At 45.1% G+C, this 144,179-nt stretch overlaps 1 protein-coding gene and 1 long non-coding RNA gene across 2 annotated transcripts; both read right to left on the reverse strand.

Annotated features, from left to right (window-relative positions):
- Positions 1-6,199: 6,199 nt before the first annotated feature.
- Positions 6,200-109,990, reverse strand: LOC308553050. Its single transcript, XR_013998180.1, has 3 exons — positions 109,448-109,990; positions 17,036-17,191; positions 6,200-7,822 (listed from the first exon to the last, which is right to left on the reverse strand). It is a non-coding gene; the product is annotated as an uncharacterized lncRNA (long non-coding RNA).
- Positions 41,490-42,647, reverse strand: SOX1 (SRY-box transcription factor 1; the record flags this gene model as incomplete). Its single annotated transcript, XM_081128186.1, has 1 exon — positions 41,490-42,647. The coding sequence occupies one exon, from the start codon at positions 42,645-42,647 to the stop codon at positions 41,490-41,492; it is 1,158 nt and encodes a 385-aa protein (XP_080984312.1).
- Positions 109,991-144,179: the final 34,189 nt, after the last annotated feature.

Raw genomic sequence — 144,179 nt, forward strand, 5'->3', positions numbered from 1 at the left:
GGCACCCTGGTGGGAGTGTGCTCGGGTCAGCAGGATCAGGGACAAAGGTTTAGGGATGTGGGCGGGGGATTGTTTCCAGCCTGCAGAACATGCTGGCACTGCTCCCCAAAGCCACAGATAGCATTTGAGTTCTAATATCCAAATTGCCCGTTTTGAAATGTGTCTCCGTGAATCTATTTAAAGTCCTGTCTCCCGCACAGTTGTGCATTTGATATATGAGGAGTTTTGATTTCATTTCTCATTTATTATTCTTTGTATTCAAATTTGGAATGTGCAATTTTACCCTGAGGGTCCTGAGGAGGAACTGGGAGTGAAATAGGGATAGTCTCTCACCTCCTGGAGGTGCTGTTATCCGAACTGGCACAGCCGGCCTCACTTCTGAGCTCACTCTGGGCCAGGCCACATGGCTCAGTCACTGCTGGTCACACAGCTGGTGACTGCATGCGTAGCACTGAGCATCCTGTCACTTCAGCTGTGTGCCTGCCTGCTCCTGGGGTCTGTAGTGGAAGCCCCTGGCTGCTGAGCTCATTAGGGATCCTGAGGTTGTCCTGGTCCCCTGAGCAATCTCCTGAAAGGACAGCATCAGGATGCCCTCCTGACAGCCCCCTGATTGGAGCTCGATGGCCCAGCAGGGCTCCAAGAACTGGGATGAAAACATGCCTGAGCCTCTCTGCAGCCCCAGGGGGATCGCAGGCTCCAGGACCTGAGTGGCAGGCCCCAGAGCTGCCTGAGTTTAGAATAATTCCAAGGTGGGACCCAGCCACGTGAATGCAGCTTTGAATCTAATCTCTCCTGAACTGATTGGCAATTATGCTGCCGTGCGAGGTGCAATCAGATCTGAAATCATCTCCGCCCCAACTGTTGCTGGCGCCACTGCCCTCCTCCATGCAGCCCGCTGCAGCCTCCCGCCACGCCGGAGAAGTCGGGACCTTAAAACAGGCTACACACTCGGGCCAGCTTATTCCAAAGGCCCCTGGGCCCAGCACAGTTCAAAGACAACCAGAGGCCTTTGAGCAAAGAGCTGATATAGGAGAGGAAGTGAGGTGTCTGTAGGGAGAGGAAACAGCAACACTAAGGCCTGAGGCTGGAGTGGGAAGGAGGACACTGTGGCCGAAGTGGACTAACCAGAGGGAAGTGTCGATTAAAGATGGGAGGGGGAGCATGGGTCCGGCTGTGGGCCATGCATACCCAGAAAGGGGCAGCCTGCTGCTCCAAGAACCCTGAGGTCAGCCACTCAGCACATTCAATGATCCCCCCCTCTCTCCCTCTGGGTTCAGTTGCTCTCAGATTCTTGTCAAGGAGAACTCTCATGAACCAAGGAGCAAGCAAAGCCATTTACATCAAGCCTGGCAGTGAGATGTGCACACACAGCTTCACATCCAAGATGTAGCAAACCTCACCTGTCTTTATTGCTCCAAATCATTCACCGGGTCTTCGCTGCCCAGAGAATCAGGTCTACATTCGTTGCCTACCATCAAGGCCTTCCACTGCTCCTTCCCCAGCATCACCTTCTCTTCACATCTCAAAGTCTTCTCCTCCATCCATCCTCAAGGATGCCCCACCCCAAGTACCCTGCAAACACCCAACCTCGTTTTGCTCCCTCTGCCCAGAGATGTGCCTTTCTGCTCAGGCTCTGCAGGTGTGCTCTTTGTTTTCAGGCCCTAAGAAAATTCCATCTCCCTCTGGGAAGCTTCCCCTGAGTGCTCAGATCCAAATTGCTCCTTTCCCCACAGAATTATAAAAGCCTCATCCCTGTAAATGTGTTCCCTTGGCAAGGCAGCTGCCATTTTCCCGACAACTTCCTCTTTCATGCCTCTGCACCTTTGTAAATGCTGTTCCCTGCCTACAATTCCTTTCCCTTCCTCTCTTTCTCCAAGACTGAGCTCTGAGGACTCTGGCTATGATCTCTCCAGGCACAGATGCCCACTACCCTTCTGGCATTCCCATGGGGTGGCTTGCTACTGCTTTGCCAAACTATGTGGTAGTCAAGCATTTTCTCTCTTTCGCCCAGACAAGGTTGAGAACTTCTTGAGAGCGTGAGTTATAACCAATATCTCTGTACTTCGTATCCCACATTTTGTAAAGTACCAGAAACATAATAGATATTTATCTATTGAATTGAACTCTTACCCTACCATCTTCTCTTTTCTTATCATAAGGAATGTTAAGTTACTATTGCAGCTTAAGAAAAAACCCCCAGCGAAGGTATCAGTTAATTTTTGCAGACCTGAAATAAAAGACCCTGCTACAGATCTTCAGAAACATCCTTTCACGTAATGAGCTTTGAGAGCCCTTCCCTCCCTTTGTTCCATCTTTCCTCCTTGAAAGAGAAGCACATGAAATATAAGTTTTTAAAAGCCATAAACCCTGGGCCTGCTCAGATCAAGGAGGAAGGAAGTGTGATTGGGAGCTTAGCTCAGGAATGGAAAGGATGGTCCTCTACCCCCACCCCTCACAAAATGCATTCTCTGGTGCAGCAGGAAAGAGAACAGATTTATTTTCTTCCAGAGCAGACAGAGGCTTCACTAAAGGGCTGAAGGGCAAGGAGAGAGGCTCGGGGCACTGCTCCCGCTTCTCAGACCTTGCTGTTGGAGCACATCGGGGTGTAGCTAGAAATAGCCAGAAAGCCTGTGAAAGGCCAGACCAAGTACAGTGCCAAAGGGACAGCAAACCCTTCAACCAAAAGTGTACCTGTGCCTGAAGCTTGCTAAAAAGACCCTGGAGCCCTGGCCAGTGTAGCTAAGCTGGTTGAGTGCTATCTGGTGCACTAAAAGGTCACTGGTTTGATTCCCGGTCAGGGCACTTGCCCAGGTTTTGGGTTTGATCCCTGGTCAGGGTACTTGCGGGAGGCAGCCTATCTATGTTTTTCTCTTTCTCTCTCCCTCTCCCTTCCTCTCTCGCTAGAATCAATATAAATACTTTTTAACCAAAAGACCCTGGGGACCAGAGCATGTGTGTTGGGGGGAGATACACATCAGTTCGCCCCTGATGCCCACTGCAGATCTGAGAGCAGAGCTAGGTGGCTTTCAGCCCTCACTTTTACATGAAATTAGTATTTTAAATTTAAAAAAAATTATTCTTTATTCGGGACCTCAAATTTTGATTTATTTTGCTTTTCTATTTTCGTTTTGGCAGCTGTTTTTCCAGAGTTTCTGTCCGCGCAGCTGTTGCTCCCTGCAGCATTTGAACGCGTGCAGCAGTCTTCCGCCCAGCCCTCACTTTCCTATTAGGATGCAATCAGGATGCTCCGCTTCCGGCTGTTGCATTTTCTTCAGACTTTCATCTCATCCCAGCTTATTGCATGCCCGAGCCAGTATGTCTACAGGAGAAATGCGTTCAGACCTGAAGATAAAGGCTCTCCCAGTTATTGCCCCTCAGAAACATGCTCTAATTCTAGTAATTTTCAAATGGGATGGCATCCACTAGCTGCTGAACTAGTCTCTGTTGATTTTTGAAATATATTTCCTAACAGCCATTTTGTTAATTATATCAAATTGTCAACTTATTAAATATCTTTTTGTGACAATACGTAGATCACAATGGTAATGGAAAAACAATTCGGTTGACTGATAAGAGAATGATAATCCCAAGGATCAGACAAATGGAAGATTATTTGCTCACCTCTGAAGTGGCCATAGAGGCTGGCTAGTGAAAACAAACTGAGTTATGCTGACTTCAGCAAATACATACATATCTCAAGGACCTTTTTTTGAACCCTTGATGTCTTGATCCTGTTATAAGGAACTTCATCAATATTAACAGTAGTTTTCAGGAAGAAAGAAACTATCATGAAGTTGGATAGAAACAGTAAATGGATAAGCAGGCAGGTGCCCGCACATAATGGTGTTCAAGCACCGGTCCGCTGGGCTCTATCCATCCTGGAACGCATTGAACAGTCCTGATGATGTGCCCTGAATCTGATACTATTGCAGCCACCCTATGAAATGGACCTTGAGGACAAGCACAAAGGCCCCCGCCACTGATGGATGGATATAGAACCTATAGTGACTGGCTTAGATTCTAGAAACTTTAGACACATCTGCTTTCCAGTACAAGTTGTCCAACTTGCAGAAACATTTACAAATTTGCTTACAGCCATATTAAAATCTAGATAAGGCCCCTCATTTACCAGAGGGCTTCTTTGCTTTCTTATCTGCTTTTGAGAAATCTTGTAATAAGACTTTTTTTTTTTTTTGGTCTATAGTGCCTTTTCAATCAATGTAGCTGACGCTAGATAATTTCACTACAGGGGACATGTCACACTGGTCCGGTATGAACGTTGACCTAATTTAGTTCTTCTAAGGTTATTTATCCAGAATATCTTGTCTGTGAATATTTGAAAGTGTGACCAGTATAGTCCTTCAGGAAAAACAGAAAAAACAGAAAGCCAATGAGTGTCTCTCTAATTTTGTAACATAAAGAAGCCAATGAGGCCTTATATTAAATACACCCAAGAACAAGCTACCGGGAACTTTGTTGGCATGTGGAATTTCCATACTAGTCTGGGTGCCATGTGCCTGGGTTTTCTCTTGTCTGTGCCATTTTATCACTTTTTTGTTGTTGTTCTTTTACTGCAAGATGATTCTTAAAAAGTAAGAGTAGAATTGACAGTAAGTGGCAAAACTCTTGCAGTGTTTTTTCCTTTAGTTATCTCAGTAAGTTGAGCAGGAGCAAACACGAGCCATCGCAAGAATAAATAACCTTGTCATACTAGTAAATATGCCATCCTCTGCACCCAAAGTGACATTATTTACATTTCTAATGGGATATAGATGGCTCTTCGGCAAGATACATGCTACATTTTTACTTATTCCCTTGGAAACTCTTTGAAACCAGGCAGTTTGATTAAAGTATAAAATATTTCTATTATTTTTTTACTAATTGAGCGGAAGCCTTGAATGACAATGGTGATATTTTTCTAAAGAGGTAATACAAAGAATAAAACATTTCAACAAGCTTACCCACAAAACCTTGATCATTCCTCTTATTCTACAATATTTTCTTTTTCCCTTAAAATTAATTGAGCCAAAAATTGAACCATGCGTGGATGTACTGGTAATGAGCAACAGGAGATTTCCTTTTATGATAGAAACAAATTTTTAATTTTATCATAAGTTATGTATAAGATACTTCCAATTTATTGGTGAAACAGGCTCACCTCACATTGTTGCTGCATTTTTTCATTAATTATATAACCTTCAACATAAGTATGTAAAAATTCAAGGTGTGTATGTCAAGTATATATGCATGCAGAATTTTCATGTTGTAGTTATACTGAGTTTATTAAAAATAATATTCTTAGAGAAATCTTTCCTTTCTTGCTATCATGAAAAAATGAAATATAATTTCTAAGTTTTATGATTTTACTGCTGGAAATCTTATTTCTAAAATGTTACTGTAGACTACTTTCAAATATCTTTTTTAGAACACAAAAAGCTTACAAACATGTTTTATTGTAACCTCCTTGATCAAGGTATGACTTCATAGATTTCTACAGTTATGAGTGAATTATAGGGAAAATATGGAAAAAATTCCATTCTTGCTTAGTAGGAAGCATTTTCAATGGATGTAAATTCTTCCTCAAGTTGTTTGTTTTGTTTTGTTTAGAGTCGCAGTGGTGGTGGTGGACGGTGTTGGTAATACCTTGTGGGAGGAAAAAATAAGGTAGAAAATTACCAAAATGCTGACCTGAAATGTGAAAATAACAGGAAAGGGGTTGCTTCAGCCCTGTGTAGACATTCTACAATAACCTGTAGTCATTTACATCTCATCATTATCCAACATTTGCAGCCAGATTCTTCAAAAGTTACTTGAGAGTTCATTTAAGATTGCTGACTGAGATCACAATACAGTAATTAGACGGAATTAAAGTGAAAATGAAAAGAAAATGAACCAAGCAATAAAGTACAATGTGTGATGCCCCCACCCCCCACCATGCATTCTCATGAAAGAAAAGAAGCTTTGATAATATATTATGTTACAAAAGCAACTTTAACCCGGGGCTGGGTCTGTATCTCCTCCTGCTCGGTTTAGCATTTTCAATCATTTTTGCTTTTCCCTCCATTCCCTGAGGGATCAGTGGGAAAGTCTAAGGCTGTGGTATAGCAAGACAGTGCAAGCCACAAGCAGGGGCCACGTAGGTCCCTTTAAATTCCCAATAGCTACATTTTTCAAACATAAAGAGAAAGCAAGTGAAATTCATTTCAAGAATATATTTTATTGTATCCAATATATCAAAAACATAATCATTTCAACCTGTAATCAATCTTTAGAAATGATGAATCAGGTATTTCACATGGTTTCTTGCACGCTAAGTTTTAAAATCGATGTGTGTGGTGCACTCCGGCACATCTCCATTCCCACTGGCCAGGTTTTAAGTGCTCGGGCTAGTGGCTACCATACTGGATAACAGACATCTAAGAGGGCAGCCAAGGAAAATACACTGGGAGAAAGAATAAACCTGGGAGCGTTGGATACAACGTGATAAATCAAGCCATTGGCAAGCTCGACAGGATGCTTTGAGAGCTCAGAAGAAAAGGGTTCAGAAAAAACTGCCCTTGTCCTTCATCAACATCACTTTTTGGCTGTATTTGTTGAATTCCTATAAGGATTTGCGCACCCAGCCCTGCGAGTACCTAACAGAGAATTCTCCCCAGCCCTTTGATCTCTGCTCCCATCCAGGTGCTCAGGCACAAGCCAGCCCCGATACTCAGCCAGCCTGTGACTTTGGGACCCCAGAGGAGGCTGTGTGTGTGTGTGTGTGTGTGTGTGTGTGAATCATGTGTGAGAGTGAACTTGTGTGGCTCTGTGTAGCATGCGCCCATGTGTGAGAGATGCCAGGAATTTGTGTGTACCAGTGCACAGTGCTTGTGTCTTGTGGGTGTGTGAGAAATGGAGATGAACATGTGTGAGAAAGGGAGAGAGCCAAGGGCAAGACCAGGCTCCCCAGCCCCCAGGGCCCTGGCCCCACCTGAGTGGGCACCTGGGGCCCCTCTGAGAGGAAGAGGCTCACCTTGGCCATGGAAAGTTGCCCAGGACCATCAGCTCCACCCTCGGGAGGGCCTCTTCAGTGGTCAGCACATGGTGAAAAGCCACAGTGAAGTAGGCGCTGCCCACACCCTAGAGAGACAAGGGTGATCCAACCCTGCAAAACTCTGTCTCCCGGAAACTCACATCATCCCGTGGGCCTCCCCACAGCCAGGACCTCCAGAAAGCTCGCCTGTTTTCCTACCGGCAAGGGTCATTGCTGGCTTTGCCCGCAAGGGGAGCACCAGGCAGGGCAAGGGTGCCTGGAGGGCGATGGTGCGGCTCTGTGCCCTACCCAGCCCGGAGGGTCGCAGACACACAGAGACCTGGAAGAGCATCTGCAGGGTCTGACCTGTGACTCTCTGGAGCCTCCAGGTCCAAATCATACAATTTTCCAGGGAATGTTCTAGTTCAATTCCTCCAAAGGTCCATATTTCTGAAGAGCTTTATTTCACCCCCAACCTAGCAAGACACACCCAGTGGGGCCTTGTATCCAATTATTTCTCTCTTCTCCTTGCTGTGTGTACAGAAACATTACTTGGTGGCACTCATCTTCCAAATCCTACCCCACAGTTTGTTAAGGAAGGGAAGGCACCCGAGAGGCTGCTGGGCGCCGAGGAGGCCCTGCGGCTGGAAGCGGAGAATCCAGCCCCTCACTGCCTTCAGCCTCCACGCTAATTTTGCATCTCCGGACTACGGATTGGCTTGGTGGATTTCTCCATGTTGACTGCCTTTTCCTGGAAAAAAGTTTTCTGGGCCACGGATGAGGTAGGGAGAGAACAGAGTACACGAGATCCTGTAAAGAAGCAGAGAAGGACATGTTAACCCAGATAGGTGGGCCTGGAGAGAACACAAGCTGGATAGGAGAGGAAAGCTGCCATCCTTGGAGCCCCGGGGCCTCCCAGAAGTCTGGAAATCGAAGCTCCACCTGGCCTCGGTGCCCCCCAGACCTGACCGTGGCCCATGTGCCACCGGGTTACAGCGCCCGCAGGTGCAGGACCGATGGTACCCAACGCCTTTCCCACCGGAGGACCCGGCGCTCAGCACCCACTTCAGGGCCCGCAGCCTCGAGCAACAAATGCATCCCTCAGGCCTTCTTGTTTCTAGAAAAGCACGAGATCACCCAGGAAGTTGGGGGTGGGTTGAGCCCATGGAGAGGGAGAAGATTCATAAATCTCTACGACATAAATCTCTAAGACACATGTCATGGTGGGCACTCTAAGTTGGTGAGCATTTTGTAACAGTGCCGCTGAGGAACATCGTTGCCTGCATAACTAACTTGCTTGCTTTGTGGTGCACAATTGCTCTAATATGTGTTGTTTAGAGTTCAATCTAAAGAAAATAATTTCAAAATCTCTCACTGGTGTTATTATAAAAGCAGATGATGGTGTCTTTGTTAAAGTCACCCTACTTGTTACCTTAGCTTCTCTCAGTGAATTTAAACTTGCAAGTAACACAAGAGAAAACAAGAAAAACCTCAAAATTTCAGAGCTGCTTAAGTCAGAGGTCTGAGCTCAGAACCCCAAGGACGGTTTGAAAGTTTTTGAATCCACCAGAAAGAGGAAATTATGGATCATCAGCCGTTGTCACTTGCAAAATTCTCCCCCTCCCCTTCCCCTCCCAACAGAAGGGGATCTGGAGTTTGAAACTTGTCATGGAGAAGAGAAACCTTTGCCTAGAGGCTGCTAATGAATTCAGATTGTATAGTTTTCAAAATCTGATGTTTTGCAATGATGACATTAGTGTGGCAACCGAGGGTCCAAGGCGACAAGTCTGCGCAGCTGCTCCACGCTTTGAAATGCCCAAGACAATGGGCGCCAGTGTTCCCGGGCGCTTCGCCTCTCCACTGCATTTGCATAGTCTGTTCTGCCTGATTGACCAGCGGGTCTGTCGCAGGGACCAGCATTGTTCGCAGATCACTTCAAGATGGCCGAGATGACAAGATTCAGGTGAGAGATGAAGTGGGATGATTCCAGAGCGCCACAACAAAAAGCAGCCCTGGGAAACTCCGAGAGGGGCTGGGGCAAGCTGACTTTGGAGGGTGCATTTACTTGCTTGCTTTTAAAGACCTCATCAAGTTGCTGGAGGGGAAAATTGAAGACTTAAAAATTTTAACAGGAATTTACAATGCCCTATTTGGTGGGTAATTTGGGGTCCTTCTTTATCTAAAGATCCCGTCATTTCATGGCATTTTATTTCATGTATTCTTTCGCTCTTAGAAGTCTGAGTTACGCTGCCAAAAAGGAAACAAATAGCTCCATTCTATGGGGCCAAGAACTGTCAAGAATTGAGGCTGAATTTGCTATTTTTCAGAAACACCACTTTGAAAAGTTGTGGTGGTGGTCCCTTGGCTGGCAAACCCGAGTTGTAGAAGTAAATGGAATCTAATAGTTTAGTTCCAAGTGACCAGCCACACGTAGGACTTGGCTGCAGCAGTCAATCGCTTCATACTTCGCTGCCCATGACAAAGTCACAGGCACAGAGACCCTCCACCACCACCGCCCGGATTTTCACTTCACACTCTTGTTTTGACTTCAGCTCAGAAAGACAAAATCTTTGCCATAGGGGTTCCTTTCCCCCCAGAGGCCTCAATTCCATCTGCCATGGTGTTTTACCCCTAAGACAGGAGCACCGTGGGGATGGCGGCACTGGGACGTGTTTCCACTCCCAAGGTTTTCTCTCTCCGGGATTTCAATCACCGGGAGAGTAAATACTGCCAGTGATTTGCAGAGACGGGCATCCTGGAGTTCGGGATCTGGGAGAGGGACCTAAGGCAGGAACGGGAGGGTGGAGCAGGGTTGGAAGCTGGAGGAATCCAGCCTAGGGGAGGAAGCACCTTTTCTGCAGAAAAAAAAATAAAAGGGCATCCTTTCTCCCAGGTCAGAAGACTTGATTCTGACCCTGACAGGTCCCTGGGCCGGCCGAGCGCGCCGAGGGCCTGCTCAGGCCCAGCTAGACCCAGGCTGCGCCCCGCCTTCCTGCTGCTCCTGCACCCCTACACCACCCACCCTAGTCAAAGCCAGTCCTGGAAAGGCGTCCCGCAGCCCCGCCCGTGGGCACCAGGCCCTGGGCACACCGGGTCCGGGCCAGAACCAGGCAGACCCGACCCCGGGCCGCCAGCGCGGGAGGGTCCCCACGTCCCCACCCGCGTTCGCCGGGGATGGCAGCGACGCTCATCTCGGGAATATAACGATTAATCCAGCCGCAGGTTTCCAGATAAGTGATTGTGATGGAGATTGTTGGCGAGAAAATAGACAATTATCCGCTGTTAGCTTTACATAAAGATCGCATTAACTCAAATTAGTTATCAGACAAAAGAGCGGCGGCCCGCGCCCGGCCCGCCCGCGCCCTGCCCGCGAGGACCCCGGGAGCCGCCAGGCCCAGGGGCCCGGGCGCGCGCGCGAGACCCGGCCGCCCCACGCCCCACTCGAGCGCAGGACCTCGGGGGCTCCGCTCGCCCGGCGGCGGCGCGGGGCTCCCCACGCGGGCTCCCGGCGCCCAGGGGCCCGGGCGCGCCGGCCCCGCCCCCCCCGCCGGTCCCTCCTCCGCGCCCCCGCCCTGCCCGCCGCCCTCCTTCGCTCGCGCCGCCCCCCCGCCCCGCCGGCAGCCCCCGGGGCTCGGGCTCGGAGCCGGAGCGGGAGACGCCGCCGCCCGTTCTCTCGGAGGGGACGGGCCCCTCCCCGGCCGCGGAACTGGACGCGCAGCGCAGGCGCCCTCCCACGCGGCCACGTGGCCCGCGGGCCCCGGTCCCCGACCCCCGCGCGCGGTCACTGTGGCTCCCGACGCGCTGCGTCGTCGGGCCGCCCTCCCGGGGACCCCGAGGACGGGTGGGAAAGGCGGGCTGGGGGGGAAGGCACTGAGGGACTGTCAGAGCCGAGCGTCGGTGGCCTGGGGGACCGAAGGGGACCTGCAGCTCCAGGCTGGAGACGGGCAGGGGGGTGCAGCCTGGACTCGGGATGAACAGACGCCGCGCGCTGTCCACGCCCCGCGCTGGCCCCTGCGCGCTCTTTCCTCCTGGGTCCCTACTGGTGCTCGCACGGCCCGTGGGAGCGGGGCTTTCACTGACACTGGCGGCGCAAACACGCGGACTGTGGCCCAGCGGCCCGGCCCGGGCCCGGCGCGGTACCCACTCCCACGGCCTCGCGCCGGCGCGCCCTCGGGGCCGGCCTCCCGGGCCCCTGGGGCTCCGGGGCCCCGCTGAATAGGGCAGATAATGACCCCTGGTTCCCAAGGCAGGCTTTCTGCTGCCTGGTGAGCTTGGATTTGTGTGGTCCAAGCCTTTCCCAGCTTGTCCCATTCTGTCACCGGGATAAGGGGCTCCCTCGGCTCGTTTGCACCTGCGTCGCTTTTGGCTCCTTCAGGAATGCGCTGAAGCTTGTAATCAGCTTTGTGAAGCCATTGAGTGCACGGCTGAGTGAAACTTCCAAAGCTCGAGGAAAACCGGCCGGCTGAATAGCAGCCAGCATGGGGCTGCGCTCCAAGCCTCCGCGCTGCCAAATTCCAGCAGAGCCCCTCACAATCGCTCCGCGCGGGCGCCGCCGCTTCCCCGCACTGAGAAAAGTGAGAGAAGAAAGGCGAAAATACCAGTCACCGAGGTTAGTCGTTTGTTCCCAGATGAATGGCCAACGGCTCCCTCTCACTGTCCCCCCACCCTCCAAACTTAGCTCACTAATTTAGGAAATATGACACAGGGGAGGGGAGAAAGGTTATCAATAACTCCCCATCTGCTTTGCACTTTTAGCGCGGAGGTCCTTACAGCTCGGGCGGCTGAGTTCCAAGTCCAAGTCAACCGGCCAGACTCCCGCCTGCACACTTCTCGTCGGCCTCGAGTTGTGCACCTTCCTTGCGTGCAGGAATCAGACGAAGCCAAACCTAAAAATCCTCAAAATTAGCACTCGAAAGCCCACAAAACGTTTCCTCCAGGAGACGAATCAATAAACCAGTTCTATCCCTTCTCTAGGTCACCCTCACTCCATTCAGCAGGACCCATGTCCCCAACAACAGGTGCCTTGGATTTCAGTAGCTTTAGAGGAGAGGATGATGCAGAAGTTGTAGAACTTCAAAACCATATAAGATCAGTTTGTTTTTCTGGAGAGATGAGTTTAGAACTTGAGGAAGCGTTGGAACTGTGGTTGGCCCCCCAGGCATGTGTTCCTGCCTGCAGTTTTGGGGCAGGCCTTCTCTGACTTGCCCAAGTAGAATCTAGGACCCTCAGACAAGCACCTCCCAGGGCTTCCTGGCAGGCCCCTTGGTCCCTCTTACCCTATCAAGGTAGGGGAGGGAAAGAGGTTCCAGGCTGCTTTCTCTCCAGGTAAGGACATCTCTTGCAGCCAGTAGGTCAGCCAGCTTGCAAAAGGCAAACTCCTACTCATCAACATTAGTCAAGACATACCAGCATCCTGTCACTGTCAGCTCATCCAGGGCAGGGTTCTTTCCTTTCTGTTGGTGCACCCTGCCATCTCAGAACAGTGCCTGGCACATAGGAGGCACTCAATACAGAACTGTTGAACGAATATTGTCCAGTTTTTTCTCTGAACTCAGAGCCTGGGAGCAGATCTGAAATATGGAATCCTTCCTCCAGGTTGTACATAGGGCTTTCTCTTCTGTGAATCCTAATAGACATGACTTGGAGAAAAGAAAGTGAAGGTGACATCATGATCTATGCATAAAAGTCTCTTTACAGTTGCTGTGAATTTCTTTAGCTAATTAATTCTTCCCACCACGAATTGGAAGCCTTTCCTTTCCTGAGAGCACAAATATATCATTTTAAAAATTTGATCTGGATTTCCATTCCTTCCAGTAAACATCACCTCAGTTATGCAGGGTTTTCTCCTGCCCCACCACCTTGCTTTTGTGGGTGCAATGTAATGCTTGACTGCAGCTCTGTGCTAAAAATAGTCCCCGGTGGATGGAAAGGCTTAATAGGTCTCTTTAAATACCTAACTTATTATAAAGCCCTGGGGAGATAACATTAATAGGCAGAGGAAGGAGAGGAGAGTTCCCCCTGTGGATGCCCTATTACAGTGTTTTTTTGTGGAGACCAGGAGTAGGCAAGAATTCTGCTGATACAAGAATCTATAGCATCTGAAACAGCCTGTTTGAGTGAGGAAGAGACTGTATTCAAAGAGGTCAAGTGATATGCCCAGAAGTCCTCAGGGACATCACGACTACTGTCAGTAATAGTAATAAAAAATAACTGAATAGCTTGTCCCGTTTTAAAACACATCAGATAGCTCTGTTTAAGAGCAAGGTAATCCCCCCCTTCACACACTTCTGTGCCCCCCAAAGTGGCACAATGAGAGAATTTGGTGCTTAAAGAGAAGTTAAATATCTCTCTATGCCAGGGTTTTGTGCATTCATCCATAGATGCTAAAATGCTTTAAACATCCCAGATTCATACCACCCATTTTGACATTTAAAGTTTAATTTTTTTATTATAAAGTTCAATGTGTTGTTTTCAGCAGTGCTTCTCCTTCCAACTACTCTCGGTAACAAGTCAGGAGGATATGCAGTAATTCAGAAATTAGTGAAATTTTCTTCTTGGTGGGGGCATTGGATTAAGAGGCTGGGAGAGTGTGAAACAAATCAACGTGTAATTGTATGATAAGGCTCTCACGAGGAATTTATTGGCCAAGTTGCTATTTCTATTCCTTCCTAATCTCGTTTAGCACATTCATTCTCTGCAATCTGTCTCCATAATCTTCTGTGGCAGAATGGCAGCCAATGGAAGCATGCGTGTTTGGAGAGAAGAGAAAATATGCAGAAGCGTGATAAACTGATGCTAATTATCCATATTTAGGACACCGAGTGCAGAAGATCAAGGTTTACAAATAACAAACCAGAGCCAACGATGATGGCTTCCTCGTGTGGAATATGTTGGAGGGGACCAGATAAGGGTTTCACGGGCAGGAGAGATTTACCGGTCAAAGGGTTCACCTTCCACTCTTCCACTTTTATATAGCAGTAAATTATTTAGGCTAAATTCGCCAGAACATTACTCTTTTATTTGGCTATGTGCCATGACTTGCTCTTTCTTTGTGTCCTTTCAATGCAAATCCTTGTAGTGTAACATCAGTTGATAAGGGACAAATAATTGAAATAATAGGTAATTCCCTTTAAATCGTACATACAGGACGGTGAGGCAGTGCTCCCAGGAAGCATGAGACGAGGTAAAGAGCAGAGGGCTGAAAGTGAGGAAGCCCAACCTCAGCTGCTAAATGGCTTCTCAGCCAGAAAAATAAAAAAGCATCAAGATATTTCCTCTACGTGTGTGTGCGTGTGTCTCTGTGTGTACCACAAGCCAGCAAGCTTCTGGTAAGAGGCAGGTGTTCGTTCGAGCATTGGGCCAATATGTCTGTTTTTCCCGTCTGGAAACCTTATCATTAAAAAAAAAAAATTGAAATCTAAACATATTTTTTGTCTTCTGTCTACTGTCCCCATATCACCTCAAACTGACCTAATATTTAACATTGGCTCAGAATCCTCTCCCAGACTTCTGGCTCTGAGAAAAGATATAAAAAGAATTCAGGCTGAAAAACCATGCGGCCCGGTTGAGGGGTCTGTGGTAGAGATTTTTCTGCATTGCAATAATCGCCTTGTTGAGTTTCCAGGAAACAAGCACAAAGGTAGCTCAGTACTTTGTTGCATATTTGCACACTCATCCTGAAATTTAAAATATTGACTACATCCCATTCACTGTAACTAACTTTGATTTTTTTTATTTTTATTTTTATTTTTTGACTCATCATCAGCCTTGGTACCAGTTGGAAAACTGGACTTCTGGCTTCATCCTTTGAGAGTCTTCTAGAGTTTTCATTTGTTCACTTGTAACTTTTCAGTTGGTGATGGACAAGGTAATAGGAACCCTTTGCCAAATACACATTGCAGCTAGTGCAAACCACTTATTATAAATACAAGACTTTTTAGAATAAAACAAACCATGCTGAAGTTTGGGGACATAATTTATAATTCCTACAGAAAGAAGCGCCAGGGAAGAATAGGTGATCCTCGGCACAAGCAATTTTCCTTCATCCTAGACCCTACGGACAAGAAATCATCCATAGGCTCCTACCACACACATGCACCTTTTCTTTTCAACAGGCCTAAGGTGCCATTATTGTAGGCTGTATCTGTATTTTACATGGCACTATAAAAGAACTCTGCCAATTATAATTGTAAGTTGTCACTAATGATAATGGTATTTTTAGATTCCAGAGATGGTAAAACTAAAGATGTGCCTTCAAACCAAGGTAATACAGTATGCACAGTTGTGTTATTGAATAATGAATTTGTAACATTTTGCCCAAAATATTTTCAAAATTACCCATTACTCTATTGAAATCAACTTTGCTTAAAATTAACAGATGTAAAATACAGTTATGCACAGGATGATGTTTCGGTCAATGACAGACCGCATATATGACTGTAGTCATATAATGGAGCTGAAAAATTCCTATTACCTAGTGACTTAATAGCTGTATTAACCAATGTATACTCACGTGTTTGTGGTGATGCTGGTGTAAACAAACCTTACTGCACTGTCAGTTGTTTAAAAGTACAACCCATACAATTACAGTAGTAGACTAGACCATCTAGGTTTGTGTAAGTACACTCGATGACGTTGGTACAATGACAAAATCACTGAACAACTCATCTCTCAAAACCTGTTCTTGTCATTAAGCATCACATGACTGTAACATACAGTCAACACATACAATACGTAACCTACACTTACACACAGCTGAAAAGCATAGAATTGAGACAATTACCCATTCAATTCATAAAAAAATAAAACTAAAAATATTTTTTCATCAGTAATAATCTAGGAATTTAGGCTAAAGATGTAGGTGCTGACATTTCTAGAAATTACCTGGGCTAGAGAGAGAGCCCCAATTCTTCAATTTGTCTGATACATGCAAATTTCAAACAATTAATGTGTCACACAGACATGTTTGGTGTCTGCCAAAGCAAAATGCATAATAAAGGCTTGTTTTGGTGTGGTTTGGTTTTGGTACTCCAGATTAGAGGTTGTTGATTTGGATACTTTTGTTCTCAGAATCAGCTTTTCTTTCTGAGTTACAGGATTTTTACCTAAGTGATTAGTGCTGAAACTCTTTACCTATATACGCTCCCTTTTCACTAAGTCCCTCTTCCCTCATTGACAACCACTAACCAGTCCATGGAAACTAGCCATCATGAAAACATGGTTAAGTTCAGAGAAAGATCAACAATTATCTTTAAAGTAACCAGTTAATTCAAGGAACCAGTTACTGCTTTCCAGTTGAAGCTAATTTTTAAATTTTAACTTCTTTTTAGGATTAAATTCAATGCTTTCTTTGAAAATTAGTTTGAGTTCATATATTTGGACAGAGGCGGGTTCTCACCCCACTAGGAGTGGGCCTTGGCAGAGTGCGGAGACGCAAACAGGCAGGAAAAGCTACCCAGTCAACAGACCTAGAGATTCTAAATGTGGCTCCTGTCACAGCCATGCCCACTAGCTGTGCTGTGTGTGCGTGAGTGTGTGCACGCACGCGTGCGCCTGCATGCATGTGTGACTGTATGTGCGTGTCCAAACATATGCCCACGCTCATGGGTGGCGTCCACACTGTAGCAAGTCATGGGAGCATGACACTTCTTTTCCCTTGCAGAGCTAAGCACTGACTGAGTTGGGTCGGGGAGAAAACCTGGAGGTGCACAGATGCCAGGGAGGAGATTAAAGGAAGCTGGATACAGTGCAGCTCCGAGTGTGTGTCTTTCTGGAGACCAGCCTTGCCCTTCCCCATAGCTCATGATGCCAGCATTATGTAAATGTGAGCTCACTGCCCAATTCCCACTCTTGGGGCTTTTTCTCACTATAAAGTGAGTGGTTAGTTTGGTGTGTGGTTATGTTCTTTGTTCTTACACCTTTTCATCAGAACCACTCCCCCCCCCCCCCCCCCCCCGGTACCAATTAACATCAAATACTTATTCAGTGCATGCAGACGTCTTTAAGCATTTCTATCATAAATACCTAGTTCCCATTGAATCTCCAGCTAATGCAGAAGATGGCTTTGTGTGTTCATCTCCCTGAGTCGCACTCCTGGAACACTTGTGTGGAGGCGTTCAGCCTCTTTAAAAATGTCTTGGAGCTGGATTTCTTATCAGTGGGCAGTATATATTGAGGAATCTGAAATAAACACAGAACTCCAATTATCGTTTGCCTGTGAACGGGTTAGCAAGATGATTACAAGATATGGTAAATACGCTTGGCATGTGGAAATGTACTTTCAGCTCCAATGGCTTCAAATAGCTTCTAAGTAAAACAAATAAACAGAATAATGATGGGATTTATTTGGAATTATTCATTACGAGACTACCCAAGGCATGACATTTCCAATCACATCTTAATTTTCTTTTTAGGAGCAGAAAGGGTTTTCATATCTTGACATGTACATCACCCTGGGCCCGAGGCATTTATCTCTCTTGCTTATTCTGTGGCTCCGGGAGCTGCTGGGACTCTGTGGGGTCTTTCTCAGATCATGCGTGGTTCACCCTGGCTTCTGCACATTAAAAGTGCAATAAATACCCAGGCTGACTGTCCTAGATCTATGAGTTGATTTGTTAAATGATCCTGTTGCTTTAAAGGTTATAAATGACAAGATTTTCACCATTACAAGTAATTTATAGCTATTTCCTGTTTGACATGACAGATCCTCATGAGAAGTCCAAATTTGTCTGTTTGTCATACATTTATTTTAACACTTCCCCCTTCTCCAAATTCTAGCGTATATTAACTATGTTTTCCTAGGTGTCAATTTGCACCTGTGGGGTTTACCTCTTGAGGCTTCAGTGAGGTCCCCTGGCCTCTACTCCAGATGGCTGCCTGCTTTCAGCAGCTAATGTGGATGATTACTGGCATATTTACTGTAATTTATAAAAATCACAGGAAATGACATTTTTATTAGTCACTGACTCCACCATCACTAACTGCAATGGATGTTATGCATACAAATCCATTTTAAAAAACTGTTCTTCTGAAATCAGAAGCTCTTCCCAGTCTCTACTCCTGTAGAATGTTCGCGACCATAAATGGAATGGCCAAGGGGCTCAGATCTGAGCTGCTTTCTGAAGGCCTGGGACCTTTCTTGTGGGGACTGGGAAATGCCCTCCAAGGCTGAGAGAAGAATCCAGAAATGTCCATACGCCCGCTCAAGTGGGGGGAGTGCCGAGGCCTGTTAAGGGCCTGCCCTCTGGACCGGCTGCAGCGCACAGTGTCACGTCCAGTCCATGTGACATACATGTGTGCTGTCGTCATGGCGGTGGGCGCCAGTGTTTGTACACCTGTCAGCCAGAGCTGGTTTCATGCAGACAAGAAAAGTGAGGGAGGAGGAGAGAGGAGAGAGGGAGAGAAAGAAACAGGAAGGAAGGAGAAAAGGAAAGAGGGAGAAAGAGAGAACTGAGGAGGGTGGGCATGGGCTGTGACTTAGGGCCCTAAGTCATGGGTATCTCATGGTACAACAAGCTGTTTTTTGTTTGTTTTTTTACTATGACCAGCATCAAAGATCTAATGAATAAGTCCTCTGCTTTTGGGGAATCATCAGATTTAATAAATATTTGTTGAGGTCCAATGATGTCTCAAGCTTTTAAGAATTTTCCCTCTTTAGTTCTTAACACAATTCTTCAAGTTAGGTATTAATTTCCCTATGAAGAAACTGAAGCTTGAAGGAGTAAAGAATTTGCCTTTGTTCACACAACTAGTACTTAGAATAGTCAGTGTTTGAATTAAACCATCTGACTTCGAATTAGCGCTCTCTCTACGCCACAGCTAGTACTCTAGGACTGACATACATGTGTCTGTCACAGTACCACATAAGGTGCCATTTCACCAGGCACCAAAAGGCATGAGATGAAAATGAAGAGCTGTGGGAAAGGAGGAAACTGGCAATCTCTGCGGTTGGAATGACTCTGGGGAAGTGCTCACATTAAACTCTGTATCTTCTGGAATAGTCTACAGTGGGAGTTTTTTTGTTAGTTTGTTTTTTAAATATATCTTTATTGATTTCAGAGAGAGGAAAGGAGAGGGGGAGATAGAAACATCAATGATGAGAGAGTCATTGATCAGCTGTCTCCTACACCCCCCCACTGGGGATTGAGCCCCGAAACCTGGGCATGTGCCCTGACCGTGAATCAAACTGGGATCTGGATCATAGATCGACACTCAACCACTGAGCCAAGCCAGGCTGGGCTGCAGTGGGAGTTCTTAATTGTTTTGTGACATCGACCCATTTGACAGTCTGGTGAAGCCTATGAACCCCTCCTCAGGATAATGTTTCTAAATTTGTAAAATAAAATGCATAAAAGGAACTGACTCATTATTTGGAAAATTGGTAAACAAAGGGAAAGAACCAAGCGTGTGTATTCTAAGTTTCTACACTAATTTTGCCACTGGGTAAGCACGTAGTTGATGAGGCATATTTTTTCCTTGTAGAAATAATACAGATGATAGATTTTAAGGAACAATAGAATTAAAAGAAACTATTTTGTAACCCTTAATTAACTTATGGACCTAAACACTGGTTGCTAACCATTGACAACCAGAATTAATCTCCCCTCCTATTGTCGGTTCCCAAAATCTGATGACATCAACCCTCTAGATTCCACTTTCAGCTTACAGGAGATGCAGAGGAAATAGGAACATGATAAACTACACCACAGGGATGCAATCCACAGTTTAGACTGTGGGCAACACTACAGGGTTTTTTATTTATTTCAAGATACAAATTGCAAGAAGAGAGAAGAAATGAAGGCAGAGTCTATAAATTAAGAGACTTATAAGACACATCAACCAATGGAAAGTGTGAACCCATTTGAATTTTTACTTTTAAAAAAACTAAAAAATTTATAACACTAATGGTTACTTGAAAATTTGAACACTTTTGGGATAATTAATGATATTTAAGGATTTGTTGATTTTTTATACCATGAGAATGGTATTATGGTTGCATTTCAAGAAAAAGAACTTCTTATACTTTAGAGGTGCATGCTGAAATATTTACAGATGGAATTATATAATGTCTAGGGTTTCCAACGAGATAATGCAGCACTGAAAAGAATGTGGGGGTATAGTTGGGTAATAGGTATGTGGGATTCTGTATATCATTGAATCTACTTTTATGTATGTTCCAAGTTCTCCACAATGACAGATTAAATCTAATATTTAAGATTACCAAGGAAACAATTCATTGAAATGCAAATATCAAAATGTTTTAAAATATTTTGTGATATAGTAATAATTTCCCTCAATAATGCACTAAGTAACAAGATCTGTGGCAGGTCTAAAATCTAATGTGATTTCAAAGTGGTTGTGAGTATAAGTGATGTTTTGAAATATTTGCAACAACTGTACCATGATATGAAAGTACCGATTATTTCAATTGGTGACAAAGTCCCAGGTAATGCTAATACTCCTATGGTTTGTTAATTACATTCAGAGATGAAGAAAATGCTAAATTTCAGCTAACAGTGAATAAAAATCAAGATGAGTATTTTTATGTCCAAGTTCAATTGGATGTTCTGAATTCTATGCATGGAGCCCTTCCACCCCAGGTTTTCTTGGTGGGCCCCAGGTTAACAGCCCCTCTTCTAAAGGCAGAGAGTTCGGGGATGAATACAGGGCTTTTATTTTACACTAGAGCCGTCCATGTTGATATGGGTATTTGAACTGATTTAAAAGTCATGGTTCTTATCTGTTTGGCACATTCATAGATCTGTCTGTGGTTCCCTTTTCCCTTTCAAGGCCTAGGGACTCTTGCTTCAGAGAGCAGCTGGGAATCCTAGCATTTCTTCTTAGCTCTCTCTGATTTCAGAAATGACACAATTAACATACCACATTTATTCTACCACTTAGGAACCACTTCTAGTGATATAGAACCACAGATCCTTAAAACATTAGAATAAAAAGATACCTTAAAGACAATTTAATGCAACTCCTGCATTTTGCAGATGGGAACAGTGATGTTCAGACCAATGAACTCTCTAGTGCCAAAGTTCCAGACTTTCTCAGTCAGGGTGCCCTTTAGTGTCTCAGGAATTTTTCCACAGGGTCCTCATCAAAAGCTTAAAACAAACAAACCAACAAAACACCTACTAGTTTTATTTATTAAGTAGCTAGATTCAACTTAAAACATTCTATGTACTAACGACTCTCTAGCCATTTGAAAAAAAATAATACCTATAAATTGAAGGAGGAATGTGATATTTAAATTTCATTCTTAAATAATCACGATTTCTTACTAATGGCATGTGTGCCTGCCATCGGAATCAGATTTGGCCACCACTACTTTCATTTCATGTTCTCCACTGATTTTTGTGTGGTACTTGCTTTTTATTTTAGCAACTGCCCCAAACCCAGCTTCACAAAGACAATGATGTTGTAGGAAATGTGTCACAACCCAGTGTAAAATTGTGAACGACATCAGGCTGGCAGTTTCTGCAGTGTCTCCCTCCAAAGGTGAAATATCCTGTGCACCTCTGTGAGTGTGCTGTGATGGCCCAGGTGACTTTGGCACACAGTTAGGGAACCAAAGTTATACAAGGAGGTGCTGTGGATCCAGAAGAACCAAAGTCTCTTGCTTCCTAGTCCAAAATAGAACTTGATGAAATTATGTGACAAATTACTGGTGTGTGAAATTCTGAAAATTCTCTCTATCCAAGTAATCTAATTTACCTGAATTGTGTTTTTTTGGGCAAATTCATTTGATTAGTGGAAGGTCCACTGTTTAAATATTTTAAAAGTTCTGGCAGTTCTTTCAGCTGTATTTGACAGTTAATTTCAATTTGCACTTCTATTTCTGACCATGATGGAAAACTGGTATCAAACTAGACCTTCTACTGTTAAGAAACCGTAACAGTGGATGAAATAGATGATCCACTCTTCTCAAATGATGGATGACAAGCAGTGCAGGACTGTGATCCCTATGAGAATGGAAACAAACAAGGCGAACCCCAGGATCACCCAGGCTTATGCCTGGAGGCACTCCCAAAACCATGACGCAAGGATGGGGTGCCCATGCAGAATAGGGCAGTCCTGCTGAGTTGAAGAATCGAAGATTGAAGAGTAGGACCAAAGAGAGAGCTGGAGAGCAGGATGTAAGAAATGCACAGAGAAGGAGTTCCAGATATCTGCACAGATACCCCCTCGAGGCTCTGAATTGGCTCTGCACGCTAAAGGCAAGGCTCTGACATAGCAGGCAAAGGAAACTCCCAAGGAGACGTGAAGATCCTGAGTGGAAACCCGAGAACTTACATGGGGTGGGGAACCATGAAGTGCCAGTCAGCCGAGCACTCGACTGATATCTCAGAAGGGACATGCCTTAGGAAGAGGGCCACTCCAGCCCTAGAGTGAAGACGACTCCAGATGTGGGATACGAAGCTTAAAAGGTCAAATCAATCTGCAAGTAAATTAACTGCCACAGAATTAAACTCACCATTCTGTAAATGAAAACAATAATATTTGGACATTCAACAATGTGGCATCCACTGTGCCCCGCACACCATAAAAAATCACTAAACATATAAGGATGCAAGTAAATGTGAGAAAAACGTGAGTAGGAGAAAGATCAGTGAAAAGAAACAGACCAAAGACAGAAACAACGAACTTTAATACAACCATTATAAATAGGTTGAAAAGTTTGAATGAAAATATGAACATATCGTGGGAACAAATGGGAGATATCAATTGAGAAGTGAAAACGATCGAAAAAGAACAAATGGATATTCTAGAACTGAAACACACGCTCTAAAAGGAAATGTTTCCACTCATCTATAAACTTCCCCATCACGATTTGTCTTATCCATAAATGTAATGCAATATACATGATAAGACTAGTAATAAATAAAGTACATGATAAGACTAGTAATGCTGTTTTACTCTAGCAGCTTTCCTGCAAGGAAGCCAAAGAACTTCATGAACATATCCAGTTACTCTCAAAATCAATTGAGCACCACTGGACCCAATTTATTTACTCTCCAGGACCATTCAATGGAACTTTCTGTGATTATGGAATTGGTCAACATCTGCATTGTCCAGTATGGTAGCCACTAGCTACATACAGCTATATAAATATATTTTAATTAAAAAACCCAGTTCCTCCGTCATAGTAATCAAAGTCCAAGTGATCATAGCACAGTTCAAAGGTATTAAGAGGGTACTTATGGCCTTAAAGTCCATTTTGTTAAAATCTAATTTTTTTAATATTAAAAGAATTGATTCAACTTCCAAAGGTTAGAATAACTCAGTGACTCCATAAGGCGTAGTTTTTGCCCTAGAAACATTCAAGTGGAATTTTTTTCCTCATTTTATTGGTCAATATGTTCACAAAGAAGTGAAGGCCTTGTCTGAACACAATGGTTCTCAATGTTTCCTGGGCAAAATAGTTAGTTGAAGAGTTTATTAGAAATGGAGAGTTTATTAGAAATGAAGATTTCTGCCTGGTGAGAGTGGCTCAGTTGGTTGAGCTTCGTCCTGTGCACTGATAGGTTGCTGGTTCAATTCCCGGTCAGGGCACATACCTGGATTGGGGGTTTGATCCCCGATAGGGGCATGCAGGAGGCAGATGATCGATGTTCCTCTCTCAGATCAACCTCTCTCTCTCTCTCTCTTTCTCTCTCTCTCTCTCTCCATATCTGTTTCTTGATGGGATTTAGGAATCCATATTTCTAGGAAATATCCCAGGTAATTCTGATATATGATTATTCCTTAGGAAATGCTAGAAAAATATACTACTATCGAAATCAAATATTGACACTTCAATCAGCATAATTTTACATGCATTATGTAGACATTTAATTTCCCTTTTGTAACTTCTGTTAGTATCCATCAGCTATGCTCTTCTTAAATGTAGAAAAATATTATTTTATGTTTACTTTATTCTATTGAAAGCAAACTACATCTTTGAGGTGATTTAAAATGGCATGTTTTTGTATGTTAGAACCTTGCATACACTAGGTGCTATTTGTTGAGTGACTGAGTCTAGATGATAGGTGTCTTACGGATGCCATCTTTGAAAACACTTGTTCCACAAACACTAATAAACTAATGATGTGAGAACAAAGATACTTGATCCCAGCTGAGGACTTTTCCCTTTTATATTGGCAGAACGCATTTCACAAGTAAACTTGTTATCAAAGCTCTGGATCATTAGTCCCTTTTCCCCTTATAGATAATTTTTAATAAGAATTGTACTCACAGACTCTCTAAAACATGTGTTCTCCTTTGGAGATCATTGAAAATTCTCTCACATAGTAATATAGAACAAATACATAGGATTTGACTTACAGAGTTCATTTTATGAAAATCAGGTTTGGAGGCATTCAAAAAGGAAATTAAAGAGGAGTGTTTGATTTCAGAAACTTTGTTTAACCTACTTCCTCAGCACTGAATTAGAAAACTGACTCTTAATCATGAGAAAGCTAATGCTGCACAGTAGGTTGGGCGTCACCCTGTGCACCCTAAAGGTGGCCAGTCCAGTTCCCAGTGGGGGGGGGGAGGTGGGCAGTTTCCATCCCCCATAGGAGGTGTGCAGCTCCGAGCATCCTGACACAGATGACATCCTATTGCTTTTATCACTTCAACATACATATATTACAGGAGAAATTTATTTTTTTAAATTATCCTTAAAAAATGAATCCAACTTTGTTATTGTTTACCATTCTGTGCATTGTGCATTTCCTTAGACAGATGAGATGACATGAACATCTCTTTGCTAAGAGCAAATGAAGACATTCAAACAAGTAGAGAAATAGGCAAAATTCAGAACATTCTGAATTAAAACTTTGTATGTAATTCATGTTTAGAAAAAGTTAAATGATAATTACTCTCTGCAAAATCGCCTTAATAATGTATTCAGTCAAAAAGTGTTTTTTTTGATGTTTCTGTCTGACATGTTTCACTTTCACATCAATGTTTCTCTCTCCTCCCTTCTTCTCTCTCTAAAAAAAATTCTTAAAAAAACAAAAGTTTCTTTGTAGGAGATTATGCCTATCGAGTATGATTTTAGAAAGATTTTATGATGTCATTGGTGGCGGTGGTGGTTGTCATTTGTAGTTCCAATTTTCTAAGAACTCAAAGAAGTACTCTTTGCAGAAACACTTCCATTTCAAGATTCTGACTTAGCTGCAGTTCCCTCCTTCTCAGGCTGCTCAGGCCTGTGAAGGCTCCTTCCCTCTCTAGGGAAGTTACATTCACTTTCTTTTCCTGTGTCACATGGATAAAGTCTTTTCAAATTGAAAAGGGAAATGGTGGGGTCATAGGTAACTTTAAACCATAAAAGCAAATTAAAATCGATCCCAACTGGCACTGGGACATTTCATCATTTTAAATAGGAATCTCACCAATCAGGAACTTTTCAACGAGCATTCCCACGTATCTGAAACTCTGAATTCAAGGGCAGAGATGAGAAAAAGCAGGAAATCAGTAGATCCAAAACCCTTTCCTATGCCTAAATGCCCAAATCTAATGGGCATTAGTTAAGTATCTCCTAAAAAGTTCAGGAAAATGGATTTCATCTAATGTATTTTAAATTTGCAGAATTCCACTTTTACCCCTATCTCTCCGTGTATGTGTTCATTTGACTGTGCTTGAAGTTCAGTGTCCTTTAAAACAGTGTCACTTGATGTTGGGACAAGAAAGATGTTGAAGAACTAAAGCTAGCTCTGCTTTTCTACGGGGAATCAATGTGGGAAGCAAAGCAAAAAGGAAATTTCTTGAGACAAAACAACAAATGTTCAAGACCTGAAAAAAGAGAAAATTCCAATATGATTAGCAATGTAAAATCTTAAAATGGATTATAAGCCAATGAAGGAAAACCACTGAGATATCTCTAAACTTCTAATAAGGGGGTAAGTGCCATCATTTATCGGAAGCCGTTTGGTATAATGGTAAGAGCATGGGACTTCTGATTAAATTTGGTGAGTTGCCCAGCTGGGCGTGGCTCAGCGGTTGAGCGTCGACCTAGGATCCAGGCGATCGGGGTTCGATTCCTGGTCAGGGCACATGCCTGGGTTTCGGGCTGCAGCCGATCAATGACTCTCTCATCATTGATGTTTCTGTCTGTCTGTCTCTCCCTCTCCTTTCCTCTCTCTGAAATCAATAAAGATATATCAAAATAAATAAATAAATAAATAAATAAATAAATAAATAAATAAATAAATTTGGTGAGTTGAACAGATGTATTTGTTTCCTTCTTGTAACCCTATTAATATGAGAATTAAGTAATAAGAAAGGAGAGGAGGTAGCAGTAGCCTATGAACAACACTAAACTTTTGGAGAAAGGAGGTGTGAACAAACTTAAGAAGCCGAAAGCCAGCGCTTAAAGTGAGTGGTGTCCTCGGAAACAAGCTAATGATCCTTACTACAGAACCCTCAAAAGGCTCAGAAACTGAAATTCTGGGTTCTTAAAGGCTGGTGAAGTCATGGGGCTGAAAATAGATTGTTTGACGCCCATGTGGAGAGCGGCTGGGTCAGGAAGCCCCCTCCCCTGTGCCGCACACCCAGTAACTAGCCCTCCCCCACCGTGCGGGTGCATTTGCAGGACGCGAACCAAAGGGCACCAGGCTGTGGGACCCCAAGCACAGCAGAGAGCGGGGCGAAGAGCCCTCCTGAACATAGAAAGATTAAGTGAAAGTTTACACACCTTGAATCGTGAGCCCCTCAGTCCCCTTCTCCTCTTCCAAGAATGCTCACAGGCAACTGCAAAATTCTTCTCTAGAGAAACAAAAGGATTCCAGAGAGGGGAAAACTATAGAGGACTGACATTTGGATATTCCCACCGTGAATCATTCAAGCTTCAGGATGTGTAGCAAGGATTAAATGAGATTATGTACGTAAACTGTAACAGTGATCAATCTCTTTATAAGTCACAGTCTTCCCAAAGAGATAAAGGTGAACTACGAGATGCATTTAATATAGCAAAATAAATTGAATTAAAAATAAATAAGATTGGGGTGGTGAACATACAATACAGTCAGTGTACAGAAGATGTGTTGTGGAATTGTGCACCTGAAACCTGTATAATTTTGTGAACCAGTGTCACCCGCATAAATTCAATAAAAAGGAAAAATAAATAAATATGAAACATAAGGCCACGTCTGGGGCCCAGGAGTGCTCGGTTTTCTTTTTCCTGTGACTGGAGCAACACGTTCAGGATGAATCTCACGAGTGATGTGCTCGCTGTGCTGCCTTAACCTGGCTACAGCGAGGCTTCTTTGTTTCCCTGCAGCTTCTACTGTGCTGTGACACAGACGGTTAGATGCAATAGGCCTGGTGTCCACATGGAAAGGGGAAATCGGACAGACACGCACAGAAGGAACGCCAGGTGCAGGTGAAGGCAGAGGTCGGGCGATGCTTCCACAAGCCAAGGGACACTGAGTGCTTGCGAACCACCCAGACCTGGGGAAAAGGCCTGGAGCAGACTCCCTCACAGCCTCAGAGGGAAGCAGCCCTGCCAACGCCTCGGTCTCAGACTTCTGGGATCCAGAGCTGTGAGACGATACATTTCTCTTACTGTAAGCCACCCAGTCTGTGGCATTTTGTTATGGCAGCCCCCGAAAACAACTACAACAAGGAACTATTTGGCATACACAGGCAGGTTAGAAAGTCTCCTTACTTTAAAGAATCCTTGCAAGCTTAGCCAGAGGATGTGATCCTTACTGTGTGCTCCCAATCTTGGACCCAGGTCCTTCACTTTGCAACAATGCATAATACACACCACGTCTCTGAGGCAGGGTGGCCCCCCTGCCAAACTCTGTTTTTCTAATATTTCAGCCCTCCCAACGTGACCCATTTCTGAGCCCCTCTGCTTTGGATCCACTTCTAGCTTCTGGGGAACCCCTCCTTCCTAATCATTGTCTTAATGCTCCATTTCTTGGCCTGGATTATGTTTTCTACTTGTTCCTACGTTCTAGTCATTGTAATGAATATATCTAACCCAAATATTTCAATCATATCAAGTTCAAACACAATTATACGTTTACAACGGAGACCCGGCTTCAATGGGCAAGAGGTTATTTAAGAGTATTTTTATAGTGAACATCAAAACCATCTTGTCTGCTTCCCTGCAGCCGGTGAAAACAGGCAGTGAAGCCTGAGGCTGTTCACTCTGCTCACTCGAGGGCCCAACAAACCTCCGGGCAAAGTGTGGGCGGCCTCCGCCTGCTCACTCCTCTCACTGCGTCCCGAATCTCCCTTGGCCTTCCTCATTTTTACCCAGCAAAACAAAAAGAAAGAGCTAGAAGAATTAGACAAAGAAGAAATTTTAAAATAACAAAGAGCTTTTGAAGAAAGTAACTTATACATACACAATTGAGAGTTAATGCTTTCAAATGGAGCATTTTTTTCCCACCTCTACACATTTGTGCCTGTAAGATAAAAATATGCCTATATTACTTATAAGATAAAAATAATTATTTGAAAAAATAAAAATGTTAATTAAATGTTTTAGTTTCGGAGTAACAGTAATAACTCATACGGACCCCTTCTTCCACTTGAACTGCCACCTTCATGTGCTGAATTGACCAGTTATTTCTCTCATTATCTCGTATTATGAACACCATTGCTGCTATTATTATTATCACATGCATGTTCCTTGTATATTGCCCACAGCATCCAGAACTATAGACATTTGTCACCACATGGTTTACACAGAGTAAAGAAAATCCTCTACTCAGGAACAAAGAAAGAATATACAGGGACAGAGTGGTTCAGAGTTAATGAAATGAAACAGAGAAGTAAAATCTAGGGTGATTCTTGAAGCTGCCTCACTCATGGTCAAAACCAACAGACAAAGCATCTTTGTAGAAAGTTGGTAGAGAGCCTGGTGCTGGGAGCATTTACAACCAAAAGAGACAAAAAGCGACTGAACATATTTTAGCAATGGCTTGGCATATAAGTTCACATGTGAGTGTTTTACCTTCTCTAATTCTGAGTCGCATGCATTTATCTTTCATTACATTAGTCTGAGTAAGATATTAATGCAAAAACTTTCTTCTCATTGAAAAATAAGGCATTTATATTAGTCTTTCAAACTGAGAATACTACTAGAAGTGTATTCTCAGTTTTAAAAAATGTGAAATTTGGATAACAAGCCAAATTATCCACTTACTAAGGGAAATTATATAAAACTCTTAAAATAATTAAACCAATACTTTATCATCCAAAATGAATATATCACCTGTAGTAACTATTTGCAGAAAAATAAGATTATATTTAAAGTTGCAGCTTAAATTAAATGATGCCATTGTATTGACATAATGTAAGCAAATCAGATAATTTTAAATCAACCTATAAGCTACAAATTCAATATCGATTTTAATTGTATACATTTTATCACACCCTTAGTGTCCCAGTAAATTTTTTACACTGCTCCAGGTCAACAGAAATATGTAACAGTTCTGTTTGTTAAGTAGCTAAATGTAAACAACTTAATGTATATTTATATTCTAATAACTCAGCAGCGATTTAGAAAAATTACATAAATTGAATGAAAAACTGCACTGCACAGTTTCTCCAGCGTTGCGATCATTTCCTGGTCCACATCACTCTTCCCACAGGAGTTGATTTTGACACAACTGCCAAAAACAGTTTCACAGAGATATGGTGTCATCAAGAGGGACTTAGCTACAAGTGAACGTTGAGATTTTGAACTACTTTAAGGGATAACTCACATGGCATCTGACCGAATGTTCAGCATTGTGTTTCCCTCAGATTTAAAAATATCCTAAGCTATCCCCCTGAGTTCTGTGGGGCCCCTGGGGTGCCTCGGCTCACAGTTTGGGAAACTATAGGAATAAGGGACAAAATTGGGACAGGTCATTTGGCACTGCCCTGCCACCCAAAGTAGGTGCTCATTAGCTTTACTTAGCACAGCCCTTACCCCATCATTCTACTGATAAGAAATAAATTTCCAGTTTCGCACATTTAAACATACAAGCAATTTACACAGTCAGATTCATACATAACAAAGATTATTCACACACAACAAAGAGTTACAGGGTCAAATTCATACACAACAAAGAAAATAATGAGGCAGGCATCTGAACACAGATCTCGCTGGGACTAGTTGTTGACCTATTTCCACATCAAGGTCGCTGCCTTAAGAGTTATCTCCCGTAAGTTCCCTCCTAGACGTCTTGATAGCTCTGATCACAGCTGGAAGAGCTGCCCGTGGCGCCTCACCCCCCACCCCGGCACGGCGCTGTTGTAATTTTCGGTTTGGGAGGGTGGCTGCCTTTCCCTGCCTTGCCTCCTCTCTCCCATGGGGCCTGAGCCAGATGTGTCTTTCCCCTTGTGGCCTTGCCCGGAAACCCTTCCCCTGATATAACACGAAACCTCACAGCATGACACAACATGACGTAATACACGGTGATATGATGCAACACGATACAATATAACACAGCACAATACAACGGCTGTAACACTTTACTTGGGAAACAAGTAAGCCTTCCTTGTACCCCACTCCACGCCAAATTAGGTCTTGGGGAGTTCAGGGTTGAAAAACAAGCTCCCCGGCCTCAGCAGTCCCGCAGCCTAGTATGTATGTAACACAAACACGCGAGTCCTTTGCTCTTACAGACCTCTGGCATCCAAGCGCCACGCCTCAGGACTGGATTTTGCTTTCCGTGTCTCCTCAATAGCACAAGCACAACAGCCAGGAAGGCACGACTGCTCCAGGGTGCCGGGCTGTGCCAGGCACTGTGCTAAGCCCCTGAGGCAAGGCCTTCTCCTCTTTGCACCTTTAGGTAACCTTGACCTGGGAGGGGAAGGGGCTACCCTGCACTTGGGGGTGTAGGCGGGCAGCCCTTCTCTGTACTGGTTCCTGGGTCCTCAACTCCTTACCAGCAGGCCCCTGTCCCTGCCTCTGCCCTGCTGCACTGACTGAATTCAATAGTTGTTTTCCCTCTACAAGGTGTCTGGAACTGTGTTGATGCTTGAAATCAAAATGAAAAATAAGTAAATAAATAAAATCAAGCCAGACAGGAGTTCCTGTTCTCCAGGAGGCTTGGTTGAGTGTGTTAAATCACAGGTAGTCTCTGCCCAAAGGCACATCTGCTCCCTCAGAATATTATTTTAGCCAGGGAAAGCCTTCGCCTAACATGAAGCTGAGAGTGGTCAAGGTTGCCTGCAGGCACTGCAAGAGGAAGCATGAGGCTGACACTTTTTTTGGTTAAGTTTTGCTTTTTAAATCCTAAAGTGAAGACTTCGTCTTAAAATGTTCTTGTAAAGTTCTATTTTCCTCAAACCTAATTTAAAAGAATGATAACTGCTCAAATTCAGTTAACACTTAAGCTGTTCAAATGAGATTGAACTTGTAGCTTATAGGTTGATTTAAAATTACCTATTTTTTAATGCAAATGCATGATTCAATTTGATCTGTGACTTTAAATACCATTTTAGTTTTCTGCAAATAGTTACTACAGGTTATATATTCATTTTGGATAATAAAGTATGGCTTAATTGCTTTAAGCCTTTTATGTAATTTCCCTTAGTAAGTGCATAATTTAGTTTGTTATCCAAATGTTATAGTCAGTATTTTAAAATTGAGAATACGTTTCTAATAGTATTCTCAGTCTGAAAGACTAATATAAATGATTTATTTTGTTTTAAATGAACAAGAAAGATTTTACATTAACACCTTAGATTAATATCATCAGATTTAAATCCATGCAACTCAGAAAGTATTAGAGATAGTACCATACTCACATGTGAACTTATACGCCAAGCCATTGCTAAAATATGTTCAGTCGCTTTTTGTCTCTTTTGGTTGTAAATGCTCCCAGCACCAGGCTCTCTACCAACTTTCTACAAAGATGCTTTGTCTGTTGGTTTTGACCATGAGTGAGGCAGCTTCAAGAATCACCCTAGATTTTACTTCTCTGTTTCATTTCATTAACTCTGAACCACTCTGTCCCTGTATATTCTTTCTTTGTTCCTGAGTAAACCATGTGGTGACAAATGTCTATAGTTCTGGATGCTGTGGGCAATATACAAGGAACATGCATGTGATAATAATAATAGCAGCAATGGTGTTCATAATGCCTGATAATAGCCAAAATGAGAATTTAAGAAGCTCTGCCTTCCCTACTATTCACAGTACCTGACTATTTCAGTTGGCATTCTTATCCATTAAAATTATGAATGATTTAGTCAACAGAGACAATGTCGTTTTCTCAAAAAAGCTTTTGTTAAAAAGCATAGGTTATCAGATTTCTTGAATGATGTCTTGTGGCTTGAAATTAGCTGAAAGCCCTATTGGAATTCTTATGTGATCAGCATAGTTTGGATTCTTTATATACATTTCCTCTCATTATATTCTACGTAAAACTTATATTCTCACATGCTACTCAAATAGATACTGACTTCTTCAATGACCACACCTTAATCTAGATTTGTATCTATAAATATAATGAATGTTGTCTTTATTATGATCAGCAATAAAAGTAACATCCGTAATGTGAAATTGTGTCCTTTCTAGGTAGAATACCGCTGATACATATTAGTTTATTCTGTTTAAAATAGTAGTCCCTCCATTTGCACAACCTCTTCCTCTCAAAGACACTTGAAGTACTTAATACATTGAGGTGGTTTTTAATTTTTTTTTACAAGATACTCCCATTTGACAGATTACAATATTGGGAAACTTGATAGCTAAATAATATAGTATTATGATTATAATTTAGCCGACTAAACCAATTTATTCCATCTCATGTGCACTATTAAATTCCCTTGTAATTTTCTAATACCATTAAAATATCTCAGCTAATTGATATGAATGTTTTGGCCCATACTGCATTCATAAGGGCTGTACAGACCTAGTTTATGAAAACACAAATTAGTTTGGTAAAATTAGAAATTGATAAGACACAACATGGAACTTTGTTTAGTCTCTTTGATGGTCCATTTTTTAAAGCAAGGATGTGTGTGTGGCCTATGCGCATTGTGTTTCACCTTTACTGCACTTCAGGAGAGCTAAAATGCATTTACAGAACAACCAGTCAGAAAATGGGGAATAAAATCAGGAAAGCAGTCAGTCTTTGCTATTTACAAGATTCTAATAGCTCAGCTTAAATTAAAAAAAAAATGTTTTCATTGATTTTTAGAGAGAGAGAGGAAGGAAGAGGGAGAGACAGAGAAACATCAATGTGAGAGTGAAACACTGACTGGCTGCCTCCTGTATGCCCCCCCCTCCCCGGGGTTAAGCCAAAACCAAGCCGGGCACGTACCCTGACTGGGAATCAAACTGGTAATCTTTCCATTCACAGGACGATGCCCAACCAACTGAGCCACACCAGTCAGAACCCCAGCTTGTTTTTTCTTCTCCAACTAATTTAATTTTTTTTCAAAAATCATCTAGTGAACAATTCAATGAGAGTACTTTATAAATACTAAACTGTCCAAATTTAAATGATCTAAATACAGTCTTAGCAGGTACTGGGCCCATCTCCTAACATAGGTTTTCCAAGTGTCATGCAGGACCTGCCTCAGCATCTTCTGAGAAAGAATCTGCCTAAGAAGGTGCAGATTCTTGAGTCCCACTGGAACCCCAGAGTCAGCATGTCAAGGGCACTGGGTCTAAGAAATGGATTTGTAACAAGCTCCCCTGGTGTCCTATGTGCCTTGAAGGTGAGAGACCATTGCCCTAGTGAATCTCTAAGTCTAGATCTTTGACAATTCAAAGCCAGTCTGGCACAGCCATTCATTGAAAAGCAAAGCAGTTATCATATGTACTCTGCTCAAGTTTACATTACAATCTTCACTGATGCATTAACAAACACAGTGCGCACGCCTCATGAGATCTACCATAGGGAATGTTAGCGCAGTACTAGCTTCCACTTTCTTTGAGAAGCCTTCTCTGACTCCCCCAAATTGGGCACAAATGATCAAGTAGCATCTGGCATGTACTTATGTCCCACAACTGTAGCCCATGATATCACACTTGCCTATGTGACAGTCAGTCTCATCCACTGGTCAGTGAGCCCCTCTGGGTTGACCTTTGCATTCTCAGCATCTGGTAAAAGGCCACACATATAACACATGCTCAAATAATAACCTGAACATACAATGACTCATCATAAGTGTTTGTTGACAGATGAATGAATGAATGTGATGATTGTCAGGTAACTCTAAAGAGAAATTGTTATTAGTATGGATGAATGGGGATATTGGTTTGTACAATTATCACTGTTTCTCAACCAGGTCAAAATTCCCACTTAATGCCTCAATCTCTTCTTTACCCCTGCCGGAGCTGACACAGTCAAATGACCATTTACTGAGGGCTTACTACTGGCTAGACACAACATACACCTTAGACCATTAATCCTGACTATGTTCTAATGAAGCTGGTTTTATTTCTGTTTTGCAGAGTTAAGGACATTTGACCAAGGACATGGAACCAATCGGTGACAAGCCAAGATTTTACTGCAGTTCTGTCTTACTCCAATTCTCACATCCTTTCCCATGTGGCTGTACGACATTCAACAAAGATTAGAAATACTATAAATACCATATTGACTAACTGTTCACATCGATTCTTCCTTTTCTTTAAGCACAGGTATGTCATTTCTCTGTGAGGTAAAAATGCAAATGGTCAAGTTTTTTCAAGGATAAACTTCACTCTTCAGTTCAATTTCTAACACAAAGAACAAAGCTCCTGCTTTTCAATCTACGTGGATATTCATGTAAAATTTATTGCTGAAATTCAGGCTTTTTCCACTTGCTGAAATGTCTCCCTAATAGTTTGGATCGCTTAAAAGCATGAGGTTTCTAAATTCTTTCCCAGGTTAAAACATGCTCACCTGGATTTTTACCTATTCTGTTGCTTAGAAATAAAAAGATAAGTTGGCCTCTTTCTTCAGGTGGATCTTGACACTGCTACTAGACTGTTTATAAGTTTTATAAACCTATAAGGCACTTTGTCCTATAAACTCCAGTATTCGTCATATAAAATCCTGGGTCAATTCTTTAGATGTCTAAGACTCTTGTTTTCATATCCTATAAGTGTGTAGGACAAACATAGAGTGCTATTGCTGCCACTAGATATCATCTCTAGTTAGCATTTCGGGGGTGCTCAGAGAGAAAACAATGTCTGGGTGATAACTCTTGTCAGTTTCCCCATTGTCAAACCCAATCTTACATTCCTCCACACTCTCACAATATTTCCCCATTGGGAACATGCCTGACATTGCAATTTCTCAAAACTGCAGCTCTGCAGTGAATGCCTAATTCCTGAAACTGCAAAATCTAACAAAAGCTGATTTTTTCCACTGATTTGACTGGCTGACTATTTCGAGGCTTTGCATGTGATGACCTGCTGTTCTTCACAAACAACATCTTTAATGTACCCACATGGTTGTTCTGAAGTGGCTGGGGCAATTAAATCCTTGGGAGCTTCCTGCGGGGCATTCAGAATTACTCACAATGTCCAGAGTTTCTGCCACAGACAAATTTTCCCCATAGGTTACATTTAGCAACTTACCAAGTAGCAATCTGTTACTTGCTTTGGAACCCAGAACCCACTTAGCACCCTAGTGTACCAGTGTTACCCAGGGTAGGCTGTGGGTGTGTGTCACTTCATTTGGAGTTATTTGTTTTGTGTTGTTTTAAAAACTGCTTGCTCTCTCTTCTCTTGTTAATGTTTTTATAATTAAAAATGAAAAGCCAATTTAGAGGAAAATATGGCAATCCTGTTTTTCTATTATCAAAATAGATGATCTCTTTCTATCTTTGGATATATTGCTTGCTTGGGTTATCTGTTTTTCATAGTTATTAAAATTCTTGATGGCGTCATTTCAGCACAAATTCCCAGCCTGCCTGCTAAGGAAGATACATGTATCCACTTTCTCTCTTCCCTGACGCGCCTCTCCCCTCCTTCACCACAGACTCCAGTTTTCATTACTTTTCAGATGAGCCCCTCGGTTTCACTCCCTGATGAACCACGCCACGGTTTCAAACCCAGATCAGTGCTTCGTTCCTCCACCTGGACAGAGACTGAGGTTTAGAGACAGCCTTCAGATATGTATTTCACCCCCTCCCCCCCGCACACCTACTGTCTCTCACACACACACACACACACACACACACACACACACACACGCACGGTTTGCAAAAACCTAGGTCAGGCAACAATTCCTGGAGAGCCCGCAGGGATGCGAAGGGCAGGGCGCCCAAGGGCCCGACCTTCCAGCTTTGCTTTCTCAGGGAAACGCGGCTGCTTTTGCGGGACGGCTCCCGAACCCGAGGCAGCGAGCGTGCCCTCCGGGCTGCCTGGGGGAGCAGCCCGAAGACGGCTCGGGAAGTGGGCGACGCGGGCCTTCTAGTTACGAGAATGCGGACGGACAAACTCCTCCCGCCGCGCAAAGCTCCAGGCCCGCACCGCGCTTAGTGGCGCCCCCCGCCCCCCGCGCCCCGCGCCGGCCCCTACAGTGCGCGCTGGGGCCCGGGCTGCGGGGCTGCCCCTCTCCCCGCCGCCCTCCGCTTGCTTAGCCCCGGGGTGCGACTCTCCCCATTTCCAGCCGCCCCCCTCTTCCCAGCCGGGGGGTGCGGGTCTCCCCATCTCCCCGCCGCCCCCCCCCCCCCCCGCTCCTCCGCAGGGGCCGGGCCCGGCCGCCCTGCCTCCCCTCCCCCTCCCCTCTCCCACTTGTTGAGGCGGGACCGGGAGACGAGCTAGTTCCGCAGGCTGATTGTAAAAGGGTTTGACTCGCAGCTGACCCCGGGTCAGGACTTTCTCTCCACTAATCCTGCCCTCTTTAAACACAAAGCGCGGTGCCCTCTTCCCCCGCATCAGTCATCTTAATCCGCCCGGGTGGCTGACACCCCGCCCGGCCTCCGAGTCCAGGCTGCGCCCGAGGGAGTGGGGGGCGGGCGCCCCGGCCGTGGGCTCCGAGAGGTGCCCGGGGCCCCTCGGGCCCCTCCCGCTCCGAGCCCGCGGGGACCCAGCCGAGGGAAGGCTAGCCCCCGGCTGGTGCGGGGCTGACCCACGGCGCAGAGGGAGGGTCCGGGGCCTGCCGCCCGGACCGCCGGGGGCCAGGTCTCAAGCCTTGGGGCGCACTGGAGGCGGCGGGGAGACAAAGGGAAGGCCGGGGCTGCAGGGGAAGGAAGGGAAGGTGCCGGATCCACGAGGAGAGGACGGCAGAGGGCAAGGGGGAAACCGAGGGGGAGTGAGCGCAGGAGCGGCTGCGAGGGGCCTCCAGGAAGGTGGCGAGGAGCGGGATTGCGCGGGACGAGAAGCGCAGGCCAGGGAATCGCCCCCTATTCGGGGCTTAACTGTGAACAGAGCAAGAGAAGGGCGACGTTCAGAAGCCGGGGGACCCGGCCGCCCCCGTCGGGAGGGGACCCAGGATCCGGATCCTGGGCCCAGGGCGACACCCGCCGCCGAGCCCGTTGGGTTCCCGGGGGCGGGCGAAGCGGGGGCCGGGCGGGCGCGCAGCGGGAGAGGAAGGGCCGGGGGAACGGAGGGAGGGAGAGAAGGAGGGAGGGGCAGGAAGGGAGGCGAGGGAAGGGAGGGGTGGGGGAGAGCTCGCCCCCCAAGTGGGGCTGGGAAACCCCAGCCGGGGGCGCGGAGCGGAGGGCGAAGGTGAAGGTCCCCGCAAGCCCACCTCCGCGGCCCTGCGCGCTCACCGCCGGCACTCGCTGGGTCCCCCGTCCCCGCCCCCGCCCCCGCCCCTGCAGGACCCGGGGGCGAGAACCCGGGCCCACTCTCTTGGGCTCCTCGCCTCAGGGAGCCCGAGCCCCCCTCACCCCTCCCTTTCTGGCCCGGCCTTTCAATCCCGCCAAATAGTCACGCTGGAGAAAGAGCTGCGCCAAGGCCAAGTCTGCTTTTCACTTGAAGTTTCCAAGGAATCAAACCTATTATTACATTTTGCTGCCGACGTCTCCGGAGCCTCTGCCCTGGGGGCCAGGGTGCGGAAGAGGGGGTGGGAGCGCGGGGGCCGCGGGCGGCGGGCACAGCACCCCAGGCCGCCCTGGAGCGCGCCTTCCAGGGCCCGCCACCCGTGCGGAGTTTCTCGAATTAACCAGAATTTTCCGGAGACAGAAATCTGCGTTGCCCAGTCTTTGTCGGGGAAAATGAAATGCGTGAATATGCGTGCTATTCTCCCACATGCATGATTTTAATAGACCTATCAGTCACGCTACCCGACGCACATCTGCAGAGCAGGAGCGCAATACCCGCCACTGGTTTTAAGATTAATTCATTTCACCTAGCTACTGGTGGGTTTCTTTGGCAGGGGTTGGGGGCGGGAGGTGGTTCAAAGTCCTAACAACAACAAAGGCAAATGTTTTTGGTTTTTTAATAAGGCGAGGTGGGGGTGGTGTGTGGTAAGAGACACCAAGGAACACCCTCAAGCCAATCCTGCTACCCTCAGCTAAGGGAACCGGGCTGCGCGCAATGGCCTGCTTATGGCTTCCCACCGAAACGGATGCAAACTTTGTAAAGACCAGCACATAGTCCGGTCCGCGTTCGCCACACGGTTTTCAAATACAATCGAAATAAGTGATAGAAATACCACCCCGTGATTTGGATGAAGCCATCAGGTAATAATCGCCATATAATATTTCATTTCGTGGATATGATGTGGATTACCTTGACAAGAACCGAATTCATAGTTCGGTTCTGTAGTGGAATCAATCCGTGAATTTAAATTGGAGAAACGCTGCTGGCCTGATAGGATCTCATCCTGAGAGGAATCCTAGCTAATCTCTAGTCACCCCCCTCCCCCCCCCACCTATTGTTTTTAAATGGAGTCATTAAAGAATTTATTTTTCTGTTTGCCATTCTAACCAACAAAACAAGTTTGCTGCACTTCAGGAATTCTTATTTTAAGAGCTTTCTGGGTTTTTAACAAAGTGACTCGGGGCACCTAGCATGGACTGTTTCGGCTGACTACCGTGAGGTACCTACCGAAAAATGCCAAACTCTAAATGGACCTTCTGGGAAACTAACAGGCAGCTCTGCCTAGAGTTCCCAGCATACTGACTAACTTTTTATAGTCTGAAACATTCCAAGTGTGACCCACGTTACTAATAGGCGTGATGAGCTAAGTCTTAGATGCCAATAGTTGAGAAAAGATACAAACTTGAGCATACAGTTATGTGAGCATGGCCACACATTTATCTGCCACTTTAGTAAAGGCAGGGAGAGGTTGAGATTGGGAGTTAGCAGAAGAACTAGAGAGAGTCCATTTAGCTCTGCGTATTTCAGGGTAAATGTGGTCTGGCTCTTAGGCTGGCTGGTGAGTTAACAGAGCATTACAGGATTTCCCAAAGCATCTCTCCCAGAGGGGACTGTGTGTGGCATTTATTCCCAGATCTCATGATGCTGTTCCGCTTAGCAACCCATATATATCCAAACGCCTTTAGGAACCACTGTTTCACAGAGGATCAGATTGCAAAAACAGAAAAAAAAAAAAAAAAAAGGAGGGGCACTTTATTATCTTGTTTGGAAGAAGCAGTCGACATCTTTTTTTTGAAATTTTTGCAGTCACTTTAAGGAATGTGTGGTTTAAGCAAAATTATCAAAATGACTCCAAAAAATTACACGTGTCAATTGTCAGGTTAGCATTTTACTTAAAGCTATTCTTGAATGCAGGCTGAATTTGGTTCTCATTAACCTACCACCATAGGCCCATTTTTGGATGGATAATCTATACTCATTCCAGAATAAGAAAAGATGTTGAGAAAATGAGGAGTTGATGAAATCAACCTATTTTGATATGGGCTAAAGGTTACTTTCTTCAAAAATATAATTTCACTTTTATGTTGTGACTAATTTCAAAATGTATTTGCTACAGTATAACTTTTAAATGCAATATTTAATGCTGTCAAATTACTTGAAGACAAAGTTTTACAGAAAACTTTAAATTCCAGAAAAAAACAGCAATGTACCAATAAACACCTAGAAAAAATATAATTAAAAAATTTAAAGCATCAAACAACCTCAGATCTCATCAGGAATAATAAACACGGCATTTTGCATTCACATCGGTTAGCAAATTGCATCCCAGTTCACTAGGGATGGGGGGGTGGGGTGGCCAATTTTGTAGGTGTGTGTGAAAATCCAACAAAATTATTTTGCTCTTTCCCAAGGAGAAATAAGCCAGAGGGAGGGGCTGAGGAGGGGCAGAGGGGGCTTGGTTACAGTACATTTTGGTTCTGAGATTGTGTTTCCTTGAGCCAAATCTAGATAAATTCCACCTGCAGTCTTCTTAGTTGCTGGGGAATAAGGGCACCTGTGCCCTTGCGGAGGTCTATTGTCATCCAGCCTTGGCCTGGTCCCGCCATTGGGGTCTTCTCTCCCGGCAGCAGGGATCTGGGGCCAGCTACAGGACGCAAAGCCCACAGCGAGGAATTGAAAAACCCGCGGTGTCGCCGGAAGATAAAAACACACCAAAGGGCCAGAGTATAAAATGATTTTTTTGGTAATTATTTATCATTCTGTATTAACACTGTAAACTCTACAAAATAACCTATTGATTTTAACCTCCTTCCCTTCCACTGAACGAAGCTCTCTGAAAATCATACCCCCTCCCCTGGGGTTCCCCTTACTTTTAGTTCATGCTGATAATTTCTCCTTCATCAGATTTACTAATTGTATTTTGAGATCATAAAACATGCATATAAAATTAGCACGTTTCAAATTTATGGGGGAAAAATGAGTTTTTTTCCTCTCAGATTTACTGACTCAAAACTCGATGCATTTTTAAAGGGGGGGGCGGTATCTTTTTCGTTTTTTACTAGAAAGGCTTTTTAGGAAACTATGTACATCATCTAAATAACCCTCCCCACGCCAAAACGCCTAAAATAAAAATTTCACAATGCATTTACAAGAAATAATTACAAAACAAAAAAGATGGAAAAGCTCAGATACAGAAAAGTTTTACAAAACCCAGAATATAACGCTGCGGTCAGAAAGGGGTGGGGGCATCTCTTTGTATAAATTAACAAACCAACCCAAAAAGCCGTAACAACTACGAAAAACTTGTAAGTGTTTGGATCTGCCTTACTACATCGATAACAAATGAGAACGGCTCCGGCTCCCGGGCAACCAAACTCCATCGGAAAGCGCCGGCGGGATAGAAAAGTTGCAGTCGCCTCTTGCTTGGTTTGGTCTTTGTGTCCCCTCGAGCAAAGAAACGCTTTCAGCCTCCGTGGATGATAAATACTGTACAAAAAGTCTCAAGAAAACACCGAAGTTCAGTCCAAAACGCGCGACTGTGTCGGTGCCCGGCGGTCCCCAGAAGCTCCGGGAAGGGCGAGTGGGGGGCGGGGTGGTGGTGGGGGATGTGTCACCTACTGTTCGCCGTCAGTGGTTTCCTTTTTACAAGGTGGAAACGTCTGCACAAAAGCAAGGCGGAGCCGGGCCCGGCCCAGAGCCTGGGTCCGGCCGCACGCGCCTTCTCGCGCATCGCCGGCGCGGGCCGCAGTCTCCCCCGCGTCCCTAGATGTGCGTTAGGGGCACCGTGCCGTTGACGCCCGCGCCCGCGCCCTGGTAGTGCTGCGGCAGCGAGTGCAGCCGGCTCTGCGCCGCGGCGGCAGCGGCCGCCGGGTCGCCGCCCTCCCCGGCCGGCAAGTACATGCTGATCATCTCGCGCAGGTCCCCGGGGCACGGCGCCCGCGAGTGCGCGGGGGCCGGCGGGCTGCCGCTCGGCTCCGACTTGACCAGAGAGCCCAGGGCCCCCAGGGCCCCCGACGACGCGGCCGCCGCCGCCGCTGCCGCCGCCACGGCCGAGTTCTGGTGCGCGCCGCCCGCAGCGGCGGCCGCGGCGGCCGCGGCGCCGTAGGGGAGGCCGCCGTAACCCGAGGGCGAGGCGCTCATGTAGCCCTGCGAGTTGGAGATGGGGCTGTACTGGAGAGCGCCCATGTCGTAGCGGTGCATAGGCTGAGGGTTGTGGGGATGCGCGTGCGGATGGTGCGGGTGCGGGTGCGCCGGGTGCGCGTGCGGGTGCGCGCCGCCCGCGCCCGGGTGCTGCCCGTAAGCCAGCTGCGCCTCCTGCATCATGGCCGCGGCTGCGGCCGCCGCCGCCACCGAGCCGGGGTAGGCGCCGTTGGCCCAGCCGTTGACGTGCGCATAGCCGCCTCCCGCGGCGCCGCCGGGGCTCTCGAGCCGCTGACCCACGGCCGCCGCGCCCACGCCCACGCCCATGGCCACGGCCGCGCCGCCGCCGCCCGCGCCCGCAGCCAGCAGCCCGCCGGCCAGCGAGTACTTGTCCTTCTTGAGCAGCGTCTTGGTCTTGCGGCGCGGCCGGTACTTGTAATCCGGGTGCTCCTTCATGTGCAGCGCGCGCAGCCGCTTGGCCTCGTCGATGAACGGCCTCTTCTCGGCCTCGGACATGACCTTCCACTCGGCGCCCAGGCGCTTGCTGATTTCCGAGTTGTGCATCTTGGGGTTCTCCTGGGCCATCTTGCGCCGCTGTCCGCGCGACCACACCATGAAGGCGTTCATGGGCCGCTTGACGCGGTCCTGGTTGGCCTTGGCGCCCCCGCCGCCGCCGCCGCCGCCCCCGCCGCCGCCCACCCCGGCCGGGCCCGACAAGTTCGTGGGGGCCTGGGCGCCGCCGGGCGAGTGCAGGTCGGTCTCCATCATCATGCTGTACATTGGGGCGGCTCACGGGTTCACTGGCACCGCGCAGGGAGGGCCTGGAGCATAGACGGCCGGGGGGCAGGGAGGTGAAGAGAGGCTGAAACAGAGCGATACCCGGGGGGTGGGTGTGTGGGGAGAGGTCTTAGCGGAGAGAAGGAGGGGGGAGGTGGAGGCAGAACCAACCAGAAAGGCAAAAACACACGCACTCAGCGCCGGTCCGGCTCACAGGTGGAAAGTTTCTCCTGGTGCACAAACCACTTGCCAAAGAGGGTGATGGCCGGGGTCGCGGTCCTCGCAGCCGCTGAAGCAGGGTCGCCTTGGCGGAGCGGTGCAAACAGGTGCAGTAGTGGCCAAGTTGCAGCTCCACTTTTCGCGACGAGAACGGTGCGCGGGCCCCGGCCCGGGACTCGCCGCCGCCTCCTCGCCGGCCGCCGCCTCCTTCCCGCTACACTCGCTCCTCAGTGGCCTCCAACTCCGGGGATGCAACTTCTAGCTGGGCGGCGCGCCGCGTGCGCTGGGCATGTGCGGGTCCCAGGTGCCTAGGGGGGAGCGAGGCGCCGAGGGGGAGCGGAGGGGGGCCGTGGGGGATTACGGTGCAGCTGGGGAGGGGGGCCGGGGGCCGCCGAGGGAGCGCAGGCGCGCAGAGGGGCCCAGGAAGCCGGGCAGCTCAGCCCGGGCTGCCCGCCGCCTGCCTGGGGCAGTGCGCTGGAAGTGGAGGCGCGCACGGGGCCAGCGGCGCACGGGGCCCAGCAGCCATACGCCCGGCCCGGGCTGCCATTAAATGAGCGCGCCGCGGCCAATGGGAGCTGGCGGCGGCGGTGATTTGCATGGCGCGCTGGCGAGTGACGTGGGGAGGGAGTAGATACACTCCGCGCGGGCGGCGGAGCGGGGAGGAGGGGAGGAAGGAGGGGGGAGCAAGGGCAGGAAGGAGGGGGGAAGAGAAGGAGGCCCGGGAGGGGGTCACAGCCAAGCTGCTGCTCGAGCGCGCGGGGCGGCGGCGAACTCCGAGCTCACCATCGCCTCTCCCCGCCCGCGCGCTCCGCGAGATGAAGGACTGGATTTGAAGCTAGACGGAGAGAGAACCGTTTAGGGCTGGGGGAGGAGGTAAGGAATGCAGCCCCCAGCCAAGTTTAACTGAGAGCATCCTTGACCCAGCTCCTCCTCGGTCCCCGGCGCGCCAGCTCTGCGCCTGCTGAGAAGGGGGGAAGTTGGGGACCGAGGCTGGAACCTCGCCCTCGACTCGGCCCCAGGGCAGGAAAGGAGGGGCGCGGCCTCGCGAGCAGAAAATACTGTCCGAGGTTCACAACTCGAAAGCCCCACACGGGATCTCCCGCGAGGTTGGGCAACTCAGTCCCCCTCGCCCTCCCCGGGATGCTGGCTTCCCCGCGCGTGTTCTGAAGTTCTCCAGTGCCCCCTCTCGTAGGCAGGGCCTTCACAGTCCAGGCCCCGGTAATCACCGTAACGGGGGAGCGTTTGTGTCGGGCTTGGCTTCATAGCTTCTTTTAGCATCAGCCCAGAACTTTTTTTTTTTTTTTGAGGGACGTCTTTTAACAAGCCTGGCTGTTACAGCCACACACTCTTCTCAATTTGGCTTCCTCCTAAAATGGAATTTCTAGGAAGGTCGAAAACAAGACTATCTGGAATCTAGTTACTTAACAACAGTTGAAAAAGTTTAAAATCTCACAAGAATGAGGTAGCCCACGCTCTTCTGGAGAGCATCTTCCACAAGCCGTTTGCCTAAGAACTTCCAAAACTGCGTGAACAGAGCGAGGGCCCCTGAAAGTGAAGGGGAAAAGTGGGGCCTTGGGACCAAGAGGCAGATGCTGTTTTCTTGCATTATGCAAACGAAAGGCCTGGTTCCTGGAGTGACTGAGGCATCCACCTGCCGTTATAATTCGTAAACCTCAAAGTGTTTTCCATAACACCACTCCGCTCAGGCTACCTTTTCCATCCTAGTGATCTGAGAGTGGCCCAAAGACTTCTCACAGAAAGTCCATTGAGAGACCACGCACCCCTCCTGCGCCCTGGGAGAGTAAGGGGGGAGTGTGTGTGTCTCGGTGAGCACCAGAGTAGGAGGGGCTTGGGAGATTGCTGGTGGGTGAAGTGGAACCTAACCAAAGCCAGTGACTGACCTTCTTGTAATAGAAATAAACATCCGATAATGATCCTAAGGGTAGTAATAAGCACATTTAAGTATGTTGGGCAGTGAATACGTGACACCTCTTCTCCCTCTCCCCCACTTAAAAAAAATTCTGAGGTTGTGAATTTCCTGACCCTATTGCTTGTCCAAGGTACAGGGATAATTCTTTCCTGTCAATTACTATGATTATTACTGTAGCTTTTAAAATTTATTATTGCAAGGTTGCTACAGTATGCAATGCAACAGCAAATTGGTCTCTGTAGATTAAACTGATTTCATTTCAGGCTATTCAGCATTTAATAGTGAACTCTTGAAAAATATATAATTATATTAGAAAGAAAATGTCATTTCATATTTATTTTTCACTAAATATCTAGGTTATAAACTTGGTTTTCAACTACCTTTTTATTTCACCAGTCGAGATTGTTAAATTGTTTTGTTTCATGTACTACTTCCAAATATCAGTTACATTGTGAATGAACAAAAAAAGAACAGGAATATTGTTTAAGAATGCTATCCACCCGTTTTTCCTTTGATAATTTAGGAGGCAATGGGTGTGCAGTGAGATCCAGTGTGTTATGGAAAGTCAGCAAGACTGAAATAAAGGAAATGGTTTACAAATTATAAACTATATTATCCACTTAGCAATTGAAAGATTTCTTTCCTCTGCTTTTCAATTTAGATTTTAAACCAAATAGCCTAAGACCCCCTGAAAATACTTTGTATGAATCAGGCTTGGCACATTATTTTCCATATCAATGGAGCAATTTATTTTATAAACACCCTGCACTCTGGTGTGCATTGCAGGAATGCTTTATGTTTTTGGGAACTTGGATAGCTGACTTTGAAATGGTCTAGTTTCTTCCTACATAGTCCCGAAAATTGTTTCCAAATACGACATTACCCTTGTTTTCCAGAGCACCTAAATAGGAAGTAAATGGTTTAGCCTTTTATGAGATCACGCTAGTGCTCAGTGCTTGGGGCACTCCCCATAAGTCCTTTTGAGTGAGGAGATGTTCCCTGGGCCCAAGCAGGCACACACTATGGGTGCCATGTGCATAAGTATTACACCGAAGCTGCAGGTGTAACTTGTTGCCAAGCGATAGATGATTGGCAGCTGCTGCCTGTGCCAATTAGGCAGTGACAGGGCACTGTGTGCCAGACCTCTCCGTGCCTCCCACCCTGGCACGAAGATTGAAGAGAGTCATATCAACTCCTGCCGGTAATGGCTTTTGGGAGCCTCAATTTCTTGCTCCTTCTGACCCCTCTCCCCAGTAACTCTTTAAAAATAGAGAAAACAGTCCAAAACCAGTTTGAAAAACACCTCTTCTCCCTATTCTGTTTCTCCCTCCCACCCCCCACCAGGTTGTCAGGGACCTCCTTCAAACCGAGGACTTTCTCAAAAGCCTGGCAATGGAGGATTTGAAGACAGACTACACTATTTACAAGAAGCGCCGGAACCCAGACCTCTATAGAAGGATTACTTCACTGTTGATTGACCAAATTTGCTCTCTTGGCCAGTCAGAAACTTCATGGTCCCTCTATACTCAAAATGCCAAAGGAAAGATCAACTTAGAACGTAGATAGGTAAAGACGCTTTCTGTTCTTTTATTTCACTTATGGGCATGATCCTTAAGAAAATTCAAATCCAAGCCATCATTTAGGAAATTATATACACACATGTATATGTATATGTATATGTATACACTATTTTCATACATATACATACATGTGCACCACTGCATACATACATCTATATACAAGGAGGATATATGTATAGGCATACATACACGCATACATACAGAATACATGTATATGGGTAAACATGTATATGTATGCATGTACACATACATGCAACATATTGTTTACATACGTGTGTGCCCACAAAATACATGTGCATGCATATACATGTGATGTATTTAGGAAATATACCCAAGCCCTTGATTTCAAATACATTGAGTTCTAGACTTTAAATCTGACACCATTAGCTTGAACTGCCTATATAGACTAAAACTTTTAGATTTTGCTTTGCCCCCCCCCATTGTGTTCAGGAGAAATCTGGGGACTAGAGAGGCCCCTGGACAGACTCCTCTTCCTGCCCCTCGCTGTCTGTAAATGAAAGCTGGCTTTCAGGCACCGAGAGGTGACTTTCTGTACCAGCGCCAGTCTCAAGCTCCCAGCAAGCAGCAGAGGGACAGGTTAGGAGTTCTGGGGAGACAAAGGTCACAGCGAGGAAAACTGAAGACTCTGCCTGTCTTCGTCCGCCTGGCCTTGGCCGGTCCCGGTGACGCCCTCCCGGGAGGTGTCCGGCTATGTCTGCTGCCCACCCATACTTTAGCTCTGAGGGCTTCCGAGGCCCCTTGAGGGCTCAGGCCACGTGTAGGCGCCTCCGTGGACCGTCCCGGGCACAGCCTGCCAGGCTCTGGTGTCGCCCCGCAGGGCTGAGCCCAGAGTTCTGGGGAGGCAAACCACGAGGAAGCCGCCAATTCCTAGGCAGGACTTTTGGAGAGACAGCGGCCAAGGACGTGTAGAAGAAAGAAAAAGGAGAGGAAGACGGGTCAATTAGAAGAGCCTTTCCAGGTCACCTCGGCCAACAGGAGGGTCTCCAACAGCAGGCCCAGACCGCGAAGAGGCCAGGGGCGCGCGCGTGGGAGGGGACCGCGGCGCTGGGCTGCGGGCTGCGGGCTGCGGGCTGGCTGGAGTGGCGGCGGGGCTGCGGGGCAGAGGGGTGGAGGGGCGGAGACTGAGTCCGCCTCCCACCCCCTGGCCCTGCTTCCTGGAGCCGCCAGAGGCGCAGGGTTCGCCAGCGAGGTAACCGAGCCTCGGCCGAGGCCCCGCGCGGGCCGGCCCAGACCCAGCCAGCCAGCGGGCCGCGATCGCCGTCTGCTGGCCGCTGCCGCGCTCGCCGGCCTCGGGAGCTACCGGCCCGACGCCTCGCTCTCCGCCGCCGCGCCCTCTCCAGCTCCCGCAGCCACACGCCCAGCTCCGGGGCTCCGAGCGCGTGCTCTGCGCTTCGCGCGCCAGGGCGAGCGGGTGACCCGCCTGAGAGTCCGGGTCCCCCGGCCAGCTCGACACCCCCCTTCTTCCCCCACCCCTGAGCCCTAGTCCGGTTAACTTGGCTCCGCTGTTCCCAAACAAAGACGGAGTCAAAGTAGAGCAAAAGTTGTTTGTGGTTGTTGGATTTTGTTTTAGAGTAAAAAAATAGTCATGGGAAAGGGGGAAGAGAGGAAGAAGGAATAGAGAATCGCTTGCCAGTGTGGGACTTCGAGCGACACCTGTGCCAATGGGGACAGCATCAGAGCAGATCTTAGCAGCCTCTCTGAGTGTGAAAGTCCACCTTCTGCTCGCGACTAAAAGCGTCCCGGTTTGGAGGGCTGCTCCCAGAACGTCTGCAGAAGGGAAATAAAGCCCTTCCCCTCGAAAGCAAGCAAGCTTTCTTCCCAGCGATCAGTGTGGAGATTCGTAAATTCACAGAAGAGCAAACAACCCTATTTGCGCGCGCGTGTGTGTTGTTCTGTGCCTCCTCGCTCCACGGGTGAACGCATTTGGAGAATCTCTGGGAGCTTTCGAGTAGGGGCTCACCCTGTGAGCAGTACTCACACATATAATTCAAATTTCACAGCTGACCTGCTCTGAAAACCTCAATCAGCTTCTAATTGAAGGGAAAACAAAATATTGCTTCCCTACAGCAGAGCTAACGATTTAATCATTATATCAGACATTATAGCTTTTAATTAGGCTAATGCTGATACTGTATGGAAAGAGATAATTCAACACAGTTCTTGATGAATTCTGTAATTGGGTTAACGGCGGAGCAGTTGGGGGAGAGACGTCAATATTCAAGCTGCGTCTGTAGCCACCAGGTTTATGAATGAAAGAGAGAAGACAAGGGGAGGAAAACACTGGGACCAGAGGGGAGCCTCGCGCCCTCCGCCGCTGCCGAGCTGCGGGCGCTCTGGAGGGAGGGCGGCGGGGACCGAGCGAAGCTGGGCGGGCGCCGGGTGCCAGGCCGCCCAGGCCTCTCGGCCAGCTCCAGCTCCGGCAGCCGCTCGGCCTGACGGGCATTGTTTTGCGCGGAACTTTCTGAGAAGAATCTCAGACAGGCTGTCTGCCCCGTAAACCTGGGCACTGGGGTCTCCTCGAGGGTGCCCACCCGGCCCAAGGCGACTGGGCGGAGGACTGGGCTGAGCTCAGCTTCAGCGCGCAGTTCTATAGGGTGGTCTTTAAAACCCAACCTCTCCCTGGGCTCCCACCCCTTGCCCGGCCCGAGTGCCAGCCCGCGGGTCACAGCGTCCCCCAGCTGACAGCAGCCCTCGCCCGTCCCTGACTCTGGTGGGCGCGGAGTGCGAGGCACCTGTGGGCACGGCAGGCTGTCCACATTCTCGATTAGTCAGGGTTCTGGAGGAAAGTGGCTCGAGTGGGGACCCTGGCTATTTCCCATGGGGTAGCCTGGCCTGGCTGGTCTTGGCTAAGCCCCGAAAGACTGGCCAACTAAGAAGGGCCTTCCTCGACCAGTCACTAAAAGTCTCACGGAGGAGCCGGTAAGGAAAAAGCCGTCAGATTCATCTGCAAAAAGTGAATTTGGTAAGGGGGCGTAGGTGAATTTGCCAACTAAGGCCTGGCCTGGAAGCGGTTTGGGGGGTCCTCCCTCTCGGCCCCGCAGCTGCGGACAAGCCCCTCCTCTCCCCCCGGGCGCTGGCAGCTAAGGGGGGGCAGGGCTGGAGAGAGTTCCCCACCCCCTTCTGCCTCCCAGATTTCTAGGACCCACAAAAGTTGTGTTCAAGTCGGCAACCCGCTCAGCTGAGACTTGACCGCTCCAGAGGAGATGGTTCGAGAGCGTTAAATTTTGAGGAGAAAATGCCAGCGCTTCCAAAATTTGGATGGGCTTTTTAGAAAGCCACCTGAGCCGCGCCCTCTTCGGGTTTAACCCGAATGGTTTCAGTGTGATTTTTATGTACACCTTATATTTCTGCAGCTCCCCTCCACATTTTTTTTACTCTTTGACTTAACTGTAGAAGTGCAATATTCTCCTTCAAGATAAATATACTGTATTGTGATCCATCCTTGTCTTATTTTGTCAGTAATTACCACAAAATTAAATGGGTCACTGCTAAAGTTTCATTTACACAAACCCCATAATTAACAGTTTGAATACACCTTTTTACGTTGTATAAAAGTTGTCATTTTCTAACGTGCCTAGTTTTTTATTGGTGAAGAACGCTTGTGTTCAGTGTGATAATAAGAACACAAAGCACCTCGTTCAAGCAGGAGGTGTGTTTGGTTTCTTTCTAAGACAGTGTAAAGACTCAGCACAGATCAACATTTCTGGAATGGGGGGAGCTTCCTACCTATACAAATTAAAATTTGCAGAATATTAAGGTCTGAGACTCTAGGGCATCTGATTACACTAACTTCTAAAGCCGAAATCCTTGGGAGAAACTGAACCAGATCCTGCAGTTATATAGACAAGCCTGGCCGGCCCGTTACCCCAGTGTAGAATGAAGCTGGGGTTTGGTACAGGATGCTGCGGTGATGTTCATCCCACGGAAATCAAGAGAGTGTTTCAGGCACACGCCATGTCCCAACCAATCTAGGTGAGCTGATCACCAGAGGGCACATGCTGGAAAGAGCTTTGGTTACGAATAAACACTGCCCTTTCTCCTACTCTCTCATTACCCCCCTCCCCCCCAAAGAAAAGGCATCACTCACAAGAGGAGACAAGTCATAAGGAATTTCTATGTGAAAAGAAATAAAGTGAAATCAGAGATGCTTTTTTTTACAGGCCATCCCTGTTATTGCAAATTAGATTAGCCACACAGGCTTCAATATAAACATGACACGAGGTTCACAGGAGTGAAAGGACCATCCACTCCAATCTCTCCTTTCATCGAAGCATCTCACACAAATTACATCTTGTCCTCTAATACACTTTTCAATGAGATTAAAACATCACTTTGACACAATTTCCAGCCTTTTCAGTTGCATGTGTTGCTTACTTCAGAAAACAGCAAACAGGGAAGTGGGTCGGTGAAATCTTCAGGCAATGGGATTGGACCACCGCCCTGCCCTCTAAGCTAAGAGAGGGCCCCTTGGCTCCGTTTTAATGCCACATATCTAACCTCGCAGAGGCAGACGCCATCTGTCCTGCCAGAGGAAATCAGATCATTCATAGATATTTGGGGCGGCAGTCTTTCCACAGCAGGGATGAGAAAGGACGTGTGGCCCACCCCAAAGCATCCCGATGGACACCCCCCCCCCAACATTAACCATCTTAGGGGAGCCAGTACCATGAATATGAGACAGAGGGAGGTTGGGTAGATCAGAGGAAGAGTCAAGTTTCAGGCAGCCTTTTAAATGTACATCTTAACTTAGGGGCAGTGAGGGAAAAGTGGGTAAACAGTGGAGTTTTCTACAAAACTGGCTAAAGGGAAATTTCCACCTCTCTGCCCGGCTGCTGGGTGCCACCTCTCCCTTTCCGGACTGACTATTCCTGGACTGGCACCCATGGCTCTGGGGAGTGGCCCCGAAAGGACAAAAGACCCCGTCAGGCAGCAGGGGAGGGGTATTTGGGTCTCAGGGTAGACACTATACATTCTCTATGTTGTAGCTATCTAAAATTCTGCCCAACTCTCAGAACACACAGGAGAACTTGCTCCTGGAGGAGACCCCGATAACCATGCTTCTTTGCAGGGGGTTGTATCCTCTGCCTTTTCACCGGCAGGCCAGCCACCTGGAGCACAGCCCCCGAGGGGTCCCAGGGGCCTCCTCCTACTTGTGGGAAGAGACCAGGCGCAGCTATCTAGTGGCTCACAGCTCGGCAGGTTCCTTGGAGGGATCGTCCTTCCTTTCTATTCCAACCCTGTACACCACCAAATGACCAACTGCTGACACCCACGCCGAGCTGGGCCTTTCGCTCCATCCTTTCCAGGGATAACCAGGACCCGAATACCAGGCGGCCTGGAGGTTTTCCGTCCTCCTCAGGGAGCACCCCTGGCGTTCTCCATGCGCGCGGTTCATCAGGAGAAAGGCTGCTTGGGGAAGGAAACCTGGGAGAACTGGGGGGAAGTGGGGTAGGGGTGCAATTCTTTTCCGCGTGGATCCTGGCCTTAACCAGCTGTCTGCATCCACCTTTGAGCACGTTGGGGAGGGGGGGGGCACCGGCCAGGATGTTGCCCCTTCTGCCGCCGGCAGCGTCGCGCACCGCCGGTCCCAAGCTGGGGAAGAGGCCTGGGCAACCCCGTGGTCCAGCGGAGGGAGAGAGCGGGAGTCCTCCGGTCCCAATTTCCGCAGAGACAAAAGCCCCCGCCTGGCCGCCTGGGCAGCCTTGCTGCGGTGGTCAGGGAGTCTCGGGGTCCCCTGAGCCTACTGGGGAGCCACCGGTGCACGCCCCCGCTCCCCCGCCCTTCACAAAGGGGCTTCCAGAATCCCAGCCCCACCGAGCTCCAGGGAATCAATGTAGTAAAGCGGGCTTTTAATGGGTTAATTGACTGGCCGCCGCTATCGTGTTCAAACACCTGTTTCTTGCAAGGAGGCAGCCAGCCCCGTCTGGTTCTAGGTCGAAGCTGCCGGCACCGCCCGGCGCCGGCGACTTCAGCACCAGCCACCACGGAAAATCCGTTTCACCTTTGAAACTTCGTGACCCTTCATCCCCACAGGAGGCTCCAGCCCCGAAAACAGGGGCGGAGGCGGGCGACCAGCCGGCGCCCTGGTGGGTACGGTGTTGCCAAGCGGGTGCGATTTCGCAGGAGGAGGGAGGACACGCTGGGGGGACTTGACGCCTTTGTGGGGGTCACCCGCCTGTCTAGGCGGCCCACTCAGCAGGCAGGGATTTGGGGCACACCGGACCCCACCTTGCAGCGCCCTGTCCTAGCCAGCGGGATTGAAGCGTTGGCCGCGCTGGCGGGGTTCCCGGCAGGAGCCGGGTCCAGAGTCACTCGCTGCGTTTCAAGGGCTCACTGCTCCTTGTGTGTGTGTGTGTGTGTGTGTGTGTGTGTGTGTGTATTAACACAGTCAAGACCGTCGGTCAGTCAAAGTTAAATTGATTCTTTGCCCCAAACACCTCTCATTAAATGGCACACGCTCAACATGTTAATTTTTAAAACGTAATTTCAGCCCTCGGATTCAGTTCTCAGCGCTGTCTGGTGCGCGCTGCTGAGCGCAGGAGCCGGCGCGGCCAAGGGCAGGGGCGCAGAGCGCGCGTCCAGGCCTTCGCGGGGGCGGGGGGCGCGCCCGCCGCGAGAAAACCCAGGACGCCGAGGCCCTGACCTTCTCCCCTAAATCTAGTGGTTCTACCCTCCTTCCCCTCCCCCAAGAGTAGGACCCAGAGAGAAATCGAGTCTCGGCCCACTGGGCAGCGGCCAATCTAAAAAAGCGGCGGCGTTGGAGGGGAGGAGTGAACCTACAGATAAGATGACAAACGGACCCCGCACGCATACGCCTGCGGGGTCTCCACAGCTACCCACCTGTTCTCTACGGAAGAGGAAAGCTGCGGGGACACCCTAAGCCGCTTTACGGAATGTCGCCTAGAGACACCGCGCCCCCTCCCAGAGCCTCTCCGGCCCTCCCCCCAGCTCCCCGCGAGCAGGAGCCCCCGCGCAAGTTAGAGGCACTTACAGTTAGTTCCTCCGCCAGCTCCAGTGGGTCCCCAGAGCCGGTCCGGCGAGACTGCGCCCGGGGACACCTCCCCAGCCCGGGCTCCTCGGGACTGTGCGTGCCGCTGCCCTGGGACCCCAGCCCGGTCGGCTCCCGGCGGCGCCTGCACCGCAGACTCGGGCGCGGGCGCCACGCGCACGCACACTCACCCGCGCACACTCACCCGCGCACCCCCGCTCGCACACTCACTGCACACGCACACGCTCCTCTCTCGCGCCTCGCGCACACCCTCCCAGACACACACGCTGTAGGCGAGAGAGACAAGAAAATGAAATTTATTATTGATAGAAAAGACTTTAAAGACAATTTCAAGTTATTGTTTCTCTCTGGAAAAAGGGGGATCCCTCCACATAATGAAGCGCCTTTTGTGTGGCGCCGAACAATACCAACCAAGTATTCTAATAAATAGCCACTTTTTTGTTCCTACTCGACAGTGAATAGAATTGAGCAGTTGGTTCTCGAGCAGCTGCGACGCCGTTTTGAGCTGGGAGGTGGAGCCGCGTCTCCAGGGCTCCCCGCGCCGCGCCCCAGCCGCGCGCCCCTCGCCCCCCCTCAGGCTCCCCTTCCCTCCGGCCGCGCAGCAGCCGCCCGCGCGCTCCCCACTTTTCCAGGTGCCTGGTCCCTGGTCCCTCGTGGCCACACCCCCGCTCCCGACCCGGCCTGGCCTCTGAGATTCGGGCCCAATAAACTGCAGTGACCTGAAAATCCCCCCTTCTCTCCCGCGCTTCCTCCCGGAGTGGCTCAGGCGTCTTTCGCCGCCACTCCCCATAAAATAATTGTCGCTCCTATCATCACACAGGCTACCGATTTTGCACCGGATCCGCTCTTGGGTCCTTTCCCCACCTCTCTGGGAGGGTGTCAGTCGCCCCGCCCGCTGTCCGGAGTCCCAGCGGCCCCTCCGTCGTTTCCCAGGGTTATCAGCCCCCCCACACCCCCCTCTCGCTCTAGGCTCCCTCCTCTCGGGGGTGTAGCTTCAGCTTTGTTCCCCCGCTCAGGGGACACCTTGGCCCGGGGTTTTCTTTTTCATTTTTTTTTCTCCCCCTCTGCTACCGGCTTTTAAACACACCCCCTCCCCGCCTCCCTCCCCAGCCTTTCCCACTAATGGCAGCTGCTGAACGGAAGACAGCGTCTAACGAAGGATCGGTGTCGTGGACACAGAACTGCAGGTAGAAAGTCGCCGGCCCGGCGGCCTCGAGTTACCAGCGCGCGGTCGGCGGGGAGCCCAGCAGTGCGCGCCGCCGCCCAGCCCCGGGAGCCACCCTCGCTGCGCCCCGACCCCTCCGGCGGGCGAGCCCCGGCCACCCCCCTGCAGGGCTGTGCCGCCCTCCCGGCCGCCCCGCGGGCCGCGGCAGGAGAGGAGACCGTCTAAGAAGAGAAGGCGGGGGAGCTGGATCCCCTCCCTCCCTCCCTCCCTCCGTCCCTCCCTCCCTCCGTCCCTCCCTCTCTCCACCCCCTACCTCCCCCAGTCTCTGTCTCTGTCTCTGTCTCTGCCTCTGTCTCTGTCTCTCTGTCTCTGTCTCTCTGTCTCTGTCTCTGCCTCTGTCTCTCTTTCTTCAATTGTGTGAAGTTGTCAGCACTTTGTACTTAACACGAGCACCCTCTGATCTCTGAAGGTGTATCAAAAGCAACTGTCTTTCTGAAAATGATGACCCCACGTTTTGCCCAAAGGACTTAATGTCCCCCTCCCACCAAAGGAAAGATATTTACCAACATTAAAAAAGCATCAAGAAGTGCACGTACAGTACATTTGAAGATCTTAGGTGCCTGTCAGCCCCTTGGTGTTTCAGGGTGTAGGGTGTGTATTTATCTATAATCTTGAACAAACCTATGATTTTTTTTTTTTTTTCCTGGCCGCTGCAGTTTTCAGGAGAACCTTGTCGGTCCGGCTCTAATTGCAGAGACAAAAAACCCACATGACTTTTACTCGATGGACCTTAATCTAGAGAAACACTATGTCATTTGCAAATTATTTCTCAATTGGACGAAGTATTTAGGAGTGCAGAGAGATGAGGTAGAGTTTCGGAAACCGTGAAAGAACTGATATTAACTAGGATACTCTTCCCAGCGGCTCACCTTCCCCCGAAGGCGCCGTCGAATGCCAAATAAAGCAGGCACGTTCGCTTTACTTGTGAATTGTTTTGTTTTGAAATCTACTTTTGAGAAACTGTATTCCCATGGAGTTTAAGGTAATTTAGTTCTGTCATCTGAGATTTTGGTAACAACAGGAAGAGAGACTTTGGTCCTTGGCGTTAAAAAAACAAAACAAACGGGTTTGTGCAGGAATCTTGTGGTGGGAAACCACGAAGCACGTTGGAATTGGACCGATTCCAGCAGACATCCTGAGAGCTTTCCCCTTTTGTATGGAAAATGGAAACATTTTGGAATCCAGATTTAAAACTTTGACTTACATTTTACATGTTAAATCACTGAAAGGTTGGGTACAACACTGCCTAAAGCTTCAAAACCTGCAAATATTTGAATGGTTTTTGTAAGCGCAGCAGCTGCCAGTCAGCTGGCTTTGACAGGCTGCCACAATTTTGTCACTTAATAGTGGGTGTTAGGCTAAGTGCAAAACACTCTGGCAAACAGATGTCAAACTCGTATCTCGTATCAATGGGGGTTGTGAAGTGGAGTTTTAACCCACATCTAGGTCGGGCGCACGGGCGCCCAGGTGTGCCCGGGGGCACAGTGGCCCAGCCCTGGCGCGGGAAACAGGACCTTGGAGTTCTGTAGAACCCGGGAGGCGCCTCTCTCCCACCCCTGCAGAGAAGGAGGGGGGCCAACGCCGGGCAGGGCCTGGGGGCAGGACGGTTGTAAGCGCCCCCGCCCCCCCACTGCCCTGCTCCATCCCACCCCTTCCCTCCCCAGATTGGGGCAGCTTTGCAGGTCCAGGCGCACGAGGCGGCAGCCTCAGAGCTCCCACTTCCTTCCCCTGGTTTCGCTTTGCGCCCTCCCTCAGGCACCCAGGCCTCTGCCCGGTGAATTCGGCCCCTGGCAGCAAGCCTTTCAGCAGTGACGCTGGTGGCGGCAACCGATGAAAGACCCGCTGTCGCAGCGGCGGCGGAGGAGCGGGCCCGCCGGCCAAGGCCAGCCCGGAGTCGGCCGCCACGCCCGGTCTCAGCGCGGCCCAGCGACACGGGCCGAGCGCCGAGGGCGTCCGCCGCTGCCCTGCGCGCAGATTCGGGGAGCCTGGGCCGCAACTGGCTTTTCCTTTTTGCTGCTGCGGAGGGATGGGACCAAAGGACGCTCCGAAGAGCGAGTGCCCAGGCTCGCTAAGGAACACGTCCTTTGTTCAGGCTCTCAGGGATGGGACTGGGCTCTCTCCTGAGCAGGCTCTCCTCCCCAAAGGTCTGAATTGCCCTTTTAGTCCAAGGTACCCTAGCTCCTAAAGAAATGCGCCCCCTTTGGGGCAGCTCAGAGGAACCCCTTGTATTTCTGGTCCCGAGCGCTATGAATACTTGGCGTGGTTGTGGGCACGGTGTCCTGTACATTCTGTTCTTCCAGCAAATCAGTAGGAATATTTACCTCGACTCACTCAGAGCCTCAGTCCTCCTAGGAATGTGTCCCCAGATTGTGACCTCTCGGTGAAGCCTAACTCTCCTACACAAAATGCAGACATTGACAGGACCGCATCTATAGCCTAATGTTGTAAGGAAATGCAGGTGTCACAGCAAATTATTAATTGTTATATTTTATAATATGAATTGCAGTTGACTTACTGTTCCACCCACATTTCTCCTTTCCTTTGGAAAACCATCCTGCCAACTCCTCATTTTTAGAACTTATTCTTGAAGCTGGAAGGTCAAAATAGAAAATTTTTATTGTACTACAAAATATTATGAAAGGCAAAGGAAGATTAAAATTCCCAGGTCTTTCCCTTGAAGAAAGAAAGCTTTGTCACTCTGCTTTGCATGTTTCCTCAAGATAGGCATTTAGAACATGATGAAGAATCTCGAGGCTGCTATCTAATTTATAATAAATTGAGATCAAAACACTAATTTTAATTTGATTTACTCTAAGGTCAGCCTGAGACCTTTTCTTGTTTTCTATGAATGCATACACATGAATAAGTGCTTGAAATAAGACCTTAAGTTGTTTCTCATATTCTCATTGATGAAATTGAACCAGAACACAATTTAATGTCTCTCCCTCCAAAACCTCTTAAAATACACAGAAAAAATATTCTACTGAGGTGGAACTTTTAGGATAACCAAAGCTCCCCTGTGTCCACCGATTTAAACTATATTTTAATGGAAAACCAGATGTGTTAACTTTTTAAAATTAGTTTTCACAGGACTATCGGGTTAGTTCTAAATGGACAAAAATGAAAATGTGAGCATTTTCACTTTCTGACTAGAGTTCACTCTTCTCCCATGTAAAAGCACCTGACGTTCCTGGAAAAATAATGGTAACTATGAACAGTTCACATTGGAACCACCTGAATGAAGCCTTCTAGAACACTGCAAAGTCTAGGCCCCATCCCAGCCAGCTGACTCAAACTATTGAAAAACTTACAAGTTTTCAAAAAGGGCCCAAAGTGATTCTGATTGGAATCTGGAATTGGAAATCTCTGGCTTAGAATGGTATTTCTAAGAAATTACTTGAAAATCCTGAAGAAACCACAACTGTATTGTAATTATAATAAATTGTTTTTCAATTTTCTGAAAGAATTATAGTGTAAAAATATTTACTATGGCCCATGTGGGCGTGGCTGTATAATTCCAACATGCTGACATGGAATATGTATGCATATATGTTCCCATTTAAATCCAATGTGCCATGATTGAACATCTAACAATTATTCAACAGAATCCTGGTTGATCCTCTGAAGTGTTCATGCCTGCTGGAAAGATGGGTGTGGTGGGGGAAGTTCAAGTGGACAAGTGTCACCTCCAGCAGGCAAGCCTGCCTCAGCACACTGGATATGTGACTTTGAACAGTAAAGTAGGAATGGGCAAGAAGCAGATCCTTATTAAGTAGGTCTAGTTATCTTAATAAAGAGCTTTCTCTCTACGAATAAATATGCATATATATAAATAAAGGAACTTCTCAGTCATTAACTAATTCATAATCAAAATGAACTTCCTTTGAGGTTAAAATAACTTTGTGAAGTTCCCACTTTGCGAAGTGAGGTGCACACGAGCAGTCTAGAGGAGGTTTTAGCCTTTGGGTCATGGTGTTTGGAGATGAGGTGAGGTCACAGTTTCGTGGGTAGCAGCTCTTAGGAAGAGTGGTGGGTCCACAGTAGGTATGGAGATGTTTGTTTAAAAGTGAAGTGATTTTGAAATGGGCAATAGCTCAAAACTCCCTGGCTTTGTTCTGTTATTTTATGCTGTGTGACCTTGAAAAAGTTGCTTAACTTCTCCAATCCTGTTTCCTAATCTGCAGGGTGAAGATATCATCTCCTGCATTGTAGGATGATTTTGACAACTAAATGATGTAATCAATGTAAAAGTGCCTGAGACCTAGCTCTCAAAAAAAAACCACCATATTATTTAAAGCCTTCTCATTTGGCCTTCCAGGCAGACCCACTCACATTGATTTCCCTGGCAAAGGGGGAGTGGTGAATGGAGTGAAGTCAGGCCAAGCAACATCTTACTTCTCCAGGGAAACTGCGCCAGTCTGAGCAATGCAGCCCAGTCTAGGTATATCCCTTGTCTCCGAGGCTGAGGTGTTTGTTTTTAAGTACCTGGGACCTGGTCTACCTTGACATTTCAGGGTTTTCATTTGAAAATCAAAGATGAGCTCTTTTTTCTCGGAATGTTTTAAACACCTGCAGTCTCTTATAACAGTTGGGTACTTTGTCACATGCTGTCTTGTAATCAAATTGGCTTTTTTGGAAAAACAGTGACCAAATCTTCAAATCCTACTGCTTCCATTGAGAAAGGCTTATTTATCGACTTGAATTAAAACTTAGTTGGCATACTCATGGGGACCCCTATTTCATAGAGTATAGGCTTTGGAGATCTCACTCCTTTGTGGAGTTTTTTTATTTCTGAACTTCATCCATTCATTTCACAAATATTTTACTGATCTCCTACTACAGGTCAGGCACCATTTTGGCCCTGCAGATGTGAGGGCAAACTACGGCAGGCTGGGTTGGGTCTTTATGGGGTGTGCAATCTTCCTGCAGAGAGCAGGTTTGCAGTAGGACTTGGGGAGACTCTGGTCATTCTTCTGGAAGAGCCCCTCTCAGTCTTTCTCTGAAGTTCCTCCCTTTCATCTGGCATACACTTCTTCAAGCTTTTCTTTTTTTAAAAAAAATATGTCTTTATTGATTTCAGAGAGAGGAAGGGAGAGGGAGAGAGAGAGATAGAAACATCAATGATGAGAGAGTTGCCATTGATTGGCCGCCTCTTGCACGCTACCCCACTGGGGATGGAGCCCACAACCCGGGCATGTGCTCTGACCGGGAATCAAACCTCAGTTTCCTGGGCCATAGGTCCATGCTCGACCACTGAGCCACGCTGGCCGGGCTCAAGCTTTTCTTTTTGCTCTTGTTAGTTTTTGTTTCTGGTGATGTGTTTCTTTTCCTCTTTCCTTTTGGATTCCTTGGAAGAAAAAGTGGATAGGACTTTTCTCTGGTTTTGTATCTACATGATGCTGAAGCCTCTGAACAATCCAGTCTAAATTTCCATTAAATTGTTGCTTGTGAGCTCAATGCAGTTAAATGGCTGATTGTGCTGTGGGGCAACTACTTCACCTCTCAGGAACCTCAATTTTCTGAGCTTAAAAGTAAGGCAGCAGGACTAGGAGTGTTTGAATCTCTGTTCTAGAGTTAAAGTTTTATGATTCTAGAATCAAATAATGGAATATTTTGTCATGGTTTAGACTTCTGGGGCTTAATTTCTCAATCTGAGAAGTGGGTACAAAAATGTACTGGCCTCACAGGACCATTAGTATTCAAAGGGGAGTTCAAAAGCTTCTAAAGATGTCATTGGCTTTTTATTACAGATAATTTCTACTCTTACACTGTGTTGGTGGCACAGTATAGTAAGCAGATGAGGAGGGAGCAGTGATAGCCCCCTTCCTGCTATTGCTCTTTTTTTTTTTTTTTTTTAAATATATCTTTATTGATTTCAGAGAGAGGAAGGGAGAGGGAGAGAGAGAGAGAAACATCAATGAGAGAGAGTCACTGATCGGCTGCCTCCTGCACGCCCCCCACTGGGGATGGAGCCTGAAACCCGGGCCTGTGCCCTGACCGAGAATCGAACCTCCACCTCCTGGACCATAGGCCGATGCTCGACACTGAGCCACGCCGGCCGGGCTCTTCCTGCTATTTGAATCTTGCAGCTCTGGCAGAGTACTGAGTATTAGGAACTCAAAGAGTGATTTCATAAAGAAAAAAAAGTGTAGTTTATACCAAAATGGAATAAACCCCCTTTTGAGTAACAACAATCTGCATAAATGCTTTAAGAAAGCCTATAATTATGATAAAAATGTTGCTCAAAGTTAAAATTATGAAGCAATCAAGATTTATAAACAGTCTCTCATCGACTTTTAATCATTCTTTTTTATATACAAACTGTACACAATATATGGTTGCAATATATCGTACCATACATTTTATTTTCAGTAATTTAGCTGAGTAAAATGTATGTGAGGTGACACTGAGAAACTTGGTTATATACGCACATGATTATGGGCACATAGCTGCCTCCAGTGCACACATGTGCGCCCGCACGCACGCCTGCGTGAACACACACACACACACACACACACACACACACACACACACACAGAGTTATGCATCTTTTTGGCTAGTATCTTACACAGAAAAGAGCCATGCTTTACTGTATCAGAATAACTTTACAATTTTTATTAACAGAGCTCCTTTTGTACCCGTTTGAAAAAGTATAACATGCATATGGGTATTCATTCCTTTTTGCTGAAAACAAAATATTTTAGTCTCTAGATGATTGAGGCGAAAATTGACCAGACTGACCAATAGTGTCTGTACTGGGCAAAAATTGCGTAGTTTGAGTGGATGAAAATAACAAGCAATTTGGTGACCACGCAAAGAGCTGATCTATATATAAGTTTATAGATAATGTGTTTGAAACATTCTCTTCAATGATTTAAAAATGTTTAAGCTTAAATTGAAGAATGAACCATAAGGTTAACCTTGATAACAATAGACATTTATCACTCATCAAAGAGTCATTCTCCTGCAACTTAAATTAAGATAGTGTGTTATATTTTAAACATATAACATCTGTGACAATTTTAACTACCAATTTATTTACATGGTTATTTGTTTAATATCCATTTCCCCCCACAGATTGTAAATTTCATGAGGGCAAGATTCATGTTATTTGTTCAATGCTGTAATTCTAATATCTAGCACAATATAGACACTTAATAAATATTTGCTGGATAGGTAAGTATAAATATGCATATAATAAACAGACTGGCACTGGATTGCTCTCCAGCAGACAAATAACTGTAAAATCTGACAAAATGTATGAGCATATGTTTTCCTGCAGCAGACAACAGCCAAAACAAGATCATGATCTTTAACCAGGAAACTCTTTAGGCGCACCTCATGCCCTGGCTGTCTGCCTGGAGGCAATTTTCTGCCCATGATGCAGAGAGTTGGACCCAAGGAGAGCACGATGGTTATTCCTAGTTGAGAAAGCAGAAACCAGGGTTCTGGGTGCCCAAAGCAGCTGAAATCTATGGGGTGGGACTCCAGAGAGGTGAGAACCAAGCAAGGAGAGGGCCCCAGAAGCCTTTGTGGGGTTCCCGATCAGTGTGTGGTTGAAGGGCAGGTAGGAGATTGAGAGTGCAACAAAAAACTAGAGGGGGAGCAGTGCAGACACTGTCAGAGTCCTAGCCCTGTCAGGTGGGAGAGTCTTGCTAACACCTGAGGCATCCAGAGGAGACGCCAGAAAGGCTGCCTTAGGAGACAGGATCACATACTTGTGCAAGATTTGCTCTAGTCCAGTCCTAGCAGAACCTAATTCCAAGCCCTGTAAAGATCCACAAGGGAAATAAAATTAGGTCGAAGGCTAAGTCTGGCTAAGTTAGAGGGGGCTTGGTAAGCACTTTGGACTTCCACAGATATGCACTAACAAAGCATGAAACTAAGTTCATGATGATCATCCAGTAATTGAACTGCCTGCTGTGTTAAGAGTCAATACTGAAAAAAGGAGAGTAACGGAATCCAGTCTCTACAACATATTATCCACAGTCAATATAGATCCTCAGTCTAGACTTATGACTATTTAGCCGTAAACAACTACCACTAAAGTTCTTGTCATGTGGATGGGCAGGGACTGCAAGGTGCCTATATGCAGACTATTAGTCTTTAACTTCAACAATCCTCCAATTTATATTCTAATCAATCATAATCACTCCCTTGAAAATGCTTCCAACATCTTGACTCCATTATTATTTAACTAACACTACTATGGCCAAATCACAACCATAGTTAAAATGCACTCTCCACACTTTATACCTCCAACTAAACAGCTGAATGTGGCTAAGAAAAAAAATAAAAACAATGAAAAAAATTACTGGACATATTGGGAAACAGAAAAATGAGATCCATTGTCAAGAGAAAAAGTAGTCAATACAAACCAATCCTGAGATGGTCAAGATATTGTACCTAGCAAAGACTTAAAAGGCATCTTTATACACATGTTCAAAAAATTAAGAAAAATATAGTCTTAATAAGTGCACATATTGGAAATCTCAGCAAAGAACTGTAAATTATAAAAAAGACCCCAAATGGAAATTATGAAACTTAAAAGAATAGTAACTACAATGAAAAATTTACTAAATAATTTTGACAGTAGGTAAGAAGTGTCAGAAGAAAGAATAATTAATTAAAAAACGCCAACAAAAATAATCCAATCTGAAGAACAGAGAGAAAATAATTGAAGAAAAATAAACAGAGCCTCAGGGACCTATGGACAATATTAAATGTTCCCATGAGATGATTACTAGACTAGTTCTAGAGAAAAGCAAAGTTGTGTACATCTTTGAGGTAGCCTCATGCAATCAATTCCAAACCAGAAGCTAAGAAGAATTTTAAATTATTGTTTTTGATACTTTCCTGGAACTTGTGTTTATACTTGCTGTTTTACACAAAACAATGAACTGTTTTATTTTAAAATAATAATAAAATGCATTTTCATGTTCCTTTAAGACAACTCATGAGTTATTCTGGAGTTAGATTATTGTCAATCTTAGTTTAGCATCTAAGTACTTATTGATTTAATGTTTTATTACTTATTATGACCCCATGCTGCTTTGTTCTTGCTAAAATATAAACTAGTTTCAATGATTTAAAAAATGTAAACTCGCTTTCAACCTCTATACTTCCTAAAATAAATGTACATTTGCGTCATAACTCCTCCATCATTTAGACACTGAGAGAGAATGAAGGAGAATTGAAATGAATATCCATGAAGTGCCGGTTTGGGTTGGGAGGCAGAGAACTAGGGGTTACAGCTAAAGACGAGGGACAATCAGCCTCTAAATTAATTTTACCTCTCTTCTCTCTGGATTTCTTAAGCCATTATTTACAAGCTGTCAAATTTTATGGTTGAAGTAATTTGTATAAAATATGCAGTGAAAGCATATTTTATCCATTGATTTCTTGGCTGTTCATGGTTGCCACTCATCTCCTGAAGAACTCTTTTCTGCTTGCACAAAACATAGATTAAAATATCAGTCTTCAATCCTGTCTCTAATGCAGAGATAAAGAGAATGGGCAATGAAGTTAGCCGGGCCTGGGTTTAAATCACAGCTTTGCCCGTTTCTAATTGGGTGTAATTTGGTCAAGTTATTCCATGTCTCTGGCCCACATTTTCTTCATTTTAAAATGTGGATAATAATAGTATAGAATTTGAGGTAGTTTCAGTGAACACGAAATGAGTTAATACATGGAAAGCTCGATCACTTGGACAATTTTTAAAGGGCTTTAAGAGGATTTTTTGATGAAAAATTTTACAAGTACAGCTTTATCTATACTTGAGGCTTTTTATATTTTTTTTTGAGGGAATTGCTACTTTCACTAACAGAAGATTAGATAATTTGCTATAGCTCTTCCAGAGAGGATCACCCCCAAAGCTAGGCAACATGTAACATAAATAAAATCAAGTTCTTAAAGCATGAAAGAATTAACAAGATACTGAAACACCTGGGAGAAGACGGACCCATGGGCAGGCCCTGGACCATGGGGTCTCTTTGGCTCTTACAGGCACTGACTGAACAGAAAGATGGATGAAACCTGAACTGTGCTTTAGGCGGCCTCACAAAGTCAAGGGGAGAAAGTTAGAATCTGAGGCCCATCAAATTGGAGACTTTGATAAAACTGCCCCCATTTAGGGCTAGAGTCCCTGAAGGACTTCGCCACAGAAGTAAGGATGAGCTGAGATTAACAGGCTTCTCATGGGTCTGCAGCCCTCAAGGAAACCTCCAGACTTGAACTTGGCTTGGGGCTCTCCCAGACTGCTACTCTCCGCTGTGTTATAGAAGCAGATAAAAATCTTCCCTAAAGGAAGGTAACATCATCTTAGGCCTAAACCTAAGTATTTTATCACATACTTAAAAAAATAATGTGTCAAGTGCTCAAAGATAAGCAGATGCAAGGTAATAACGCACCATGAGGAATGATCAGAAATAACAGACACCAAAACCAGAAGTACAGAAACTGCAGATACCAAAATTATTAGATGTGGTAGATACGAGAACACTATATTGTAAGAGATAAAGCCAGGCTTAAGTATGGACAGGGAGTTGGAAAAAGTGAAATAGGAATTTTTAAAAATTCAAAACAAAAAAATGTAATAACTCAATTAAGAACTCACTGGATAGATTCAAGATCAAATTAAACAGAGCTTAAGAGAGAATTAGTGAACTGAGAGAGAGTTTAGAAGTATATCCAAAAATCACCATGGACAGACAAAAAATGAAAAATACAGAAGCAAAGGGAAAAGGAACAGAGCATATGGTATAAAAGTTTAATATATCTTTAATCAGAGCCCTAAAAAGAGAGGAATGAGAGAGTGAAGACAAAACAGTTGAAAAGATAATGGCTGATAATCTTTCATAACTACCAAACGACATCCAGCCACAGATACAAAAACCCAATATATTCCAACCAAGTTAAGTAAAAGGAAATCCATAACTGAGCACATCACAGGGAAACTGCAGAAAACCAAAGACAGACAAAACCAAAAAGCAGCCAGTGGAAGACAGACTCCCTTCAAAGGACATCACATGTGTTTACCTACTTTCTCACAATCACAGTAGATGCAAAAAGGTAGTGAAATGACACTTGCAGTCAGGGCTGGGCCTAGGGCGACAGGGATGAGGCACTTGCTCCAGCACAAAAGATATTATTATCAGAATAAATAATAGCTCTTGCCTGGACTGAGGGAGCCTACAGATTTGGCCTTAACCGGCAGTGTCAATGGAAGTGGGCATTTCCAGAGCGTTCAGGCAATAATATATTATAGTTAATCAAATCTGAAAACCCACTTAGCCTAGGGATTTTTTTTTATTAGCCTTAACAAAATTTTAAGTGATTTAACATTACATAAAATTGGAGGATTAGAGAAAAGAAACTAACCTCTTCATTTCACCGTTGTAAATAAGTCATCTTTATATGCTCATTCTTTATATAATCTTTGTTCAAATGTACATGATTTTACATGATTGTGAGAAGAGGACTTGAAATCATGATCTGTGTGTTCATAGCGATCTGGAAGGTGGGGTAGCTCCCCCATCCCTCCCGATGAGAAGACTAAGGCAGGACAGTGTATCAGTGTCCTGAGGAGGCCCGAACGAAGTACCACAAACTGAGTGGCTTAGAACAATCGAAATTTATTCTCTCATGTTTCTGGAGGCCAGAGGTGCGAAACCAAGGTGTCAACAGTATTGAGCTCGCTCTGACTCTGGACAGAATGTTCCCCTTGCTTCCTCCAGCTTCTGGTGGTGCTGGCAATTCTTGGCATTCCTCGGCTTCCAGCTGCGTCACCACTACTTCTGCCTCCATCGACACATGTGTTCTCCTCTCTGTGTCCATCTTTGTATCTTGTCCGTTTCTAATAAGGCCACCAGTCACATTGGACCAGGGCCCTTTTTACTCCAGTGTGACCTCATATCCACTAATTACAGCTTCAAAGGCTCCATTTCCAAATAAGGTCACATTCTGAGGTACGGGGCAGGGGTTAGACTTAACCGAGCCTTTTTATGGGACATGATTCAACCAATAGCAGAGGCAAAGCCAGAGGAGGCAGCAATGACGGAGACCGGGAAGTGACAGCACTGGTGTGACAGGCCATGGGGACAGGGGTGAGGCCAGCTGGCCCTCTGTTACCTTCCTTTACAAACTTCAAGTGTGACCACTTAGGAAGTCTTCCTCATTCTCACTTAAAATCTCTTGTCAAGCTGGAGAATTTTCACTGTTAAGCTGGACTTCAATGGATCAACTTCTCAGGAAATAAAAATGTGTGAGATTTCACATATTTTTGTCCAATATCATTGTTTTTCCAACAGAAAGGATCCCCTCCCCCCCAATTCCAGCATCAGCCTAAATTAAACACATCATTTTGTGTTAATGGTTCTAAGGGTCTAGTGGGTCTTTGGCTGGGGTTCAGCACATTCAGTTGAATCCCACATATCTTGGTGAGAATGCAACTGGGAAAATCAGTAGTTTAACTGGTCTTAAAGAGACAATGGTTTGTTCCTTCTTAAAAGGTTAAAGGTATTAACACAGCAAAAGACAAAATGTCTTTCCAACAAATAGTTGTGCATTTTAACCAAAGGAAGTATGCCCTATGTTTCCACGTGTATTCTATAGTTTGTTTGAGATTTACATTTTCTTTTGCATGCAGAAGTGAGCGCTTGTCAATTACCCACTGAGGGGGTGCTGTGATAGAGAGGTTATTTCTCAATAAACGCCTGAATAAGAACCACTTATGCAAAATGCCATTTCTGATGCGTGTGTACAAAGCAGGGAGCCCACATGGCAAGGCACACTCAGGGGAGGCAGCCTCTCCCCTGTTCTCATGCTCTTAGCCTTCTGCTTAGTAGGATTAGGCTCACATCAGGATAATTTCAGTTGCATATCACAGTCATTTAGGTGCAGTAGATGAAGTTTCTTTCCAGGGAGCACAAGGTCTTTGGCATTAATGAACCCAGCCAACATCCTGGAAGACAAACCAGGGGTGAGGGATCCAAGCCTAGAATGCGTCCTGTTCCAGGTTCCAAAAAACAGAACTCAGGGTGCAGTTGCAAAGGGGACCCGGTGTCTTCATTTCTCACTGTCCCAATGCTGTGCTGGCCACAGGATTATCTTGTAGGTGTGGTGCATTTTCTCTTTGTAAAATGAAATCTGAATAAAAGTTAGTGCTAGTTTGAACTCACTTTGGAAAGAGAGATGTGATGGCCAAAAGCATATCACTTCAGAGTTATAGAATCACGGTTTTCAGCAAAGCTTTTAACAGATATTATTGCTCAATAATCATTCAACAGAAATATTAAAGGCCCTGTATATGTTAGACACTGAGTATATTCTCATAATGGTATACAGCAAAAAGGTGGAATGAATTGCCACTATGCACATCAACATGAATGAATTTCTTCAATATCATTTCTGAGCAAAGTAAGCCTATACAAAAGAATACAAACTGCAGGACCCATTTTTAGAAAGCTAGAAATCAGGCACACTAGCCCATGGCATCTGAAGTCAGGCTAGCTGTGGGCAGCGGACACGAGAGGACACCTGGGATGCAGGCAATGCTCCGGTTCTTAGACGGGGTGCTGGTTATATGGGGGTTCACTTTGTGAAAATCCATCAAGCTATACCCTGTGACCCTGGCGCTTTTCTGCATGTATGTTAGACTTCAATAGAAAGCTCCTTATAAAACTATGAAGGGTATTGAAGTGGGGATATGACCAGGTGCAAGTATTATAAAGAATTTCTTGTGCTGTGAAAAATAGATTAGAGGAAGGCAGAGAGAGAGCAGAGAAACCAGCGAGGGGCTACTGCATTTGTCCCAGTGAGAGAGAGGGTGACACGGTCTAGGGTGGTGACAGTTGAGACAAAGAGGATAGAAGGGTTGAAATGTAATTAGGGGGAAGAAATGCCAGGGCCTGCTGAGGGACTGGAAGAGGGCAGGGAGAGAAAGAAATCTCAGTCCGGTGAACAGTAGTGATGCTCGCTGAGAGCAGAAAAATTGGAAGTGGAACTGACTTATTCTTTCGTTATTTCACACCTAAAGTCTCACCGAGTCAAAAGCAAATAATATCACACTCATCTCAGAGACTGTGAGGCTACGATAGATAAAGGTGAGCAATTTTTAACTTTACTTAGCATTTCTCCCTGAATGTATTCAAATCTATATTTACTTGCATTCTTTTAGCAGGGGACCCAAGCTCGGTGAGGAATTATCAGATCTTTTTGTAGCTGAAGAGGCACGGGACTGAGAAATGAGTAGGGCAAGGCCACAGGCTCGAGTTCCCAATTCATGGTCCAATGGGGACCATGGAATAAGAGAGGACCCTTTTCCAAGATGTGAGAATCAGAGAAGGAAAGGTTCCCACAGATTTTTAGATTAAAAAAATGTGGAAGAGAAACAACACACATGCCAAAAATACCTTGGCAACTCTGTCCCACATTGTAACCATTTTATGATTACAGGGGGCACAAAAACAAAATCGTGGTTGTGTCTTGGCACCAGCAGGGGTGGATTTCCTTGTGCTGAAGACTATGACAGTTCTGCACCCTGGCCCACAGTGGGAAAACAGGGCCTTCAGCACCACGCTCTGGGAGAGTGATTCAGTGTTCATTCCAAATGTTCGTGCTCAGGTCCACCTTACACAGCTTTATGACTGTTTCTTTTCCAGGTCCAGGTCCATGTGGAATCTTGCCAGGTGGCAAGATGGTATATTGAAATATTTTTTATGAATCTGCTAATTTTTGTTACCACAATACAGTATTTAAACAGGATAAATTATTTTCTTTCTCTCTGCATTCAAAAACCTCCATGTTTCCCCCCGAAATTGGAGTTAGAGAGTAATTTTAGGTAATCCAGGGCTTAGACCTGTGCTTTCAGATGAACTTTCTGTAGTGGTGGCAATGTCCTTATCTGACTGTCATTTGCTGCAACCACTAAACATAGGTGGCTATGGAGCACTTGACATATGGCAAATGCAGCTGAGCTACTAAGTTTTTTGTTTTGTTTTTAATATATCTTTATTGGTTTCAGAGAGAGGAAGGGAAAGGGAGAGAGAGAGATGGAAACATCAGTGATGAAAAGGTCATTAATTGGCTGCCTCCTGCAAGCCCCCCACCGGGGATTGAGCCCGCAACCCGGGCATGTGCCCTGACCGGGAATCAAACTGCGATCTACTGGATCATAGGTCTATGTTCAACCCCTGAGCCATGCCGGCTGGGCCTAAGTTTTAATTTAATTCAACTTACATTTAAAGAACCACTTAGAGCTGTCACGCTGAACTTCACAGGTGTAGACACACCTAGGCTGGTATGATTCATCACCTTTATAACAGAGCTCCTTAGCAGAGGAAAGATGTATTTTATGTTTCCTCCAAAGCAAGTCTTGAGACCCTTCTAATAATCACAATTCTGATGAAGAAAACACATGCATGTGTAGTGCTGAGGAGCAATACTTACAGCCAAAATAAGTGAGACAAGGATTTAAGAGACTGACTTAGGATCTAGGAGATTAACAAATTAATTTTTCTCAGTTGATGGTTATAAGAAAAAAGTAACTCAGTTTTTCATTAATTCAACACATATTTGTTAAGAGCCACCTGCTAATCAGTAACCTAGGTTCTAGATATAGAGCTGTGAAAAAATTGAAGTTTCATCCTCATGAAGCTGGTACTCTAGTTGGCGAAACAGACAAAAACTAACAGACCCTTGGTTGGGGCGGGTATGGGAAGCAGCCAATCGATGTTTCTCTCTCACATTGGTGTTTCTTTCTCTCTCCCCTTCCCTCCCTCTCTCTAAAGCATATCTTCAGGTGAGGGTTAAAAAAAGGGAGAGAAAGAGAATACAGTAGGAATGTTTAAAAGGAGGGGGGGTTGTTACATGGGATTCTGGCTATTCCACTAATGAATCATGGAATGAGACGGAGGCCCAAGTGTTTTTCAGAGCTGTCTGTGGGTGTGTTTATTTCTAAGGGATGTTGGGCAGTTTCTGAGATTCTTAATGTTGCCTCAACAGGAACTAGTATCCACAGGAATTTGTACCTTATTTATTTCCTAATGTTAGTAAAGAATACAGATGGAATGTCAGGAAGCACCAAGTCTCCTTGCTGTTTGCAATGCTCCAGATCCAGCTACACAAGGGCCCTTTCTGCTCACTAGGCCATGTCCCACACCAATCTGCACACATACTGGGTTGGATGGTCCTCTGCATGCAGCACGCGTTCCTTCCTCTTCCTCTACGATGGAGGCTGGACGGCTCACAGAGCACATGCCTGACTCCTTTGCAGCTAGGATTCTGAATGTCAATCACATTTCCCCACTTAGGATTTCTTACCTGGGGAAGATTTCAAGGTGAAAGTGAACACCATCTTCTTGCGTGTGACCGTTTTTTTCTTCCTAGAAAGGGGGAACTGGTGAGACTTCCCACAGCAGTGCTCCTGTGTCCACAGCTCTGTGGAGTGGCTTTTGTGATGGAGGCCACAGCGGGAACACTCAGTTTTATGTTGAGTTGTCAGCTTGCAGGGCTGAGAGGCATCCTTAGGGTGGTGGGGCAGGCAGTGGTCCTGGCAGTATGTCCTTGAACTCAATGGTTTCAGTGGCAACTGATTCCCCCATTTTTGTGACAAAGGTTGCCAATGAGTCACTTCTTCAGGGGTCCAAGGGCTATTTCTGGAGGTCAAGGCTGGAGCCTTTCTTCCAGCCCCGCTGCTAAAGGTTCTCTGTTTTCAGATGGGGCCTTCATAACAGTTTCTGTTTCTTTTGCTACCTGGTCATTGATGTATCTCATCGCTCCCCGAAAAAGTTAGTATTCTTTTGTCCATTCACTCATTTATTAATTCACTCATTTATTCATTCATCTTTTAATTTTCTCTTATTTAATAAACATGAACACTCAACGCCTATGACTTGTAGGCACTTCCCTAATTTCTAGGGGGTGTCAAATAAATATGATGATCTTTAAGGAGATGACAATTTAGGGGGACAAATGGACAGATAGACTACTATAATAAAGTATATCAGGGGGCTGATAGAAGTGTGCAGGGTAAAGCTCCAAATCCCACTGTGAATGTGAGCAGAAGATGGGTTGCCAGATGAAGGTTTCTGAACCATCACAAGAGAAAAATAGAAAAACACAATTCCTGACCGCAGGACTTTATAAATGAAAATAATCCCAGGAGAGAATGCCTAGCTCTTGACTAGCTATCTTGTGTGCTCTGACTCTGGACCTGGAAGCCAGCTCTGCAAAGCCAGGGCCTGCTTTTTCCATCGTGATCTCATCAGAATCCTATGTGGCATGTGATGTCCACAGCAGTTGGGAAAGACCAGGAGCAATAAGGACTCAGCATGGGCCACCTAGTTACTCAGTCACACCACAGACACTTACTGAGGAGCTGCCACCATGAGCAGAGATGTTAAATTGAGTGAGAGAAGCAAGGTTTCTGTCTGAAGAACTGGGAAACCCAGATATTTACACAGGAAATCACTGCATAAAAATAAATGAGAAATTTCCTCCCTGCAAGAAGGTGATAGTCTGGTACAGTAAGCAGAAAGGTAAACAGACAATGAAATTCAGGGTGACCAGGGCTGGCATAGGGGTACCTACCAGGTGTGATAAGAGACAGATAAGGGGCATCTAACACCAAGAGCAGGGGAGAAGAGCTAACATGAAGTTAGGAGACATTAAGTAATGCTATGCGGGCTTCATCCCAGCTGATGCTCACAGTAGGTGGCTCTCTTTGCATCTCAGACAAGAAGAAGGGACAGAGTTTAGGTACTCAGCTCAAGCTGTGCATTTAGGAAGCTGAGGAGCAAGGATTCAAGCAAGGCAGCCTGTGTTCTGAACTAAGTGCTGGAGCGTGAAGAGGAGCTCACCAGCGGGCAGCAGGAAAGGGGGAAGGAACCGCAGCACAGCGCAGGTACACAGCAGGCACTCAGAAAGCAGAATTCATTTGACAACCATAATTTTCTGCTGCTCCTTCTGAGAGGAGATCAGCAAGGGCATGGGTGTAGAGTTTGTCAGACCTGTTCAAATGGTCACTCCACCACTTACAATGTTGAAATCTCATGCAAAACTTAACACCAAGCCTCAGTTTCCCCAGCTACACATTTAGAATGCTATACGTACTTTGAGGCCTTGTTTTGAGAATTGGAGACAATACCTATAAAACTCCTAGCACAGTGCCTGGCATGCACTAGGTAGGTGCTCAATAAATGGGCACTATTAATGTTCCCTCACTGATCACACAGCTTCCTGGAGCCTCACCGATTAGCATGGATGAGGTCCTGTGATCTTGCCCGTTTGCCTTCAGGTACCTGGAGCATTAGCCCTGGGAGCTCAGACCTGAGGTCAGCAGTGACCTGGGAGTGTCAGCTCTTCTGCAGGGACCCACTCATTTCCTTACTGCTTGTCTCCCAGGGAATGCTGGCAGCAACCCACCTGAGAGTGCCCAGAAAAGCCCTCCAAAGGAGCTCAGAGCCAGCCTGCTGGACAGGACTGCAGCAGACCTGCCTGCCCACGGCAGGGCAAGCGTCACAGGGTCAGGTGTGGTTTTAAACAAAGGCCTCTCAAATGATCTATTTCAGTCTTGGTACCTTATGTGTCTTTCTCATAAGTGACAATGCTATTTGTCATGAATCATCAACTATCAGAATTGTCAGGCATCTCAAAAAGTCTTTTAGTGATGCAACAAAAATAACAAAATTTACCAAACCACGACTCTCTTCTTGCCCTGCTGGTTCACCCGCCTTTGGGTGGAACTCTTCCTGGAATTGAAGTGATGAGAGTTTCTGTTGCCTGAGCCCTGTAAACCTTTACTCAACAGGAACCCACAGAAACCCAGGAGCTATATCAAGACAGAAGATAGAAAAAAGGTTCCCATCTCTTAAGAATGCCCCAAACTCCAGGCCTAAGAGCATCTCCAGTGAGCTGGGAGGCTGTCCTGGAAAGCTCATCACATGTATTTGCTGCTTTACTTTTGGCCACATTAGAAGCCTTCCGCTTCCCTTGTATTGATTCAGTGTCTGGTCCAGCAGATCTGCAGGTTAAGGAGGAGTGACAACCGGGAGATGCAGATGACATTCTTCTTGGAGAGCCAATAACCCAGCATGACTGTTGGGGACGCTTAACACTTACCCTCCCAGGGCACTGTAAGAACAAAGCGCACAGGACTGCACTGGAGCCTCTCATTGATTTTCGCTCGTGTGTGTCGGCAACTATGGCATTTTGCTTGGACTTTGACTTCATTTGAAACTCTGTGGGTGTGAAAATATGTCAATCAGGTTGTCTTCTTGAGAATGAGGCCTTTGCTGACAGGTATAGAAATCCAACCTGCATGATAAAATAAAATATTTTCTGCTAGACAGGTGGGGCGAACTTTGAAATCCTTAGAAACTCTGGGAAAACTCCAGCAGCGTTGGGCTGTAGAATGCAGGTCTGGCAGCCAGAAGACAAACAGTTGGAAATTGACCTCTACCCTTTCTTTTCACTGACTCCAGTTGGGGGGGGGGGAAGGCAGGGGTAGGTCCTTCGTGTGACAGAGCAGGGAGGCTTCCAGAAGGTGGCATCCATCTCCACCCTTTTCCTGCCCGCCTGGCTCTCTGTGGCCCCTGGAACACTCCCCCAGGTGAGGGCTGGCATCTGGTCACCAGGCCCCATTCTAAGGAACCTGCCCTCTCAGGTGTAAGTCTTCAAGGGTCAGGTTCTCGAAATTCATCTGCTCTTTTGAACAATATCCGATGAACACAAGTTTGAGCAGAGCCTTTGTCATTGGGAAGGATGGCTTGGGCAGCCCTCCAGGTGTGACCTCAGGTCCCTGGGGCTCTCTTCACAGTCTCATGTCAGGGTGGCATCTTCAGCTCCTGTGTTCTGGGGACAGACACGGTGGAGACAGAAGCTGAGGACCATTACAGGGCTGAGGGAGGAATGGGGGGCCACGCCGAACAAGGAGGCACTGGGGTTTGTTGGGGGAAATGCTGTGGAATAAAGGTTTTGAATGTAAGGGGCGTTATTTTTCCAGTCCACCCCTCCCTGCGATTATGCCAGCAAGCCCGTTTAGGTGTAGACACCATCTGGATGTGAAGTAGCTTATGCCATTTGGTGTCTCATATTTTTTTCCTAAATTCTCTTTGAAAAAAAGCAATGAGATTCTTCTTGTTTATCCAACAAAGTCACATCTCAAAAGCATCAGTTTCTTCATGTGTTTTTGAGAGAGCTAAGCTACCAGCAGCCTGGATTAAGTGATAGGTAAGATTGTGCCAAGGCAGGCTGGGGGGGGGTGTCATTTCTCAGATATTGATAGTTGCTTTTTTGAGGCAGTGTGAGCCTTTCTGGATGAAATTTGTCTGGGGTGTTCAGCCAGAGTTACTCTGAAAGGAGAGCATTCACTGGTGTTTGCTGGTCCTGAGGGCACAGGCCTTTGTGTTGGGCCCCTCACTGCTTCCTAAACTCTGACCATGCCGACCTGCACTTTCCTCCACAATGATGCTGGTTCTTTGGGCATTACTCAGAAATTCTGTGGGTCTTTCTTTACCTCATTGACTCAACTTCCAGGCCTCCTCCCAGCACCCGTTGCAACCCCGGCCTTCATCCTGTGCACTGAGTGGCCAGGGATCCTCCTACCGCAGGATCTACAGAGGAGAGCGCTGGGCTCCTGTCCAGCAGAGTGGAGCCGTGCTTACATGAGGCCCAAATATCTGGCCATTCATCAGTTAGTGAAAATAATGTAGATACCTCCCTGGAGACAGAAAGAATACATCTGCACACAAAACTAATTAATTTTACCATATAAGTAATGCTGTTTTAGGGGGTAATGAATCTTACATTCAGAACTTGAGAGGTCTGTGTCTTTCTTCATGTCATTTTCCTCTCCTGATGTGCTTCTTCCTTTTCAAGAAACTGCTGACCCTCCCAGGCCCTCCTGAATCCCTCCCCCCCCCTGCAACCAGCCAGCTAGCCCGGGAGGTCCGGGGAGGCGGCGGCAGGAGCTCCAAGCACAGGCGGGTGCAGGAGCCCTGGGCACCCCTAACCATGAGGGTTGTGATGGCTCTCACCGCGTGGCCCTGGATAAAACTCACGCCTCCCAGCTCTGTAAACCCCACCATCATCCTTCCTAATGCGGCCCGGCGCCAGGCAGCCTCAGCGCTTGCTTCCTGGGGCTCTCGGGGAAAGCGCCACGACCCCTCGATGCGCAGCACGTCCCCAGGCCCTGCGGCAGGAGCCCGGATTGCTTTGCTTTGTTTTCGCTTGTGCGCTTCCCACACTCCCACCACAGTTCTGAAACCATCCTTCCTCCCGAGTGTCCAGTGTGGCTTCTCCAAGTGCCTCCAGGACATGCTCTTTGGCATCGCCATGCCTGACCCCCACCCCACCACATTCGCTTTGCTCCTGCCACTCCTGCCGGCCCAGCCGTCAGCTGGACGTCCCCTGCTCTGGGTCTGATGCCTTCGAAACACGTGTCCCTCCCGTTCAGGGGAGAGGAACAGGCCCACTGCTACGGCGACTGCCAGGTGGAAGGGGGGAGGTAGGAGAAGGTAAAGGGGGGTAAATGGTGAGAAGGAGACTTGGCTGGGGTGGTGAACACACAATACGATATTCAGATCATGTGTTACAGAATTGTACACCTGAAACCTGTGTAATTTTATTAACCAATGTCACCACAATACATTCAATAAAATGCTACAAAAAACCCCACAACACCTAACCCAGCAATTTACCTTTGATTCAGTACTGACATCTGGTTATATAGTCCATATGCAAATTTCCTCAATTGTTCCCCAAATATTCTTTCCAGGTTTTTAAAAATACAGATCAAAGCAAGAACCACACATGGCAAGCACTCCCATGCCACCCAGCCTCCTGTTAACCCGCGGTCCCCCCATCTGTTTCGTTTATGCCTTTTTTTAGCTGTCACGGTATTGTCATTTTTGAAGAGTTCAGACCAGTTGTTATAAAACGTATATACGTTATAGATACGAACAACAAGTTAGAATGTAAAATAAAAGGCAGGGCCCCCATTTATGACCACAAAAAGAGTAACAGCAACGTCATCATCTCCAACAACAAAAGCTAGATACAAACTCAAGAATCCTGAACCATGTCCACCGGGAAAGCTTTCCAAAAGCTGAAGTACACGAAGACTTGAGCGAAGGGAAATATACAGTTTTCTTGAATAATCCTCAACACTGGAAAGATAGAAATTCTTTTAAATTATCATATAAATGCAATATGATCCCAATAAAATTATGTCGTTGCTGGCGTGTACCATGTCGTTAGGCCTGTGAAGGTGGCATCTGTACTGAACATGTACAGCACAGACTTTTTTTCTTGCCATTATTACGTAAACAACACAATGCAACAACTATTTACAAAGTATTTGCATTGTATTAGGTATTTTAATAATGATTTAAAGTGCAAGGGAGGATGTGCGTAGGTTATATGCAAATACTACCCCATTTTGTATAAAAGGGACTTGAGCATCCAGGATTTTGGTATCCAAGGGGGTCCTGAAACCAATCCCTTGCAGAGACCGAGGGGCAGCTGTATTTGATAAAGGTAACACCTCAAGTCAAGGGAAAAATATGTTTTTCAATAAACAGTTTAGGATAACTGCAGAGCCAACTGGAACGAATTAATTTGGGTTTACATATCACAACATACACTAGAATAGATTCCAAATGGATCAAAATATTAAATGTAAGCAAAAGAAACCATATAACTAGTAGAATCAATCATGGACAAAGTTCTTTATAGCCTAGGCTGGGGAAAGTAGCGAAGACTTATAACTTCTGTAGTTAAAAGAAATGCAGCCTACATCACAAAGGATGAATTTCCCTACTATGTAAAGTGCCTTGAAAATCAATAAGAAAAACACCAAGACCCTAGAAGAAAAATGGGCAAAAAACCCAAAACCCCAAAACCAAAAAACCAAAAACCTGAACAAAATGGTCCACAGAAAAGGGAATGCAAATGACCCCTAAATGCACGAGATGAAGCTCAACTTACTGAGATACCATTTTTCACTTATGAGCTTGGCAAAAATCCAAAATTTGGACAATATACTCTGGGCTGAGAAAATAGTACACACATTGTTGGCGGGAGTGAATGCTAAAGTGTGATTCCACAATATTTATTAAAATTACAGATGAAATTCTACTTCTGGGAATGTATCCTAAAGATACACCTTCACATGTGTAAAATGTACGCAAAAGGTATTCATTGCAGCCTTGTGCAAATTAGCAAATAATTGGAAATAACCCAAGTGTTCATCAATAAGAGATGAATTAAAGATATGTCTTATTAACTTATACACATATGTGCATAACCCATGGACACAGACAATAGTGTGTGAAGGCCTGGGGGGGCCTGGGTATGGGGTGGGAGGGGATCTATGGGGAAAAAAGGGGGATATCTGTAATACTATCAACAATAAAGATAAATTTCAAAAATAAATAAATAAATAAATTTTAAAAGAACCTAAAAAAAAAAGAGATATGTCATATTATAAATAAAACATGGAGCTGTGAAAATGAATGAGAATGCTCCCTACTAGAAATAGGGAAATAATTCCCGAATATAATGTTTAGTAGGAAAGCATGGTGCAGAAGTGGGTGTATTGTATAGTATGTTCTGTGCAAAAAAAGGGGGAGCAAGTAAGAATAAATATTTATATTTCCTTCTGTTTACACAAAGAAACCCAGGAAGAATACATAGGAAACTAATAAAAGTGCTCATCTGAGAGAAGGGGTAGAAACGGGGCGGGAGGGGTGGGTGGGCTTCTCTCTTTTTACATTGTTTTGATGTTGATCCATATAAACATATTCCCTATTTGGAAACACACACATGCTAATTCTTGGTGTGAACTTGGACAATCACCTCAAAAACCTTTTTGGCAGTATTTCCTAAAGCTAAAGATAAGACTCCTCCAATCCTCAGTATTTCCACTCCTAGGTATGTATCCAAGAGAAATGAGTGCAAAGGGCTGGAAATAACCCAAATGTGCACTGACAGGAGAGTGGATCAATAAATTGTGGCATGTTCCTACAATGAAATTCAATTTAGGAACAAAAAAGCACAAATGGTTAGTACATGGAACCACATAGACAAATCTCAGACGTGCTAAATAAGAGGCAGGCATAGACACATCCAGGCTCTGTGATTCTACTCCAGTGAGAGTGGAGGTCCCACTCAGGGGCCCTATAATAAAAGGGAGGACCAGGGGAACATTTTAAGGTTCTATGGTGGTTACATGGGTGTAAAAATTCAGAGCAACACACCTACAATTCATGTACTTTAAGATGTATGTTTTAATTAAAACAATAAAACAAAAAATTAGTATTCCTGGGATGAGCCCCACTCGTGCCATACAGCCTGGCGGAGTCCTCTACCCCTTGTTTATCTTTTTTAACATTGTATTTTGAAATAATTACTGATTCACAGAAAGTCGCAAAGCATATATAATGAGGTACTTTGCACAACACTGGTACAATATCAATACCAGAAGTCTGCCAGTGATCGAATCCACAGAGCTTTTACAGCTATCTCCTGTTAGACATGCAGGCGTGTGCATGCACACTTGTGAGAGGGTAGTTCTGTGCAAATTTATGATGTCTGAAGCTTTTTGTAACTGCCACCACAATCAAGATCCATAACCTGGTCCCTAAGGCTTCCCCCCTCCCACATCCACCCTTTCTTCCTTCCCTGACCCCTGGTAACCAGGAGTCTGTACCCCATCTTTATAATTTTATTATTTCATGAATGCTATAGAGATGTAAGCAGACAGTGCATAACCTTTTAAGACAGGCTTTCCGCCCCGCGCCCCACTCACACTAATTCCCCTCAGGTGCATAAGTAGTTTATTCCCCTTTCATGCTGGGTGGTGCTCCCAGTGTGGATGAACCACAGTTTGCTTAACCACTCACCCACTGAAGGGCCTTTGGGGAGCCTCCGGTTCTTGGCTATTGCGAATCAGCTACTGCAAATATGTGTGTACAAGATTCTCTGTGAGTGTAGGTCTTCCTTTCTCTGGGGAAGGAAGGAGCCCAAGGGTGGAGCCATGTGACAAGTCTGTTTCTATTGTGTTTGAGTCATTATGTGTATTTGGTTCTATTTGGTATAAGCGCTTGAGATATTTCTTCCTACTTTACACAGCATGGAAGTTCATAGGAATTTGAGGAGGTGATAGGCTCCAATGGACAGACACCCACGGAATTTTGCTCAAACTGCTTGGGTGGGGCTCATTACATGCACGACAGTGGGCTGGGAATCTGTTTGTTACCCCTACTGGGTGGTGAGCACCTAGAAAGGGAGAACACCTTTGCATGGGGACCTAGGTGTTTCTAAAGTCAAATGTAATGCATGGCATTCAGGAATTGCTGTGGTACTAAGTAGGTGTCAGAGAACTGCCTCTCCCAGGTTAAGCCAACAACCAAGAGAAACTGAGTTCTGATTGGAATGCTTAAATGCAGGTACTTCGCTTGCAGATGGGTTGTTGCATTGATTATCTCTGTAAAGACCCTGTTCCTAAATACAGTCACATTCTCAGGTACTAGGGGTTGAAATTTCAACATATGAATTTTTGGAAGCCACGATTCAATCTATAACACCTTGGCCTCCTCCTCCCACCACAAGAAGGACATCTGCTGGTTGTCAGGCTTAATTCTTATATGCTGACCCCCATTCCTGACACCAGGGTGGTAATGACTCTGTGTTGTGTCCCTGCTGTGCCATAGACCCCGTGTGGACCTGCTGGACAAGGGAGCATTTTTTTTTTTTTTTTTGATGAGACCATTTGATCTAGTTACCTCTGGACCAGGCCTTTCTTTCTTTCTTTTTAAATAAAAAAACATTTATTAAATATTTTTAAGTGATGTAGGAGGATTATTAAGAATCTGAATAATATAGAAAAGTAGGAAAGAGAAGAATCACTCATCCACTACTTAAAACTACTACTAACATATAATTTTCTTCCAGTACATATATAGGATTGTATCTTATTTAAATACAAATCATAGTATGATTTAAGTATAAATCATAGTATAACATATAGTTATACTATGATTTATACTTAAAAAATACTGCAGCATTCATATTAGCAGAATTAGTTGTGAATTAACCCCACTTCTTAGCCTTATAGAAAGACCTGGATCATCTCATGTGCCCAATACATATAGAATAAATGACATAGTTTCTATCTAGCTATGTACAAAATACCTTAAAAGGGAGCTTTCTGTTTTCACTAATGATATCAACTCAGTCCTCAATGGATGTCATTACTGTGATGCAGCCATTATCTCTTTTGCAGTGTGGTACATTTCCTCCACTTTACAGATGAAAACACCAAGGCTGGGGAAGTACAATGACTTGCCCAAGGTCACACAGTTAGGACAGCACAGTGCTGGGGTCTGAACATACTTTCGAGGCACTGCAAAGCCACATTCCCTCCCACTGCCCACGCTGACACTGGCCACCGCAAGGAGGCTGCTGCTTGCCTTTCTGAACACACACAGTGAGAGTAATGCTAAACCATTTTGCATTTTTCACCAAACAGCAAGTCACCGAGGAGAAGGCTGTGAGGCTTCGCAAGCAGCCCCAGCCTGCTTTCGGATGCTCCGCACATCTGTGCCCACGCTCAGCTGAGGCGCAGAGCAGTGCGGGGCCCACGCGCACCGGACCCGTAACCTGGGCATAGCAGCCAACCTCCGTGGCACAGTGGCGCTAGCTAATTCCTTCCATTATTGTGAGTTCACTTATTTAAAACAAAGCGAAATAACTGGAAAATGAAATCAATCCATTTATGCCTACTTAAAAAACAACAACCTTGAGGAGTTGATTTTTTTCCCTAACAGAACAGATGGTTGGTAACAATGGAATTAGTATTAACATATTTTGGAATTTCTGTCCAACAGCAGGCAGGGAACAATGGGTAGATGCAGTGGGAAACAAAGAAGGGGTATTTTAAGAAATTCATATATTTCTGAATTTAAGGTCCCTTAGGACACTGATATAAAATTAGGATAAGACAAGGAAATAATGGTTTTGTCCACAAGCTACAGAGGATAAGAACGGGGGAAGAAACCAGACCAATCCAGGCAGGACAGCAGCGGCTGAAGGTGAGGGTTTTGAGGGAGGTGGCTGGTTTCTTGCCGTCTCTAGGACTTGTTGGCTGTGCCTCTCCACTGGTGAAGTGAAGCTGATGCTGCCGGACACCAGAAGACCCGTGAGCAGAAACAGTCCACATAAGGCCAGTAAGGGCCTCTCAATTGTAGGTGCCCAGAAAGGTACCTGACCAACCCAGCACCAGCCTAGCACATTGTGCTGGTTGGTGTCTGTGGCGGATCAGTGTTCACCTAAGGAAATATCTCATCAAAATGCCTCTTGGAGAAAAAAGAGCTTGAATCTGATCAAGTCTCTAGCGCTGTGCTACCCTAGACCTGGCTTTTTAAAAGTATTTAAAATTCAGTTGTTTAAAACTAATATTCATTCCTCAGCAGCCGCAGTCACATTTCAAATGCTCAAAAGCTGTTTGTCACTTGCTGCTACTGTACTAGACAGTGCTGATAGAGAACAGTCCCATCAAGGTAGGAAGTTCTATTGGGCAGCATTGTTCTAGAAAAAAATTACTTACAGAAAATCCAAGGGACAGAGAATTGTATGAATGCAATCAGCAAAATAGGAAATGTGGGAACTTTTACAGGAGAAAGGACTTACTTTCTTCAATAAATAAATAGCAAGAGTGTAAAGGAGTCAAGAAGAGTTATAGACAAAAAAGGGTATAGAAGCATCTCAGCCACATGAAATGTGTAAATCTTGTTTGGATTTTTATTTGAAGAAACAAATTAATAAAAGGTATTTATGAGACAATTGGGCAATTTAGAACATTGGATATTTGACATAATTGACTTTTGTCAGTTCTCCTATGTTCATAGCAGCACAATTTACAATAGCTAAGATCTGCAAACCACCTAAGTGCCCATCAGTAGGTGAGTGGATAAAAAAGCTGCGGGACATTTACACCACGGAGTACTATGCAGCTATAAAGAAGAAAGATCCCTTACCCTTTGGTACAGCATGGATGGAACAGGAGCGTATTATGCTAAGTGAAATAAGCCAGTCAGAGAAAGACAAATACCACATGATCTCACTCATATGTGGAATGTAATAAACAAAATAAACTGATGAACAATATAGATCCAGAGACTCAGAAGCGTGGAGCAGTCGGACGAATTTCAGAGGGAAGGTTGCGGGCGGGGGGGGAGAGTAATCAGGAACTTAGATGCATAAATGCATGACCTATGGGCACAGACACTGTTATGGGGAAGACCTGGGGGCAGTGGGGTGGATGTCGGGTGCAGTGGATCAATGAGGGGGAAAAGGGGACATCTGTAATACTTTCGACAATAAGAAAAAAAGTTAAGAAAATTGTGGTAAAATATTCATGACATAAAGCTTTTCATCTTAACCATTTTAAGTATACGTAGTCCAGCAGCATTAAATGCATTTCCGTTATTAACAACCATCACAACACCCATCTCCAGAACTTGCTTCATCTTGCAAAACTGCAACTCTGTCCCCATTACACATTCGCTTTCCATCCCCTGTTCCCCTAGTGCCTGCCAACCACCTTTCTGCTTCCCGTATTTATAAATTTGATGACATTAGGTACTTCATACGAATAAAACCACATGGTATTTGTCCTTTCGTGACTGGCTTACTCCGCTTAGCACGATGCCTTCATCGCCGCGCGGGTCCGAATTTTCTTCCTTTTTAAGCCTGACCCGCGTTCCGCTGTGGGGATGGGCCACGTTGTGTTTGCCCGTTCATCTGCTGATGGACACTTGGGTCGGCTCCACCTCTGGGCTGTTGTTAATAAAATGCTGCTATGAACATGGGTGCACAAATATTTCTTCCAAGATTCTTCTTTCAGTTTTTTTTTTTGTATAAACCCAGAATTGGAATTGCTGGATCATATAGTCATTCTATATTCAATTTTTTGAGAAACTACCATATTGTTTTTCATAGTGGCTGCACCATTTTACATTCTCACCCACAGTGTGCACAGGTTCCAATTTCTCTGTATCTTCACCAATACTTGTTATTATTTATTTTAATAGCCATCCTAACGGGTATGAGGTGGTATCTTATTATGGTTTTAACTTGCACTTCCCTAATGGTTAGTGATGTTAAGCATCTTTTCATGTGCTTATTAACCATTTGTGTATCTTTGGAGAAATGTCTATTCAAGTCCTTTGCCCATTTCTTCTAACCAAGCTTTGTTGTTGTTGTAGAGTTGCAGTTCTGCGTATTAACCCCTTGTCAGATACATGATGTACAAATATTTTCTCCCATTCCGTGGGTTGTCTTTTCACTCTGATGATAGTATCCTACAGAAGGATGCACAGAAGATTTAAGTCTTAATGTAGTCCAGTGTATCTATTTTTCTTCTTTCCTGTGCTTTTGGTGTCATATCCAAAAAGTCACTAATGGTTTCTGTTAATTTGTAGGTGTATTAATGGTCTTCTAATTATATTTATCAAATCTTTCAAAACCCAAGGAAGAGAACAAATATGGCATCTGACAAAGGATGGGCTGGACCATGTTCCTTTCCTTCAGCTCTGTTCCCATCATCCTGATGAAGGAATGTCAAATTCCCACTTTTTGATGGTGTTTGTCTCTGGGCTGTGCAGTGAATGGAGCAACTGAAGTCGCGAAGGCCTGGTGGGGAAACTGCATCTGCCGGCCAGCTCCCCTCCCTCTTCCCCGGTGGGAACCGAGATGTCAGCTCAGCCCATTGGATTCAGTAGTCCTTTGTAGCATAGTGATCACAAAGGGAAAAGTTAGGATTCACACAAGATGCTTTCAAAGGCAGCAACAATAGTAACTGCTGCCATTTACTGAGCACTTATTATTTACCAGGCCCAGTTCATGGACCACTTCATTTGATAACCTTGACAAGAACCCAGTGAGGTAGACGCTATCATTATGCTCATTTCACAGAACACATAGAAAGGCTCAGAAGAGTGAGGAATTTCTGCAAGATTATACAGCTAGTAAATAGAGCTGAGATTCAAGTCCAGGTTGCTTTGTTTCTTCCTAACCATAGAAACCTATATAATGAATCATCATCTTGCATTTACTTAATTTTAAAGGGTGATTTAAATCCTTAAATTTTTAGATATAAAAATATACATCCTATGGAGGCTTTTGGGGGTGTTTCTGTTTTTCCCTGGCTATAGTTTTCATCTCACCTCTCGCATTTCCCAAGTTAACATTGTTCATTCATATCACACTAAAAAAGAAAAAACGCCACTTCAAGAAGTTCATTGAGACACCTGGGGATTGCAAAATCTCGCCTGTTGGTCTGTCAGACCACACACATGCATGGCTGGTGCATAAACACACCCAAACACCATAGGACACTTGCTCCAATGGCAGAAAGTGTGTGAATTTTCTCACCAGTAACCTCCCAGAAAGAAAAAAAGTTCCTTTTTAATCTGAACTTGCCACCCACTTCTGCCAAATGAACACAGCTCAATGTCTATTCTGCAGCAAAGAGAATTAAATCAGGCAACGTATGGCCAGGTGGGCGCGGTTTTGTGTTGGTGGCTGGTTTTCTTGGCTACATACATTCCAATTAGATTCAACACACTTAAAAATAACAACTCTTATGGATAAAATGTGAAACCACCATACATACAATTTACCATGCACCAGTGACATAAAAAAACACATGGTAAATACATTATAATTATTGGTTAAGATAAAGCAGAGACCGTTCTAAGTGCTCATTTCATTGTAAAAGGTTTAATAAACAGTTATATTGCAGTTATGTAGTCTCCTTAATGGCTTATTAAACAGTAATAAAGTGATCAACAACTGGTCTAAACAAGACTTAAAAACACCTTGCAAATACTTTGTAATGCATTTTCTGTGTAAACTAGTTATGAAATACCAATATTCTTAAAATATCAATACACATTAGCAATGCATTTACTTTCCGTTTTTAGACCTATCCTATTCTGTTCCCAAAAAAGCTTATTAAAGACACTTCTAATCAGATGCACAACCTTTAAAACAAATGAGCTGAGAGTTGCTGCCTCTGGCATCAATCTGAAAGCCTCATACTACTGTACATTTTCAACCTTGTCTTGCTTTTGCCTGAATCGGAGCCAAAAAGCTTTCAAAAACTTGCGTTCACCAAAACCAGAGTAAACTGCCAAGGCATAAATTGAATTCTAAAGATTATCTGCAGCCTTAGCCATTGTTGGCTTTTACTGTCTTTGTTTGCTTAAAAAAATGGATTTATGGTCTGAAATGTGGATTGCCTGCATACTAACATTTTACAAATTTTACCCACTATACCAAAATGATACTTTTCTTACTTTCTAAGATTTTTAAAAATTAAATTACGTAGTTTTTTTTAGGATGCCAGTCACATTTCTATTTTTAAAAAAAAGAATATTGGCTTTTATTAAAATTACCAACAAATCCAGTTATACTGAGATTCATGTACCCTTTCTTATCTGGCCCTCAGTGGGGCCCAGGAACGGAAGTGGGGGGCATGCTCAGCCCTTTCCTAGAAAAGCACAGCAAGCCCATTGCTTCACCCTACCCAGCGGCACACAGTGTCAGTTTAGACCCTGAATTCTTATTAATCCTTCACTTGCAGTTTGGTAGATACAGCCTCTCAAATTGCAGATGCTTCTAAGCCCTCTGTATGTTACTAGAGCAATTTTTTCTAGGTAAAACTATCAAAGTATATCATGCATTTTGGCCACTTTTATAGAGATCTGCCCCATCCCCAGCTAGGGCCTGTGCTTGAGCTATTTTTATGGGCTCCTGGAGTTCCCATAGATTTCTAGTAAAACAACTTCTAATCTTCACCCATCATGTAATTTAACAATTTTCAAAATATGGAACACAAGCACCTGGGGAATCCCAAAACCTTTATAAAGGATCCCAAGGTCCTAACTATAGTCATGATTATACCAAGATGTTATTTGCTCTTTTCATTGTGTTGACATTTGGACATTTGATGATGGTGCAGAATCGACGGTGAGTAAGCTGCTGGGGCCCGAGCCCAGACCAAAGCAGTGGCATGCAGCTGTGCTAGTAGTCCTGTTAAGCTTCACTGTCCTATGCTCACAGGAAAAAACAATAATCGTTGTATTCATCATGGTCATGTGTTCAGGGGAAAGATAATAATAATAAGGCCAGTTGCACTTAAGAATTTCCTTGACAATGCTGCAAAAAGGATTGATTTTATGAATTCTGGACCCTTGAGAATTTTGTCTTTTTGGTGTTCTGTAGGATGAAATGGGAATTATGTACACTGAAGTGCAATGGTCATCTTGGCAAGGACACTGTGAGAATGAGTTGCAAGCTAAACTAGCCACTTTTTTTTCATGATGGAATGTCATCTTTATTTGACAGAACACCTGACAAACTATGATAATCGAGACTCAAATATTTGGTGAAAGTGAAGGGAAAAGGCTGTCAACTCAGGGAAGATAAATGAAAATATTTATTGCCAATGGTAACTTGATTTTTGAAATGAAAAGTCAACCTTTTGAAAACTTGCATCTGTTGCTATGAACTTAATACATCCCAATTCTTAAAGGCTTTTCTGATGAAATTGGTAGTGATACTAATATATGTAATTTTTGGATAAAGGATAATGAAATGTGTCAACTGCATGTTTCAGTGACCAATATTTTCCATATAGCCAATGCATGAGGTCACAAAATCATGAATTGGTAAAAGATTCATTCAAAGTGCAAGATAAATCAACGTGTTTAAATGTAAAATACTATGAAACATTCATTGACATATTGTGAGATTCTACAGTGCAAATTAACCCATAGCAGCAATTTTCAATCTTTTTCATCTCATGGCACACATAAACTAATTACTAAAATTCTGCCACACACCAAAAAATACATTTTTTCTGCTCTGACAAAATTTAAAAAAAGGTATAATTTTGATTCATTCACACCGGATGGCTATTGTTGCATTGGCTGTTGTCACTTTTTTAAAATTTGACAACCTACAGGAAAAGAAGTCGGTGCTCCTGACTAAATAGTCAGACATCGCATGTTTTAAAAATTCTTGTGGCACACCAGTTGAAAATCGCTGACCTATAGGATACTAACATGTTATGTTTTGGTGCAGTAAGAAAGAATAGCCACAATTATTTAAAAGGGCTGTTAAAATACTCGTCTCATTTCTGACTTACTACCTATCTGAGTAAGGCCCTATTTTTTTTTTTCAACCAAAATAACATAGCACTAGATTGAGTACTGAAGCAAATATGAGAATCCAGCTGTCTTCTTTTAAGCCAGATTAAAATAATTCCTATGCTCATTAAATTGCTTTTCTTTTCTTGAAAAGATAGTCATTTTTCTATAGAAATAGGTTAAAAAGTAATATTGATTTGCTTATCATTTTTTATATATTATTATCATTTAAAAATAAGTAATAAATATTCTAAAATTTAGCAGTGCAAATTTTTAATATGGTAAATATTTGTAGGTATAACTCACATAGACAAGCTCTTTAGGTCTTCTTTATTTTCTAAGCATATGCTGTGGCCTAGAGACCAAACATTTAAGAATTGCTGCTCAGAAACTATTGGCTGTGGCCACACAAGCATAACATGGTTGCAAGTACATTTAATTTTCTTGATATTGAATTAAAGAAGAAATGAAATTAATTAGGAGCCAACTTCAATTTCCTTATTTCCAGCTCCAAAAAGAATGTTTAAGATACACTGTATTTTGTCATGTTATAAAATAATCATTGGAGTGATGGTAGCTTGATGTTGGCCACCAAGAACATTGGCTAGAGTGTCCTCATTGGATAAAATTAAAACTAGCTTTAATGAAAGAGTACAATAACATTTCATTATAATTAGTTGAGAGAGTGGGAGCTGTTGAGGTGAAAAATCAAGTTTGGAAGTCAGCTGTTGGCAATGTGTGGAGAAGCGGTGCCCCTGTGGGGCTCCTGTCTCCTCGGGCTGTAAGCAAGTGCAAAGGAAAAGGGCATGGCTTTCCTACTCTTTCTCTGTAGAGGTATCGGGTTCTAGAACTGCCCGTGGCCCTGGCCCATCTCCTGATGCCAGCTAAGCAGACCCTCTATGAGTCTGAGTTATCCATACCCTGTTGTGACTTCATTTAGGAAAAAACCTAAAAGTTGCCTTTATGAACACTGACTCCTTGAAACAATGAGGTCCTTGAAACTCTCAAATCTTAACAAAACAACAATCTACAACAACCAAAAACTATTTTGTTGTGGTTGAGGGCGCAACTCCTTGAATTAAATTATTATTCTATTGTGCATATAAGCATACACACGTTAGACATGCAGATTTATAAACAGATACACTTGAAATCACATAGGAAACTTACGAGTATTACAGAAGTGTACAATTCTGTAAGATGTTAGTGTTTTCATAGTAAATTTTGATATCAACGCTTATTAGCAAAAAGAAAAAAAACTATCAAAATAGGTGAAAAAAATCTTCTGAGGGCATAAATGCCTTCATTCAACTTGAATTCAATTCACTGTGCGGGCCTCAAGTTCTGCACATTTTCAGTGTTTCTGATAGAATGCTCTTAAAAATGAAAATGTTTTAGTGTTCCTGCTGAGTTCATAATTTTCAAATGTTAATAATCTTGCTAATTTTAGCTCAAAAATTCTTTACACCTCATAAGATTTCCTTTTCCGCCAAAGTCTTCCCATGTGTTCCAAGTTAATTCTCTGATGATTTATAGTGATTAAAATGATTCAATAATTTTATACAAATAATTTTATAATTTTATCTAAAGTAAATAGAGGTTAAGATTTATCAAAAAGCATATTGTCAATTGACTTCTAATTCTGGGATATGCAAAATCTAAGTTTTTAGCTCTAAGTAGCAATGGCCTTGATTAAGTGAAAAACACTGAGAAAACTGTCCTGTTTTTGCAAACAGAGACATGATAGGCCACCCTGGGACTTAGAGTGCAGGGTAGGGGTGGGTCCTCACATCATCCCTGTGCCCACAAAGAAAGGCATATTTGAATGTGTTTCTACAGTTGCATCCTTGATAATAAAGAACTGCTAACTATTATAATCCTTTTTTTATACGCAAAATCAGGGACACTGTCAAAGAAAGGTGTGAAAACATTGCCACGTGTTGAAGACAAAAAATGCAAATGTGTGGAGTTAATTTACACATTTCATTAGGTTAGTTAGGTGCTGGTAGGTTGGGGCAGGGATTTGTAGCTTTTGTTCCCCCATAGGGAAGCCCTATGATCTTCCACTGTGTGTGCATGTGTGTGTGTGTGTGTGTGTGTGTGTGTGTGTAATTATGAGCGCGTTCTCATTTAGATAAATGCCACTCTTGAAAAAATATCTGAGAGTGGATGCACATAGCCTATGTATCACATAGAGTAAGAACTGGAGAAATTTTAATATATTCACTCACCTCTATATATTTTGGTGACAGCTAATTTAAAAATCCTAACTAGCAGGGGTTCATATTTTACGAAATTGCAATATATATTTTAAAAAGAAAATTGAACAAATGCGTAATGGAGGATAACATCTAAAAATTAAATTAATTCTTTTTCAATGTTTTTATTGATTTCCAAGAGAACAAGGGAGAGGGGGAGAGAGATAGAAACATCAGTGATGAAAGAGAATCATTGATCGGCTGCCTCCTGCATGCCCCACACTGGGTATTGAGCCCACAACCTGGGCATGTGCCCCAACCAGGAATTGAACCATGACCTCCTGGCTCATAGGTCGATGCTCAACCACTAAGCAACACTGGCCAGGATAACTTCTTAAATCTCTTGCCACATGTTTCCAAAGGCCTTGGCAAAAGCTTTGGCTATAGTCCTGGCTGGTGTGGCTCAGTTGGAGCACTGTCCAATACACCAAAATGTAGCAGGTTTGATTCCCAGTCAGGGCACACACCCAGGTTGCAGGTTCGATCTCCTGTCAGGGCACATGCCGGAGGCAACCAATCGATATTTTTCTCTCACATCAATGTTTCTCTCTCCCTCTCTCTCCCTCCCTTTTCCTCAATCTCTGTAATATCAATTTGAAAAAGAGTACACTGCAATTTAAAAGTACATTTTTAAGAAAGCATTGGTTATAGAATTAGAAAGATGGATTTGAAATCTGGAATTGTTAGCTGTGTGTAACCTTGGGCAAATTACTTAAGGCCTCTGACTCAGTTTAGGTATCTGTAAACTGGAATTAACAACACTTGCTTTTAAGGTTGATATGGAAATTAAATGGAATAATGTAATAAAGGGCCTGCCATAGTAAGTGGCATTGATTAATTTATGCATTTAACATGGACTGTGTGTCTATGGTGTGCTGGGCATTTTATTAGCTGCTGGGATACAACTTTACACAGCATAGATGTTAATCCCTTCTATGTTAACTCCTTTCCATAGCCAACCATTGTGACAGGATGGCTTTCCTGAAGCTGCAGCTCCATGTGGATATGTTACTGGTAGCAATTCATAAGCCCCATTACTCTAAATGAATGTGGAAAGAAGAGACTTGAATCCTTAGAAGACTTGTGCTTGAGAATTGGTGTTGGTTCTTAAACAGGATGAAATGTAGCTCAAGTACACATGAAGAAAAATGGCTTCTGGAAGTCAAGGGGACCCCGTGACATTAGGCCTGGTATATAATTATGTTAAGACAGAAGTATTTTGAGCTCAGGAAAGCTCTTCCCAGATAGATTATTTGTGGTAAGAATCTCCAAATTTCTCCAGTGTCTCTAAAGCATTCTTCATTCATTCATTCCTACTATTTTTGTTTATCCTTATTAGTGACTGGCATCCTTCAAGACTCTAGAAGCATTATGAGGGAGCCAGATTGACCGCTTTTGCAGCAGAATTAGAGCCCCACTCTCTCTGTGTTCTTGAATAGATGACCCAATATTGCCTTTTGTGCTCTTACCTCTGCAACAATAGCCATATAATAAGAAACAAATTGTAATGGGATGCTTTGGGCTATAATAGAAAATTCCAATTTAGCCATCTACAATGATTAAACATTTTTTTTGTTTTGTTTTAATCTCAAATGAAAAAGGCCTCAGAGAAGATTGGTCCCTGGGTTTTCACTGGGTGAGCAGGCGTTTAGGTTCTTTTCACTTCCTTTTTGTCATTTTCAGGGTGTCAGTTGGTCCTCAGGCCAGCTCTTCTCATGGTCGTTTCCACTCAGGTGTCACACTCCAACGTGACCAGCTTCCCCCACGACAATGTCCAAGGGAAGAAGAAGACATGTTTTTCCATGTGTCCCATTTTAGGAGCAAAGAAATCACAATCAAATGCCCCTCAGCAGACTCTCCTTCACCTTTCATCAGCTGGGATGATGTCACCGGCCTTGCCAGCGAGCAGGAACCTGTGACAGCCTGGCTGCTCCTTGGGTTGGCACTGGGACCCTTTCCCTTGAAGCGCGTGATCACAAGGGAGGGGGCGGAGACTTGAGGAAAATCAGGATTTCATTAAAAAGGACAATAAAGTGTGCGTGAATGGCTGTGGGTAGACAACGGACATGCCCACTATAGAGAGAAGACATGGGCGGAACCCGTGTCAGCTTTCCCACTTTTCCAAATCTGGAGGCCGTCAAAAGGCCCTGGGGAAATTTCCCACCTGGAAATAGTCGGCTTCAGCGCATCGTGACACATTTGAACACCAGTGAGTCCCAACCCCTTCAAAAGGCTTTCGTTTCTGTCCTCACTCTCTGCTTCTTATTTCCAGGGACTTCCACCAGTGCTCTGGACTTGAGATATTAGTGAAAAAAAAAGTGACTTTCCTATGGGAAATAGGGCGGCGCATTTCCCATTCCTTCAGCATGAATTACAATAGGAGGCCCAACGTGGGTTCCCCGTGCCTTTCTTCCACCTCTCTCCAGATCCCTGCAGAGCTGATGTCGCCAACGTCACCACATTTATCCAGCATCAGCTGCCCCAGCGAGCAGAGGGCCTGTCAGTGCGTGAGCGGAGATGAAAGGGGGCTCCTGGGGGGAGTGGGGCGCCCCTAATGCAGCCTCTCGGGCCACGAGCAGCAGGGAGAGGAGAGGGAGGCCCTGAATGCTCACTTAGCTCCTCAGCGCTGCCTTGGAGAGGAATAAACAAACGGCTAGCGCCTGACAGTGAGGGAAGATGAGAGGCTGTTATTGATTCCAAGAAGAAACAGAAATCGTAACCTGCAACATTAACTTTAATCCAGTGCGAATGGCACAGGGGGGCGGCCGAATTAAACGCAGGCGATGTCATAGTCAGCATTCATACATTGTATGCGCATAATGAGTTAGGAGGTGATTTTCAAATGAAAGATGACTCATAAAATAAAAAGCAGAGCTCTCAATAAAGGTAACTTAAAATATTTTATTTTCTGGAAGTCTAATTTTAAAAAGCACTCCATTTGATCAAATATAGCTTATGATAAATAAGCAGATCTTACTGGGTTCTAAATAAAAAGCAAGTTGGATTTCATGATGAATTGTTGTAGGGAGAAAACGAGATATGATGATATGTGCAATATAAAATTTATTACCTGAGTCCCAGAAGAAAAAAATTAATGGTATATTAATTATTTGAAGATTTCCTTTATAACTTTGTCACCAGAACAGATTGATCCCGTAGTAGATAGAAAGGCATACTCTTCCTTTTTTAATAATGCACCAAAAAATAGAAACTATATTTTATGTAGAAACTAAAGGTACCTTGGTTTATCTTTAACCAGGTTCATGTGGATACACCATCAATATAAAGAAACACATTAAGTAGGAAAAAGAAAGAACAAAAATATTTGTGCATAAAACGTACATAAATCTATCAAGGTCATGATTTTTATTTTAGCTACATACCATATACTGTTAAGTGGGGAAAAACTACACGACATTGCTGCAGCCAGTTCCTGTGAAAATAGTACTTACAAGTGCTACCAGCAGTCAGTATACATTAATCCCCTCTCCCATCGGTTAATTACATCACCTTTTAAGATAGACGTATAATGTAATTAGAGATTTGAACAGTTCACAGCCAGATCACTTAAAGTAACATTGTTAATGGGCTCTGGAAGTTCTCCCTTTAATATTGCCAGTGTTATAACTTCTAATTACCTTAATAATTAGGGCTCTGTCACTCACGATTGAGGTAACAGCTCCTAACACTAATGGGTGTCGCAGGCCTGCTCCGAGGCATGTTTTGATGTTCCCATCTAGTTGCTTAGGGTCGGGAAGAGCTATTTGCCCTTGGAAACCTGGCGGTTGCTATGAGGTGGCCTGGGCATCCTTACCAACCACTTTAATGCCGCCTCTGCCACTGCTGTTTTCATTCAAGAAAGAATGTACAAACTCTATTCACTAAAGACTACTCATGAAATGCAAATGTGGCACCTATGGATGAAATGTTCTGAATTTCAATTGCTCCTGTTGCTAGAACTACAAAATAACAGTATAAACTTGGATGTCAAATCAACTGGGATTGAAATGAAAAGGCACCAAAATTTCTTTCATGTGTGGTTAGGATCTGCTGTTAATTGATGAAGGTGAGAGATTTGAGAGTAAATGGGGGAAATGAGAAGGATCTTGCTGTCCTGTTGAGAGTTGCATGGGAGCATGTGGATGATTGGGGTGGGGAGGGGCTGTGCCTGGTAATTTTATATAAGCCTATTCAATGGACACAAAAAGTAGTTGAGAAAGACAATTTTTGGGGAAAAGTTTATTTATAATACTGATGCAGAAAGTATGTTTCTCATAGCAATACCCTGAGAAGATGGGCCATTGGCACTCATGCCTGGGACACACATGAAGGGGCCAAGGCCCTCTCAAATGCCATCTCAGCCCAGGGTGGGTGCCCCTTCCCAGAGTCACTTCTCTGTCTCTGGGGAAGGCGCTTACACGCTATAAGCTTGCATTACTGTCACTTGCCTATCCACATCTTCTCTTCTGACTGTAAGTCCTCTGAAAATAAGTTGCAGAACTTAGTCCTCTGTGTTTAGCTGTTACCCTTTACAGAAACAGACACCATTCATAGTACTTAGAGCAGTTAAGATGACACTTTGGTCATGAGAGGATAGTGATGGTTGAGTCATGTCACATTTACCTGAAGGAGGGGACATTCATGAGGAAATAGCCTGAACATCACTGGGAATGTAGCTCCGGAATTTGTAATGTAGATGGTGTTATGCGCTGAATTGTGTTTCCCAAAATACATATGTCCAAGTCCTGACCCCCACTGCCTCAGAATGCGACCTTATTTGAGAATAGGGTCACTGCAGATGTAATTAGTTAAGATGAGATCATTAGGATGGGCCCCAGTCCAATCTGACTAGTATCCTTATAGGAAGGGGAAATTCAAGCACAGAGACAGACATGCACAGGGGAAAGGCGATGAGAAGACACCAGCTGAGGACGGCCAACATCAAGCCAAGGAGAGAGGCCTGGAACAGATGCTCCCTCACAGCCTGAGAAGGAACCAATTTTGCTGACACCTCAGACCTCCAGCCTCCAGAGCCGAGACGATCAGTTTCTGCTGTTTAAGCCTCATCAGTGGTACTTTGCTATGACAGCCCCAGGAAACCATTGCAGGTGGAAAGTGAACCAGACATCAAAATGTTAGGGAGCCCCCCCTCACATTTACAGGGCAGGCGAAAGGAGAGTCAGTGATGGAGAATGACCTAGAAGAGGAAGGCTGTTGAGGATCCAGGACAGCCAAGGGGAGAGAAGCTGACAGAGGGGGAGGCCCAGTGGCACTGGATATTTAGGGGACCGAGGAGAAGGTGGTCCAGGTTGTGCCGGGAGTGAAAAAGATTTGCATGTTATTTCATCAGCAGTGTGGAGCCCTGGACGGTTGGTGAGTAAGGAGTTGACACAAGGAAAGCAGGGATTTGGGAAGATACATTTGCCAGGGCTGTACAGACAGAGCAGGGGGCAGGCTGGAAGGTGATGAATGAGGCAGAGAAACTGTAGCTTTACAACCTGAATGGTGGGGGAAATGGGGCTTAATTAGTTCAGATGAGACCATTAGGGTGGGCCTTAATCCAGTATGGCTGGATCCAGCGGCGGCCTGGATCCCTTGTGTGAGAATATCATGACGCAGCAATGAGATCAGCTGGGAACTGTGCCCTTGCTCGCTGATTGTGGGGCTGTCTTCAATGTGTAAGTGGGTCTCAGAGCATCTGCGTGGTTGGCAATGGTGAGGCGAGAAAGGACAACTCGAGTATGGACTGTGGTTTTCAAATGTAAAGTGACTTTCTGGAGAGGACAACGTATTTCCTTGTTGACGAACAAAAAATAAGGAACACATTTTCTATGGGCAAAAAATCCTGCTGGAACCTGAATTTCTCCTAATGAAATTCTAGAGAATCTGCTAATAGTGAAAGACTGAGCCTTTCATGGGGAGATGGGACCAGATTGCTGGGCAGGGATGAGGGTGTGTCCCCCGCCACAGCAATGGAGTGCCGGGCCTCGTCCTGCTCAGCCTTGCCCTGACCTCCACACAACACCCCCTCCCAGTTAGAGAAGGGTGGTTAGGTTTTTTTTAAAGTATGCTTTTTAACCAAAAATTCCTTGAAATTGATGGAATATGTTGAGGAAGGGCTCACTCTAAGCGTTCTTCAGTTACTCTGGGGCAACCTCAGCAGCTTCAGAGAAACAAGGGGTAAATTGCTGGAACCACATCTGAAGGACATCCAAACCTGGAGTAAGAGAAATTTCATCACTATTTTCCATGGCTAGCTGATTTAGGGTGACATAGGCAATGTAACCAGCATCTGCCAATCATATGCTTCATTTTAGAGATTCCTGAAGTTCACAGCTTCAATTAGTTGAACAGATCACTGTACTGCTTTGTTCAGTGAATTTAAAATTCAGTTAAACATCTCGCTTGTGAAGTGGTGTCTGAACTTATGGCAACATCGTATTGGCAAATGGCATATATTGACCATTAATCCATTTCCATTGTTTTTTTTCATGCTCTTCCCAAAATGGCATTGTGCATGGCTTTTAATTCATAGGTCCAGGCCTGGATTCAGAGCACATGTGCAATGACAAGTGGAAATTATTGAATGGCTGCTGAGAAGAATCCAGACGAGAGTGCCTTGGACTCACAGGCACAGGGGACCTTCACCAAGGTCCCATGCCTGTGTGACTATTGATCTCACACAAACAAAAATAAATTTTGCAGACTCAGGAACATCATGTGGCCAGAGTGTGGGCAGGAAGGACACACTGAGGGTGCTTTCTCCAATCTCTGGGTGTTGGTTCATAACCATGTGAACGTAGTGCCCCTGCCTTACATACCTGGTTTTTAAAAAATATGAGTATGTCCCAATTCCCCACTCAATTTTATTGTCTTTGGGGCAGAAACTATGTCCAGGCTGTCTTGTTTTCTTGCATCCTCCATCTCCTAATGCTCAGTAAACCTTTGCTGATGGAGTCATCCCTTTGTGTTAAAGGACAAGATTGGAAGGATGGGTCTGTGGACATCCCAGACATAACCATGTGACCCTCAGACACACGGCGTCTAAAACCACATTTGGACAGTCAGCATTTTCAGTAATTCTGTCACTTAGATCACAGCTGACCCCAAATTTCTCCTCCAAAGGATCACATTTGCCTGTTCCCAGCCACTGCGCCCCCAGCTGGAGCACTGTGTACTTGTATCTCCCAGGATTCTCCAGTTTTACCACATTAAATTCACTGCAGAGCAGGATAACAACCACACTGAAGCTTCGGGGGCTCTTCATTGCTACCCGTTGCTCTTTGCATGTGTTGGGGAAGGTGATGGCTGTGGATGTGACCTAATGCAGGTATCACTCTCCAGGTACTCTTCTAGGTGTTGACTTTTCCCTCTCTTGCCATTCAGGGGTTTTTATAGGTGATGAAGATAAAATGTGCTTCAGGACCTGGACCTCATACTCTCAGCTCTAGAGAAGACTGCTCTGTGAGCCTGCAGTGCCCGGCAGTTAGCACAGTAAGGGGTTATCTAAGGGCCCATTAACTCAGATGCAACCCGCTTGTCAATCCAGAGCTCATCCCTATGGGGCAGCCAACTTTACTTTCAGGAGCCGCCAGATTCCAGGTTTGTTAATAATTCCACATGTTTTTGTAGGTTCAGTGAATTCAGGGCACTGGATAAAGATATACACATGGGCTTCTTACGGTTTGGAGGTGCAGGAAAGGAAATATCTGCTGTACTGATAGCTGCTAGGTCAGCCCGATTGTCAAGCTTGCTCGCCTGAGACAATTCAGTGCTCATTAAGTTATACAATCGGAGCTTCCCTTTCATTCGAAAGTCACAGTGACAATACTTAGAACAGGTGTATAAGCTGTCATCATTTTTGAATATTTGATTGGAGAACAGCCGGAAAACCTGAGTCGTGTTCTTTGAAACTTGCTTTGATGGTAATTATTAGTTGTTTTAAAACTCCTTGACAATAAGCCTGGGTCACCATCCATGTGCCAACCGCTTTCTGCGACCAATGATTTTGTATCAGATGACTGTTCCCGACCTTGTGACTCCTTTTGGGATCAAAAGATCCCCAAGGTGGACACCGTGCCTTCTCTCCAGGTGCTGCGGGCCAGCTGGTCCACAGAGGACCATCGCGGGGACAGGGCGCGCGCAGCCGGAGGTTTCCAGCGAGGTTACTGGTCGGGGAGGCGGCCTGAGCCGCCACCACAGGCAACAACTACCCTGCAAGCCACAGTTGGTAAAACGATCGCGCTCTTTTAAACATTTTTCTTAGTTCAATCCCTGGAGACTCTCCTTTTAAGAGAAAAAGAGAATGACTCTCTCCTCACAATCCCTATGTTTCACTTTTACCTGGAGCGGGAACTAGCTGATCACCGATCCGGGTGCTTCAGTAACAGCCTCGGCCGACGTGCATCGAGTACTTGCTGTGCGCCGGGCCCGTGCTAAGCATTATGTGCAACATCTCATCTGTTCCTCACAGCAACCCTGAGAAACACGTAGTAATTTCAACCCCATTTTACAGATGAGAAAAATGAGATGCAGAGTGGGTAAATCATTTGCCTGAGGTCATAGCCCAGGAAACGGCAGAACTGGACATCCAAGCCACAAGGTGGAACATAAATATTTTAATCTCTCGCATGGCACAAACTGTTTTGCAATGGTAGATATATACTTATATCCTTCCTCTCCAATTACATTAGAAATCCTATATATGTAGTCTTTACATACACATTATATAGATAGGTGGTTCAATCAATAAATTGGTTGAACTTCCAAAAGACCCAATTTGATCAGCTCATTTTCTTTCCTGTGTAAGTATAGAATGAAAGATTATAAACCTAGTTTCATCACAGAGAAGTAACATGAGCATAAATAGGATGGTGAGAACCTATGAGTGCGCAGCACACTTTAATATGCGCAGACCATTAAGCGGCAACCCCATGATCCTTCACGATCCAAGACGAACAATACAATTTCCCTCCTTATTGAAGTCTAGATTTATAGAACATGGTTGAAATTCAACAAGCTGAGAATAAACTGAAGCCCACTGTGGCACTGGGTATTTTCTTTTACCAGTTATTTTCAGGACAGAACCACCCAGATGTGAGCTTAGGTTCTAGAAGATAATTATAAAATTCCATCACAGTGGTTTAAACTTAATTACTCTGTCCCGAGGTACATTTGGCTCTACCAGATCTGAAGGAGAAACAGTCAAGAGTCTAGTCTCTTTCACTGAGAATGCTTTGCCTCCAGGCTTCTCACCTTGGGACAGAATTCTTGAAAACACGTGGTTATCATGAATGCCAAAAAGATCATCCTAGAAGGATTAATACTTCCTCTTATTATCATTAGCTTCTTTGGATGGTGTCCTCCCATAGCCTACAGAGGACATCACAGCAAGCCATGACCCAGAGGGGGAGATATTATCTCAAACCAGTGCTCACCAAAGAACAGACTGGGGAAAGATCCTGGAGGCAGTGCAGGTTTTTAATAGAAAACATATTAGGCTCAGATGAATGAACATGTAATATTCCCTGGGGCTTTTGGATTAAATATAGACTTTAATAATTACTCTAATTACTTCTGTTGTGATTCTACCTTTGAATTTACATCAAACAAATATACAGCAATTATTACACTTTTTGTTTAATCTACTAGTTCTAGGAAAACTGACTGTCACCATTTCCTCCTAATACACTTTTACCTGTAAGACAAAGTCAGAGATAACATTTTTTTAAAATTTAGTGGTAAACATGTATTTAACACCTAATGACACAATTTCCTTTTACACAAAATTTTAGTGCACTATTTTGAAAGCCAATGGACTGCTGCCTGCCTTGGAGTTAATAAATCAACTCATTGATCCTGTAGGTAACAGGGATGAGAAGTTTCCATAATGCAGCAGTTCCCACCCACCAGGTGATTAAAGCTGATATACCCCTTGAGGTCTGGCATACTTGTAGAGCTTTCTTCTGGAAAATAGCTTATGATGGTTATAATCTTTCACCAAGGCTAAAGAATGAGGGACATACCTGTGTAAGAGTGTAAATCAAGAGGTATCCAGAGACCCTGAGCCCTCCCCAACCTCCAAATATGTTTTCTATTTACTCTGCCACAGTGTTTAAAACGGATGTCACAGTATCTAAAATAAATGCCATACTGTCTACAATGGATGCCCCTGTGTCTAAAACGGCCTCCATAGCTTACTAGCTGGGTGACCATGGGCAAGTTACTCCTCTAAGCTAAGTTTCCTCAGTAGTAACTGAGAATAATAGTATTACCTTCTTTAATGAGTTGTAGTGGCAATTAAAGGAGAGAATACAGTATTTCCCAAACATGCTAAATTGTTACATGTAACAAAATTGGTATAAAAAAATAAGTATTTCTAGCCCTTCGCATATGGGTGTTAATGTAGAAGGTCTCAGTGCAGGAAAGGTGAGAATCTATATGTTTAATAAACACAGCAGAACAAAGGACATAACAGAAAAGTAAAGCTTTTAGCATGGTAAGTTCTCAGTAGATGGAGCCAGGAGTCTATTAAAACGAGTATACATTTGGCCTTAGTCCCTGCCAGGCACACCGTGGGAGCTGGGAGCTGACCTGTCCATCTGTGTGTCGGGAGCACACCCCTGGGGAGATGGACCTTTGCTAGGCTAGGTTCTGATGAGAAAGTTGCTAAGAAAAATTCAGACAATGGGGTTACCAGTAAAGGAAGGTGACTCAGATGGGGATTTGGGAGACATCAGAGTGTCAGGTGGGCCCTAATCTATAGCTGCTGCCGGGGGGTAGACAGTCCCGTCAGTGAGAGGCAGGAAATGCTGTGGGCAACCTCACTGACTGCTCCCCAATGGAGCCAAATGCTGGTAGTCACCAGACCTTTAGACCCATTGCCATGGTTCTCACCCTGGCTGGCCATTACCCTTCACTACATGTTGGACTTTCACCTGGGAGGGTCTGGCTTCGCGGGCTTGGGTCAGGGCCCACATCTGACATTGCTTGAAAGCTACCCTGGAGGTCCACAGGGTGAAGAATCTCAGCCCTGGAGTCTACACTAAATGGAAACTTCAAAGTCGCTGACCTTGTTCTTAAGTTCTACCCATTCTCTGGGTGATCTGGGTTCTAGGTGGCTACTGTTGTTCAGTTTTCACCTCTATCCTAATCGTCCATTTCCACTGATACTACCCACAAAGTGGATTCTCTTAGAACTAGAACAAGGTTACTGAATTATTTCAGTGGAAAAGTAACAAACCACCACGTATTTTCATGATGAGGCAGAGGGCTGGAACAGCAGTCACTGCCATCAGGCTTATAGGATGAGCCTCAGGTCAGCTTCGGTTGGGGCTGTTCAAAATGCACCAAAGAATTACAATGCGTGGTGATTTTTCTTGTTACATTTCTTTGTGAAATTCATCATTTCTGAGCAAAATGTTTTCTGCTTTTTCATGAGTTGAACTGTGTGTCCCTCTAAAATTCATATGTGGTGCCCTAACCCCCAGTACTTTTTTGAATGTGATCTTATTTGGAAATAGGGACATTGCAGATGTAATTAGTTAAGACGAGATCACACTGGAGTAAGGTGGGCCCTCATCCAGTATGACTGCTGTCCTTACGAGAAGAGACACAGACAGGAAGAAGACGGCCACATGGTGACAGAGACAGAGGTTGGGGCAATGCCAACCTCTACATGCTAAGCAATGCCAAAGACTGCCAGTACACTGCCAGAAACTGGGGGGAGGCCCAGAACAGATTCTCCTCAGCCTTAGAAGGAACCAACCCTGCTGACACCTGGATCTCGGACTTCCAGCCTCCACACTGTGAGAGAATCCATTTCTGTTGTTGAAGCCACCCAGTGTGTGGTATTTTGTTGACGTAGCCTCACAGGCTAATACATGCTCCCATTCATTGCATATCTTTATATTTATCTTCTTCAAATCTCTTTTCTTTGGTGAACACAACTGTTGTACAACAGATTAGCTATACTGGATTTGGGTAAAGTGAAATGGTTTGATAAGATGATTTTTTTGCATATATATGAATATAAATAACTAGCTTAAAGGCATGTTTGTTTGTTTGTTTTCCAGTTCATTGTTCCGTGTGAGTGTAGAAACAGCCAGGCAACAGCAACCACGGCAAATGGAAGAGGGCTGACTGTGAGTACAGCACTGGGCTGGGGTCGTGGTGTTAGAGAGATTGCGTGTGTGTGAATGTAGGTGCACACACACGCACACAAGCATCACATGTTACATATCACATGTATTGTACAGACATGTATCATCCATCTGTAGCACTCAGCACTACCATTAAACTCTAACATTACCCCTGCAACAGAGCTACTATTATGTCCTCATTTACCAACGAGTGAAACACAAACAGAGAAATTTAGTCACTTAGCCCAGGTACCACAGGTGGAAGCTCTTTCAGTGGTGGAAGAAATCAAAATAAGAGACTTGGTCATTTCTTTTCTGGCCCTGAGCTCTGTGAGGCAACAGAACATACGGCACCGGTGCAGATGCAGAGATCAGATTCAGCCCTTGTTATTTGGAGCATATCTTGTCATTTGCAGACAAGGACTGGAGCTCAAGGCTGTTGACCTGGTGGCCAGCTTGGGGCAGGGACCCAGGCTAGCACTGCCCCAGGCCCTCTCTGCTGTGTGGGAACCTCTGTTTACCTGGGAAAACCTCACTTTTGAGACTGGATAAGAAAACAGAAGGAGAACACGTATCCAAGCGATGGTTAAAGGAGAATTTTCTAGATGAACTGCTAAGCCTTCCTGGGAAAGCGGCTGAAAGTCATGAGCCGACACCTATTGATATTTCTCTCTCATTCTACTCCAATCCCTTGCCTCATTCTAGGGCCATAGTGAAAGGACGAGCTCCTTCCACTTATGCTTCTGTCAGGAATTTATTTTGCATATCTGCTTATTCTACTCCAACGGCAATCTCCATTAACCTCCACAGAACACCAGAAAATTCCTTGGAATTGGAACTCTAGTCTTCAGAGCACAGCACAGTTAATCCCTCCCTCCTTCCTGACTCCCTCCAGCACAGAGGTCTTCCAGGATGACACGCTGGGACTGGGAATAGGTCAGTAATCAGAAACGTGTATTGGCGTAGGGAACCATGATATAGACATATATATCTTCCGAGCATTTTAACGTAAAGCATATGCATATTTTGATTTGGGCCAGGCTGCTGACTGGCTTTCAGAGTCCTCTTTCTTTTCTTTAAACTATGTTTTTTTCCCCATTGAGTTTTTAGAGAGAGAGAGATAAAACATTAATCGTCTGCCTCCTGCACGCCCCCTACTGGGGACTAAGCCCACAACTTGGGCATGTGTCCTCACTGGGAGTTGAACCGGCAACCTCTTGGTGCATGGGAGGACACTCAACCAACTGAGACACACCAACCAGGGCCAGAGACCTCTTTCTTGCATAAACAATATCTATCCATAAAGCACATCTTCTGTTTCTTTAAAGTGAAACAATTAATTAAAACCACTTGTGAAGCAATCTGAATGTATATTAGGTTTCAATGATTTTTCCTAATAACTGACACTGGTCTCATCCATAGGTAATTCTATATTTTTCAATGCAATTTGTTTTTTTATTTAGTATTTCCAAAGTACTCAGTTTAGTTTCATAGGAAAAAAGCTCCACAATTCTTTTTTTTTGCACTCTTATTTCAGTGGCTCACATCATATTTAGTTAAATTACAAATTACAACAATTCTAAGTGGCATAAAAAAGGTGTTGGAGCAAATACAAGTACACCTTGTACAAGTGTGTGCATATACTTTTTGCTGAAGGAATAAAGAGAGTTTTTAGGGTAAGCTGGTGGAGATGAGGGCTTCCTCTGGCTGCTGACATCCTTGTGGGCCAACCCCATTATACCTTTCCCCATGTCTACACCCCAAGTTTAGATGGCACTGCGGGGAGAGGGAGAGGCTGGTAAAAGGGTACAAACTTTGAGCTATAAGATGAGTAAAGTCTGAGGATCTCATGTAAAACATGGTGACTATAGTTGATAACACTGTATTATGTCATTGAAATTTGATAAAGAAGTACAGTTCATAAATCTCAAACATACACGTAAAGGTAGATGTGTCAGATAACTAGGTGGTAGGAACCATTCCACAACATACACATATATCAAATCTGAAAAACAACAACAGTGTACAGCAGAGTGCTGGCTACCTTCTCCTCAGTGCCCTTGAAGAAATAAAGTCACTGAAACATTTTGGATGTTTCTTCATTCCTTACTCATGACTCTTTGGCTGAATATTAACCCTGGAAAAGAGTCAAGGATCCTGCTTTAATTCTGGATACAAATTATGCCACCAAGAATTCTTGTCAAGGCCAAGCAAGATCTTTGTCATGGATCATTGTGGGGAAAGAACACATATCTTCACTAGAATTTCTTTTACTTTATTCGGCAAGAAATGGTCAAATCGAACTTGCAGGAATGAGTGTAAAGCTCACTAGATTAGAATTTAAAATTCATCATCATTGGTAAATCCATAGGTGGAAGCAGGGAGTCACTGACCACAGGGCACCCTGTAATCTGCAACTCAAGCTGATGGCGCTGACACTAGCCCTGTCTCTCTCTCTTTTTTCTTTTGTTATGGTAAAATACACATAACATAAACTTTGCCATTTTTACCATGTTTAAGTGTTCAGTTCAGTGGCATTAATTACATTCTCAATGTTGTGAGACCATCATCATCATCTATTTCCAAAACTTTACTATCACCCCAAACAGAAACTCTGTATCTATCAAGCAATAACCACCCATTCTCCCCGCCCCCAAACCCCCATCTCCTTTTTGGTTTTCAGTTTTGGTGAGCCAGCATAGGTTTTCCTTTTCATATATCTTGATTTGACCACACATTTAGCTAAGAAATAGGTGCTCCTTGTTTTATATAAAGTAACACCTACACATTGATATTGCAGGTCTTATCCAATAAATGAATTCATAAGAATAATCTACTTAGAATTATTTAAATCAAATAATGTTATCAATTATCTAGTAAAAAGGAAGTGGGGTGGGGGATGGGAGTGATATAGGGGATAAAATCATAGTCTGACTATATGGTATATATTTTGCAAATTTAGATTTTATATCTTGGATTTTCCTGAAGCAAAATTCATATATCATTCTAAAACTTTTATATCTAAGAAAAATTATCTTTGCTTTAGTTGAGTATAGAAATAATATATCTTATAACTAAAAAGTATATTTAACAAATTTCAGCTCAGTTAAATATATTGCCATCCTAAAATCTTTCTATTTCAGTAGTTGGCTCAAATCATGCTAGCTTGTTCATGATAGTTCCACACTATTCAAAAGTGATTTATTCTGGGAGGAATACATTTCCGGCATGGACACTCCACAAATATTAGAAATTTGAGATTATCAAATAAATGCCAATGAAAAAAATAAATGTTTCTGGAATTGTACTAGCTGTTATCAAAACAATAACAGCAGTGATAAATGTTTTAGAGATTGAGCACTGGGGATTTTTAAGACGTTCATTACATGCCAGTCTCTGAAAGCGACATCTAATAAATGCAAACATCTTTAAAAGCAAATAAATACATTGAAAAGTATAATATTTTTAGCCTGTGCACTGATTTTTCAAAACATTTCTCAGAAAATAAAATCCCATTTCGAGATGTATGTATGCCATCAGACTCTGAGAAGGAAGAGGGATATCCACATCCTTTATCATGAGGAAGATACGAGGTGGCCATAATCCTAAAGCGTGTACAGTGCGACACAGTGCAGCCTCGAAGGCGCTCAGAAATGGCTCGGATGCTGGGAGCAGAGTGTGTTTCCAGAGTATAATCCGACTGATACAGTGTTCTTTGCAAAAGGCTGTGAGGTCTTGGCCTAATAAGCATAATCTCATTACACTGCAAATAAAAGTTTCCTATTTATCTCCAGATTTCAAATGAATCTAATAAGGCTTATGATACAGTCACCCAATACCCTAATCATATTTCTGCCTATCTAAAAGCAATCAGTAATTGTGTTACAGCAGAACGTGCTGACAATACCTCTGACACAGAAAGGAGAATGAGAGCCCAGCTGTACTAATTAAATTAAATGCTAGGCTGATGGAATACATTTGCTGAAGCCGGGAGAGTATGGGTGCAGAATTAATAAGCATTACGGCTTAGAGCGGGAGATGATATCATAATGGATGCAAGGTTTTGATGTTGAAAGCCTCATTCAGATTCAATGTACCATAATGTACGGATCTGACAGCTGCTTAGAGAGGTGCAGAGCCTTGAACAAATTGCACAGGAACTTTCTCTGGTTTTTATGTTCCTCGAGGAGGGACATAACATCATGCATTACCCCGCAGCAGCCTCAGCACCGCCCAGGCCGGGCTCCCGGGAGGCGGCCACAGCGTCTGCGGTTTATTCTCTGCGCTAGTTTCCCCCCTCTCCTCACCCGTCTCTCCCCTCTGCCGGCTCCGAAACTTCTGTGCCCATCCTTCTACACTCCCTTCTGGATTAAAAATGTTGATGGTGCAGCGGCAGGACGGGCTGGGGAGAGATCATTTTAGAATCATACTTTCCAACAAGGCATTTTCCCGATTCTCCTAGGAAAAAACTGGGCTTACAGCGAAAGAGGGACAAATGGGCCACTCAGGAGCAGCCAGGCTGGCTGCTGAGTGAGCTCGGGGACAGCCAGAGCCACCACTGGCAGCGGGGACCGCCCCTCGCCGAGCTGGGCGGCCTGCTGGTGCCAGCACAGCACAATCTCTTGCTCATAAATTAGCTGCGCTATCTCGACGGCTGCAGTGCTGGAGCTGCTGTGCCAGCGGCCGGCCGGGATTCATTATCATGAGAATTTTGACAGGATATTAAATTTACTAATCCTGAACTCTCCGGACTGACCCTAACTGGGAACAGACAATGCGGATGTCTGCCGGGAAAACACTTTCTCTGTTTTCTTTCTTCCCTCTGCCTTTTTCTCTCAAACCATCCTGCGTGTGTGTCCCCCATACCCACCACCTCGTCTCCCTCAAGTGGCACCGACATTCAGGCTCCAGGCAGCTTCTCCCCTCCTATGGGACACTCTCTCCTGCAGGTAATCCTAGGAAGACAGCACGCCTGCCTCCCTCGGTGGGAATGCGCGTGGAAATACGGAATTATACGTGGCCCTTCCCTTCTGAACAGGATGGACCGCACAGCGGGTAACTGATGGGTCTCTAGGGCTCACGTGGTGAGATGCTCCCGATTTCATACGGTTCAACCTTTACCCACATGCCTTTGGCACCTAGAGACAGGCCAGCATGCTCGTCAGTGATTATGCTCCATCCTTTACACACATGCACACGAAGGCACACACATGGGCACACGTGCACACACACTTCCCTGACAGTGACTCCAAATTGCGCTGCCTTGGTCCCCTGTAATTTACCCCAGGAACACTCAGCTCCACACAGTTGAAATTTTGGGAAGACCAACAAACACTCACATTGTTTGGAGTTCCCTATCTCTCTATCAGAGATCCTCTCTGCCCCGAGCAAATCAGGCACTGCACATATGTTGTGAGAGCAACTGTTACTCTTTGTTTATCCTGTCTATAAATAAACTGCATCAGACCCCAGGAATATTTTTAGAAAGTTTTGGGCATCACAGCAGAATCCGGCCCCTTGTCCATTCATAAGCTTTCTGTGCTTCGGAAAAACAAAACACGCCACGGATTTCCACTAACATTCTGCCAGTGTGATCTCTAAATAATTCAGCATTAAAATCTGGTCAGCTCTCCTACCTCCCTGAAAAACTCCTGCAAACACAGTGCCAATTAAGTTGCTGAAAACAGCAGATTTCCACTAATACTCTACAGATAAAGCTGACCATTAAATCGCAATTTAACATCCCAGGCAGCAGGAGCTGCTGACAGCCTCTAAAGCTTGTAATCTCATTTAACCCCCTCCTGTCAGGAGCAGGCCCAGCCCTTTAGCATAATGCGGCCAAATTAGACCTGACATGGCAACAAGGGAAAGAAAAACCTCTTTAGCTTAAAAGTCAGGCCACAGTGGGCAGCCTTGACCTTCAGTGTCCCCTGCTCGCCCACTCCGTTCTCCAGGGACCCAGGAGACATTTACCCCAAGAGAGGTCGAGAAAGAAGCACTGAGGAGGTGGGGTGGGGCCCTCGGCCCAAGGCACTTGGATTTCCCTGGGGGCAAATTACAGAGAATTTTCCTAGACAATGGAAGAAAATTTCACCTGAGCTTTTTCAAGTCTTTCTTTGGTAATAAAAGATGAGCCCCGATGGTTCTGTTCAAACTCTTTTGGCTCAATATTTCCCTTTGCCTGCAGTGGCCTCTGACTTCGAAGCCAGGGGATGCCTCTGTTGGAACACAGTTTCCCTCTCCGCACCGGAGTCACCATGCATTTTAAATGAGGTCATCTTAGCTGGTGGCTGGAGCCTTCAAAGCCATCTCCTGGAACTGGCATTTACCGGCGCTCTGTTTTCATGAGGAAATTGGGCCGCCTCTGAGATCCCTGACGACAAGCATCCTTGACACCAGCTCTTCCACCAATTCTGCTTATTTTGTTAAGAGTGGTTGGGAGCTAAAGGGGGTTGGGGGATGTGCGGTCCCAGCACAGATATTGGAAAATTTCTACAACATTAACAGCAGTTTTCCAAGTCAAACCAGAGCTACATTTAGAGAAAGAGCTACAGCACATTTTAATGATTATAATGATTTCTCACCCAAATGACTCCAGTGTGTACTCCATTTCAAATTAAATATATTTTCAAATAAAAAATCAGTTATTAGATTTAAAAGTGCTTCCCTCCCAAGGATAAAATAAATTTTGTTTTTTTTTTCTCCTGAAAAAATAAAAATGTTTCCAGCCCAAAAGTTAGAGGGTCCTCTTCCAAAGTTCGCATTCATTTCTTTAGTGCATCTTTAGACCTTAGAAAGAACAAAAAACAATAGCACACTCAAAAATCCTATCCTATAATTTCCTTTGCCTGAATTGCAAAAATAGCTGTAAACGCACAAATCAAAAACTTCTAAAAGTCAAGGCAGAGTTTGGGAGGGGAAGACAGCGAGAAAGAGAGGGAAAGAAGACAGAGAAAGAGAAAGTGAAACAGAGAGACAGAGAGACAGAGAGACAGAGAGCGGGAGCTTCTCCTTCTGCACCTGAGTGACTCACTCTCTCTCTGTAGGAAGCAGTTCAGCAAATGTATGAATAAATTATGCCTTACAAAAGGAGAAAAGCCAAGATGCTTGCGCCCAGGAAACTTCTGGACCTCCCAGAGGCATCAGCTGCGCGGCTGTGGGGCTGCCCCAGCCGGCCGCTCGCTCCCAGAGCCTCCTGTAACTCACCTGCTCCGCTCCGGGCCGCGCAGGAAGGAACGGTCAGCGCTTCTAGAAGCCGCAGCCCTCTCCGGGGGTCCGCCACCTGCTGAGGCCCCTCTCAGGCGCTGCTGACCAGTTCACATCCTGAAGTCCCCCCACTTTGCTGCTGGAGTAAAGTTAGCCGAACAGGCAGCAGAAAGCGCCTCGATGTTTATTTCAACTTCCCGGGGCTGCAGGGAGCGAAGTCCTGCCTGCCTGAGCCTCTCTGCAATGGAGTGGTTTATTTAATTTGTCAGTATAATGGGAGCGGCTGAATGAGAGACAGAGAATGCAGTGTGGTATAAAAGAAACAAAGGCTAAAAGTACCACTATTTTGATTCCCTTTTTAAAATTACTTCCAAAGTGTGGTATCTATTGTGAAGCATAATGCTGAACAAAGCACAGTGTCTTGGCAATATTCACAGAGCTTATTCACCCACAGCCAGTTCTGTCTGTACATTCAGAGGTAGAATACACTTATAAATGATGTATTGGAAGGACTATAGCTTCTATTGTGTCCCCAGTGTAAACAAAAAGGCAGACAGGAGCTGAATGGCATATGGGCAGCGAGGCCACACTGGATGCAACCATTCCCCCAGTTCTGGGGAGGGAAATCCGAAATCAGCCACAACCCCCTCAGAGTCAGAGTGATGGAGGCTCAGCCAAGGAGTGCCCCCACGGTCTCCTCTTCATCCTCACCCCTGATTTGGATGGACTTGGAGGAACTTCTAGAATGTTACCTTGGGAAACAGTGGCCACGGACGTGCCTTGCTGCCTACACTCCTAGGTGGAAGGCGCACCCTAACCCTTCTGACAATTTCCAGAATATTCCACTTAGAGGACACTGGTCTCCTCCATTGACAGTTTCCATAAGTTTCAGAAACCTCGACTGTGACCTCCATGTGCCCTCTGTAGGGGCTGGGACGGTTTTCTCTGGTGGGCAGTGTGACTCTACATTCCACTTACTGGTGGGCACAGGGTTTTTGTTTAATCTTTCATGTTTAGCAGATAAGTATTTCTTTAGTAAAACGACTCCACTGCATTGGTGAGAAAAGAGCCCTGCTGATTATAAATTGCACGCTTCTACTTTCCTGCAAATGTCAGGGAATAGCACTTTTTGAATGTTGGTTTTCTCCTGGTAAAACATTTTTAGACATGCATGCCAATAGGGGAAAACAATTGAGCGCTTTAACTGTGATTCTTGTCCCAGTATAGGAGAACAAAGAGAGTAATCGCTCACCTTCCCATTTGGTCAGGGGTCTGTTTAAATCTCCTCTGTCCTGGCCATTGTTTTAGACACTGGTGAGGCAAGATGCCCAAGATCCTGTCTGTGATGTCACGGTGGGCGTATATTTCTGATACTTATCTGAAGTTTGGACACTTTTGTTTTTTAATATGTTTTTATTGATTTTTGAGAGAGGAGGGAAGAGGGAGAGGGAGATAGAAACATCAATGATGAGATCACTGATCGACTGCCTCCTGCACACCCCCTCCTGGGGATCGAGCCTGCAACCCAGGCTTGTGCCCTGATCGGGGATCGAACAGTGACCTCCGGGTTCATGGGTCAACACTCAACCACTAAGCCATGCTAGCCGAGTGACACTTTCAATTTTTTTTTATAAAGATTACTGCATTGGTGACTTGTGGCTAAAATGATTGGTTGATGGAATCCACAGTGCTGGCTTTACTGGCAGCCAGAGGGCTCAGGGGTCATTCCGTTTAACGTCTTTATTTTACTCCAGAGGAAACTGAGCCCAGAGAGTGTGGGTCATGGAAATGCATGGAACAATAGAATCTGCTAGGAATCTTTGAAATCAATTGGTCTAACATTCTCATTTTACAGGGGCAAAAACTGAGATTCAAAGAAATTTGACTTGCTCAAGATTAGCTGGTGGACAAATTGGGATTAGGTCTCAGATCTCTTAAGCCACCCGGGTACTTCAAAACATTTTAAACATAATGGTCCACGAAAAGCAGTAGTAAGTGATGTTAATATAATTACTTTTGATATACAGACCCTCTAATAAACATCTATCTTTTTCTATAAGAATTTTCAACTTTGTACACATGATTCTCAGATCTTGAGTGACTTAATAAATTATCGAGTTAGCAGTGACTCTGGGACTCTATAGTTTGGGGAATTCTTCATTTTTGTGAATTTCTCACTGTTTGATGATAAAGTAGGTAAAGTTTGATTACCATTTGGTAATCAGCTTGTGCTCCTACAGATGTCTCAACCTCCTTTCGCTAACCCCTCTCGGGCAGTTCTCAGGGGCTGCTGACGGCACTACCAGCCAGTGGACTAACTCCCAGGCAGGGAAAATGGGTTTGGCTACTGAGTTACTTCCTCAGCCTTAAAAAGAGATTTTTCTTTAAGGTGTTGGAATATAACATCCACTGTGGTCCACAAAAGGCATAGTTTCACGTTTTTTGCTTAGTTGGCAAATGATAAGTGGGTCATTCCAAGATCCAGTAAATGTGGTGTTGGCTGGAGGTTAGGAAATGGGTCTAGATCCTGCGTTAGGTTTTGGGGACTAGATTTGGTTTCCTAATTCTCCAACTTGGAAATGGTCTTGAAAATTTTGTATGTTTACTTACACTCCCTCAACCTCCACTTGTTTCCTAGGGACATGAAATGCCCTATAATACATTTTATCAGTAGTAACCTTGATGAAGATAGATTAGAAATACGTGTGCATTTTCGGCTCCCAGGAATAAAGGTGCAGTAGACATTCTTAGGTAATTCTAGTCTCCGTTTGGAGGGGCAGTCAGCAAAGGTTGACTTGCTATAACTACACATGGCTCCCTTCTTCCATTTGATTTGCATCATCTTAAACACTGCAGAGTCTCTTTTTTGACTGCTTTACATTATAGTTCCAGCTAGGCAGAGAATGTTAGAAGCTTATCCATTTCACTCTGAGTCTTTCACATACGACACACAAGAACCTGAATTTTTGCAATGAATGTGTGGGAGGTAGAATTTAGCTATCGTCACTCAGATTTTGAAAGTCCCATCAAAAGCTTAAATAGCATGATGACTTCCTGATGTATTTCTCGAATTTTATTTCACATTATTGGGTTCTGGGATGCCTAGATTTTCAAACAAGGATTTCTGCTTCCTGAGGAAAAGTAACCAAAGGAGAAATGCACATTATTAGCAGAGCACTGCATGCTGGACTGGATTAAACAGCAAACCATGAAAAAAAAAAAATCAGTTTTCCCAGTCTTTAATTTTTTTCAGCGCTTCTTTCTCTCTCTCGTTTTTTTCATATGCTTTAAAATTCTTTGCAGTCTTCCTTCCTAACTGCACAATATCAAAAGCTCTCTGTTCTAATCCTCTCCCTGGCTGCCTCAATTAATCACTTCTTTATTACAGAACTTGGCGTCCTGCCCTCTCATTCACCAGCAAGCGTTTCCCTTGCCTTGCTTCCATGAAGCCAAGCCTCCTCTTGTTCCCCTTTGCCATCTAGCCCCTCTCATTCTCAGGCTCTCATTTTCTTTCTTCATTTCCCCCCCAATTCTCCACTTCATATTTATTTATTCTCCCAGCCTCCTAAAAATCAACTCGCCTTTTCATTTACCCAGTTAATATTTTTGCACACCCGCCCGGCCCTTTCCGACCACATGGGGGTGAGATCCTGTTGGTAGGAAAGGGGAGCTGTAGCCCCCAGATCTTACTGAGCAGAGACTGGGTCAGGGGCTGCGTTCACCTCTGTGAGCTTCCCGTGGAAGCCTCCGGAAGGCTCTGCACAAAGGCCGTCACTCTCCCAGTTTACCTGGAAGGAGAAGCGACTGATGCAACTGAATGAGGCTCAGAACCAGAGGCGGTGGCCACAGCCTCACTGTCCCCCAGAGCAGGACCCATCCTCACTGACCGAGTCTGTGGAATGCGACGATGTCCTGCCCGCGGCTGGGGGAAAGAGCCCTGCCTCTGAGGACCTCAGCATGGCCTGCCCGGGCCCCTGAGGTCTGCCTGTCATTTGTGACATGGGTAGCTTAACTTTCTTCATGGACTGTCGTGAGGGTCACTGAGATGCCTGGGGAAGAGAGGACGTCATGGATGTAAGCTTTCTGATCATCACTGTTATCCCTTGTGTCATCTCCAAAACCTCCAGAACAACTGTTCTGGTGCCAGATGTACTCATTAGTAGTAGGCTTGATTTTTAACTGAGCAGTTTAGTTGATAGTTAAAATGCTCAATAAAAGAGTTTTAGATGTAAGGCAGTGAATAACTGATGTTTTATAATTTTAGTTTTTTGTAAAGGTCTGTTTTATTTTTATTATAGTATATTGTTATAATTATTCTATTTTATTATTAGTTATTGTTAATTTCTTGCTGTACCTAATTTATATTTTTTATTTTTAGAAATTGTCTAAGCATATTTGGTATACAATATTATATTACTTTCAGATGTATTTTATAACTAACTTCCCATCTTATTATATAGCAAAGTAAGAAAATTGGTTATATCTACTTATTTAATTGCTCTAAAATACCAGCCTTTTCTAAAATAATAGTGATTCACTGAATTCAATGAGTATGTACTGAACATCGGCAAGGAGCACTACTCCAGTGGGGTGCTCTGTGAAATAAAACTGAGGACAACACCTGAGATATCATAGATGGTGCACTTTGAACACCCAAGTACAAGTGGTTTGCCCACTGGTGAATTTCAGAAAGAAAAGGTAAAATCAGGAAAAGATGCTCACTTTACTCATTTCTTTGTACATGACAGTGAGTTGAAGCGTTCTATGTTAAATTTCTCATTGTCAGGTGCTTTTATTTGCAGGGAGGATGAACTTTGCATATGGAAGATGACACCCCCCTGTGGGGGGGGTTGCTGTAATGATGACCACGCAGGGCCGGGGCAGGGGGCAGGGGGCAGGGGGCAAGGGGCAGGGGGCAGGGGGCAGGGCTGAACTGCCTAGGGCGGGAACCACTGGTCCCAGGTGGATACTGAGACCTGAAATCCAGCTGAATCAAGATGTTCAGTGAGTGCAACATGCATATCAGATTTTAAAGACATTATGAAAAATTTGTTTTCAAAAACTTTAATGAATAGACTTTTTGGGGGAGCAGTTTTTGGTTCCCAGAAAAATTGAGGGGAAGGTAGAGATTTCCCATAAACTGCCTCCCTTACATATGCCCAGCCTAACCCACTATCAGCATTCCCACCAGAGTGGGGCATTTGTTACAGTTGGTGACCCCCACCCCCACTGACACATCGTGATCACCCAAAGTCCTCAGAGTGCATTAGGGCTCACGCTTGGTGGTGTACATGCTATGGGCTCGGGCCAATATGTAATGACATGTATCCACCATTCAGTATCACACGGAGTAGTTTCACTGTCTAAACATGCCCTGTGCTCTGTCTATTTTCCTGTTCTCCCCAAACCCTGGCAGCCACTGATCTTTTTACTGTCTCCATAGTTTTGTCCTTTCCAGAATGTCAAATCGTTAAAATCACACAGTATACAGCCTTTCAGATTGGCTTCTTTCATGTAATAATATGCATTTCAAGTTCCTCTCTGTCTTTTCATAGTTTGATAGCTCTTTTTAGAAAAATCACAGACTAATACTCCATTGTCTGATGTACACAGTTTATCTATCCATTCACTTCCTGGAGGGCATCCTGGTTGCTTCCAAGTTTTGGTGACTCTGACTAAAGTTGCCATAAACATCCATTTATAGGTTTGTGTGTGGATATAAGTTTTTAATTCATTTGGGTAAATACTAAGAGGCATGATCCCTGATTGAAAAGAAAGTATTTTTAATATATTGGATTAAAAAAGGTATATGATTAAAATGACCGTTTCTTATTTCTTCTGTCTTATTTTAAAATGTGGCTACTAAATTTAAACTCACCCCTGTGCCTTGCTTGCACTCCTACCTGAGAGCACTGGTCTGGAGATGCCAGGGAACCCTTAGATGATGGTGACTGAGACCCAGCACGGCCACAGGACCCACAACAGGCAGACAAACTGACAGCCCCGATCCCCTAAAGACCATCTCCTCCAGACCAAACCAAGCCCTACGAACTTCTGACAGAACATTCTAGAACTATGTAAACATTCTGGAGATGAAGGAGAATCCAGGAAGGACTGAGGTTTAAGTTTTTCCCAGCTGGTAGGTTAGGGGCTTGGAGTAAAAACAAATTAGATAAAGTAAAACAAGGTCTTGATATTTCTTGCATATCTGAGCTTGCTAATGAAGATTGATACTAAAACACACTCAGGCCCCGGCAAGCTAGGGTCAGGTTTTTTCCTTTCTGTCTCACTCCAGACGGGTTTCCAGTGCTTTTCCTTTGTGACCAGAGCACATTTATGGGAGCATGTGATGCATGACCCTGGCACCCACCGGTACGTGCGTTTATGGTGGACAGGAATGCTGCCATTTTTACATCCCTAGTCATCAGAGGAGGGGTGCAGTCCCTGCGTCCAGGACGTTTTTGTGTGCCCGTAGCCTTGTCTGGAAGCGTCCTTCCCGTGAAAGGCAGGGCTGTGGTGAACTCGCCACTGAGCCGTGCTGGCTGGATTCGGGTCAGGAGGTCTACAGAGGGTCCATGGCAGGAGCTTGGGGGCAGAGCTGGCGCAGCTTCCTTGCTTGTAGAACTGCCATGGCTTCCAGTTAGCGTTTCAGCAGTGCCATTTCCAGTAGATGAGCTGTCTCACCAAATATTTAATTGGGGGGAAGGGCTCAGAAGAGGGGCATCTGCTGCTCGGCAGAGAAAGAAGAGGGTGCCCACAGGCCCCAGGTGGATGGGAGCACTTCACAACTCTTCAGGCAAGCTGGCCAATGTTTCACCAGGTTCCTAATGTGAACAGACCTTCATGTACTACGTGTGTGTAGACTGAGATGTGATGCCTCTGGGTGGGCTATATAGTAAAAACTACGTAGGATTAGATGTTTATTGTTGTAGTTACCAGTGTACAATCTAGGGGCACATCCCCTGGGTTCAAACCTTCACGTTGCAATTTCACACCTGCATGGCCTTGGCCAAGTCACTTGACATTGCCTGCCTCAGTTTCCTCTCCTATAAGGGAGTAATAATAATGGTCCCTGCTATGTAGGGTTGTTGTAAGGCCCGAGTTAGCTTGTGGAGGGAAGTGAGCACAGTGCTGACATGTGGTAGGTGCTATGCGAGCAGTAGCTAAGCTGGCCATTTTGTTCTCTTGATAAAACTTGATTGACTGGAGCCAACATGTGGTTAAGACCCAGGTGCCCAAAGGGAGCACTTTCATGGAGCAGCCACCAAAGAAGGCCTGCATGTTGAGCCCTCCCTGCATGGTGCAATATTTAGGAGCATTTTCTCTGGGAGTCTCCTATTTCCAATGATCATTGACATCCCTAATAGGGCATAAAATAGGCTTTTTCCCCCTAGCTCTCTTTCAGGGATTAGTAGGATGTGTGCAAAATGACAGCAACAAAACAAATACTCTAAGTTGAAAAGGCTTGCTGGACATTATGTGCCCCAAACCTGTGAATATTAACTGAACTTCTTGCTTTTCAGCAGATATTTTAAGGTCGTGCACTTAGAGGCAAAGTGACAGGAGCTGAGGGTCTGCAGCTTGCTTTGCATGCACTGCTGGCGCAGGGTGGTTACCATCTGTGGGGCTAAACTATGTCCTCGACTTCTGAGTTAGGAATCCAAGTTTCACATATGACTCTACAGCCCTGACTTGCTTTGAACTTCTGTCCACCTCTTTTTGTGGCTTCAGGCTTGGGGACACATTTAAGGTGGAAAAACGGTTCCTTGATATAATTACCAGGAGCGGAACATGCAATTCTTTGGCAACGAAGATCTGGCACTTGGAGAAGACTAGTTAGCACGCGGTGCCGGCGAGCGCTTCGGTTCCCAGTCAAGCAGGCAAAGGCTCCGTGTTCTGAGGGCACAAAAGTGATTTCCTGGGCCAAGACAAGACCCAGGTGACTCTCTCCTCCTTGTGGCAATGCTGGGCCCCTCAGCTAGCTTGCTGGACACCCCAGGGCCTGAGGAACCTCACTTTGCTGGGAGCAACGGCTTATACAGATGCTTGACCCTTTCCCCCTGCGGGTTAGAGTATGTTGAACTGTTAAAAAGCCTTCGGAGAGAGAGGTTACTGGCAAGAGCCTGACCCGGGGAACCGCACTCAGTGGTCTGTGGGATTCCAAATTAGTGAGTGTTGGTGTGTTGAGAGGAGTATGGAAAATGAACAAAATCCAAATGTGCGCAATCCAAGGACACTTGTGTAAGCTGGACCAGCGTGTGGAAATCTCAAGCGGGCTGTGAGATGGGTGCAGATCCCCAGGTCCTGACCTGCAGAGGTTCTGATGCAGGAGATGGAGGCGGGCCTGCGGCTCTTCCCTGGAGTCAGATATAGCATCCCTGTCTCAAATGGCTGGGACCCATGTGTGGTATGAACAGACAGGACAAAGGCAGGCACTCGCTTCATTTATTGCAATCACAGAGCTATCATTCGCCAAGTCTCTCCTGAGTGCCAATGGGGTGCCTGGTGCTTTCCTTCTGATACTGCACTTGATTGTCACAGTGACCACATTACACAGGAGGACACCAGGCTCAGAGAGGTGGGTGACTTCCCATGGTCACACAGCTAGGGTGCCCAGGTATAGCATGTACTTGAGTGGATAGCCATGAACCAGAGGCAAAGAACCATCACGGTTCCCAGTCTGGGAGCCCCAGCTACTGCAGACATGGAAAGGCAGATGCAGGAGAGAAAAAGTCCCTCTCCCTGATTTTTGTGTCCCCCCCCCCCCCAATCCCATGTCACTCCCAAAATCCATCCCTGTCTGGAAAGATGGCTTAACTTGTTTTCTCTCAGCTGTGAAGTTAGAGCCATTCTTTCAGGGAAAAGCGTAAAAATAGGGTCTTTTTGAGGAAGATACCAAGGTGATATAAAGTTCCCTGTTTAGGAGGAAAAGAGCAGCTGATGACAGAGCCCAGTCTCCGAGCCAGAGGACTCTGGCCAGGGTGGTGGTGGGCGGGAGGGAGAACCTGCAGGTTCCCCAAATGGAGACAGATGCGCTTTACCCTGAGGAGGTCAAGGTCTCCCCAGGTGCTTCGGGGTCCTTTTGCTCCACGTCCAGGTATTTACTCTAGAGGACAGCAGTGTTTCTGTGTCAAGGCATATTATCTGGACATGCACAGGTTGGTTGTGCTACACCCATGGCCCACATCTCAGCACCCACCTGGAAAGACCTTCATTCAGGAGCCCCACACCCCACCCACTACTGGCAGCAAACACCCAAATCAAGGTAGAGAATCTCAGCTGGTTATGGACTCTCTAGTGTCCAGGCCAGTTAGCCACAGGCTGGCTCAAACATCAAGGGCGTCATGGCACCAAGTGTGGTTATAATGACAATGCTGAACCTGACAGAAAGCCTTTACCTCTGTCTGACCACAGGGTGATTCCAGCCACCCCACCACAAACTATAAAGAACAGCTCCTATGAGGGGTGTGGCTCTTGTCAGGGGAAAGAGGGAGTTTTGGGTCACTGTTGTCTCAGAAGAGACAGGAAACGGAGTGAGGGGAGAGGGAAGGCTATGTCTACAAGTCTACTGACCCATGTATGGGAGGCAATGGGAATCCAGGTGATTTTTTGGTTCCTGAAGTCCACTGAGCTTTGGGGAGCATCCTGAGCTGAGGATGCATGTCCCCAGGCGTCCCAGGAAAGGGCAGGAAGCAGAAAGCACTGCCTCTAGCAGTTTCCCAGCCAGACAATTCCTGAGCACATGAGAGTACCCAGAAATAACGGGGGACTCAAATACAGCCAAAAAAAGCAATGGTAGTGGAATTGGAACATTGTCACTAATGTTGTGTTGTTAAGGACCATGCATTTATAGGCTATAAATGGTCTAGGAACATGGCATCAACCAGCTTTTGTTACAGATATCATTTGGTCACACATACTATGTACACAGGAAATGTGACATGGCCTTTTAAAGGGACTTCTCAGGTTGAAAGCTGCTTCATGATCCAGAATGGAGGTGGTAGTTACTTAAGACTGGTAAATGCGTCTTTCTGACAATGATTTAGTGGAAGAAAAGATTGTTTCAGTGAAGGAGGGATCATTTCTAGCTCAGATAGCTCTAATCCACAGAGAAGAGAAAGCATAACCATTATTTGTTGAATCTCACCCTTCCTTCCTTCATCAAACACTTATTGGGCCCTCTCCATGGCTGGCTCTGCCCTAGGCCCTGGGTAGGTTGGAGCCAACTGCACAGGCCTGACTACCATCCCCCATGCAGGCATTGGGGGGAGCCAGGCACCGGGCAGGAATCATAAAAATGAACATGGCAGGAAAAGTCTTCATCCATCTGTTCACTCATCCATCCAACCATCCATCCATCCATCCATCCATCCATCCATCCATCCATCCATCCATCCAACCATCCATCATCCATCCATCCATCCATCCATCCATCCATCCATCCATCCATCCATCCATGCCAGATTTAATTTTAATGAACAATCGAGGTGTCTTTAAGGATTCAAAATAGGGTGCACAGTCAAACAGTTGGGAGTTGTTTTCATATAGGCCTGTTTTCCACCTGATCATTCCTGAGCCTGACTTCTCCAACAAGACAGAGTTTCTGTAGGAAATCCATGTAGATCATCTCAACTCCCCTCCCTCACTATGTTTTCAGAGTTAAGAAGTTTCTGGCAGACTGGGATTATTCCTCAAGCAATTTTCGACCTGAAGGTCGTTTTACAAAAGATCCTAAGAAGAACCTTTGTTGTCGTGACAACCGAATGCTGCCACTTCCTCAGCTGTGAAATTTCAGATGAGCACAGGAGGTGATGTAGGGGTGGGCTCTGACTCTTGCTCAAAATCTTCTTGGGCTCCATTTGTCCAGGGGCGTTGTGTTCGATGCAGGATACTCACCCCCCCCACGCTAGCTGAATGTATAAACAATCCGACTATTGGGAGGAAGAAGAAGAGCCATTTTGGACAGATTCTTATTCTGTAAAGTAAGTTGATTAATATCAACTAGGTTGAGACCCAGGTACAGATCCAGATTTTATGGGGCCCGATCTTTAAATTTTGGGGTGTCCTCTTTAATAGAGACTTAAAAAGCAGGCATAAAATTATAAATACAAAGTTAAATACAGAGCCTCAGAAGGGCCTATGGAAGTGAGGGGCCTGAACCTTAGGCTCCCTTAGCTCCCTGGTATGTCAGTCTCTGCCAAGGCCTGTGAACAATGTTCCCATGTCCATGGGCTATTGGAGGTTACAGCAGGGCTTCTCAATTAAAGTCTATTTTTCCTCCAGGGGACATATGCCAATGTCTAAAGACAGTTTTGACTGCCTCAATTTGGGGGCTGATGGGTACTACTGGCATCTAGTGGTACATCCGATGGTGCTCAACATGCAATAATGCACAGATGGTCCCCCGCAACAAAGAATGATCTGACGCAAAATGTCAATAGTGCCAAGACTGAGAAGCCCTGAGATATAGCTAGAGATGTGCTCTTATAGAATGCCACGCCAAGAATCAATCAGTTTGACCTATAGGGCTCAAAATATAGCCCATGGGGTGCATTCACAAACTCAATGCCATCAAGATGGACATAACATCTGGCTGTGTTGCGTCGGTACCTGCCACCCACGGGTTCAGGGACCCCACCGGTTCATCTCACTCCGAGAGCTCTGAGATTCATGCTCACTCAAATAGCATGACAGGCTAAGTGCATTGTTTGTACCTCAATACAATTGTGCACGTCCTTTGTACTCAGCTACCAAGTAACATTTAAATCTGCTGCCTCCATACTAAATTAATATATTTTAAGGCTTATACCCATAAATCATTCATTTCAAAATTCTCATCTCTTATGAATAAGTTCATCATTTTCATTCACATTTTGTCACAAAAATTAGGAGTTTAGCTTTTCGAAAATTTCATTTCCCACTTGTCTTTTATGTGCTGCAAGATAGTAAACCAGCAGATTAGCTTTTCTTTCACACAGTGGAGGAGGGCGAGCGAGAACGTAACACAATCAAAACAAATTGCTTAGGGAAATAATTCCTTTATTTAAAGGAGTTACCAATAAGCAGGCTGCTTTCATAAGAAACAAAAACTGTCATGGAGCTAGCCAGGGTCGGAGAATGGGGAGGCTGAATTACGCTCTCTTCTGCAGTTACTGTTCCAAATTATAGCAATACTCACATCTTGTGAATGATTTCTTAAAGTGGGGTAAGTTAAACACCATGTAAAAACCAACTGCTCCTAACATCTTACAAGTGCAAACCCAAGAGGAAACAATCTCTGCTTTATGCCTGATAGACCTGGCATCTCTTAGTTGATATAGCACTACCTGGCCAAGATTGGTCACAGGCCACACACACCCACTGACACCACATCTCAAGGACCCCCACCCCCACCCCTCTGAGCCCCAGGCAGTGTACATTTTATGTTCTGCAATAATGGTCAGACTGGCCAGGGAGTTATTAAAATGATAGTTTTCACCATATAAGTATGCTTGAATAAAATGTTCTCATCTTCATTATACAAAAGCAAGTGTAGTCGGCTACAAATAAAAGACACCCAAGTGGAGCTTTGGTGAATTTAGAATACCTGAATTAAAATAAAAATGTGATGCAAATTGAGATTTTATTTAATTTTTTTAAAAGCCCATTTGAAAATAAATGAAAGCAAAAGCTTGAAACTAATTTATATGTTTGCTGTCTTCAGATCATTTTCACGGTATGAATAAAGGAAAGAGGTAAATTAAAGTTATCCCAGGATATTACTTGTAAGAGGTTAAAGTATATTCTAATGGGCAGATTAATTCTGTGGGGAAATAACATTAAATCTTTCTGAAGCCTTGAAATTTTTCAAAAGCATTCTTGCTGCTTTCTTGCATTGCAACAAATGCAATCATCTGGCTAGATAATCTGGCATCTTAAATAACTTTGCACTTAAGCCCCGTCAATTTGATCTTCCAAGGTTAATTGATTATTTCAACAAGCATTCTTGCCAGAAAAGATCTGAGTGCTTACATCTTTTCATTAATTCATGCTGTTTGGTGAGAAGGTGAAAAATAAGAAGGGGCTGCCTGATTTAACTCTTTTATTACCCAGTCTCCAAAGTAACGTGGAGGAAAAGGTCTGGAGTGCAACTTCACTCAGTGGAAAGGAAACTCGATTTGCAGGAGTGAAATGAATGAACACGACATCCTGACGTACCCAAGTGTAAAGGCTGTATGTGGATGCTCATTTCGTAACGAAAACAACTGATTTCATTGCAACTCTTCCCCTAGGCCTGACCCTCACAGCTTCTCTGCAGCACCAGACCATTCACACTGTACAAAGCCCGTCTGGGGCTTTCTGGAATGGACTTGTTCTATCAGCAATTGCAAATTTGTCATTGACGTCCTTCCTTTCAGAGGCACAGCCAGGACACTGGGAGGTTCACCCCTCACGCACACGGCACCGCAACTCATTGGCCAAACAGCGGAACCTGGCCAAAAGTCAGGATATATTTTTTTTAATGGACATTAAAATTGTGCAGGCATTCATGTGTTTCTTAAAAAGACAAAAAGCGGCCCAGACTCTCCCAGCATGAGACAGAACCTGTGTTTATCAGAACCTCCTACGTGGCGCTACAATTCTGTTTCTGAGCGTGACCATTTTCCACCCCAAATGCTGGGAGGACCAGAGATAACAGACTTCCTCTCCTGCTCGGCTCATTTCCAAAACCTCCCAAACTCACACGCAGCCACTGCCTTGTCTCCACATTCGCCACCTCTTTCCCGCTCAGGCTGGAAGGGCACCTGCAGGCGCACCCCCTTTCGCTGATGGTTTGGGGCCTGCAGCCATCCTCTGCCCCTTGCCCTCCCCTCCTCCATCACGGTTCATTTGGGGGAGGCTCCTACTTCTCTGTACCCCTTGGCACAGCGTGGACCCGAGAGGGAGGCGGGGGGGAGGGGCTAGCACAGGCCTTGGTGGCTCTCGCCCTCTGGCTTGTGACTTCGGCGGTGGGCACTGCCAAGCAGAGGCTGGGAGAGCGTCTGCATGCTCAGAGCGATCGCGGGCTGGCAGGGCTGGCAGGGCTCCCCCTGCCCTCCCCCTGTTCGCTTCCAAATGAAAGCAGCCACACCGCCCTGGAATTGGAGGGAGAAGGCCACAGCTTTATTTACATAACACAAGAGATATTACAATCAACAAGCATTAATCATGATCATTACCCCAAATCATACAAAATAACGCTGCTGACCGCTTCCGCAGCTCATTGGTTGTGTTTTACTCCCTTTTTTTTTTCCGCTTGGAAAAAAAGGGGAAAATGACAAAATCATTAGGAGCAATCTGGGGTCCCCCAAATAAAACATGGGCAAATTAAACACACGTGAAGTGCTCGATATGTGGCAAATTAGTGCAGAAAATCCGGAGGCCCGTGCATGTGAGGAGTCTGCCTGACTCGGAGATGTGACAGGTATTATTGCTCTCGGTGGAGTTATTTAAGCCCAGTAGGAATCCCAGTGTCCGGGAATGTCAGGGGACTGTTATTAGACAAGTTTAATTAGGATCTACCCTGCTGCTCCTAACAAGCGTTTAATTAACTTCTAGGCAGGGTAATTAGCTTTAGATTGCAGCTGATTTTCTTCCTCACCTTCTGTTGACACTTGGCCTGCACCGAGGCATCCTGCCTGGCTGACAGTGTAATGGATAGCATCACTGAGAAGCCTAATATCAAGGCCGCCGGGTCTAAAAACACAGCCCAGCGATGAAGATAACAGACGAAATTACGAAGGCGACGGTCAGGTCCTGGTCCTCGAGTATCACAGAAGTCTGTGGAACCCACATGCAGACTCAAGGCCTCCTGCTAGGAGGGGGAAGTTGCTCCTAAAACAAAACCAGCCCCCCTCTTTCGTCCTATGCTTTCCCTGGGCCACCCACGGGGCAGGCACCTCTGTTCCCCACCCCAAAATGCAGCTTGTGACTTCTAGTCCCAAATGTATGGGGGTGCCTGGCCCAATGTCTGCTTTCCTGATGACACAAAGAACTGGAGGGCATTGGCCAGGCCTCTGGTAACCCCAGGAATCTCCAGCCTTTTTCCGAGGGTTGCATTTCCAAACCATGGAGTTTGCTCCTTAGTCCTCTGGACATCTCCTGGGCACAGGGCGGGAACCAGGTAGTCAGGGGTAAGGGGGGAAAAAAAAGGGGGGGGGACACTTGTAATACTCTCAACAATAAAGAAAAACAAAATAATGGGACTTCTTATCATGATTCTGTTAACCTAAAAATAAAACACCTTTCAAAGTGAGAGGCAATAAGCATTTATTTGAGATCCAAAAGAATAATTATTTGGGAAACATTGATTCAGGCAGAAACCCAAATAGTCTTCTGACTTGGAGACAAAAGCAAGGGGTACTGATGAGAAAGGGAAGGGGAACGATTACACCAATAGAAGGAAGGCATTTCTATTGGTGCAGAAAAGCTAACTTAATGACACTGATTCTAAACAATGTTTTTAATTTTGAGCCTGGCAGCCATTAGAAGCCATCAGTCTGGTCATTATAGTATCTGCTTTCTTTGCAAACAGTTCTTTGGGTCACAATGTGGCTTTAGGCCCCATCCAAAGGTTATTTTGCCCAGTTTTAACATTCTAAATGTTTGAGGCATAAAATGTGCAAAGCAGTTCCTCTGGGATGGCAGTTCTGGCTCCATTTTAAAGCTGCTCCCTTCATATAACTTTTTACAATGCAACCCTGAATACTCAGGGCTACAGGATGAAACATGCTTCCCCTGTAATTATGATGAAAGGTTCAATAATCCTCACCCAGCTTCAACACTACATATGCTTTAAAAGGAAATCGGTTCATATTTGTGCACCTATGTTCACAGCAGCACTATTCACAATAGCCCTAAGGTGAAAGTAGCCCAATTGTCTGCCAACAGATGAATGGATAATCACAATGCAGCACATCCTTGCAATGGAATATTATTCAGCCTTAAAAAGGAAGGAAATTCTGACACATGCTACACATAGATGAACCTTGAGGACACTATGCTCAGTGAAATAAGCCAGTCACAAAAGGACAAATACTGCATGATTCCACTGATACGAGGTCCCTAGAGGAGTCAAACTCAGAGAGACAGAAAATAGAATGGTGGGTGGGAGGGTTGGAGGAAGGGTAATGGGGAAGTGTTTAGTGGACAGAGCTCCAGTGTGGGAAGGTGAAAAGAGCGCTGGAGATGGTGGTGATGGTTGCCCAAAAAGTAAGTGTACTTGATGCCACTGAATTGTGCACTTAAAAATGGCAAAACTCATAAATTTTATATTACGTGTATTTTACAATAAAAATGAGAGTTGGTTTTTAATTTTTTTACAGTATGCATGCAGAACCTGAGGGTCGTTCTCTGTTACTTTCCCTAGAAGAGCCTCTGGTGTCCTACAGACTTTGATCAGATCTTATCATCTGAATTGTAGAACCTCTTAGATCTGAAATCCTACTTTTCAATACTTGGTATATTCATTGTTAGGTAATCATGGGACATGAGGCTTGTTTTTTTGTTTTTTTTTGGTTTTTAAATATATCTTTATTGATTTCAGAGAGACTAAAGGAGAGGGAGAGAAAGATAGAAACATCAATGATGGGAGAGTCATTGATCGAGCCCACAACCTGGGCATGTGCCCTGACTGGGAATCGAACCCGGATTGCCTGGATCCTAGGTCGACGCTCAATCGCTGAGCCACGCCCGGCTGGGCATGAGGCTTGTTTTGAAAGCTTGGGAGTGTGTCTGGGCCATTGGCCCCTTAAGATGGGACACACCTGTAAGCTAACCTAGACAGCAAGGGGCCTCGGAGCAGGAGGCTGACCTTTGTTCCGCGTGACGAGGGCACCGTGCCTCAGTCCTCACCAGGAGCAGGCAGCCAGCGCTGTGCTCACTGGCTGGAGTCTTTGCTATAGCAGGTGGCTAACCTCTTTAGCGCACCCCTGGGATGCTCTAGTGAACATTACATTCCACTGGAGGGAGGGTGTCTATGAGCAAATCAAGGCTGCACCATGTCAGATGGTGAGAAGGGCTGTATTGAAAAACCAGGCAGGGAAGACCTTGGGTACTTTCCAGTCTAACAGAGGGTTTTCAGGGAAGGCCCCACCGAGAGGACGCCGTTGGGCCCGAGTGGGTGTTTAGGAAAGAGTTCTATAGGCAGAGGGAGTGGCAGGCGCAGAGGCCCTGAGGTCAGCTCACTTGCCCGGGGGAACTCCACCACAGGTATCTCTGCTCTTAATATGATGACACAGGGCCCTCATCCCACATGGTACTAAGAAACCAACATAACACAACTTCAGGGGTAACACTAAGTTTTCATCCCTTGCCTCCCAACTCTCCCTATCCATGGATGGTTGGGGAGCATTCTATCACCAGAGCTTTCTTTTTCAGGGCAAGATTTTGACTCTTAATAATATGCAGAGCTACCTGAGGATGTATATGGTCTCATCAGTCATTTTCACCTTAGTGAGAAATATGCAGGCTGACAGAAGTCACAGCACAGGCATTGATCCTCAGGGAGCAAGATTAAATATCCTTGAAATGTCTGAATGTTCATCATGTATGTTTCCATTAACAAGTTATTTTTCAATTGTTTCTGTAATAGCATTATTATTGCTTTGTTAAAAAATTGACCTGGAAATAGAAATAGTTAAGTTGCGAGCTCCTTCAGGCCTGCGGTTGACTCAGACACTGTACCAACGCCCGCCATGTAAAGTGCGTCCCAGGTGCCACTTCAGACTGGAAGCTGCATCGACACATTTGTCTGTGCAGTGGAACCTGCCTTCCCCTTTGGTGACCTTCTTCAATGCCTAGTGACTGGCCCACTCAGGCCACACAAGGTGCAGAATCTCACTCGACAGCTGTGACCCCAGCCACGTTGTCCCAAGTTGGGAAGCCAGACACATGCTGTTACACCTCAAACGCTAGAGCTCATACACTTACAAATCATAATTAATGGACGGTTTTTCTTTTTGCGACTCTTAGAGGAAGATTGAAAACACTGAAAACCAAAATAAAGCACCCAACCCCCCACAAGTGGTTGCAAGCACGTTATTGCCACTGTCCCTGAAGTCCTTCTGCCGGCACGCTGCCACCATCTGCCTGCTCACCTCATTTCTTCCTGGTTCCTGCTCCGATGTCGCCTTACTCCTGTCCTGCCCCCACCCCGCTCTGGCTTTCTTCCCAGTGCTTATCCCCATATCACCTATTAGGAATTCGTTTTGAATTTGACCGCTGCCTGCCTCTCTCCATTGGAGGGTAAGTGTCTGTTTTACCTGCAGTTCCGAACATTGTCTACCAAACACTCGATCGATATCTATTCAATGAAAAAGAATGAATAATTCCGCACAATGACATCATGGATTTGAAAAAAAGGAACAAATAAAAAACAGAAACATTCTAAGTGTGTCCCAAGTGCCATATTAATCCAGTCAATCTGTATATTCCTTGTCTGTCGTGCTCTCCAATGGGAACTGATATTCAGAGGAATGATCCTGAGTATTGGAAATAAACTTATTTTCTTGGTTAATTGACTCAACACATATTTACTGAGTGCCTACGACACACCTGGTGCCATGCTAGGTGCTGGGATCCAGTGGTTGATTAGGGGCAGGTAAGGTTCCTTCTATCAGGAGCTTAATATGTAGGAAACTTCTGTTACCCCACCATTGTCAAAGTAAATACCTAACGTCAAGCTGAAGGGAGAGTTTTGAAGGAAAAGAACCCAACTCCTAAACCATCAAGTGCTATTCTGTTTTTCTGTTTTTCAAATTATTTCGAAATAAGAACTTAAATAACTGCAGTTTTATTTTGGATATTATTAGGTTCCTCCAGATGATCTACTCTTAAAATGCTGAGGAACCCAGGACCCTGCAGATCCCTGGGCTGAGGGAGAGGTGGGTAGGTGGTGGGCACCACTACGGTCAAAGGAGGCAGCAAAGTGGTGGCATTCACTCCCTTCTGTGGCATCACCAGGGGTCATCACAAAGCCAGCTTACACCAATCCACACAAAAGACAATCACGGGTGCACACTACATACTGGTCGTAATTACATCAATGGTGAGGGTCATTTTCACCCTCTCTCAATTTGCCCTCTCTCACAGCAAAGCCAAGACTCCCTAAATCTTCTGAAAATGACCTGGCCCTTCTGACCCTTATCCAAACAGAGTAATAATAACCGGGAACATTCATGTCGTATTTGTACTTGTTGAATTTGAGCGTGAATGAAGTTGTCTTGTGATCTGACTCTTTCATGTGATCTCCTTCTTTCTGCCCTGCCTTTTGAAATTCCAGGAGTTTTATCATATTTTTCCTCACACCAGACCATTAAAAAAAAAAAAAAAAGGTAAAATCTTATCTGAGGTGAGCAGGATTAGAAAGAACAGACACTGCCATCATTACTCCGAGGTTTGTGGCACTCATGAGGGAAGGAGATGGCGCTGTCAGGACAGGGAATTTTCAAAAGAAAAAAAAAAAAAATAGAGTGAGGAAACTCTTTTTAAAAAGGCAAAAATGTTCTGATTTTTGTAGGGACCTTAATTCTATATTTCCTGGCCATAACTGGACCCCTCTGCAACTGAGGACACTGCTGGGCTGGCAGGTAAGAAGGAATAATTGCTGCTGGACGCTAGTTCCCTCTGGGCTCTAGCCAGAGTCTGTATTTTACGTAGCTTTCTCAGCTTGAACATTTCTGTACTCAACAAATAGCTTTAAATTTTTTAAAGAGAAATACAAACACACCCTAAGGTGTGTGTATTGTCCATATATAGTGGGGGCATAAGATACTTTTCATTCCACAGGACACTATGCTGCATTGGGCACAACCAATAAAGATGAATGGAACTGTGAGCAGATCCTGCAAATGTGCTCCAGTCAGATTAGCAAACTGCCACTTGCTGGGGGTGAGTAACAGATAATCTTAGAAAGTATTAGGCAGACTAAATGGGAAGAGATGGTCAGCCTAGGAGATTGGAGACCGCTAAGGTGAAGACAGGTTGGTCTTTTGTGGACTGTGTTTACTCGCCAGCCTGGCTGCATACATACTGCATTTCAATAAACTCCCTGTTCACTTTGGTGACTTGTAGGTTGGCAGGTTGACTTGTAACAAAAACTATGAGTTAGGACTTCATGGGACTTATTTGACGGGAACAAATTGCCTTCTGTGTGTTTTGGGGATGGCACAGGGCAAACACTGGCTGACCCTGGGGAGGGGCTGGTGGCTGAAGACAGAGTGGGAGGAGACTTCCTATTAAATACTCTTTAGTGCCCCTTGAATCTGTACATGTGCAAACATTACCTGCTTAGAAATAAAGAGAATTTTAAATGGCAGTGGAAACTGAATCACATGAAGATTTATTTCTGATGGAGCAGGGTGTGCTCACTATCCACAGTTGACAATAATCTGTGTGATTTCACTTGCTAGGCAATTGGTATGGGTCTATATAGGTCACCCTGGGGAGGGACTGGCACGGCAGTGTTTTCCCCAGCGTTCATTAGTGTGCCCTTTCTAGGATAAAACTGACGTCGTCACTTTTTGGTTAAACTTCCCTTCCAGGGGTACCGGAGGTGGCCATGCTTGGCTGTCCACACAGTGGTTGCTGGGTGATAGGTAGAATCAACCGAGTGTTGGTTGTTGGACTATAAATGGTATTTTGTGTAAGGCCTGCCTTAAGACCCAGTATCATGTGCTGCCTTGACCTCTGGTGAAACTGGGAGGGTCTCAAAGGCCTAAGTGCAAGTCCCCTCCCAACTCTGCAACCACAGATAAGGTCCCCCAGCCAAACAGCGCCCCTCACAGGGACCAGGCAGGGTGCCTGCTCATTCCTGAGGAGCGGGCTTCAGTCCCCTGCCAGCCCACGCGGTAATTCAAAGGAGCCAACCTCATCCTTCCACGGGGCTGGGGGCACCCCGTCCTCCTGTCACGACGGAGCCCCTTCAACGGTGCTTCCTTGTTCATTCTGCCGGAGGGCACCCTGTGTGGCATGCGGCGTCCCCTCCCCCAGGCTGCGATGTGTGACTGTGACCTGCCGCCTGTCTCGCCTGCCCTGTGAGGGGTCAGGTGCTCGGCCCCTGCCCTAACCCTGCAGCGGGAGCCGCTTTCATCGGAGTGAAGCCGAGGTGAGCACACAGCCGAGTGCCGGCCTTCAAGGGCACTGTCACAAACACAGGGTTTCCTTGCGAATAAGCTATCACGCCAAGGGGCACATGGAGAGTTAAATTCGGTAACGTGTCTAATGTTCCAGCGGAGAGAGCGCTGCTCCCTTTGTCAACCGCTTCCCTGGGCCCTGGGCCCGCTCTCCCTGCTCCCACCTCCTCTCAGACCCGGCTGCCTCTGCCGACTCCTCTTTAGATTGTCTCCCAAGCGCTGGTGTTTCTTACGGGTCCGTCCCCGGCTCTCCTCACTCAGCCTGTCTCATCTGGGCTTCCATTTGCTTGCATGGCCAAGTTCTCCCAGCAATCATTGCTTCCTTTTATGTGCATTCTATATATAGAATAGATATTTAACCATGAAAATAAAACTGCTCCTTTTGGTACTGGCTAAACCCTGCCATAGCGGGAGCTCCATGCTGAGGCAGCGGGGGTGCATTTGCAGGAGAATTGAGGGCCAGCTGAGCAGGCTGTGGCCTGGCTGAGGACACCGGCAGGGGCCAGGCAGGGGTCCCGGCCCGGGCTAGGGCCCTCCACAGCCAGCGGAGCTGAGGCCCCCTCCAGACAGAAAACCCTAATGGAAGAAATGCTCAGAAAATGGGGTAGTTGAGGTAGATTTTAGCTGGTTTTTTTCCTGATTAATATAGTTAACTTAGATATGGTTCTTCTTTTTGGGAGATGCTATTAGAAGCCTTTGTAGCATGTGTGAGAGTATTTTTCTGCCTTTGTGAATATAGAAAGGGAAACACAATTTGGTCTTTCTTTGCTGGTTCTGGACATTGCAGCCCTGAGAGTCACCATCCTGAATGTTAATTCTCACTATAAAATGCTAACGACGTGGATATAAGTAGAAGGTAAAAGGTACTGAATTGTATTAAGTGCTATATTTGCCTTCATACACACACAAAAATAAATGCCTGGTGCCTGCAATCTACATGATGGTTGGGTTTTGCTTTAAAATCTCGCAACTCCAAGCCCGAGTATCACTGGGGAGCTGCTGAGAAATGCAGATTCCCAGGCCTGTCCTGTCCCTGCTGTGGCAAGACCTGCCTCTGAATGACACTCCTGGGTGTTGGGCATGCACAGTAAGGTTTGAAAAGCACTCCTCTGAAACACTCCAGAAAGAAGAAATTGAACAGGGAGGGGGATATAATAAAACACAACAGCTAAATACTGAAAACTGTAGGGGCTGGATGAAAGGTATGTGAGTTTTATTACACTTTCTCTCTTGTGTGGTGAATTAAAAATAAATCTCTAACATCCTCTCATTTGGTTCTTATTGATCTCTTACTGCTAAAAGTCAATTTCCCCATAAAGAGTCAATCCTTTCCTCATAGAAAATCACAGTTTACTCAGGTATAATGTAATTCTGGTTAATCCAATTTTCATTGTACATTAAACCTGATATACTTGTTAAATACTCATTGACTTGACCAGAAAGAAAAAAAAAATACAAAGTGACCCACTTTAAAAAATGAATATCAATAAGGTCTAGTGTTTGTAAATCACACACAAAAATGCAAAAAGGGCTTTCCTCTTTTTTTTAACCTTTATTTTTACTGTTGACCCTATTACAGATGTTCCCCCCTCCCTTGCCCACCTCCTCTTATTTCTTTATTTAGCAAACACTTTTATAGAACTCACCCTGTGCAAGGTAATTCCTCAGGAATTTACAGATATTAATCCATTTTACCTGACAATGACCCTTTTGGCAGGACATCTTACAAAGTACGAGATTCTGAGGTGGGCATGGCACCCCTGGGCTTGCTTCCAGAGGTGCCCCATCTGGCCTGCACGGGGCCAGTGCCTGGCAGCCTGGTAGCCTGCGAGGTGCCATGTGGGCTGGTGAGGGCCTTTCCTCACCCCCCAAACTGGTTAGGAGCTAATGATGGTGATTGCAGGCGCAAGTGCTCAGCAGACCGAAATGGGCAAGCCCTGGCCACCCGCTGACTTGGTGCCTTGGTGCCTGGGAACGTCCAGTTAAATCCCTGAAACACATAGCTCAGGGAAACTGAGATGCAACTGATGGAATTAGGGAAAGCTTAGAATTTGGTTATCACTCTTTCTCCCCCTTCTCCTGCCAAAAAGTAAAAATGAACTGCAGAGTCAGAGAACTGGGAACCACACTGCCTTGCACGACATGAGAGTCAGTGCCTAACAGAAATCACATTACAAAAATGCATTCATTTTCATAAAGTGTAAAGATTATGGCCTGCAGAACTTGCACACTATCTTTTTCCAGAACTCTGAACTGTATTAATTCCAACAGGCATTGTTGTTAGGTACGAAATCAAAAGAAACTTTAATGATGTGATGTATTCCTGGCCCTGTTTTTAACACTGTAGTGAATGGAAATGCCTCTTTAAATGATGGGACCCAACATAGTGAGGGATGGAAAAATGGGTACGCGGATACACAACCCGGTGCCATTGAGCAGTAACTTCAACATTTTCACTGTTCACACTCACCCACATTTTCACTCCTGGGAGTTGATACTACAGAAACACTCCCTATCTGTGAAGACTGCTCATGGCAGGGCTGTTTGTAAAAATTGCAAATGATTTATTGCAAAAAAAAAAACAACACACAAAAAAAGTTGGAAGAAACCCAAATGTCCTTCAGTAACAGGTTGGTTAAAAAATAAACTACAAAACTATTTGTGCAAGGAAATAAGATGCATCAATTGAAAAGCAAGAGAATAAAGTGGGTCTGTTTGTACTAGCATAGAAAGATAGCCGCAATTTATTGTTAAGTAAAAAATCAAGTTGCAAAACTGTATGAAGAATGTGATTCCATTTTTGTTTAAAAATGATAAGATAGGATAATAAATAAATAGGCAAAGAGGTCGAAGGCACATGCATCAGGCTGTCAGCAGTAATTCTCCTAGGATATGAGCCAGCAGGGAGCACTCCCAAGCTCAGGGGAAATAATGCTTCTTAAATTTTTAATTTTATGGCTTATCTGAGGGGTCTTATAATCTACATTTTCTCTATTTGTAAAAAATATGATGGTGTTTGCTTCAGAGACAGAAATCATTGTGTATAGGAGACAAGTGTGCCCAGAGGAAAAAAATCTGAGAGGGAAAAGAGAAAACAATCTTGGCTTTTAGAGCTATCTTAACCACACAGAATTATAATTCATGACAAAAGTTAAAAATAATGGTGAAACTGGAAGCATACCTGAGAGTGTTTTAATTTACATGCATATTTAATGTGACCTGTCTTTACTCTTTTTTTAAATCTTCACCCAAGGATATGTCTATTGATCTTAGCAAGAGAGGAAGGGAGAGAAACATAGATGTGAGAGAAACATCGATTGCTTGCCTCCTGTACACGTCTAGGCCGGGAATCAAACCCATAGCCTTTTGGTGCACAGGACGATGCTCTACCAGCTGAGCCACCCAGCCAAGGCTTTATTCTTCTTAACTTATTTTAGCAACTAAAATGATGAAGAATTTTCCTCCCTCCCTCCCTCCCTCCCTCCCTCCCTCCCTCCCTCCCTCCCTCCCTCCCTCCCTCTTTCCTTTCCTTTCCTTTCCTTTCCTTTCCTTTCCTTTCCTTTCCTTTCCTTTCCTTTCCTTTCCTTTCCTTTCCTTTCCTTTCCTTTCCTTTCCTTTCCTTTCCTTCCCCTTCCCCTTCCCCTTCCCCTTCCCCTTCCCCTTCCCCTTCCCTCCCTCCCTCCCTCCCTCCCTCCCTCCCTCCCTCCCTCCCTCCCTTCCTTCCTTCCTTCCTTCCTTCCTTCCTTCCTTCCTTCCTTCCTTTCCCTTTTCTTCCTTCTTCCTCCTCTCTCTTTCTTCTTTGTTTCCTTCTAAGATAGAGCTTTATGTATGGTGCCCTTATCAATCCAAAGTGGCAGTGAAGGGGAAATGGCCATGGAGAGGAAATGGAAATGGAGAGGAAATGGAAATGGAGAGGAAATGGAAATGAAGGATCCACTTCCCATGACTGAGTCTGGGATCAACTGCTGCCCAAGGAGCCATGTGGGCCAGTGCCTTTGAGACGAGCCTGAGTGAGCTGCAGCCTAGCCTCACGCTGAGCTCCCACATGGTGGTCTGAATGCAGATGCCGCTGAGACAGAGGGAAGAGCTCTCACAGCTTCAGGGCTGATACACGACCTGGGGCTATTGGAAGGGACTAGATCTCAGGCTTCATGCCAGGCAGCGGGGAGGAGAGGGTGGTGGCCCAGATCAAGCCAAGCGTGTCCTGAGACGCTGCAGTTCCAGGGGGGCAGGAGCACTCTTCCATACCTCCCACTAATGAGCAACCTCTTGGCGAGAGCTTTCCTCAACCACAGGAAAGAAAGTCCCTCCTTTGTTTGAGAATGGACTCGGAAGCTATGGTCAGGGCAAGGGGATGGGACAGGGTAGCTGCTGGATGACGGTGGCATTGCCATGAAGGTTATGATGGAGGTGGGGGAGGGGCGTGGGCCAGGACAGATGGCAGTGGCATTTCTAGGGAGGCTATGATGCCACAGTCATTCTCTCCTCTGAGCCTGATGCTGCTTCCTGGGGATAAGCCATAGTCTAAAGAACAGGTTTAAAACTGGAACGAGATGAAAGCAGATACTGTGATCTAGAAATATTTTCAGTATTTTGTTTACATGAAAGTTGAGTTGAGCAGAAATCATTAAGAAAGAAAGTGAAAACACAAATAAAAAAATCATTCTGAGAAGTTTTAAGCAGCATATGGCAAGTAGATAGATGTTTCAGAAAAACAAAGGCCCCCAAGAGCGTTGTTCATGTGCTAGAAACAGCAGCAGAACTAGCATTTCCTGCAAAACATGTTTCTTGGGACACCAGGTGATGATTTCAGAAAAAATAAACCTGAACGTGAGCTTGTCACCCTGGGTTGGGATTTGGATAGAGCAGCCTTGGAAAATTATACTACAATCAAATGTATCAAATTCTATAACCAGCAATTTCAAATTGTGCATTCCAAATTGATATATTCTACACAAATAAAAGGATCTGATTTTGGGCTTTGAAATCAGCCGCCTGCCTTCTGTTTGCTGTACAATGCCATCTGACTTCCTAAAAAGCACGGGGCCCTTTTTCCCTCCTGCACCTGCTTAGCTTCAAAAATGTCAGCAGCTCATCTCAGACAGACAGTGATGCTGGGGTTGCGATCACCTGACAACTCCCAGGAAAAGCAAGGTGAGGGAGAAGGGAGGGCAGGATGCTGGCGGGCGCCGGGGCAGGAAGGATAATGGGAACTGAACAGTCTGGGGCTTCGGCACCTTCACCGAGGGAAGACCCCTTCGCCATCTCCTAACTCACCTGGGAACCAAAGGCTGGGAATGTTCTTTGTGAGGAGAAGCCCCAGGTGTAGCAACTGCTTCTGTCAGATAAGGGGGCCTGGATCCCGGGCAGGACTTAGAATCTGCAAATGTTCTATTTATGCAAATGTTCCCCAGGATGAATTCATGTTTCAAGTCGGCATCACAGAGGGGTGAATACATTACCCACACGTTATCAGACAATATTGTGGAAGTACCAGCCAGATCTTTAGTCTGTGTGACCTTAGGAAAGTTGCTTAAGTCCTCTGACCCTCAATTTCCCCATCTGTAAAATGGGTTGTTCACGGGGCCCCCTTCCTGGGGTTGTAGCAAGGATCAAATGGTGGAATACATGTCAAGTGCTCAGGACAGTGCCTGGCGTAAATATAGTGTGGCTGCCGCTATGACCACTGTTGCCATTATTGTTACAGTCATCTTTCCTTAAGAGAGTCTATATTTCAGAGAAAAATTGATGGTCTACATATGCTGCCAAAGGCCAAAATCTCCCCCAAACAAATCATTATCTAAGGAGAAACAAGGAAACTTTTTTTTAAAGGACATGAAGTTGCTTAGAGTATAGCATGACAAACAATACACTTACTGCAGGGTTAATTTCTCTTTTTCATAAATAAAAATATAAAAGGATCCAATCACTTACTTTAAAAATCATTGGTAAGAGAAAAGCCATATATACTGAGCATAAGAAATAACAATCATGCTACTTCAGTTTTATGGTAGCTGTTTAACACAGAAAGTTTGGGGGAGGGCAGAACAGGGGCTGTGGAGAGAAACCCGTGAGAAGAGGGGCCAAGGAAGGGCTGGACGTGGGGCTGCAGAAACAGGGCCGGATGCGCACAGCGGAGGGGGCCTGCGGCTCATGCTGGTGAGCCCTCCAGGGGGCCTGGGGACAGTTGGCTATTTGCAGGTGGTCTTCAGGAAGCTGTGGAGTTGTGAACTTCAAACCAACTTTCCCCTGACCTCACCGCCCAGAGAAACATCACCTCGGCATTTCACAGTCACTCTTTATGCTTGTCTGATTTAATTTCTAGCTTGTAAACTTATTCTGGAAATACAGGTTCATTTTTTCTTATGAAACTTGGAAGATTTTGCTCAATTACCTCATTTTAATTCTTTCCTGCTGAACCTCAGAGATGACAATTAACTGTCCCTGTCACCCCCCACTCTCTCTGTCCCAGGTACATGTGCCTGGGAGACGGAGACCCAGGCAGTCTCCCCTTCCCTAGGGAGCCCTTCCCGCGTGATGTCCATTCTCACTCTGAACACTGGCTTCCCTGCCCTGTGTCCCATCCCTTGAGATTCTGACTGCTCCTTAGGCGTCATCATAGACTGCCCCTTATTACTGGTTATTTTATATGGTTTACTTATGTGCATACTATCTCACCCCTTAAAGCAGATACCCAGGCGTATCCTCAGAGCCTTCTCTTTCCTTCCTTACCTGGCAGAGTGCAACACTCATTGATTGATGGATTGAAATTCAGAGGAAGAACTAAATTGGGAATCAATATAAATTTACGCATTTGAGATGAAGATAGAAAATATACATCCAGAGACATTTTCTAGAAAAGACTGGGAACATGGAACTGAGCAGCCAGGATGGAGGTGACGGTTAAGGGCAAGGCTCCCAATGAGAGCCGGCCTCAACCTTAGCCCAAATCCACCTGTATCTCCTGTCTTAGCAAAAGCCTATTTACTAAATATTTTAATCCACAGTGTCTAGTACATGGTGGATGATCAGTAAATATTTTCTAAATGTTGAATGGGTGATTGAATGTGCTTGCCTGAAAATACAGTAAAAATAAAGCATTAGATAGGTGTAGGGCAAGTTTATACAATTTAGTGACGGGGAGCTTTACCAACAGCTGTTTTGATGGAAAGTGGTAACTCACAAGGGTCCCCCCATCCCTCTCTGCAGTGGAGAACAGTCACACTGAGCAGACTGTAGCAGACAGAACTGTAACCACGGAGGGCTGACACACATGCGCACACTCTGTTGGAGGGGAGCACCCCTCACATATAGAAGTAGCTCCGCACCCCTGCAAGGATGATGCAGGATATGTGGGGCCAACCTTTTGATGTTGGTAAGCTTGTGGTTATTTGTGATTATATCAGTATTATCAGAAAGCACTTGCTTCCAAACTAATAATTTTGCATGCTTTACTCTGCACCTCTTTCCAATCATGTGGAAAATATAAAATAGTACTTATGATTCCAAAATAGGAGCTACATCTGCCTCCTGAAACCTCTCTGCTACTAGAAATATTTTGATAGTTACACGTTTTTGCTTACTCTGAATACCAACAGAATGCCCGATTTCAGGAGAACCCTGCCTAGCTGAGCTGCGGACCAGAGCAACAACGTCCACTTTTGGAGTGAAATATGAGGGAAATGTAATTACTCAGTCTCCTACTGTACCTGTGGAGGAGTTACATGAAAGGATTTACATTTTAAAATACTGCCCCCCAAGTGTAAGTCTGTTTCATGAGGGAAGTTTCTGGACCTGAAGTAGGTCATGGAATCTTCAATGTGTGCGCTTAAGGAAAGTCTTAACGACTTTAAAAACCTTGACTGTGGACTAGGCCCTGAACAAATATCCAGTGAGTTGGATCAGTTGACTAGATCCTTAAGTCCAGTGATTCTGGCCACTATTTTATAAATAGGTTTCTGGGAGCAATGTGGTTCTGAATAGATGCTTGTTTTTCTTTCCTTCCATGCGAATGACAGGCCACACTGCTCTTTGTAAATAAGGAATTGCCAACTCAAGGTGGGGTTGAAATAGAAAGGGGTACCCCCATCCCAGCATTGCTAGGCATGACCTAATGGGAGAGCCCAGACCTAGATCCCAGTGCTCTATGGGAACCACTATGATGTCTCCATGACGCTGCTGGAGGATACACCATCTAAGCCAGCAATGGCAGCCTCATTTGGGACCTCATTAGAAATGCACCTTCCCAGGCCCCACCCACACCAACTGAATCAGAAACTCTGGGGGCACAACCTGGTCATTTGGGTTTTAACAAGCCCTCCAGGTAAATAAATCTCATGCATGCTCAGGTGTGCGCATCACTAGCGTACCCTTCTTCGTTTCCTTTCAGTGAGGGAAGCTTGTGTTTTGTTTCATTTAAATAATTATGCTGTGGAAAGGACTCCAGTAGGCCCTGGGGCGTTACCATAGACCCTCCCTTAGGCAGCGGTACTCAGCTGAAGCCACGCGGGGATCCAAGGTGAATCTACCTATCTTGTCTTAGAGCATGTGCCTCTACCTGCATTCCTCTGTGGTTCACATCCAAGACACAGGTAGTTTTGGTTTCTCCTGATTTTTCTATGCTACCCACAGGGGAGAACTCAGACAAATCTTTGGTATCAAGATGTCAATGGAAGCAAAGATCCACCAAAAAAACTTTCACTGCATATACTTGGCTGCTGAAATGTCACACAAGGTTAAATGTTCACAAGAAGAAAATAAAATTAGTCATTCAAGGCCAAATTCAGGACTAAGAATCCCCCTCTTAGTTTCTCTGATAATGTCCCTGGGCTTGCCATAGGATATGGGTTGCTATGGTGATAGTAGGAGATGAGATAGAATTAGGAAAAAGACTATAAAATGTTGCAAGTCAGAAAAAGATTCTTATGACTTAAAAATACTTGGTCTGAATAAAGGCAGGTGACTTGCATTGCCCACTTCCTATAACATAGCTGTCATCATAACACAGGTCAAATTTCCTAATATTTCAGAAAAGGCAGTATCTTATTTTACTGTTTATCCTGGACCCCAAAAGATTGAAGTCACAGAAACAAGGATCTTTGTCCTAACACCTCCCTCATTACAAGCTAACTCCAGGACACATGATGTAGTTGTATTTGAGAAAACAACTGTGTTGTCTATAGTTGTATTTGATATACTGTTATTTAATGGATGGGACTTGCTGATTGCTTTTGCAGACATCCCAGGTCTGGGCTGCACTTGGTTTCATGCACTGCAACGGAGAGTGGGAAGCAGTGTTTCGGAAGGATTGTCACTCAATAAGCGCGAAATTACATTTAATCACAAATTTAATGTAAATGAATGTAATCAGGTAATTAGAATGTGTAGTGGCGTGATATTTACAACATGTATCAATGCACTTATAATGTTGTGTAAAATTATGTTAAAAATTCTTATTGAACTTTGTAAAAAAAAAAAGGCACTGTTCAGCGAAAGCAGATGATTTTAAAGTTCAACATCTTGATCACTTCAACATTTCATTTATGAAATGCTGTGTTTAGCCAATACTTTTAACAATTTGCTAAATATATTTTGTAAAAATCAAACAATTTCATAGTTAGTGGAGTGCTAAAAAAGCCCTGGGACCTATTCTCTTGGCTGCATATAGCTCAAGCAGCTGAAACCATTTTAAAAATATGCTTCATTATAAATCATTGAAAATAGGAATTCAACACAGAAATGCTGACACAATCCTTTATTGCAAATGAGGGCCTTAAGCACCACCAGATTCCTGAATGTGACCAAATGACAGTATCCGACGTGACTACTTGGGCAGAAATGATGCAGACAGCGCTGCTCGTTGAGGGCCCATCTCCACAGTTGCAATCCAGTAGCTTCAAAGTAAAGGCACCCAGCAGAGGATACACCTGCTTTTCCAAATGCACCTGTGGAAATATCTTGATGTTGTGTGGCGGTTTCAAAAAGTGCTTCCAGGAACTCCTGGGAAGGGCCTCCTGATAAAGGTCTTCGGCATCCCCACCTTTTTCAGACAGAGCACCTTTGTCCCCGTCTGTTTCATATTGTGCTTCCTGAAAGATTTCATTTGAAAAGAAGGAACTAATGCTGAAAAGGTTTGGAAAGTGCTGATATATGGAGGCAGCCTCATCATGTTATAGCAGGATCGTGGCTAATATTAGGCTGACAAGAGCAGGACCAGGGAGCCCCCTGTAGAGGATGGGACTGAGCACACTCTCAAAGTTAGGGAGGCCACAGATCAACCAGGGGGGTTAGTTAGCACAGAAAGGAAGACGCAGCTGCTGCAGGCCTGGGTGAGAAGTGGTCTTCACGCTCCCCTGGGCGCACAGAGGCTTCTGGTGTCCAGGGGCACTGCTGGCTTTAATGGAAAAGTTTCCAGCTAGAAATGTGCCTCCCCTCCTCCTCTTCTCCCTTCTCTCACATTCAAAAGGTAGATAAATATTTCCCCTGTCCCAATCTCGCCATGGTGTGTCATCATAGGGCATGTGAGCCCCTGGGGACCCCAGACAAAGGAGACAGCCAGACAGGGCATTGCTCCTGAGGGAGAGACCTCACAATGCAAAACTACTGAAGGTGACAAGGCGATGGCCCTCCTCTCCAGCCATCCATCTATCCATCCATCTCTTTCTCTATGCATCTTAGAAACAGAATTCAGAGGAGAATGCTCAGATTGTGTGTTCTTAAAATGAAGTCATTATTTTTCTGATAAGCATTGGGGTGTTTCTGAATGATGTGTTTCTTCTCCTTCTGAAACATTTGATTAAAATTTACTTTCCTACCCACTTGGAGTTGGGAATACTATGTGACTTGTTTTGGCCACTGTAGGTGAGCAGAAGGGATATGTGCATTTATTTCCTGGGCTTGACTCTACTTTCCCTTCCTGAACATAGTGATTTAACCCCATGCTGAGGAGCCTCCTTCAGCCAAGCGCTCTGAGTGCTTGTGATGAGCAGACACCCACCCTGGTCCCACGATCCACCCTGAACATGGAGTCCTCTTGTGTGAGGTGCTGAGACTCAGGGATGTTTGTTATGGGAGCATAACCTAGCCACCCTGACTAATACAGAAGGTGCATCCAGTTGGGCTTGCTGGTCTGACAAGGAGAATTGGATTTTCTCATTAATTTATGTAGTGAACCTTTGCTATAAATAAAATAAGCTAAATTCTATAGCTCCAACATACAATATATTAGAAAACATATCCTGTGCAACTATCTAACATTATCCTATAAAAACTTAAATGTCATCTTAATGAGGGGGTATGGGATTTTTCAGGTGTTTGGAGCACATGAACAAAGAAGTTGAAAGACACTGGAAACCCCTGGTCTAGAGACTCAAGAGCCAGGAACCCAGACTAAAGGCTGTTAGGAGTTGAATCGTCACCCCAAATGCATATGTTAAAGTCTTCACTCCCAGTGCCTCAGAATGTGACCTTATTTGGAAATGGGGTCATTGCAGATGTAATTAGTTAGGAGGTCACACTGGAGTAGGGTAGTGTTCTCATAAGTGAGTGCCACATGAAGAGACAGACAAGCACCCAGGGAGGAACCATGAGGAGATGGAGGCAGAGATTAGGTGGTGCTTCTACCACTTAGGGAATGTCAAGACAGCCAGAGATCACCAGAAGCTGCGGGAGGAACCAACCCTGTTGCTGACACCTTGATCTCGAACTTCTGGGCTCCAGAGCTGTGAGACAATGAATCCTTGTTGTTCAAGTCCCCCCATGTGCCATGCTTTGTCAGGGCAGCCCCAGGAAACAAATACAGAAGGCTGGGGCAGAAAGGGTGAGAGATAGAGTGAGAAATAAGATATTGGGCAATTGTCTGTCTGACTAGTGGGTTTGGCACCCATGAGAAAGGAGCTAGTTCTGAGGAAGCTGCGGCCCAAGGTGGGGCCTCCAAATCAGTGTTGCTCCCAGGGTCAGGGGAATGCTTAGCTGGTGATGCTGTGCTGGGATCTTTAAAGAAAGCAGGATGGGAAAGGCTGGGGGCTCTTCCCCATCCTTGGAGAAGCCATCTGCCCCCTGCTCTTTGTCTGGGAATTCAGGATTCCATTAGGTGTGTGCTGTAGCTACTTATGGCCCAGTGTCTGGTTCTGAGGCCGTGACCCTTGCTGCTAGGAGAGACCCTCTACATGTCCTGGGAAAGCTGGCCAACGTGTGATCCGGACAACAATTTCCGTGTGACTAATCGACAAAACATATTTGGGTTCTGTGTTACATATCCCACCTGTTTGTATTTACAAAGTATGCTCACATGCCAGCAAACCTCTGGGTTTAGAAAGATGAGGCCTGCTCTGGCTGGTGTGGCTCAGTTGGTTGGGCGCTGTCCTGTGTACCAGGAGGTTGCCAGTTCAATTCCTAGTCAGGGCACATGCCCCAGTTGCAGGCTCAATTCCCGATACGGGATGTGCAGGAAGCAGTTGATCTATGTTGTGCTCTTACATCGATGTTTCTCTCTCTCCCTCTCCCTTCCTCTCTCTCTCTAAAAATCAGTAAACCATTCTTAAAAAAAAAAAAGAAAGATGAGGCCTTCTGTCTGATTAGATTTTATATCGGATTAACATCAATGCAAATGAGCAGGCTCAATATGCAGTAAGCAGAGCCTCTGAGGTGCTCTGGAATACTGGTGTTTGGAAATATTGGCCTCTGTGTGATATCTGGGCTCATCAAAGACCAGAGGTCAAGGCACCATGGCAGGATTTATGGCATTGCTGTCATGCATTTAGTGCTTACACTATTCTTTATCTTATTTAACCCTGCCAAGGTTCTGAGCCTTGAGATGTGAAATCTGTTCCTAACATCACAGCCTAGTACGAGGGTGTGAGGGTCAAGGACTCGAACTTCTGTCCCAAACCCACATTTTAACACTGTGCCACACTGTCTCCCCACAGACATGGTGGAGAATATGGGTTAAAAGGAGACCCCACCAGGGAATAACAGGATGGACAGAACTGTGCCTGCTTGGATGGATGGGGGCTCAGGGGAGGAGGGAAATGCAGGAGCTTGTCTCCCAGGAAGGGGGGGCGCTGCTCGGGTTCTTGGCCTCGCAGAAGCATTTTGTGTCACTTGCGTGTCTGCCAGCCTGGCTGAGTAGAGCTCTGATAGCAGACGGCTTTGTTCCTAATGTCTTTCTTTAGCTGAAGGACTGTGCCCTTTGCCCAGGTCTAGTTTCAACAGGTGCCAGTGACTTAGTGGGTCAAAACAGAAAGGTGCATTCATCCTTAAATCGCTGCTATCCCCCAGCACTACTCATCAAAGTACGGCCATGCCTCCTCCCATCCATTTGGGCACAAGTCTCCTGTGGGGCACAATGATTTATTCATGTCTCCTCAGAGATGCGTATCATATGGGACTCATTATATGATGGATTTCAGCTCATCTGAATGATTGCCCTGCCCGCGTGGGACCTGTTGGAGGCTCTGGCCCTGGGAACTGGACACCTAACACCGGAGGCTTCGTGGGAACCCTGTCCCTGGATGAGCCCATCCTGGAGGCTCAGAGGCAAGTCAGCACAGCTCAGGGCTTGGCTTTGCATGAAGGAGCCT

The sequence above is a fragment of the Miniopterus schreibersii genome (assembly GCF_964146895.1).
Source record: "Miniopterus schreibersii genome assembly, chromosome: 2".
Taxonomy (NCBI): domain Eukaryota; kingdom Metazoa; phylum Chordata; class Mammalia; order Chiroptera; family Miniopteridae; genus Miniopterus; species Miniopterus schreibersii.